Source organism: Coenobita brevimanus, chromosome 51 (genome assembly GCF_032717465.1).
Source record: "Coenobita brevimanus isolate Jiangsu-jjx chromosome 51, ASM3271746v2, whole genome shotgun sequence".
In the NCBI taxonomy this organism is placed as follows: Eukaryota; Metazoa; Arthropoda; class Malacostraca; order Decapoda; family Coenobitidae; genus Coenobita; species Coenobita brevimanus.
The window spans coordinates 31,257,884-31,389,084 of record NC_137004.1 but is presented as its reverse complement, the minus strand read 5'-3'; the positions used below and the strand labels follow the sequence as shown (position 1 = coordinate 31,389,084).

The 131,201-nt window shown below is 42.6% G+C and overlaps 2 protein-coding genes across 5 annotated transcripts; both read right to left on the bottom strand.

Moving 5' to 3' along the window:
* Positions 1–22,653: 22,653 nt before the first annotated feature.
* Positions 22,654–56,548, bottom strand: LOC145400260 (protein C19orf12 homolog). Of its 4 annotated transcripts, none has more exons than XM_080272781.1 (4): positions 56,441–56,548; positions 48,629–48,796; positions 43,769–43,890; positions 22,654–23,594 (listed from the first exon to the last, which is right to left on the bottom strand). In XM_080272781.1, the coding sequence occupies exons 1-4, from the start codon at positions 56,484–56,486 to the stop codon at positions 23,457–23,459; spliced, it is 474 nt and encodes a 157-aa protein (XP_080128907.1). In that variant the 5' UTR covers positions 56,487–56,548; the 3' UTR covers positions 22,654–23,456. The 4 variants fall into 4 exon arrangements, with proteins under 4 accessions (XP_080128907.1, XP_080128910.1, XP_080128908.1 ...); XM_080272784.1 differs by lacking the exon at positions 56,441–56,548 and adding an exon at positions 55,945–56,202; XM_080272782.1 differs by lacking the exon at positions 56,441–56,548 and adding an exon at positions 55,953–56,202.
* Positions 56,549–66,320: 9,772 nt separating this feature from the next.
* LOC145400102 (vesicle-fusing ATPase 1-like) lies at positions 66,321–128,059 on the bottom strand. Its single transcript, XM_080272611.1, has 7 exons — positions 127,974–128,059; positions 105,744–105,876; positions 100,824–101,055; positions 87,724–87,863; positions 79,430–79,616; positions 72,325–73,604; positions 66,321–67,112 (listed from the first exon to the last, which is right to left on the bottom strand). Exons 1-7 carry the CDS (start codon positions 128,057–128,059, stop codon positions 66,942–66,944), a joined length of 2,229 nt encoding a protein of 742 aa, XP_080128737.1. The 3' UTR covers positions 66,321–66,941.
* Positions 128,060–131,201: the final 3,142 nt, after the last annotated feature.

The window sequence follows — 131,201 nt, the reverse complement described above, 5'->3', positions numbered from 1 at the left end:
GAGGTTTCCATTTATATGCAGTACACCTTCGATATAACAAACCAGTTAGTACCACACCCATGACGTTAAAGCCGAAAGTTCATTAACCCCTTAAACACGGATCGTCTCGTTTGTGACGCTCGGCAAAAAGGACATAACGGCGGATTGTCGCACTTGCGATTCTAGTAAATTTTGAATAACCGCGGGCAAGCAGGCTCCAGCTGGTATTGTCTATCAGTACCACCACCCTTTAGCTACAACTAGCATACTTTACCTTTGTACTACTGACCTCAGTTGTTGCCAAGTATCGCGTTTTTCCCCCGTCCCCCCCCCCCCACCACGGCCCGGCCAGCCTGGCTGTGATACATGGCAGCGCTCTGATTGTCGCATTTGCGATTCTAGTAAATTTTGAATAACCGCGGGCAAGCAGGCTCCAGCTGGTATTGTCTATCAGTACCACCACCCTTTAGCTACAACTAGCATACTTTACCTTTGTACTACTGACCTCAGTTGTTGCCAAGTATCGCGTTTTTCCCCCGTCCCCCCCCCCACCACGGCCCGGCCAGCCTGGCTGTGATACATGGCAGCGCTCTGAGCGCTCAGAACTGTAAATCTGTGCTCTCCTCTCACAAGCAGTTTATGCTAATAGGAAATGCTTGTTTCCCCAGTTGTAACACTAGCTTTTTTTCTCACGGTTTGCCCCTGTTTAGCGTCAGTTTACTGCAGGCTTTGGCGAGTTCTAGCTCTTCCCAGTCAGTGCAAGCGGCTGACAGGAACGAGAATAAAGTGGCAAGCGTAAGGCAGAATAAAAAGCACACCGTGGTGATCTTTTGGGAAGTAATATGATTGAAAATAATGTAGTATACATGTTTTTAGCTGTGAAAATGGAAATGTTTGTTGAGTGACGGGAAGACCGCCGCCACGGTGCATGTCGGCCGTACGCTTCGTTGATTTTAGCCTTATTTTCAGTGCTTATTGTACAAATATGGATTCCAAACTACCTTTACGTTGTAGTATAAAGTTTACTGTGACAGAATGAGGCTGTGGTAGAGGGGAAACCGGGTTGCTGGAGGTGTGAAAGTGAAGATTTGGTTACCCAACTTTGCAAGTCTCCACAAGTCCTTGGGTAGTCCACGAAGGCTCAACACGTCTCTGGAGAAAGCTGAATGTAAGTACTATCTGCCATACCAAGTATAATGTTCTAGGGTTAATCTCTGATTTTTGGCTAATATTTTCCTACAGGTACTCAGACCGCGATACAACCCCGCCATTCGGGGGGGGTCGACTGTTCACGGCCACGTTTAAGGGGTTAAAGCTGAACACCATGCTGTTCAGTAATTTCCCAGGCGTCATGGCTTTTGCTGAACAAAGGTTGTTAAATATTGTGTTATTCAGCCATACAATCATTCAGAGTAAACTAGAACTAGGTCTAAATGGCCCTTTTTCTCAATAAATGCTCTATTTACGTCTCCTCTCACAATGCTTGTCACCCAGAGACTGGTGCGGTGTTCTGTGGGATGTGAAGGATACACGTGTGTGTGTGTTCTTACCTAACTGTATCTTTACAGGAATAAGTCAAGCTCGTACTGTCCTGTGTCTTAAAACATATTTATTGTACATATCCTTAAATTTATTAATTGTTTTGGCACCGACTGTTTCATTCTGTAGTGAATTCCACTGATCAATTGCTCTGTTTGGGAAACTAAATTTCCTTACGTTTCTATCACATCTTTTTTTTTTTTATGCAGTTTTTTGCAGTGTCCTCTTGCAGATGCATTCCCATAGGTTATGTAATTATTTATGTTTATTTTCTCCTTCCCTGATATGCAGTTATATAGCATAATCATGTCTCCTCTTTTCCTTCTTTCCTGTAGTGTAGGCAGAATCAGTTTTTCTAGTCTTTCTTTGTTGCTTAGATCCCTTAAGTTTGGTACCCATCTTGTAGCAGCCCTTTGAACTAATTTCAATCGTATCTATTTGTTATTTTGAGATGAGGACTCCAGACTACTGATGCATACTCCAGGGTTGGTCTGATGAATGATGTTATCTTTCTTAGCGTGTCTTCATTTATGTATGTGAATGCTATTCTCATATTTGCAAGCAGTGTATACATGTTCCGTACCGGTACCTTCTCACTGATGTGGTCAGCCGGAGATAGTCTGTTATTAATAATCACACCTAGGTCCTTCTCTCTTTCTGATATGTGTAGGGTTTTATTTCCTAACTTTACCAAACTTTATTACATGACACTTGTCCACATTGCCATACCAAGTATAATGTTCATTTGCCATGTATTGTTCCATTCATGAAGTTTAATTCGTCTTGTAGCTCTTTACAGGAGTCTGCATTGGTAATTGTCCTTTGTATTTTTGCATCATCAGCCAAGATATTTAGATAGCTTTCATTTCCAATGTTGCTATTTGTATTATTTATATACAGTGGGGCACCAATTTTCGCGCCTAATTGGGTCCAAAAATAATGCGCGAAAGTGGAATTAGCAAAAGTTGGGGCATTGTCTTTATGGCAAAAAGGCTAATTGGTTCCCGGTTATCCTAAAGTAACATCAGATTTTCATTTTCACTTGCAATACAGTACATCAAATCACTATTGTACATTGCATTGTGAGATACAAACAATAAAAACTGTACAGTACACATTATATGAGGAGAAACATACCACAGAGACCAGGTTGAGGTGTTTAATGGATGTTGGGGGTAAGTATCCGAGGCTTGTGGCGGGCTTATTTAGCCATGCCAGACGTATTGGCGCCACCTCTTGCTGCCTCGCTACCACTCTCTCTCTGCCTTCTCAGATGCAACTTGATGCAACACTTCCACTCTGTGCTGAATTTCCCTTTGTGCTAGGTTCTCTTGAACAAATCCATCGAAATCTTCATCCAGGTTAAGCTCCTCTATGGCACTGTCAGTAGGGATAGCACCATGGTCAGCTGCCCCCTCGGCTTCCAATGGTACTCCCCCCACACCACCAGGCTCTCCCCCCACACCACCAGGCCCTTTCCCCACACTACCAGGTATAGTAGAGGCCATTGAACCGTGAGAATCCAACACAATGGAGCTAGCACGCTCGTACACAATGGCGGGAATGGGTGGACAGAGTGTTGACATGACGTCATTCAAGATGGCGGTGGGTTGCGGGCAGGCGGTGCAGGAAATTCAAAGTTCAAAATATTGTCCCAAACCCAAAATCTGTGCGCGAAAATCGATTTTTTTTCAAGCGAAAGTGGAAGTTAGGGAATATTTGGTGCATGCCGCGAAAGTGGATTCCGCGAATCCTGCTGTAGCGAAAGTTGGTGCACTACTGTACACTAAAAACATGATTGGTGCCAGCACTGAGCCCTGTGGAACTCCACTAGTCACTTCCCTCCATGATGAGTAATTTCCCCTTAGTACTGTTCTCTCTCTCTCTCTCTCTTTTTTTTTTTTTTTTTTTTTTTTATTTAAATATCTTGCATCCAACAATACAGTTTGCTTCGGATTCCTCCTTGATGGTACAGTTTCCATAAAAGTCTTTGGTGCGGTACTCTGTCAGATGCTTTCTTGAAATCTAAACAGATACTGTCCACCCATCCTTCTCTTTTCTGTAATGTTTCTGTTACTCTGTCATAGTAGCTCAACAGATTAGTAATACAAGATTTTCCTTTTCTGAAACCAAACTGTCTTTCTGTTATCATGTTGTGTTCTTCTAGATGATTTACCCAAACTTTTCTTATCAGCTTTTCTAATACCTTGCTTACAACACTGGATAGTGATACTGGTCGGTAGTTGAGTGGATTTTGTCTATTCCCTTTCTTGAATAAGGGAACAATTTATGCTTTCTTCCAAATATCAGGTAATTTACCTTGTCTCAAGGATTTCTTGAAAATTAAAGATAATGGTTTACATAACTCCTTTGCACATTCATGTAGCACCCAACATGAAATTTCATCAGGACCATTTGCTTTTCCTTTGTCTAATTTACATAACTCATCCTGTATTTCTTTCTCTGATATTTGTATATCTGGTAATATGTGTGGGCATGCATGTTCCATATCATCCCTCTCAAAATTATTTTCTTCTGTAAAAACTGATTGGAAATTCTTATTTAATGCATCACAAATATCCTTCTCTTGTGTATAGGTGATCCCCTCATCTGTAATGGATTGTATTTTATATTTTACTTTGTTTTTGCTTCTGACGTGGCTGTAAAATAGCTTCAGTTGATCACTACTTTTGTTTATTACATCCTCCTCAAACTGTTTTTGGGCTTCTCTTCTTAATCTTGTATGATAATGTCTTGCTCGTTTATAGTTGTTATATGCCCTTTCACTATTGTGTCTTCTGTATTTATTCTGCAACAAATCACTTTTTTCTTTTGATTTTTTACAGTCTGTATTAAACCATTTCTTTATTTTCTTTTCTGCTTCTTTGTGCTGTGGGATGTACTTCTGGACTCCTGTTTCATAAAGTTCACAGAATTTTTTATATATAGCATTCAAATCTTGTCCTCTAAGATCCTCTTCCTAATCAGTTTCTAAGAAGGACTTCTTTAGGTCATGATCGTTTCCCTTTTTATAATTTAGGCCCTTTTTGTAACTTTCATTGCTGTTAACTATGTCATATACAATCCTGAAGTTGCAATTTAGTACTGCATGGTTGGTTTTGCTGAATGGAGGGTGATACATCAAATTGTCAATTTTGTGTGTGTGTGCAAGTGTGTGTGCAAGTGTGTGTGCGCGCGCGCGCGCCCTGTGCTGGTCTGTTTGCCACAGCGTCCATTCTTTTACTAAAAAAAATTTGTTAGATGAGCAAAATATGTGGCCAGCACAAGGTGGTCGTTCAAACCGAAATTCGTTAAAGGAGGGTTCGGTATATCAAGGGTTTTCTCTATGATTTTTGAGCAGTTTTACACTTCTTGTTTACTCGTTGTTCCTGCAGCGAATTTATAATTGCTAGGTGCTCCACTGAGTCAAAAGCCTTTTTGTAAATGACAAAACCTAAGCACAGTGGTTTATTGTGTACTTTTCTCAGTTAGCTCATTAATTGTGTATATGATCAGTAGTTGAATACCTGCGTCGGAATCATGCCTGTTCACAAGGTTGACATTCTTCCTTTTTTTTTTTTTTTTGGTGAAGTGTTTGCAAATACTGTAACTGATAATAACTGCTAGATCGATAGTTATTAAGATCTTTTGAGTCACCTTTCTTGTAAAACAAAGTAATTATTGCATTTTACCCTGTTTTTGGAATTTTATTATTCTTAATACATTGAATTAATTAATGGGTGAGCATGTTTTGAACTACTACTGCATCTGACAGTAAATCTGCTACTATTTCATCTTCTGGGGCCTTCCCTCTTTTCATACTTTTGAAAGAAGTATATATTTATATTGTCTGGTGTTACCTCTGGTATTTCACTTGCGTCAGCTGAAAAGTTAGCTATTGGCACTGTTGCCATTGATGCCTGTAATTCTTTGTAAAATTCCTCAACTCTCTTCACCATCCTCTCTCTGCATTTAATGACTTCACCATTTTTGTCTTTCATTGGTATAATTTGTTGCTTTCTTAGTACCATTTTGCTTTGGACATGTTTGACTTTTTCCTTTTTTGGTTTCTTTGATCTGATCCACATTTCTGTTTCACTTTTCTTCTCTCTGTCTCTTGTTGATAAGCTTATATAATTCTGCAGTTTCTGTTCCATCATTGTTTTTACTTTCACCTCCTTTCTTCTTTTCCTCACCTACTTGTATGCCCCCTCCCCCCCCTATCTACCCCTCCCCCACCGATCCACCCCCTCCTCTCACTTACTGTATTCACCCCTCCCCCACCTGTATGCCTCCCTCCCCCCAGCTGTATGTCTCCCCCCCACCTGTATGCTATGCTCCCTCCCCCACTTATACACCCCTCCCCCCTACCCACACACACCCTCTCTGTTTTACACTCTTTCCTCCACCTGTACACTCTGTTCCCCACCTATACACCTCTCCTCCCACCTATATGCCCCTTTCCCCCACTTAATATGCCCCTTCTCCCCACCTGTATGCCCCTCCCCCACCTCTACACCCATCCCCTCCCCCCACCTGTATGTCCCTTCTTCCCCCACCTGTACACCCCTTTCCCCACCTGGACACCCCCTCTCCTCACCTGTGCATCCCCTCCCCCCACCTGTACATCCATTCCCTCCACCACTTGTATGTTTCCTCCTCAACCTGTGTGTCTGCTTCTCCCCCACCTGTATGCCCCTTCCCCCCACCTGTACACTCCCTCCCCCAACCTGTATGCCCTACCCACCCATACACCTCCTCCCCCCACCTGTATGCCTCCTTTCCACCTATACCCCCTCCTCTCCCCACCTGTATGTCCTCTTCCCCTCACCTATACATCTCCTTCGCCGGTCACCTATACGCCCCCTTCCCCTTACCCCTTTCCCTCACTCACCTATATGCCACCTTCTCCCCTCACTTGTACTCCCCCTTCCCTCCCCACCCATATGCCCCCTTCCCCCCTCACCTATAATATTATGCCCTCTCCCCCCCCTCATGAATATTCCCTCTCCCCTCCTCACCTATGCACCTCCTCCCCCCATCTATGTACCCCTTCCCCCATCCATGCACCCCATCCCCCCACCTATGCACCCCTTTCCCCATCTATGTACCCCATTCCCCACTTTTTCACCCCCTTCCTGTCATCCATACCCCTCCCCACCCACATCCTTTAAAATGGTTATCAAGGTGCCTTAAATAAAGTTAAGGCATTTTTAAAATATCCTAAATTATATTAATATCAAATCCCCTTACACTTTTGACCAATTTATATCTGTGAACGCAATAATTTGTATAATTAAAGTTGCATGTCTAGATTCATAAGAATTTATAAATATGTCAAAGATGCCCAAGCTGAAAAATTTCAGAATACAAAACTGTTAAACAAATGCAACAATATAAAATATTTTAAATTTATTCAGAATGTTTTGCATATGTTTGTATTCAATTTTTTCAACTTAGGCATGTTTATGAATGTGACTAGTTGTAAATTTAATGTTAATAAAGTATTTTATGATAGGGTTGTATTAAATGAGCCTTCTATAGGACACTCCTGACATATTTAGGTCAAACTTGCAGGGTGGAATGCACAAATATGGGTTATTTTAATAAGGAAAAAAAAAATCCATATTTGTAAAGGATCTTCAGCCTGTATTCATAAAGATTCTTAAGAAAAATTAGGAATTTAAAAAATGGTGTTTTACAAAAGATTCTCAGGAACTATCCATATTTCTAAAGATTGCTAAATTATGGATATTAATGTCAAGTTTATAAAGATTAATTTCTACAGTATGAAGTTCCTGAGACTCTAAATATGATGTCTTATTTATAAAGATGCCTAACTTTTCTGAAGACTTCATAAATATGGTCTTATGATTCCTTATAAATATGGATTTTTTTCCTTATTAAACAGACCCATTCTTGTGCATTCCACCCTGCAAGTTTGACCAAAATATGTCAGGGGAGTCCTATAGAAAGTTTATAAATACAATCCTACCAAAAAATACTTTAATAAATTTCTTTACAATGTTCCACTAAGGGTAAGGAGGAAGGAAGTAAGCATGTAGGTAAAGTACTAGAAGGGGGGGGCGGGTAATGAAGGCATGTAGGTTGGTGGTGGCTGAGTGAAAGTGGCAGATAGGTTGGTGGTGGTGGTGGTGCTGGTAGAATGCAGGGGTGGTGGTTGTACAAGGGGAGGTAGGGTGGTGTGACTGCAGTTGGGGGGGGGGGTTGAGTAATGTGGTGGTAGTGGAGAGGAAGGTAGGTATGGAAGTAACGGAGTTGGAGTCAGGTTGGCATGGTGGTAGAGGTGTGAGGCTGGTAGGGTGGTGGTGGTAGAGGAGGGATGAGGCAGGTACTCTTGTGGTGGTGAAGGTTGGTATGGAAATGGTAGAGGGGAGGCAAGACAGGGGGAACAACAATCAGAGAAATAAAAATGGAATGCAGAGTAGGGGCACTGAGAGAGGTATATGCAGCTGGAGAAGGAAGGCAATGGGAGAAGGGGGAGAATAGGCAAGGTGGGGGAGGGGGAATGGAGAATGGCATGTGAAGTGAGGGGGAAGGTTAAGGAGGAGGGGCTGGGTAAAGGAGATAGGTAAGTAGGAGTGTGAGAAGGGTAGGAAAGAGATGGCTAGGGGAGGGGGAAGAGGAAGATGAGTAGAGAGCAAAAAGGAAGGAGGAGAGGGGTAAGAAAGGGAGAGAGAGGGAGTGAGGGGTGGGTATGGTAAGGAAGGAAGCAAAGGGATTTGGGAGTAAGGGAAGCACAGGGAGATGCAGAGAGGGACAGAAAAGGCAGAGAATGGAATGAAAGGGAAGGTATATGCAAAGGCAATTAAGGAGAGGCAGGGAAGGAAAGGAAGAAGCAAAGAAAGGCACACAGATGCATGGAATGGAGGGGAAAGATTGGAAAGAGTGAGTGAGGAGAGAGAGACAGAGGAAGGAATAAGAACAGTAGGCAGATGCATGGAAGTGGAGGTCATGGAAAGGTAGGGAGGGACACAACAAGGTAGGCGATGTGGAGGCTAGGATGATAAAGTACAAAGAGGCAGGACAAGGTTGGGGATGGCAAAGGAGGATGGAGACAAACAAAGCAGGGTAGAAAAAGGGATGACATGAAGGTAAGGAGATGCTATGCAGGGTAGGGAATGGCAGGGCAGAATATGGTAGTTACCCAGTAGGCTAGTTTAGAGAGTGGAAGGGTAGGGTAGGGATGGGCAAGTGAAGGTAGGGAATGGCAGGGCAGAATACAGAGTGGCAAAGGAAGGAAAGGCTGGACATGGTGGGGCAAGTTGAGGTAGGGAGAGGCTGGATAAGATAAGGAGACAGAGCAAGGTAGCGTTCCAAAGGGCAAGGTCCGGTAAACAGAGACAAGGTAGGGTTTGATAGGGAAAGGCACAGTAGGCAGAGGCAAGGGAGGATACAGAGAGGGAGGGAAGAGTAAGGTAAGGTTATGACTGGTAAAGCAGGGTAGTGAGCAGCAAGGTGGGATAAGCAAAGGCAGTACAGGATGAGACAGGTTGGTTTAAGGAGAGGCAGGGCAATGTTAGGAAGTGAGAGAGAGGATAGGGTAGGGAAAGGCAGAGTAGGTAAAGGTTGGTTAGGGTAAGAAGATACTGAAACCGGGCAGAGTAAGGAGAGGGAAGGTTGGTTAGAGAAAGACAGGGTAAGAGGGAAAGGCAAGAAGGGGTAGAAAGAGGCAGGGTAGGGTAGTATGAGGATACACTGGATAAGAAGAGGAAAGGTAGGGCAGAATATGCAAAGACAGGGCAGGGTGAGCTGAAGCAGGGTAGTGTAAAAGTGTGAGTGAGTGACTGAATGAAATCCAAGTGCCAGATAGCAAAGATCATGTGGTTTATAATTAGGAGGATGGAGGACATGGTAGAGGATAATTAGAAACTAAAGGGGGAATTTTAAATCATGTGAAGCATATGGATTGTTTTTAGAAATGACATAATATGATCTACAGAAAAGTACTGGGACCCCTTAGAATGTCTCTAAAGGATATCTTTAAAAGGCTATGTGAAACAGAATGGAGAACATCACTAGTAGAGCAATAAGGAGGAGGTTCATTGGACATTAAATAAGAATGAATGACTTGGGATGACCAATATGTAGATGGGCTAGTGCAGTTTCCCATTGTCTTATTCTATGACACGGATTATGCCATTGGGAAAGGGACTGTTTTACTGTGCGGAGTTTATTAGCTGAAATGTCAGACTAAAGAAGAAGTGATAATGCAGTAATCAGAGGCCATAATGGCATGAAAACAAAAATTCCCCACAGAGAGTACAGAACGAATTAAGAATTAACCTGTTCATTTCCAGGCATACCTGCGTGACTGGGGACCCAACAGAAATGTACGTTTTTCTTTAAAAATAATAAATGAAATAGCTGTTATTGAATTTCACGTACAAGGAGGTGTAAAGAGGAGGAAGATGACAAAAGGGAACGTGCATTAAGGGAGTCAGTCAAAAGGACAAAAGATAATGATGGAGAGTAAAGCATACATTGCAAGGCAAACTGATAGGACTGACAGGGAAAAAGTACAGCAAATCCCGTGCCATTTGAAGTTTCAGACCCATCAGTGTAAACATGGGTAGCAGAAGAATGAGAAGATAGACGTTTGAGAAAATAGGAATGAAGGACGCTGGGTGGGATGGAGGATTTGGAGCAAGGAAAAACAGAGGTGCAAAATTAATAGTAGTGGGAGGTACGAGCAGGGGGGGGGGGGGTATGAGAATAGAGGACTTTGAAATTGGTAAAGGAAGAATTGGAGAGCAGAGGTTGTATATGAATTGGAAAAGGATGGTGTAAGTGTGGACAGGAAGTAAATTTTCCTAGTGTGGGTGGAGGAATGGTAGGCCTCTGGGAAAGGGATTGATGGAGTTTGGTCCAGTATCAAAGAGAAAGAAGAGCACAACATCAGAAAAGGGGACAAACCCAACTCAGCATAAAGGCTTTCAACAGAAGAGATAAAGGCACCAACAGCTAATCACAGACCAAGATGGTGAACTAAGTAGCAGTGTAGAGAGGTGAGGTAGGTTATAGTAGGCAAAGACAGGATATGGAGAACTAGTGTAAACGGTGGTAAAGCATTGTAGGGAGAGGCAGAGAAGAGTTGGGAAGTGAGACATGCAGGGCACGGTAGCAAAAAGCAATGTAAGAAGGTACAGAGAAGGGTAAAATGTGGCAAAGCATCATAGAGAGAGGCAGGGCAGGGCAGGGTAGCAAAACACAGTGTACCAAGATACAGGGCATGGTAATAAGAAGCAGTGTAGGGAGCAGCAGGGTAGGGAAAGCCAGAGCAAGATTGATTCAGCAAAGTAAGGTAGGAAGAGGCACAGTTAGGAGTGCAGGGTTAGGGAAAGCCAGAGCAAGGTTGATTCAGCAAAGTAAGGTAGGAAGAGGCACAGTTAGGAGTGCAGGGTTAGGGAAAGCCAGAGCAAGGTTGATTCAGCAAAGTAAGGTAGGAAGAGGCACAGTTAGGAGTGCAGGGTTAGATAAGAAACGACATGGTAGGAAGAGGCAGGATAGTGTTTAGGGGGAGAAAGAGTTGGGTAGGGAAAGGCAGAGTAGTGCAGAGAGAGGGAATGCAGGGTAGAGAAAGGAGCATTAGTGTAGGACGGGGCAGGGCAGATAGCAAGGCAGAGTTGGGAGAAGAAGGCAAGGTAAGGAATGGCTGGACTGGGTAGGGTATGGGATGGCAGAATATATTAAGGGGAGGCTGGGGCAGGGTAAGGCATGGTTGGCAATGGCAGGGCAGTCAGCTTAAAGGGAGGGCAAGGCTGGATAAGGTAGAAGATGACAGGTCAAGGTGGTATAGGGGAGAGAAGAACAGGGTATGGGATAGCAGGGTAAGGTAGAGGAAAGCATCGTTGGGTAGAATAGAGGATGGCAGGGCAGGGTTGGGGAGGGTAGAGGATGACAGGTCAAGGTATTACAGGGGATAGAACAGGGTAAAAGATAGCAGGTCAAGGGAGGGGAGGGGATGGCTGGATACGATAGAGGATGGCAAGGCAGGACTGAGGATGGTAGGATGAACAGGGTAGATGATTGCAGAGCAGGGTATGATAGGGTATGGCAAGGCAGGAGAGAGTAGGAGGAGGAAGGAAAGAAGGAAGCATTACAAAGAAACCTAATACATAACCAACATAGCAATACATATAAAACTACATAATACATGACATACAAAATCCCTTTAATTTCAGTACAAGAAAAAAAAAAAAATCCATTGACTGCTAATGGCTGATTTTTGGAGGTGCCTGTGGTGCTCAGACATAGGGGTAAAAAAAGACTTTCCCAAAAGCCAAATTTTGTCTTAGGAATTAAGAGAATTCATGCCAAAGTATACAGTAACAAAATATTAGCTCAATATTTACCTTGTTAAAGCCGTGGAAGAACATCAAAGTGTCTGATACCCCATTGGAATGTATAGTTTTCATTTTTGTTATTGTTTTTGAAGGCTCCAACATGATTGCATGCATCCTTGGTCACTGTGGCGCTATATTTGACCTGCACCCCCGCAGCCAGGGCTGTATTGAGTAGTTGCACTCAGAACAGCCCAGGCTGTATAGAGCAGTTAATGGGTTTTGTTTATATAATTTACATTTGGACAATTATTTGCTGTCCTAAGTATAATTAATATAACTGAAAAAATCATTCTTGCTGGAATCCAACCTTCATTTAAAGTAACTTTTACCTACAAGTACTCTCTAAGAACACATTCATTGTTAATTGAGGAATTACTGTATTTGAGTTAAAATGCTTTTTGGTGGCATTATACACTGGAGTGTTCTTCCCTGCGTCAGCAAGTGGGTTGGTGGAGGATTAGTGCCCCTCCCCGTAAAATAACTAACTCAAAGACAAACGGCCACCCCTTATGGGATTTTGGTGTCTGGCTACAGATTGACAGACAGATACACTGGAGTAAAAAATTTGTAGTAGTGTGCAAAAGGTGTTTTTAGGTCTCAAACAAATTTGTTAAATATATTATCAGCTTATGCATATACTGTACAGTAATCCTTCCAATATCCGATGTAATAGAGCCAAAGGCATGTCTGGAATGTGGGCCCGTCCAGATACTGTGCCCCTGCCTTCTGGACTGGTACTCAGAAAAACACCTACATAACTCCCTACCAGACATGCATAGCACCTATTTATGGGCCTATTTACACCAATAAGGGGCATAAAAGAGTGAAATAAACGCAAAGGAACCAGAGAATGAGGTTTTAGAAGTGAGTATGGAAAATACAGTACTGTACACTACCTAACATTATTCTGGGTACTTACAAGTCTGTGGCCATCTCGATGAATAACCCCCCTCCTCTCAGACTCTGACAGTAATAAGGTGCACCTGAAGCACCTACAGTAATCAAGTCTTGCACTGCACTTAGTCATTTGCATTCTGCATTCTAATTTCTTAACACTGTGCCTTCTTTTCTCAGTTGTGCTCCACTGAACTTTCCTGTAACCAGTGTTGCACTCTGCACTTAAGTGTTTTCACTCTAAATTCTAATTTCTTAACACTGCACATTCTTGTCTCACTTGCGCTCTATTGTACTTTCCTGTAACCACTGTTGCACTCTGCACTTAAGTCTTTGCACTCTGAATTCTAATTTCTTAACACTGCACATTATTCTTTACCCTGCACAACACATTAAATTCCCATGGGGTCTAGTGGTGAGTTCTTGCTGTTTATTCATTGTCAGAGTCCAAGAGTAGGTGAGACAGGTGGTGTAGGGGCATGTCGCTGGGACGTGGTGATAGACTACCCACTGCAGATGACTCTGAAGAGTGGCGCAAACTCACATCCAGTGGCGACTCCACTGTGGCTGATGTGCTGGGCTGTGGCTCAGAGGTGGAAGGCCTGTCTTGAGGAGGCAGCGGCGTGGAGCCAGGGATGGGCAGGGCAGGGGTAACAGGCGTGAAAAATATGTCAATTGCTGATTGACGCAAGAAATTATGATTTTGGCGATTGACGATGCGCTGCCTGAAAGCGTGCACTTCCTCCACAAGTCCCAAGGGCCCAATCTCCCTGTCGCAGTCCAAATGTTCCAGATAGTCGAGAACAAACTCGACGTGCTCCTGGAGTGCGCTTAGCTTGGAGATGGCTGGAGTAATGGCATGCTAAGAGGAGTCTGCATTATTGTCACTGTCCTCATCGGAATCTTCAAGCTGGGTACTTCTGCTGGCAACCGAAAATGCGATCTCGATATCAGACATGATCTGATACCTAGGATCACCCTCGTTGTCATCCAACCACTCACGCACTACGTCCACATCAACATCGTCGCCAGCCACACGAAAACGTGCATGGAAGTCATCCACGTCAAAACCTAGAAAATCGTGCACCACATCAGCTCCGAGAAGCAGACATGACCAACCATTTTCCAGAGTCTTGACAGAGGCTTCCCTCCATGCACTGGACCAGTTGTAGATGGCAGACCTGATGTTGTAGCAGCAAAGGTTTTCTAAAGTCCACTGGCCTTGCGTGTCCTGTCCCTCCCTGCGCTCGTCCTCGTCCTCGAGAACCATCATCTCGTCCAGGAACTTCCAACAATACAGCCTCTTCGTTGACACGATCACTCCTTGGTCCATTGATTGGATGAGAGCAGAAACATGAACCTAATGGGGCCATTCTCAGCCACCAACTCCTTGTCGGATGGATACGCAGGTGCATTGTCCAGAAGAAGGAGGGCCTTTACCTGGTCGCGTGGGATTCCCATTGTGTTCGTCTGGCAATGGATGACAACCTTGACGAAATGCTGGTGAAACCAGTCTTTGAAGATCTTGGCTATGAACTAAGCCTTCACAGAATGGTACCACACGACCGGAAGGACATCCATCACCCCACAAAGACACCAAGGCTGCTTTGCACGGCCAACAATAACGGGCTTGAGCCGGTGCATGCCGTAAGCACTGGCACAACACAAAGCAGATATCCACTGCTTGCAAAGCTTGCGGCCAGGTACATGCTTCTCCGTCTCCTTGGCTAGAGTGTTCATTGGCAACGAGTGATAGACTAGACCAGTTTTGCCAGCGCTGTAGACTTGGCCGAGAGTAAGGCCCTCCCTGTCGATCAAGCCCTTCACCTTCTGCTGAAACTCCTCTACTCCATCCTCACTGGCGTCTAGAGCTTCGCCATGGGCCTTATGGTTGGTAAGTCCAAGCTGTAACTTGAATGCGAAGAGCCAACCCTCGGATGCTTTGAAGTCTGGGGCGTCGTGGAGCCTTGCAAACTTCTCAGCAGCAGCCTTCAGCTCCGTACCACGCACCAGCACACCAGCAGCACGTTGTTGACAATACCAAATCAGCGTGGAGCGGTCGATTTCTGCAAACCGGGGAGTGAACATAACTTTCCTCTCCATGTTGTGTTTGGTCTTCGATGCAAGTCAGCCGTGTACTGGATAAGCTTGTTCCAGGATCTCCTGATATCAAACAATGTAGTGCAGGCCAGGTTGAATTCACGGAGGACGTATGACATCGACCATCCCACGTCCACATTGTCCAATATCTCCCTCTTCTTCTCCACAGTCAGAACCACTCGCTTCCTCTTCTCAGGCGGCAGGGACATCATCACACACACGAAGAAGAGGCAGGAGAGGAACAGCAGAGCCTGCGGCAGGTAGGGAACCACCACAGAAGCGAGCAAATGGGTGGCCATGGTGACGAGCGTGCACTCACAATGAAGGACATGCAGGAAATGGGGAAGAAGCAGCGTCCCCCTGCCAGACGTCAGTGGAACTACACACCAAAACACAGCTGGTCCACGCCGTGCATCAAGTTCAAATTAGGGGGGAAAAAAAATTAAGATAAAAAAAAAAAAAAAGTTTTTAGGGCAACTTGGGGGTTACGAAGTCCCAGGCCTAAAATGTCCAGGTAGTGGGGTGTCTGGTTATTGGGCGTTCGGATAGTGGAGGGATTACTGTATACTGAGGTGGCCAAATTGCCTTGAATTTCACAGTGAATGATAAAGCGAGTGGAAGTGTTCCACTTCCACACTAATGTTACTCATGTGGGTCATAATGCTCAATTGCTGCAGAGTCCTCTCACTATCACTTTTAAATCTTTTCCTGCATGGACTACCTCCCCCCCCCCTCCCTCTTTAATAACTATACTGTTATATGTCATTGACTTAATGGATTCACAATACTAAAGCTCAACAAACAGCAGTCAACCTCCAAAAGGACACCCCCATGCTAGAACACTGCTTTCATTAAGCAGACCAACAGCCTTATTCCATAAATCAACTATCACATTTTTATGTCAGATACAAATTTCAAACATGCCCTCATCTCCTTTTTTCATCTGTCACTCCCATAAGAGACACCCTATATCCTCGGATTAACTTTGGACACACACATGACTTTTTCTCATCCCACAAGCCACACCAGTGCAATGGCATCTCATAAACGTCATGCTTTCAAAACATTAACAGTCACTATACTCTTTTACCCTAGCTTGAATGTTTTGTAACAGTGGATAACAGCTGAATCTGATGTTAGTCTAAAAGAAGTGCTAGGGGAAGGATGTAGAGCTGTAGCATTACCTTTTTCTGACATCGAACCACAAGGAACAAGCTACAAAAGGATAAAAATCCAGGCCAAGTTAAGATGAACAGAGTATACTTATGGACAGAAGAAGAAATCTCTGAAAAGAAAGTTATTATATAACAATTAATTATTCATGGCCAAACTGGGCTCCTCAACAGCATCACCTGAACATGTAAACATCCTAAACCACCACCACACCTTAACAAGACCTCCACAGAATTAATGAGGTTGCCTCCTCCCCATCCTCACTTATGTACCTATTCACTAGCCATTCAGACCACCTACAATCTGTTCACTTTAATGTGAAACTGTTTTCTTTCCATCATGAATACTGAGCTGAAGCCGGAGATTAAAACTAGAATATAGTGCTAGTTATGAAAAGTTTTAAGGAAGGGGCAAATCCAAAGAACTGCATTATTCTGCCACTGAGCTATGGGAAGTAAACTGCAAAAAGGATGAAAATCGTAGTCTAGTCACAGTGGATGAACTATAGAAAGTAGCCCATGACCCCTCACTTGACCACTTCCCCATAATCATATTGCACACATTCAAAATCATGCATTAAATGGTCAAATGAAAACTACTCCCATAGGTTTAATTATATATACAGTAATCCTTCTCTGTCTTTATTTCTTTCATTCTTTCTTCATCCTTCTGCCTACGGGTGACTTTACACTCCCTCTTCTGTCTTTCTTTCCTTCATTCTTTCTGCTTCCTTCTGCCTGTGGGTGACTACACCGAGTGACAAGACAAATAGTTTCCTGTACTCCAGGAAACCATTTACTACACTGGGTGGTAACCATATAACCAAATTTTGGTGCCTGGTGGTTTAGTGGGTAATTATGGCACTTCAGTCAGATTGAGCCAGTGAAAGGTTATATCCAAGGGGTGGGTGGGGTTTATTGCTTACGTAATGCCATTCAGAGATGAGTGAGGCCGGTCACTCTTGTCTTAAATGTCAGGACCAACTTGCCTAGCCCAGGCTCCTACGCTCCTTATGGCGCAACGTAGGATTGGATGATGATTTTCATTCATTCATTCATTGCCAGACGCCATGTATCCCAGACGGGGTGGCCAAGGGCTTAGAGGTAATTGTTTTACAGGGAGGGGCACTACTCCTCCACCAACCCCACTTGACACGTAGGGATGCCAACAGCATCTGGTGTTCCCAGGCGGTCACCCATCCAAGTACTAACCAGACCCAACGTTGCTTAATGATAATATATATATATATATATATATATAGATAGATATATATACTGTATATAGGTATGTATATATTTCCTCCTTTCCATATAATAAAGTTAATACCTGGCCACACATACCATTACAACCATCCAACACCAACATTACACAGTGCCTCACCATCCCCCCAACTCCATCTAACACAACACTTTACAAACACATGACTTTTTCCTTCCTACCTAACACAACCTTCATCCAGATAGAACTGTGTTGTGAATGGTATATCATTTCCCAGTGCAATATGTGGCCCCACCCCGCCAATGACTATGGTCGGCAACCATGTTTTTACTTTTTAGAAAAAATACTTCACACTGTACTTAGCCACAATAGCCATTTAAAATCTCTAGCCAGACAGTACCCTGCAAGAACCATTGCCACATACTCACCCCTCAGAAGCTATCCTACTCTGGGAGACAAGAGTACACTCAGCCAGACTACAATGTGGCCATCATCCCTCCCTGCCATCCACCCTTCAGAATATACTTTAAACAGAGAGACACAAGTACACCCATACTCTTCTTTCATTAACCTGGCCCAAAAGGTTAAGTTGTAAGAATACATTACCACAAGAATATGTTGCCTGTCACAAAGAAAATGCTACTGAAAGGATGTAGTGGCATAATGTTATATTTTCCGTCACTGAGATCTGTGAAATAGCTGCAAAGGACAAAAATCTAGGCCAAGCTAGAGCAAAAACAGTATAACCATCTTCTTCTGTCACAGATCTATGAAAAAGCTGCAAACAGAAAAAAAATCTAGGATGAGCTAAAGTAAAAAGAGTATAGCTAGACTCCAATACAGTCATCACCATTCCCTGCTTCAGTACCAACACAAAGTACAATCCACAATCCACTGTGTCCACACTGCAACAACACACCCACTCACCTCATGCACCACACTATCACAACACAGAAAATCCTTCAACTTAACCTCAACAAATGATATCTGAGAGTGACCAGTTGAAGTAACTGGTTTCCTGCAACGCAGTGGGTTAAGTTCAGATGAGCCTGGGACTGCAATTACTGCCACTAAATTTATATATTTTTTCTTCATATGTCCAAACCTATTCCACAACCCTTATTTCTACAGAGAAATGTTAGGTATGATCCTCACACAAAAAATGAGAAAACATAAATATGGGAAAAGTATTAACATCATGCCCGATGAAGAGGACCAAGCAATCATCATCATCATTCAGGTAAAAAAAATTCCATCTAAGGATGAAATAAAGTAGGGCCCCAAAAGAAGAGAAAATCTCAACAGAGGGAGAAGTTAAACTGCATGCTCACTGAAATGGGCCAGACACTCATGCATTCATCATTCAAGCCCTTGTTGTGTGCTCCGCCATACATAACTCATGCAACTACCCTGCTCCCCAGCAAGTTTCCTGACGTTGTCAATTTCCTCTCTTTCCCATACTCGCACTTACCATATCCATCCACCTTCTTGGTCTACCATGCAACTTGTACCTTTATGACTTATTGTTTGCATCCACACTCTCCCTATGACCATACCATCTAAGCACACATTTCATCCATCTATCTATTGCCAGACACCATAATCCTATATGGGGTGGCCATTTGACTTTGAGTTATTTGTTTTAGAGGGAGGGGCACTAACCCCCCACTACCCACTTGCTGACACACAGGGAGCACGTATGGTTTGGTTATATGGTTACCACCCAGCGTTGTAAGTGATTTCTTGGCTTACAGGAAACTATTTGGCTTGTCATTCAATGTAAAGCCACCTGTAATGGAAAGAAAGGCAGTAAGAAGTGACAGGAAAGATGGGAGAAACAGGAAGAGAGGAGGGCAGGCACAGAAAAAGAATGATAAAGGCTAAGGAAAAAGTAGGCAGCACTACATCAAGTGAGTGGATGATGGTCGCCACCACCTACCACCACCTCTATGGTAAATAGATTTCCTTATCCCAAATCTTTCAGAGATCAAAATCCTAGCCTATCCACTCTATGCACTCCACATTTATCCTTAAGAAATCATTACATACAATAATAAAGCCACCAAAATCTAAACTGACGGACACCAATAAAAAAACAAATAAAAAGATCCATAAACAAAGAGATGGCATTAAAATGGGAGGAGAAATATGAACAACATACACAATGAGCAGCTTTTGAAATCCTGACTCTCCCTCAGACATAATCACCAACACCTATCAAAAATCCATAAACAACAAGAATGCATCAAAACCGGAGAATCATCAACAGCATACATAGTGAATACCCCTTGGAATCCTAACTCTACCTCACAAACATAAAAATCACCATCACCACCACCAAAAAAGAAAGATCCACACACACAGAGCATCAAAGTGGAAGAAATATCAACAGCACACCCTATGGATGGCCATGGGAATCCCAGCTCCATCTTAGAAGTACGGTAATCACTCGATTATCCGGACGCTCCGTATCCGGACATGCCACGTATCCGAACATTAAGCCTTGGCCCTATTATTTCCATATCCGGATTTCTTTGTTCATATCTGAACATAAAATTTCCAACATCACCAGTTGGGCAGCCTTAAAAAAAGAGTGGGTGACGGGCCAGCCTCTCTGGCCATGCACTGGTATCAGACCCTAACCCACCAGCTGAGCAAAAATGGCTGTCTGTCTCCTCACCAAACATTCAAAATCCCCCAGCCTCCTGGATCACTTGGACAATAACAGACATGCGCAAGTAATACAGACCCTAACCCACAAACTGAGCAAAAATGGCTGTCCACCTCCCTACCAAATAAGCAAAGTCACCTGGCCAGCCTCTCAAGCCGAGCCACATGCTGGTAAAGAATGTAACCCACTAGCTGAGCAGAAACTGCCATCAGCCTACCTAACGAATGATCAAAGTCGCCTGGCCGGCCTCTCGAGCCAAGTCGCGCTCTGGTAAAAGAATGTAACCCACCAGCTGAGCAGAAATTGCCATCCAATGTAATGACAGCTGGAAGGAATAGCTTGCTGCCAAGGGAGGGTTAAATGGTGACTGGGAAATAGGGATTATAATCATGCTCTTTTACTATTACCACAACAGTTAGTTATGAATTTACTGGGAAACTGAATATCTGATACTCCTGTCCGGAGTGGACAAGCTCCAGAAAAGCCAAATGAAAATAAATTAATAAATACGTAAAGTTTTTTAACAGGTAAGCAACCATTTAGGAACTGGTACTGTAAAAATGGTTGAATGCCTGAAGCAGCACTTGGTGCATGAATGTGTGGCCCAAATCACTGGGCATGCTGTTGATTACTTCTCCATCTAACATGTTCTCTCTCTCTCTGTTTTTCCCAGTCTGGGCTCTAATGCATCCCATTTTTGAATGGGAAACAGAGACTGGGATGATGATGATCATGGTTAAACTTAGCACTCACATTTTTACATACCATTACCTTAATTCAAGCTCAAGTCTGCCTCATGGTGTATGAGTCACTGCTTCATCATTTTAGTTAAATTATATGTAGAAAGGAAGAGAGAGGTGAAAAGATTAGTAAGAGAGAGTAAGAAGAGAATGGATGAGGAATTTGGAAGGAATCTGAATGTCAAGTGGAGGGAACGTAAGAAAATGTTCTGGAAAGAGGTAAAGAGAGTCAGACAAGGTGGCAGTGAAGTTAGCAGGGGAATGAAAGATAAAAATAGTAGATCACTAGCTGAAAAGGAGGAAAAAGTGTGCACATGGAGGGAACACTCTAATGAATTGTTGAAAATAGAGAATGAAAGTAATGCGAGTATAAGTGGCTGGGGAATGGCTGGGAGAAGGAGGGAGGTGAGAAGACACAAAGAAATCAGTAGGATGGAAGTTGTGGAAGCAATGAAGAAAGTCAAAATGGGGAAAGCCCCAGGAATTGATGGAGTGTGTGGTGAAATGCTGAAGCATGGAGGAGAGACAGTAGTAGAATGGATGTGGAAGATGTGTAGATTGACCCGGGAGGAAGGTAGAGTCCTGGAAGACTGGAAGTCAGGTATAATTATTCCCTTGTACAAAGGGAAAGGGGAAAAAGAAGTGTGTGGTAATCATAGGGGCATTTGTCTTCTTAGTGTAATAGCAAAAGTATACGGTAGGACACTTACTGACAGAGTTAGGGAAATAACAGATGAATTAGTTGGAGAAGAACAGGGAGGCTTTAGGATGGGAAGAGGTTGTGTACATCAGATATTCATTCTTAGATCTTTAGTGGAGAAGATTCTACAGCAGGGAAACAAGTTATATGCAGCCTTCATGGATTTGGAGAAAGCATATGACAGGGTGGATAGACAAGGATTGTGGAAAGTATTAAGAATATATGGAGTAGATGGGAAGTCGTTGAATGCTGTGAAGAGTAAGTATGGGGGTGCTAAGGCTGCAGTGCGTGTGGATAGTGAACTGAGTGAGTTTTTCTATTTGAAGGTTGGGTTGAAACAGGGATGTGTAATGTCTACATGGTTGTTCAATCTATTGGATGTGGTTATAAAAGAGATACAAGGTAGGGCAGTGGATGTTGGAGTGGCCCTAATGAGAGAGGGCAGCATTTGGAAACTCCCTGTACTGTTGTTTGCAGATGATACTGTGTTGTTAAGTGAAGACGAAGGGGAGCTGCAAGGCTTGAAGGACGAGTTTGGGAGAGTGCATAAGAAACGGAATGTGAATTCAGGGAAGAGTAAAGTTATGGTCTTCGAGAGAGGTGAAGTCAGTGAATGTACAGTGAGGCTGGATGATGAGGAAATGGAAAATGTGAGTATGTTTAAATATCTGGGTAGTGTGATGAGTAAGGATGGAAGTTTGGAGGGTGAAGTGCTTGAAAGGGTACAACATGGAAGAAAGGTTGCTGGTTCCTTGAAGGCAGTGATAAGAAACAGGGAAGTGAGCATGGAAGTGAAAAAGTTATTACATGACAGTACTGTGATACCAACTCTAACGTATGGAAGTGAAGCTTGGACGTTGTTGGAGGGACACAAGTCAAGAGTGAGAGCTGTGGAAATGTGTTATTTGAGAGGAGCATGTGGTGTCACATGGAGAGAGAGACTGACAAATGAGGATGTGAAGGAGTGCTGTGGTGTGGATGTGGATATGATAGGAAGCATTAGGAGAAACACACTGAGGTGGTTTGGCCATGTGGAGAGGATGGAGAGTGAGAGACTGACAAGGAGAGTGTATGTGAGTGAGGTGGAGGGGGAGAGAGGGAGGGGAAGGCCAAGGATGAGATGGAGGGATGGAGTAGGGAGGTATATGAGAGATGGGGGTATGAATTGGGAGCAAGGCAGTGAAATGGCAGGGGACAGGGTGACGTGGAGGCGATTTGTTTGTGGCCACCCCGTGTAAGGGATTGAGGCATCTGGCAACAGATAGATATACTGGTATCTCAACTGTTAATTATTGGTAACCTTTGTATGTCATCTGCTATTGTTTTAACATGCACTCTTAATTCAAATATGCCCAGTGTGTCCCTTTTGTTGTATAAATCACTGACACATGAAACACCATTACTGGTACAGTATATGAAATTTATTGAAAATAATATATATTCATATCTGAGACTATACAGTTTGTGAACATAAAATAATTCTTTGGTTAGTTCACTAACTTACAGTAAAGAGAGAAGTGACTGGTCTTTACTGCCACTGCAAAAAACCTTGATACTCTCCCATAATCAGCTAGAAAACCTCAACGTGACATAACTCTGATAGGCGAAAACGTCACGTTAAAGTGACATTTTCGCTTATCAGAGTTAATATTTTTTACTTTTCTACATCACTCAAGTACTTTCCAGGGATCTTGGAACATGCCAGGTGAAAATCTAATGCTAGGAAGACATAGGGAAGAAACCATGAATTTATGCATCAAGAGCATATATCCTCCCCTAAGGAGAGTTTGATGAGCACTGGTGAGTTTAACGCATAAGTGAGTCTGGGAGTGTCCAGGGTGTTGCCAGATGTACATTAACAGCTGGATTAACTCGGGAGATGGTTGGAGTTAAGCCTACCTTAAATGTCTTTCATAGGTCTCTGAGGGGTGATGAGATCAAGGGTTTTTGTGGAGTTTTTACACACTGGCAAGTATTTTAATTTGTATAAATGCATAACAAAGTACTGTAACAATATCAAATGTTATAATATTACCAAACTTTTAAAGAATAATCTGCCTTATATATGACAACAGTCAACTTATTATTGGCATATTTAACTGGGACTGAAAGAATTTATACACTTCCTGAATTATCCGGTCCTTCACTGCTGGCTGGAGAACAAAAACAGTGATGGCAATTGCATCTTCAGGTCCAACGTCCGAAATTATTTTCTGTGGAGAAACAAGAAAAAAAATAATAATAAACGGCATAATAAGAAAGTATGAAGAATTAACCTGAAAAAGGTCAGTTCTGTGTTAACTACAAAATAAAGATTGGGTTTTATCAGAAATAAACATCAAAATTTTCCAAATGAAACATCCACTTTGAGGATGTATGCTGCCTCATTCCATCAATTCTGTAATAATCTCTCTCTCTCTCTCTCCTGGACCCCTGACCACTTGATTCCTTGGGTTTGACTGTTTGAAGAAGGTCTGAAAACAGTAGGGACCTTGCTCATGCGGCATTCCTGGCAGGAAATCTGTGTACTAAGCATCAGTTGTGCTGGTCAGCTGGAAGCTGCAGACATTTCGGGTAACCTGGCTCTGTGGAGACCTTTGGTCAGTGAGAAAGGCCCTCAAGGATAGGGTACTGAACAAAATGAAGACCATTGACATACAGGCTGATGCAAATCACATGGGAAACATCCACCACTCCCCTCTCTCTATTTATACTTTAGTACTGTGGTAGGTGGTGGCGACCATCATCCACTCACTTGATGTAGTGCTGCCTACTTCCTTAGCTTTTATCATTCTTTTTCTGTGCCTGCCCTCCTCTCTTCCTATTTCTCCTATCTTTCCTGTCACTTCTTATTCCTTTTCTTTCCTTTACAGGTGGCTTTACATAGAGTGAAAAGCCAAATGGTTTCCTGTAAGCCAAGAAACCATTTACAAAGCTGGGTGGTAACCATATAACCAAACCATACGTGCTCCCTATGTGTCAACACGTGGGTTGGTGGAGGGTTGGTGCCCCTCCCTGTGAAACAACTAACTCAGTGTCAACTGGCCACCCTTAGCGGGATTATGGTGTCTGGCAATAGATAGATAGATAGACTGTATTACATTGGTCACACAAGTTTTTAAAACCTGTAGCAAGCCATTACCATTACAGTACCTTGGAAAATTAGAAACGACTGCCATGATTAAGTGATTTTGGACAGGGGAATCTGGGGGACACTTAACCCTGCCAGAATCCCCGGTCATATGGTTACCACCCTACGTAGTATATGGTTTCCTGGGTACAGGAAACCATTTGGCTTGTCACTCAGTGTAGAGATCATATGGCACCTCTACATTGAGTGAGTGGATGATGGGCCCCCCCACCTACCACATTGCTACTCCTCACCCAGCCCTTGGGTGGGAAAGGAGGTCTGGATGATGATGATGATGATGATGATGATGATGAAAAATTAGAAGTAAATACCTGTAGTATAGAGACAGAAAAATGACTGGAACCCAGAAAATAAAGGCTACTTGTTCTACATGCCTGACTTCAAAGAAAGAGCATACATCAACATCCACCAAAACATCTGCCTCTTTTGTCAGAACGAGGAAAAGCTTACAGAGGAGTAAGAGGGTCAAAGGAGGTGATAAAAATCTATCTATCTATCTATTGCCAGACGCCTCAATCCTGTTAGGGGTGGCCACAAAGAAATCGCCTCCAAGTCGCCCTGTCCCCCGCCATTTCACTCCCCTGCTCCCAACTCACACCCTCCTCTCTCATATACCTCTCCACCCCATCTCTCCATCTCATCCTCGGCCTCCCCCTCCCTCTGTCCCCCTCCACCTCACTCACATACACTCTCTTCGTCAGTCTTTCACTCTCCATCCTCTCCTCATGGCCAAACCACCTCAGTGTGTTCCTCATAACGCTTCCTATCACATCCACATCAACACCACAACGCTCCTTTATATCCTCATTCGTCAGCCTGTCTCTCCATGTGACTCCACAGGCTCCTCTTAAATAACTCATTTCCATGGCTCTCACTCTTGACTTGTGTCCTTCCAACAACGTCCAAGCTTCACTTCCATACGTCAGATACTGTCATGTAGTAACTTTTTCACTTCCATGCTCACTTCCCTGTTTCTTATCACTGCTTTCAAAGAACCAGCAACCTTTCTTCCCTGCTGTACCCTTTCAAGCACTTCACCCTCCAAACCTCCATCCTTACTCATCACACTACCCAAGTACTTAAACGTACTCACATTTTCCAATTCCTCACCATCCAACCTCGCTGTACATTCACTGACTTCACCTCTCTCAAAGACCATCACTTTACTCTTCCCTACATTCACCTTTAGATTCCGTTTCTTACACACTCTCTCAAACTCATCCACCAAGCCTTGCAGCTCCCCTTCGTCTTCACTCAACAACACAGTATCATCTGCAAACAACAGTACAGGGAGTTTCCAAACACTATCCTCTCTCACCAGGGCCACTCCAACATCCACTACCCTACCTTGTACCTCTTTTATTACCCCATCCATGTACAGATTGAACAACCATGGAGACATGACACATCCCTGTTTCAACCCAACTTTCAAAGAGAAAAATTCACTTAGTTCACCATCCACACGAAATGCAGCCTTCGCACCATCGTACATACTCTTCACAGCATTCAACAACTTCCCATCTACTCCATATATTCTTAACACTTTCCACAATCCTAGTCTATCCACCCTGTCATGTGCTTTCTCCAAATCCATGAAAGCCGCATACAACTTCTTTCCCTTCTCTAGAAACTTTTCCACTAAAGATCTGAGAATGAATATCTGATCTACACAACCTCTTCCCTTCCTAAAGCCTCCCTGTTCTTCTCCAACTAATTTCTCTGTTCTTTCTCTAACTCTGTCAATAAGTATCCTACCATACACTTTTCCTATTATACTAAGAAGACAAATGCCCCTATGATTACAACACACTTCTTTTTCCCCTTTTCCTTTGTACAAGGGAATAATTATACCTGACTTCCAATCCTCCGGGACTCTACCTTCCTCCCAGGCCAATCTGCACATCTTCCACATCCATTCTACTACTATCTCTCCCCCATGCTTCAGCATTTCACCACACACTCCATCAATTCCTGGGGCTTTCCCTGATTTAACTTTCTTCATTGCTTCCACAACTTCTATCCTACTGATTTCTTCCTGTCTTCTCACCTCCCTCCTTCTCCCAGCCATTCCCCAGCCACTTATACTCGCATTACTTCCATCCTCCACGTTCAACAATTCCTTAAAGTGTTCTCTCCATCTGCTCACTTTTTCTCCCTTCTCCACTAGTAATCTACCATTTTTATCTTTCACTCCCCTGCTAACTTCACTTCCACCCTGTCTTACTCTTTTCACCTCTTTCCAGAACATTTTCTTACAGTCCCTCCACTTTACACTCAAATTCCTTCCAAATTCCTCATCCACTTTCTTCTTACTCTCTCTTACTAATCTTTTCACCTCTCTCTTTCTTTCTACATATAACTCTCTCTTCCTCCTCTCAACTTCTTCCACGCCCCTATTTCTCATCCATTCATTGTATGCTTTCTTCTTTTGTGCCAAAGCCCGTTTCACCTCTTCAGTCCACCACACTGTTCCTTGCACCCCCCTCCGTCTTCTCTTCCTTCCACACACCACATCACATGCTGCACATATTTCTTCTGTAAATATTCTACACACACCTTCCACGTCCCCCATCTGCTCCAATTCATATTTGCCCAATCGTTCCTCCACTTCTCTCTTATACTCTGCCTTTTTCTCATCCTCTTGTAACCTTTCCACTCTCTTTGCAATTACTCCTTCCTCTTGTCTTTCCCTTCTTCTATTCCTCCATCTTACTTGAACTTTAATTCTGGCCACCACCAAGTAGTGGTCAGAAAGTCCACTCCCCCAACCTCTATAAACTCTTGCATCCAATATACATCTTCGCATCCTTTCATCCACACACACATAATCAATCATTGCCTTCCTTTCACTCAGTTCACCACCCACCCTTCTCATCACTCGCCATGTATACCTGTGGATCATTTTATGCCTGAAGAGGGTATTAGCTATCACCAACCCCCTCCCAGCACAAATGTCCACTAATGCACTCCCATTCTCATCTACCTCAGCAGGCACACCCCACTCACCAAAAAAACAAGATAAATACAGTAAATTGGGAGCCTAAGAATGGAAGTTTCTGAAGGTCACAAGGAGACTGACAAACTAAAGGATGAAATTAAGTCTGAAGAACTGTAAACTAAACCCTCAAAAAAGGTCAGATCCCATCCCATGGCCGTTGCGCAGAGCAAGATGGCAATTTCTAAGCAAGATACCAGTATCACTGAAAGTGTGATACTGATTACAGTTGGAGAATATAATGGCTTCAAAGGCTGGGAAACAGTAGGCAGAAGTGGAAATATCTAGCTCAAGAAACCTAAAAATAGACAGAGCATCTCAAACAGATTCAGTGTTCTTGCATCACTAATGAATAAATCTACCCTTTCCCAGACACCATAACAGAGGGGAGAGAATCTGAATAACTGAAAGGCAATATACTGTATATATATATATATATATATATCTGAGGCTTTCTATATATATATATATTGTTACACAGCCTATGATTTCATAATCCTTTGTGTAATTTTAACGCACAGTATGCTGCATGTTTGATCACGAGCGTGTTCTGCCTCAGTTCCCCCCTTCTACCGTTATAGTAGAGTAAGTCGTCCTTTCTGTTGTTCAGAGCGGGATTGTCAACTCTTTGTCCCCATGGCTTCATTTGCGCATCCTTCTTACAAGTTGTATCAAGCTCTGCTGGCCCCTATATAATGAGCTCAGTCTCTGCATTATTGCCACTTAGATCTACTCCTCATTTTGTTCACATCTCTGTCCTCCCCTGTACAGTTATTGTTGTGAGTGCTCAGGAAGTCTCCAACCATCTAGCAGCTGTGTAATTTGAGTATAACTGTTGTTGCATTTTTTCTTGTGCTGTGTAGCATAGGTGTTGATTCTTAGGCCTACTAACGTTTTTTGTAATTCATGTAAAGTTCTTATTGTCAGTCATTTTTGATAATAGTTTGTATCTGTAATAATTTATCTTGCATTAACTGAGCATTACCCAGTGTATTTTCATTTTATCAGGGCTGACTTAGATAAATTTACTCTTGCTAATTTCGTGTTAACAGAGGCTATTGCAGTTAACCATATATTTAATCTGTTTTTTTGCCATTACATTATCCTTATGAGTCCTGAATGTTTTGTTGTTAGTTTGAGCATTAAACTTTAACTTGTAATTTTACCTAACTCTTTTGTTTTGAACCTGGAACTTTACGGGACAGTAGTGATTATTAGTATTCTCACTTAGAGTGTACATTATCTTTCGCTGTTCCGTAACATAAATTTGGCGACCTCTTATCAGGATATTCAGGATATTATCATAACGATATTGCTTGATATTTTTTGACTGTTATTTATTCATGATGTCTACTATTACTACACTTGATGAAGCCAAAGATTTTTGTCAAATGTGCAAACAGTGTGTGATGTAGAGAACAGAACAAAGAATGAACTTAAGGTTGTTGCTCAACAATTGGGAATTGCTGTTCGCTCTCATCATTCTAAAGATCAAATTGTTGACATGATTAATGAAAGCTTGTTTAATGTAACTCCTCCAAATGAGCAAACGCAGATTGAATTAGCTAAGTTACAGCTAGCCCTGCAGGAGGCTCAGGCTAAGGAGGCGGAGTCTCGTGTTAAGGAGGCTGAATTTCAAGCACGTGCTAAGGAGGCTGAGTCTCAGGCTTGTATTCAGGAGGCTGAGTCTCAGGCTCGTATTCAGGAGGCTGAATTTCAGGCAAATGCTAAGGAGGCGGAGTCTCAGGCTCGTATTCAGGAGGCACAGATACAGGCACAAATTGAACTTGCCAGGATTCAGGCAGACCATGAGTATCGCATGAAACAAGGTGGAACTGGATCATCTTGCTCTGATGATTTTGATGTGGCTAAAAATGTTAAACTTGTCCCTCCTTTTAATGAATCTGATTTAACAAAGTATTTTCAGTTGTTTGAGAGGGTAGCTACAGGTTTTAATTGGCCAAAAAAGTATTGGCCAGTACTCCTTCAAACTGTTCTCACCGGTAAAGCTCAAGTAACTTATGCATCTTTGCCTCAGGATCAATCTGATAATTATGATGTAGTTAAGAGCTTGATTCTTAAGGCCTATGAGCTTGTTCCTGAAGCTTATAGAGTAAAATTTAGGACAACTTACAAGCAAGATAAGCAATCCCATGTTGAGTATGCAAAAATCAAAGAAGATCTGTTAGAGCAGTGGTTAAATTCTAAGAATGTGGATTCTGATTTTGGTAAATTTAAGCAGATGATTTTGCTGGAGGACTTCAAGAGGTGTATTTATAAAGATGTAAGCCTATATCTTGATGAGAAAAGAATAGATAATTTGTCTGATGCTGCAGTTTTAGCTGATGAATATGTTCTCACTCACAAGAGATATTCTAAAGGAAAAGGGAAAGCTGAGAGTAAGTACGTTGCCTCTACTCAGAGTACAGGTAACAGGAAAGAGAATAAAGATAATGTTTCTCAGGAAGTAAATACCAGCTTCACCTCTAGATTTCAGAAAAGTAAATGTACTTATTGTAGTAAGCTTGGTCATACTACGGAGAGATGTTTCAAGAGACAGCGTGATGTGAACAAAGAGTCTTTAAATATTCAGTCAATTGGTCTAGTGTCCACTCTTGAGAGTTCCCAGAATTCTTTAACTGAGTTAACTGAACCTGCTTTGAGGGGTAATTTAAATTCTCAGGATGGAGCTCCTCTTTTGAGCAGTAACGTGGGTGACACTCTCAAGAGTTCATGTGCTAATTTCCTGTCTGATGGTTTTGTCAGTCCTCTGGACAGTAATGACAGGAAATCAGTTAAAATATATCGTGATACAGGTGCTTGCCAATCCCTTATGCTGACCAGTGTTCTAGGCTCTAATGTTAATTCCTCTGATGAAACTGTAATCTTGCAAGGTGTAGGGAATAATTACTTCTCTGTCCCTCTGTGCAGAGTGAATTTAGAGTCTGGTTTTGTTAATGGTTCCGTTATGGTTGGGTTGGTTGAGACACTCCCAATGTCAGGTGTAACTTTCTTACTTGGAAATGATATTGGTGGAAGTCGTGTGTGTCCAGCTCCTCAGTTGTCTAGTGAGCCAGTGGCTGCGGCCCAGGATTGTGGTGTCCCTGATGTGTTCCCTGCATGTGCTGTCACTAGGGCTAAGTCTAAAGTTACTGGTGATTTAGAGGATAATGATGATGATGATGTTATCCTAGCTGACACTTTTCTTGCTAATTTGGACCACTCACCAGATGAGGCAGTACCCCGTAGTGTTGATAATTTGTCTCGTCAAGAGTTGGTTGAGTTGCAGGTTGCTGACCCTGAGTTGAAAGGTCTAGCTAACTCTGCTTGCAGTGAGGAAGAGTCAGCTGGTGCTTCTACTTGTTATTATATAAAGTCAGGAGTACTTATGAGGAAGTGGAGACCCCCAACAGCATCAGCCGACTGTGAATGGGAGGTTGTACATCAAGTTGTCATCCCTCGTGTTTGTAGGCAGGATATCATTAGAGTGGCTCATGATTCCAGTTTGGCAGGACACCTTGGAGTGAGGAAGACTGTGGCACGCATTTTGAAACACTTCTACTGGCCAGGTATCTTCAGGGATGTTTCCTGGTATTGTAAGTCTTGTCACACCTGTCAAGTTGTGGGGAAGTGTAATCAGACCGAAAAGGTTGCACCTCTAGTTCCCATTCCTCCTTTTGAGGCGCCATTCACCCGTGTGTTGGTGGATATTGTGGGCCCTCTTCCTAAGACTTCTTCAGGATTTTCTTATGTGTTGACCCCGATTGATATGGCTACTCGTTATCCTGAAGCCATTCCACTTAGAAATATCTCAGCAAAGAACGTGGTTAAGGAAATGCTAGGGTTCTTCACAAAGTTTGGTTTGCCCAAGGAGGTACAGTCAGACCGGGGAAGTAATTTCATGTCAAAAGTTTTCAAGCAGTCTCTGAAAGAGTTGGGCATCACCCAGATCACGTCTTCAGCTTACCATCCCCAGGCCCAAGGAGCGTTGGAGAGATATCATCAAACACTCAAATCGATGCTCAAGAAATACTGTTTGGAACATCAGAAAGACTGGGATAAAGGTCTTCCATTCGTTGTATTTGCCGCAAGAGAATCTCCAAATGAATCACTGGGCTTCTCACCTTTTGAACTACTGTTTGGCCATGAAGTAAGAGGACCCCTTAAGCTACTCAAGGAATGCTGGCTGTCGGAGGAAGATGACGTCAACCTGCTGGAGTATGTGATGAAGTTCAAAGAACGGCTGTCCACTGCTTTACAGCTGGCGAGAGAGAATTTAGGAGCTGCTCAGGAGAAAATGAAGACTTGGTATGATAAGAAGTCCAGGTTACGCCACTTTCAGCCAGGAGATCAGGTTTTGATTGTGCTACCAGTTCATGGGCAACCTCTTCAAGCCAAGTTTAGTGGTCCTTATTTCGTGGAGAAGAAACTCAGTGATGTCAACTATGTCATCGCCACACCAGATCGTAGAAAGAACAAGCAACTATGTCACATCAACATGCTAAAGTTATATCACAGGCGGGACGAAAATAATCCAGTCTGCACTGTAGCTGTTCCACCCGAGTCTGCAAGTGAAGCTCTCCCATGCAGCATGAGCCTGAATGATAGTTTGGGGAAGAATCCTGATATCATGAATGATCTCCAGACTAAGCTTTCTCATCTACCTCCCGAGGAAAGGCAGGAGTTTTCGGCATTACTGCAGGAGTACCCGCAAGTGTTCCGTGATACTCCAGGAAGAACCACTGTGTTGATGCATGATGTCGATGTTGGAGACGCAAAGCCAATTAAATTGCCTCCTTACCGTGTGAACCCAGTGAAAGTTCCTCTCATCCAGAAGGAGCCTGGCTACCTGTTGGACCACAAGATGATTGAGCCCTGTCAGAGAGAGTGGAGTTCTCCTGTCACTCTGGTCCCTAAGCCAGGTGGGTCACAGCGGCTTTGCATTGACTACAGACGTGTTAATCAGATAACCAAAACAGACACTTACCCTCTCCCTCGTGTGGAAGATTGCATAGACAAGATCGGAAAGGCTAGGTACATAAGTAAGTTTGATTTGTTAAAGGGATACTGGCAAGTACCTATGACTGAACGTGCTAGGGAGATCTCATGTTTTGTAACACTAGGAAAGACTTTTGCATGTTCTGTAATGCCATATGGTATGAAGAATGCACCAGCCACATTTCAGAAGCTCATGAATGTTGTAACAGAGGGTTCGGCAGGGTGTGTTGTTTATATTGATGATGTATTAATCTTCAGTGACAACTGGAAAGATCACCTATGCCATGTCAGTAAATTTCTTGAGTGTTTGGTTCATGCTAATCTTGTAGCTAATTTATCAAAGTGTGAGTTTGGTCAAGCTAAAGTTCAGTACCTTGGGTATGTAATTGGTGATGGACATGTTGCACCACCAGCAGCTAAGGTTCAGGTTATAAGTGATCTTCCCAGACCTAAAAGTAGGAAAGAGCTACAAAGATTTTTGGGAATGGTAGGTTATTACAGGAGATTTGTTCTTAACTTTTCTATTCTTGTATCACCACTTACAGACCTACTGAAAAAGGGAGTTAAATTTGTCTGGACCGATAACTGTGAATCCTCTTTCAACAAACTTAAAGCTATCCTATTAAGTCAGCCAGTGCTCGCTACTCCAAATTTTGCTAAGCCTTTTAAGATGGCTGTTGATGCAAGTGATACAGGAGCTGGGGCTGTTTTGCTGCAAGAGGATGATCAGGGTATTGAACACCCTGTATCTTATTACAGTAAGAAGTTCACTCCACCTCAAAAGAACTACTCAACTATTGAGAAAGAGCTTTTGGCCTTGATTTTGGGTTTACAGCATTTTTCATCTTATTTGTGTTCTGGTTTTGACCCCATAGTCATTTATACCGATCATAACCCACTGAAATTCCTTAGTAAGTTTAAAGATAAAAATCAGATATTGACAAGATGGAGTCTACTTCTTCAGAAGTATTCATTAGACATACAGCATGTCAAGGGGAAAGAAAATGTTATTGCAGATTGCTTATCTAGACTTTAGACAGATTGTTTTAGAGTAATAAGAAACTTCCTTTGTAAATTTCTTTTTCTTTGTGGGGAGGTGTTACATAGCCTATGATTTCATCATCCTTTGTGTAATTTTAACGCACAGTATGCTGCATGTTTGATCACGAGCGTGTTCTGCCTCAGTTCCCCCCTTCTACCGTTATAGTAGAGTAAGTCGTCCTTTCTGTTGTTCAGAGCGGGATTGTCAACTCTTTGTCCCCATGGCTTCATTTGCGCGTCCTTCTTACAAGTTGTATCAAGCTCTGCTGGCCCCTATATAATGAGCTCAGTCTCTGCATTATTGCCACTTAGATCTACTCCTCATTTTGTTCACATCTCTGTCCTCCCCTGTACAGTTATTGTTGTGGGTGCTCAGGAAGTCTCCAACCATCTAGCAGCTGTGTAATTTGAGTATAACTGTTGTTGCATTTTTTCTTGTGCTGTGTAGCATAGGTGTTGATTCTTAGGCCTACTAACGTTTTTTGTAATTCATGTAAAGTTCTTATTGTCAGTCATTTTTTATAATAGTTTGTATCTGTAATAATTTATCTTGCATTAACTGAGCATTACCCAGTGTATTTTCATTTTATCAGGGCTGACTTAGATAAATTTACTCTTGCTAATTTCGTGTTAATAGAGGCTATTGCGGTTAACCATATATTTAACCTGTTTTTTTGCCATTACATTATCCTTATGAGTCCTGAATGTTTTGTTGTTAGTTTGAGCATTAAACTTTAACTTGTAATTTTACCTAACTCTTTTGTTTTGAACCTGGAACTTTACGGGACAGTAGTGATTATTAGTATTCTCACTTAAAGTGTACATTATCTTTCGCTGTTCCGTAACAATATGTATATATATATATATATATATATATATACAATGTATATAGAAAGCCTCAGAAGCAACAGGCAGTGAAGGCTAGGAAAGGTAACAAGTTAAACATGGACAGATTCAGTCTAATGGATGCTGAGGATACTCAGACTTCCATGATTGGTGATTCTCTAATCCATGGACAGGAAACTCACTTCAAAAAGTTCCACAGGGAACAGGAAGGTCAGGACCTTTCTGGGTGCTAGTACTGAGAACATTGTGAGAGAAGTAAAGAAATCTGGGTAAAGGAAAAGGGGACTGCAATAACTGGCAGGCTTAGTAGCAATGACCTCTTCCTCAGAAATGATGCAGTTGGGGATTCAAAGATTATAGGTGATGCCATGACTCCAGCTGATGAAATAAGCTCACGACAGACTTTAGTATAAGTGGCATTTTGCCAAGGGTGTTCGTTTTGTTTCGTTTTTAAAGGCTCCAACATGCTTGCATGTGTCGGCCTTGGTCACCTAATGGCGGCTCTCCACGCTGCACGATCCATTGCAGCCTCCCTGTTCAGTCCCTTAACCCTGAGGTCACACTTAATGACCTCGTCCCATGTCTTTCTCGGTCTACCCCTCATAACCCCACCCCCAATATTAACACTTCTCACCTTCCTCACCCAATTATCATCCCCCATCCTCTCCACATGTCCAAACCATCTCAATCTACCTCTCCTCATCACAACACCAATACACTCCAGTCCCATCCTACCTCTCAACTCTTCCATCGTAAACCCAGCCCCTCCAGGCCTTGGACGCAGGGACGCATTGCACATCCACCTAATCAATGTCATTTCTGTATGTCTGAGCCGGCAAATATCTTCCTCCTTCACTGCCCAGGTCTCACTACCATACAGCATTACATTCCTAACACATGCTGCATACTAAGACCCCTTAGCACGTAGGGAGAGTCCTCTCAATGTCAGGAGAGGCAAGAGCTCCCTGAACTTCTTCCAACCACTTCTCACCCTGGCCACAGAGCTAGCTCTAGCCCCACCTCCAGCACACAACATGTCTCCCAAATAACAAAACTCTTCCACACACTCAAGAGATTCACCAGCAAGTTCAATCTTTTCACGCCTGACAATCTCCACCTGCTCACCCCGACACGCTGTACACAAAAAATCAGCATTATCTTGCAGTCTACCTCTGATACCACTACATCTCTTATACAGTACACCCATTTATCACACACACCGCACAAGATGGAATTACTTCCCACGCCCTTGTGGCGAACTGCACATAGCCACCCTCCCTCGTCTTTGACAGTACCACCACCAACCCTAGATATCATCACTTTTGTTTTATCTGCATTTACCCTTAAACCCTTGTGCCCCATACCATCTCTCCACTTCCTAAACCTTTCCTCCGCTTCCCTTTCGTTCTCTGCAATCAACACCAAATCATCAGCATACAACAACTCCCACGGGAGTCCGTTCCTAAAGTCACGTGAAAGGGCTTCAAGTACCATGATAAACAACATGGGACTCAAGACTGACCCCTGATGCACACCAACATTCACGGAAAACTCATCACTCAAATCTCCATTCACTCTGACCTGGGTGTGAGCACCCACATACTGTATATAGCCATAACCAGCTACTCCTCCAAGCCAAGCTTTCTCATTGCCCACTTCACCACCTCTCTAGGGACTCTGTCAAAGGCCTTTTCCAGATCAACAAAAACAAAATAAAGATCCCTTCTCCTACCAATATATTTTTCCTGAAGCTGTCGAACAATGAATATTGCATCAGTGGCCCCCCTACCTGGCATAAACCCAAACTGCATCTTATCAATATTCACTCATTCTCTGATCATACCTTCTAAAACTCTCTCCATTACCTTCATTATCTGATCTAAAAGCTTTATACCTCTATAATTTCCTCTTTCCAGGGCATCACCCTTCCCTTTATACACATTTACAATTACACTCTTCAGCCAATCATCTGGGACAACACACTCATAAATAATCCTATTAATCAGGTCAGTGACTAAACTCACCCCTATATTGCCTGAGGCCTTCAACATTTCGGCGGTCAACCCAGACACACCTGCTGCCTTCCCCACCCTCATCCTGCCTATTGTCTCACTCACAGTAGCAGAATCAATCAAAGGCCAAGGGCCAGACACTGGTTCTGCTGGCTCCAAACCTTCCCTGTCCCAGTCAAACTCCTCATTCAACAACCGGTTATAATGCTCTCTCCATGCATTTTTAATATCCTCACTGTTCACCACTACCCTTCCTTCATCATTCTTCACACACTGCTCACCTATAATATCCCGATTATCCCTCTTCACTTGACCTGCCACCCTAAATATATTTTTCCTTTCCCCACGATTTCGGTTATCAAGTAATAGTCTCTGTGACTCAGACTTTGCCCTGTATATCTCTCTTCTAGCCCTACGTTTGGCAGCCAAATATTCCTCTTTGCTACCACCCTTCTTCCATTCCCGGAAAAGCCTTCTTTTCTCCTTAACTGCAATTATGCCATCAGTAAAACTATCTATCGTCAGACACCTTAATACCATAAGGGTTGGCCACAAACAAATCGCCTCCATGTCACCCTCCCCCCCAAGCTCACACTCCTCTCTCTAACATACCTCTCCACTCCATTCCTCTATTTCATCCTCGGTCTCCCCCTCCCTCTCCCCTCTCCACTTCACTCACATACACTTTCCTTGTTAGTCTCTCCATCCTCTCCACATGGCCAAACCACCTCAATGTATTTCTCCTAACACTTTCTATCAACATCCATCTCCACACCATACTGCTCCTTCATTTCCTCATTTGTCAGTCTTTCTCTCTACGTAACTCCATATGCTCCTCTCAAATAACTCATTTCCGCTGCTTTTCATTCTTGACTTGTGTTCTTGCTACAAGGTCAAGCTTCGCATCCATATGTTAGAGGTGGTATCACAATGCTCCTTCATTTCCTCATTTGTCAGTCTTTCTCTCCATGTAACTCCATATGCTCCTCTCAAATAACTCATTTCCACTGTTTTCATTCTTGAATTGTGTTCTTGCTACAAGATCAAGCTTCGCTTCCATATGTTAGTGGTGGTATCACGATACTATCACGCAGCATCTTTTTACTACCATGCTCACTACCCTATTCCTTATTACTGCTTTCCAAGAACCGGCAACCTTTCTTCCCTGCTGTACTTTTTCCAAGCAATTCACCTTCTAAACTTCCATCCTTACTCATCACACTACCCAAGTAATGAAATGCACTCACATTTTCCATTTCCTCATCATCCAATCTCACTGTGCATTCAGTGACTTCATTTCTGTCAAAGACCACAATTTTGTTCCTCCCTACATTCCCCTTAAGATTCCATTTCTTACACACTCCCAAATTCATTCACCAAGCCTTGCAGTGCCCCTTTCTCTGCACTTAACAATACTATACCTCCTGCAACGACAGAACCGGAAGTTTCCAAACACTGCCCTAACTTGTATCTCTTTTATAACCCCATCCATATATAGACTGAACAACCATGGAGACATGACACATCCTTGTTTCAATCCAACATTCAGACAGAAAAATTCACTCAGCTCTTAATCCACACACTGCAGCCCTAGTGTCCTCATACATACTCTTCACAGCATTCAACAGCTCCCCATGTACTCCATGTCTTCTTTGTAGTTTCCACATTCCTTGTCTATCCACTCAGTCATATGCTTTCCTCAAATCTTTGAAGGCCACATACATCTTCTTTTCCTTCTCTAGAAACTTTTCCCCTAAAGACTGATCTACACAACTTCTTCCCTTCCTAAAATCTCCCTGTTCTTCTCCAATTAATTCCTCTGTTATTTCCCGGTCTGTCAATAAAAATCCTACTGTATATTCCATCCATCCATCATCCAAACCCACATTGGCCCATGAGGAGCGTAGGAGCCCGGGGCTAGGCAGTTGGTCCCGACATTCAAGATGAGAGTGACCAGCCTCACTCATCCCTGAGTGGCATTACATGAGCAATCAACCCCAACCTCCCCTTGGATATAAATCTTCACCGGCTCAGTCCGATTGGAGTGCAATAATTACCCACTAAACCACCAGGAGCCAAATTTTGTTATATGGTTGCCATCCAGTGTAGTAAATGGTTTCCTGGTGTTCAGGAAACCATTTGGCTTGTCACTCAGTGTAGAGTCACCCTCAGGCACAAGGAAGAGGAAAGAATGAAGGAAAGAAAGACAAAAGAGGGAGTGTAAAGTGACCCGTAGGCAGAAAGACAAGGAAAGAATTAAGGAAAGACAGAAGAGGATGGAAAAAAAGAAGGATGAAGGAGAGGAAAGGGCAGACACCCAACAGCAGCACTACATCAAGTGAGTGGATGGTGAGCACCCCCACCTACCATATACTTTTCCTATTACATTAAGGAGACAAATGCCCACATGAGTACCACACTTCTTCTTCCCCACTTCCTTTGTACAGAGGAATAAGTATACCTGACTTCCAATCCTCCAGGACAATATCATTCTCCCAAGCCAATCTGCACATCTTCCATATCCACTGTACAGTGCAGCCTCATTATACGATAGGGTTCATCTAGCGAAGACCTACTGCATAACAAATTATTGCATAATGAGGTCGATATAACATGGGTTCAATGGTTGCAGGGAGGGTGACCTCGACCATTAAGCATAAAATGACCTAAAAAACCTCTGCCACCCACCTGAAGTTTGTCCTATGCAGGTACAGATCATTAGTTAGGGTCCTCCGCCCCCCAAAGATGGGGGACAGTTGAAGGGCCTGGACAACCGCTCCACAAAAAAGATACGGAATCACTTTACTTAATATCACACACTGCACTATTTATTAAGTACTTGTGCTGTTATCTGGCAATAACAATGGTGTTTCAGTGGTCTTTCATGCACAAAATAGAATGAAAGGCAATGATCACAGCCAGTGTAAACACTGGGTGGGCATCTTGGCTCAGTCAGCCGTGTAGAGGCCTATAAAGGGGATGATAGTTACATAAGGTTGACACGACTTCCGAGTCGTAATTTACAGTGTTTCACACACAAAAAAGTCCAGTCGTAATATACAGTACAGTATTTCACACACAAAAAAGTATCACATCACTTAACACTGCACTATTTGTTAAGCCCTTGTACAATTATTTGGCGATAACATGAGTATTACAGTGGCCTTTCATGCAAGAGTAGGTACCCCAAAAGGGGATGATGGTTATGTAGGGTTGACATGATCTCCAAGTCACATGTTTCAGTATATATGTCATGTATAAAAAGGTATCACTTCACTTAATATTGCACACTGCACTATTTGCCAAGCCCTAGCACAGTCTTCTGGTGATAACAAGTGTTTCAGTGGCCTTTCATGCAAGAGTTGAAGCCCTAACAGTATTTCACACACAAAAAAAAACCTTCACTTCACTTAATACTGCAGAATGCACTGTTTGTTAAGTACCTGCACTGTTGTCTGGCTATAACAATGTGTTTTTTTATGCACAAACTAGAATGGGGGGCAACGATCACAGCAAATGTAAACACTGGGCAGTAATTTTGGCTTACGTGCATCACCGCTTTTGCACAAAATTCTCAGAGGCAGCCATTGAAAATATTGTTGTAGACAAATTGCCATTAATTTTTTAATGTTGTACTGAGAGAAGGTATAACTGTTTAATTCTCACTGTAGTAATTTATCACATAACGGGCATCGAATAACGAGGCTGCACTGTACTAGTGTCACTCCCGTGCTTCAGCATTTCACCTCACGTTCCATCAATTCCTGGGGCTTTCCCCATTTTTAACTTTCTTCAGTGCTTCCACTACTTCCATCTACTGATCTCCTCCACCCTTCTCATCTCCATCATCCTCCAAGCCATTCTCCAGCAACTCATACCAGTATTACTTTCATTTTCTAATTTAAATATTTCCTTAAATAGTTCTCTCCATCTGCTCACTTTTTCTCCCTTCTCCACAGGCAATCTACCATTATTATCTTTCACATCCCTACTATCTTCTTTATCACCCTGTCTAACTCTCTTTACCTCCTTCCAGAACATTTTCTTACATTCCCTCCACTTTACACTTAAATTCCTTTCAAATTCCTCATCCACTCTCTTCTTACTCTCTTACTAATCTTTTTACCACTCTTTTCCTCTCTACATATAACTCTCTATTCCATCTCTCAACTTCATGCCTCTGCTTCCCATCCACTCACTATATACTTTCTTCTTTTGCACCACAGCTTGTCTCACCTCTTCATTCCACCACACTGTTCCTTGCATCCCCTTTCATCTTCTCTTCACCCTACACACCACCTCAACTGCTACACAGATTTCTTCTGTGAATATCTTGCATACAGGCACCTAAATAAAAATTTTTATTTGCCCGTTGCATCAACTGGTTTTATTCGAACTATAATATTAAAAAATAAGGTTGGGGGCCCATTCTGAGCAATCTGGCTCATTTTCTGACAAAATTTGGCCAGGAATGTGATGGCAGATATAAACTGTTACAACTTGATGCTGCAGAACAGAAAGAAGAAAACCACTCAGACCAAAATAGAGCAGTTCTTGATGAAGAAGACAGAAAACTTAAGGGAGTTATCTTCATCACCAGCAGCACGGGAGTCAGGAAGGGAGGAAGAGGAAGGACAGCAGAGTGAGGAGGGATAGCAGCAGACGACGAGTGATGCATAGATGAAGTGAGGCTGTGTGTTGTTAATGTCTGTGACCTACTTACTGTAATGAAAATGTTGCTTTTACTGTAGTGTTTTTATGACCTACTAATGCATTAATAATGTTGGGGAACTTTCACAATGCCGTGAATGAAGCACAATTGAAAGAAAATCCACATAAAAAATGAAAACAGAATGTATTTGGGGAGAAGTAAACAACGCTTCGGCCCAACTAGGGCTCAAATGTTTATTTCTCTCCAAATATACTGTTTTTGTTTTTTACGTGGATTTTCATTCAAATTAATATTGTTGCTTTTAAGTTTAGAGCAGCATAACTCCCCAAATGGGTAGACTTTCCCAGAGTCCAGGAATGTAACCCCCAATATTACCACTGTTTCTTAGGGAAAATTATGTTTAAATAACGTGTTTTTAACTAACGTGACCTCTCCAGGAACCTAACCCTCATGTTATTTGAGAGGTTACTGTATCTTTCTTTTTGTATGGGGACCACACTACTGCTGCATATTCTAACCTGGGGCAGATCATGGCCACTATCAATTTCTTCATCATCTCCTCATCCATGTAATGAAATGCTACTCTTACGTTAGTCAAGAGTTTGTATGTCTTTCTAACTGTCTTGTTAATATGTTTTTCAGCTGACAAACTATCCTGGAGCAGCACTCCCATATCTTTCTCTTCTCTCGTTTTTGTGATTGGTTCATTACCCATCAAATAATTCATTAATGGCCTCTTGGTACTTTTACCCATTTCCAATATTTTACATTTCTTTCCGTTGAATTTCATTTCCTACATCTGGCTCCAATCATATATCCTATCCAGATCCTCCTGCAGCATTTTACAGTCCTCCTCAACCTCTACCTTCCTCAAGATCTTTGCATCATCAGCAAACAGACATGCATAACTGTTCACTCCATCTACCATATCATTTATGTAAATCAGGAACATTACTGGTGCCAACGCTGAGCCCTGTGGGACTCCACTTGTTACTTCCCTCCATCCAGACATCCTGTCCTTTATTACTGTCCTCATTTGTCTCTCTCTCAAAAAGTCTCTCATCCATTCCGGGAGGTTTCCCTTCAGTCCTCCTATACGCTCTAGTTTCCACATTAGTCTCTTATTGGGTACCTTGTTGAAGGCCTTCTCCAAATCTAAGTACACACAATCCACCCAACCGTCACTCTCCTGTAGCACAGCTCTTGAGTAAAAACTCAACAAGTTGGAAACACATGACCTTCCACTTCTGAATCCAAACTGACCTGCAGCCAAAATATTCATCTCTTCCAGATATTTTATCTATCTATCTTTCTGGATTCTCTCGCACAATTTTGCGACCATGCTGGTTAGGGACACTGGTCTATAATTCAGGGGTTCTTCCTTGTTTCCTCCCTTATAAATTGGTACCACATTTGCCCTCTTCCATTCTTAAGACACTTTCCCCTCTTCCAGAGAACACACAATTAAATTGTGAATCTTATCTGCCAGTTGTTCTCTGCATTCCTTCAGTACCCAATTAGAGATTCCATCTGGTCCTGGGGCTTTCCTTACATCTTGAGTTTCCAGTAATTTATACACTGCCTGTACTTCCACTTTTATATCTTTTATCACTACATTTCTAGTCACTCCCTCCTCTTCCACAAACTCCTTTTCATTAGCGAAAACTGATTAGAAACATTTGTTCATTATTTCAGCTTGCACTGCTGCATCTAAGACCTCTCCTTCTACTTTCAGTTTGGTGACTCCTCCCTTTTGTTTCAATTTGCCATTGACAAATCTATAAAACAGTTCGGGTTCATCCTTACATTTGTCTATTATACCTTTTTCAAAACTCCTTTTTTCCTCTCTACGTATTCTTGTATATTCATTTCTAGTTCTTTTATATACTTCCTTTGTTCTGTTATCACCTCTCTTTCTCCAGTTGTTCCATGCAGTGTCCCTCTCTTTTTTTGGTATCATACACCTTCTATTAAACCACTCCTTTTTCCTGTTTTCTTTCCCCCTTACTCTTGGCACATATTTTTCCAATTGCAAATTATACAGGTCCAGTGAGATATCCCACTTCCTCTGTATCCCTCTTGTTTCTCTGAATTTTCTCCAATCTGCATTTTCAAAAAATTTCCTCAATCCTGTAGAGTTTGCTTTCCCAAAGTTGTATCTTCTCTGCCTATAAAGCTCGTCTCTTGGCACCACATTCCCTATTATCATCTGGAACTCAATGACCACATGATCACTTTTTCCTATGGGACACAGATATTTAAAGATTCAATTACATCGGGTTCTTTGGTTAGCAGTAAATCTAATCTTGCTGGTGTGTCCTCACTTCGGAATCGTGTCTCTTCTTTGACCCACTGCATCATCACATTATTCATTGTTATGTTTAACAATATAGTGCCCTTAGAATCTTCATTGTGTGTGTGTGTGTGTGTGTGTGTGTGTGTGCGGAAAAAAAAAAAAAAAATCTCAGACTCATTCTCCCAACATAGTATGGTTACACTGCAGATGCACTGTGCATCAAATGGATTAAGAAAATGAAATGGAGATTCATCAGATCTGAAAGAGAAAATACAGAAGGACAATATACTGTAACACACAACTAAGCATAGGTAAGGCTCCACTACAATGATGTACAAAACAGGGGCATAAATTCTGAGCACTGTGTAACACTTACCCTGACTGACACGGCAAGATTCTCTTTTTGTGTAGGTGTTAAGTCGTACATGATGACAGATGCAACACTTTTAAATTTACCCTGAGAAACATAGGCAGCAGTCAGACCTCCAACGGTTCCACCTGAAAATGTTTATATCCATAAATCTACCCTTACTGACTTTCTTAATGAAAACACAATATTATTTCAGTACAGAAAAATTGTACAATCACAGCTCAAGAGAAATAAGGGAAGAAATGACTATATAGTGCTGTATTTACTCAACCGCCAGTTCATTAAGAAAATTCAGAGGTGGCATCATATACAGTACTCATCTGGATGCCCTCTGATTATGAATAACACATTTTACACAGCACTCTCATCAAGTCTTGTGTGGAGACCAACACATTTTGCGGTGCAAGACAGCTGGCTCTGAAGGCCGAGCCCTAGCTTCATTCTCCCTTCTCTAGCCCCTCAGCCTCAGATATCCCCCCTCCCAAAACAGCTGTCTGTAATCTATCAAGTTAAAAATCCACAAACTATCCACTTCTGACCATTATACTGTATTCTTGTTGATTCATAACTCTTAGCCTAATGATGGTCAATGTTTTTATGTAGGTGTGTGGTGAGGTTTCATTTTGCAAGAGGAACAAAAATAGGTACTCTCAGAAAATTTTTGGATTTCCTCACCACATTAGTCAAATAACAGTGGTTCTTCTATCTATCTATCTAACTACTGCCGAATGCCTCAATCCCATTAGGGGTGGCCACAAACAAATCACCTCCATGTCACCCTGTCCAATGCCACTTCACTGCCTTGCTCCCAGCTCACACCCCCTTCTCTCATATACCTCTCCACTCCATCCTTCCATCTCATCCTCAGTCTCCCCCTCCGTCTCCCCTCCTCAATCTCACTCGTATACACTCTCTTCATCAGTCTCTCACTCTCCATCCTCTCCACATGGCCAAGCCACCTCAATGTATTTCTCCTAACGCTTTCTATCACATCCACACCTCAGTGCTCCTTCACTTCCTCATTTGTCGGTCTGTCTCTCCATGTAACTCCACATGCTCCTCTCAAATAACTCATTTCCACTGCTCTCATTCTTAACTTGTGTCCTTCCAACAAGGTCCAAGCTTCACTGCCATGCATTAGAGCTGGTATCACATTACTGTCATGAAGTGACATTTTTACTTCCATGCTCACTTTGCTGGTCTATATCACTGCTTTCAAAGAACCAGCAACCTTTCATCCCTGTTGCACCCTTTGAAGCACTTCAACCTCTAAACTTCCATCCTTACTCATCACACTACCCAAGTACTTAAATGCACTCACATTTTCCAGTTCCTCCTCATCCAGCCTCAATGTACAGTACATCCAGTGACTTCATTTCTCTCAAAGACCATAACTTTACTTCTTGCCAAAAAGTATGCACTCTGGACATTGGATGAGTGGAGAAAAGTTGTTTTCTGATGAAAGCACATTTCAAGTGTTCCAGGTGCGTTCTGCCAAGGTTCGTCGCCCTGCCTCCAGTAGTCGGTATGACCCTGCTTACACGGTGTCAACTGTTAAGCACCCACAATCAGTAATGGTATGGGGGTGTTTCTCAGGTAAAATGGAAGGGATGGCCTCTACTTTCTTCCTAAGAACTTGATGATGAATGATGGCCAGTACATTCAAGTTCTGAAAGATCATTTGTTAAACTTTTTTGCTATTCATGGGTGCGACTTTTTCATGAACGATTCAGCTCCATGTCACAAGTCAAGAAAGGTGACAAATGGCTTCAGGATAATTGGACTGAGGTCCTCAACTGGCCTGGTAACAGTCCGGATCTGAATCTCATAGAAAACTGCTAGACAAAGATGAAGAAAATCATGGTGGAGAAGAAGACACCCAATCTGGACAACCTCAAGACTGAACTGACAAATGTTTGGTGCAAAGAAATGTCCTTAGATTACTTTAGAGATCTAAGTGGTTCCATGCCAAAACACATCCAACTGGTCTTGAAAAACAGGGGAAACATGTTTTCATATTAATGAATTTGAGTGTAAAGTGGAGGGACTGTAAGAAAATGTTCTGGAAAGAGGTGAAGAGAGTAAGACAGGGAGGAAGTGAAGTTACCAGGGGAGTGAAAGATAAAAATGGTAGATTACTAGTGGAGAAGGGAGAAAAAGTGAGCAGATGGAGAGAACACTTTAACCCCTAAACCGCGGGGTTGTTTTTGCCTGAATTGCGTATCTCGTGGGCTTACTCGCGCTCCGACAGACTCTATAAAAATATTTGCCAAAAATCAGTTATAAGTCCTAGATAATTATAATTAAATATGCATATGGAACATACCTTCAGCTTTCTCCAGTGATGTTTGTTGAGCCTTCGTCGAGTACCATAGGACTTGTGGAGACCTCTGAAGTTGGGTAACGAAGTCTCCACTTTACACTTCCTGACAATCTGTAATATGATTACCACAGCCTAATATTATCACTAGAAACACTATTCTATGATTCTCAAATAGTTTGGAATCCATACTCCAAAAAATAAAACACTGTGAAAACAATGAAAATTACAAGCGTGTATGACCTTCCCACTTGACATCGTTCGCCGCTGGTGTTTTGTCATTTATTATTCATAAAAACACTCGCAGTTTATATTTCTATTACTATATAACACTTATATATATCTACAGTCTTTATCCATAAGTTTCCTTCAGTAATAGTAGTTTATTGTCACTGTAGGCATTCAATTTCTCTTTCAGTAAAATATGTAGCATTCACTTTCTCGTCCTGTATACTAGCGTTGAGAGTGAATCTGTCACTTTCATTTTCACTTTCATAACTCATAGTATTCATACATGCTAGAGTGAAACTTTCACTTTCATTACCGGTACTCCTGGTATATATACTCGTATTCTTATATTACTACTCATTTACATTTCTATTTACATTCTCTATTTTATTTACAGTACATTATTTACATTTCTATTTTATTTACACTGTGTTATGCAGTCACTTGCTGTAACTTATAAATCTATTTTCCACTGTTCACTTATATTTACATTCATTGCTTTCACTTGCTGTTTACACATTATTTACACATTACAGTAAACTCGCCCCGGACACGTTCTCGCCGAACGCGCTTTCAATTATACATGGTTAGTGCTGGGATACGTATAAGACAAGGTAAGATTAACCCCTTAACCGCGGGTCTGACTGTCCTCTCCCGCGGGGGTTTCAGCCAAATGTAAACAAACCTTTAAACCTTAATAACTCTGCACAGAATAAAGCTAGAGAAAAAAAAATAAGGTACCATTAGAAAGTACTAACCTTCAGCTTTCCATTGATGTAGGTTTCATGACTTTGTTGACTTTCACAGGACGGGCAGAGCCGTCAGAAGTGAGGGGTGTAAAATCACTATTTTACGCCCCACACACCAGTACCAAACGCCAACCACTCTCTGATAATAGTAATATAAACATATATGAACACTGCACACACGATAAACACCCACTCTGTGTTCACTGAGGCAGGTAAAAGGCACTGTAATTGCCTGCACTTCACTTCCACATCAGCAGTGTTGTCGCTCACACAGCTGGACAGATACTGATGCGTGTTTGGTTCGGGGTGGGGTGGGGGGCCCAGGGGCTGGGAGGAGGGAGGTGGGGGTCGGCTGGAGTGAAAGAACTTTATAGCTACTCTCCCTTGAAACAATTGGCGCACAGAAAAAACGCGGGGTATTCAAAATATTCACAAACATTCGAGAATGACACCCACAGTTTGGTCCAGTTTTTGCAATGTCATTCTGGAATGACACCCGCGGTTAAAGGGTTAAAGAACCATTACGAAAACCATAAATTTACGCAAGAGAGGCCTTTGAAAGGCCAAATCCTCAATCATCAGGTCAGCACACACGGTTTGTTTTGATCACGTGATGTGATTCGCTGTACTGCTTTTCCTCAGTGCTGTATTTGTAAGTTAAATATTTACAGTACTGTTCTGGTAAGTTCATGTGCAAGTTAAACTACTATTAAATAACGTTCAAACAAGAAATAAAGTCTTATAACCAGTTTTCTGATAGGGGTCAGAATATTACCTTTTTTATTTGTTTGTTAAATATTTGCTGTACTGCTTTTCCACAGTACTGTACTGTATTTGTAAGTTAAATATTTGCTATTCTGGTATGTACCTGTAAGTTAAAGCACTTACAGAAAGTTAAAGCATTAAATAAAGCCTTGTAACCAGTTAACCTGATTTATAGACTACACACGATCGGTGGGTTCTAAGACAATTCGCCATCACGTCAATTCCCCGTCAAAATATGGACGATTCCCTGTCATGACAATTCGCACCCTGGATGATTCCCTGTCATTCTATAAATATACTTATATTAATTAATCAGTACTTTTATAAATATACTTATTATTAATTAATCAATACTTTAATAACTATATTTCAGGGGGATCCATCAAAGTCTATGTTGTCTCGTTATTGTTGTGACGGAGAACTGGCTTGACAGCGAATAGTCCCGACACCATTTTGTTCCCTAGACTCCCTAAACGTGGTATTTTGCTGTTATCTGCCATTGGTAATCAATATGAAGCACTTTAAGTGGTTAGAAGGTTAATTTAATGTTATAACTTACAAATACAGTACTGCACAGCAAAACTTCGACATACAAATACGTAAACACAAGGCAACATTCCGACGCCGATTGGTTTCGGCATCGGAATGTTGCCTTGTGTTAACGTACTTATGGTAATTAGTACCATAAGTTCTTCAATTCGGCTATCACGGTTTCGGCTATAGTGCAGCCATAGTGGGCCCAATTGGGCGTGATAGCCGAAAGTTGAGTGTACTTAAGAAAATGTACTTCCTTAGCTATCTCACCTATAGCCATGCCCACTGGTCCGCCAACAAGGCCACCAACAACTGTGGTAGCCCCTGCAATAATGCCACCCTTCAGGCTCTCCTTTACCGTCACCTGCAGTTCTTTTTCCTCACACAACTGGGCCACAAGTGACAGGATCTCTGGTGTGTTGATTGGCATGGTTCTAGCTGTAAGTTGACGTAAAATTAATCAAGATACAGTATATGCATTTATTGTTTTTTTAAGTTTACACATTTTATTATTGTTTATATAGTAAGGTCCTAATGGACCCAGGTTCAAATCTTGGCTGGGGCTGGGAACAGTTTAAGGATTTGAATTTCATAAAAAGCAGACTTTCCTGGTCTACCACACGACTTGCCGACAAGTCATAAAATACCCCTGCTAATACCAATACACCAGTCCTGTATGAGACAGCCCTAGCACGTATTCAATATGGATGGTCGGTGTTAGTGCCGAAGTGGTGACATGTGGAGGGGCAGGAGGACTACTGGGCCTTGGGATAGGCCACTGCCTCTGAGAAATAGGCCCTGAAGCCTTTGCCCTGAGTCGGAAAAAAAAAAAAAAATGCTATACAGAGAAAACTACTTAAATTGTCCTTGGTCTGCCTGTGGAAGTTCACCTTCAACACTCAAATCTTGAGAGTGATTCATTGACTTCCACTCAAACATTATCTCCACACATCCAAACCACCTCTCCCTACTCGTACACAGCACCTCATGGAGAGAACTCTTTAAGGAAATGTTGAACACAAAGAATGAAAGTAATGTGAGTATAAGTGGCTGGGGAATGAATGGGAGATGAAGGGAGGTGAGAAGAGAGGAAGAAATCAGTATGATGGAAGCAGTGGAAGTAATGAAGAAAATCAAAATGGGGAAAGCCCAAGGAACTGACAGAGTGTGTGGTGAAGTGCTCAAGCATGGCAGAAAGATAGTAGTAGAATGGACATGGAAGATGTGCAGATTGGCCTGGGAGGAAGGCAGAGTCCCAGAGACTTGGAAGTCAGGTACAGTATAATTATTCCCCTGTACACATGAAAAGGGGAAATGAAAGCGTGTTGTAATCATAGGGGCATCTGTCTTCTTAGTGTAAAAGGAAAATTATATGGCAGGATACTTACTGACAAAGTTAGGGAAATAACAGAGAAATCAGTTTGAGAAGAACAGGGAGGTTTAGGAAGGGAAATGGTAGTGTAAATCAGATACTCATCCTTAGGTTGTTAGTGGAAAACATTTCCAGAGATGGGAAATAAGTTGCATACAGCCTTCATGGATTTGGAGAAAGCATATGGCAGGGTGGATAGACAAGGAATGTGGAAAGTATCAAGAATATGTGGAGTTAATGGGAAGTTGCTGAATGCCGTGAAGAGTATGTATGAGGGGCCTAAGGACACAGAGCGTGTGGATAGTGAACTGAGCAAATTTTTCTATTTGAATATTGGATTGAAACAGGGATGTGTCATGTCCCCATGGTTGTTCAATCTGTATATGGATGAGGTTATGTCCTCATGGTTGTTCAATCTGTATGTGGATGGGGTTATGTCCCCATGGTTGTTCAATCTGTATATGGATGGGGTTTTGTTCTCATGGCTGTTCAACCTGTAAATGAATGGAGATATGTCCCCATCGCTGTTCAATCTGTATATGGATGGGGTTATGTCCCCATGGTTGTTCAATCAGTATATGGATGGAGTTATGTCCCCAAAGTTGTTCAATCTGTATATGGATGGACTTATGTCCCCATGGTTGTTCAATCTGTAATGGATGGGGTTTTGTCCCCATGGCTGTTCAATCTGTATATGGATGGAGTTATGTCCCCCTGGTTGTTCAGTCTGTATATGGATGGAGTTATGTCCTCATGGTTGTTCAATCTGTATATGGATGGGGTTGTCCCCATCATTATTCAATCTATATATGGATGGGATTATTAAAGAGGTGGTGGCAGGTGAGGACCCTCACCATCCACTCACTTGATGTACAGTTGCTCTCAGGTGTCTCCCCTTTCCTCTTTTTCTTCATTCCTTCCTGTTCTTTCTTTCTTTCCTTCATTTTTTCCTCTTCCTTCTGTCTATGGGCAACTCTACACTAAGTGACAAGCCAAATGGTTTCCTGTACACCAGGAAACCATTTGCCACACTGGGTGGTTACCATACAACCAAATTATGGCACCTGGTGGTTTTGCGGGTAATTAAGGCACTCTAGTCAGACTGAGCCAGTGCAGGTTTACATTCAAGGGATGGTTGGGGTCTGTTGCTCACACAGGCTAATGCCTCTCAGGGTTCAGGGAGGCTGGTAACTCATTTTAAATGTCAGAATCAACTTGCCGAGCCCTTGGCTCCTACACTCCTCACGGGGCAACACTGGATTAGATGATGAATGTATGATATAAAAGAGGTACAAGGTAGGGCAGTGGATGTTGGAGTGGGCCTAATGAGACAGGACAGCGTTTGGAAACTCCTTGTACTGTTGTTTGCAGGTAATACTGCATTAAGTGAAGATGAAGGGGAACTGCAAGACTTGGTGAAGAGTCTGGGAATGTGTGTAAGAAATCGAATCTAAAGGCGAACGTAGGGAAGAGTAAAGTTATGGTCTTCAAGAGAAATGAAGTCACTGAATGTACGTGAGACTGGATGCATTTAAGTACTTGGGTAGTGTGATGAGTTGGGGATGGAAGTTTAGAGGGTGAAGTGCTTGAAAGGGTACAACAGGGAAGAAAGGTTGCTCGTTCTTTGAATGCAGTGATAAGGAACAAGGAAGTGAGCATGTAGGTAAAAGAAAGTCACTGCATGATAGTTTTGCAATACCAACCCTAATGTATGGAAGTGAAGCTTGGACCTTTTTGGAAAGACACAAGAGTGAGAGCAGTGGAAATAAGTTATCTGAGTGAAGCATGTGGCGTTACGTGGAGAGACAGACTGACAAATGAGAACGTGAATGAGTGTTGTGGTGTGGATGTGAATGTGATTGAAGGAGAACTATACTGAGGTGGTTTTGCCATGTGGAGAGGATGGAGAGTGAGAGACTGATGAGGAAAGTGTATGTGAGTGAGGTGGACGGGGGGAGAGGGACGGGGAGGCCGAAAATGAGATGGAGGGATGCAGTGAAGAGGTATATGAGAGAGAGGTGTGGGGGTGTATGAGCAGGAGAGCAGGGGAGTGAAATGGCATTGAACTGGGTGACATGGAGGCAATTTGTTTATGACCATCCCTTCTGGGACTGAGGCGTCTGGCAATAGAAAGTGATAGATAGATAGTTTGGTACAGCCAAAAAGCAATTAGGCTGGATCAGAGGCATTCAGAAGGGCTGTGTGATGTGCCCCACTTAACAACCATTGGTTGGTATAGCTGATGAAAGTTCGGTGGGCTCTGAGGCATTTGTTAAATCTGAAATCCATTATATCAGGGTTCATTATAGCGAGGGTTTACTGTAGATAGAATTGACTGGATGAGGCTGTGCCAGATGTTGTCATGAATATCTGTTATAAACTGTAATGCATGTGGATAAAGGTGAAAGGAACCTCTGGCAAATAAGGCACGTAAGAAGTGTAACTTTTATGTTCATGATGCGATGGGCATTATAGGATGAAGAAATCTCGAGATGTAAACGTATTGAAACTGAAATGAAGTGTGCTGCTCCACACTGAGGAACAAAGTACAGTACCCTCGCGTCCAGCACGTGTCTGTCCAGAACGATTTGGTCCAGCACGGAGGGCAAAAAATTAGTACGATTTAATACAATTTAATTACTGTAACACGGGTGCAATAGCATAACACAGACGGAGCTCCGAGATGTGGGCGAAATCTGCAGAGTTCGCCTCTAGCACGATCACCCCCGGTCCAACACAGTCATACTGGATGTTCCCGTGATGCTGACAGCCAAACAAAACTTTCAATCAAGTAGCCTCCCCCACCCGCCATTGTGACGTAATCATGATGTCGCCCAATTAAAAACGCTTCTGCTTTCACGTGATGTTTAAATTTCTCCCGCCACAGCGCCACTCAGTTGCATAATTCGCATTGGACGGTGCTCTTTTCTTGCTGCATTTTCTGCCCTTGCTACTGCATTTTACCCTGCTCACGATGCCTAGGAAGTCGTCTGAGAACCCCAAGAAGCGGTGGCATCTCTCTCAGGCCACCAAGCTAGAAATCATCAAAAGGAAGACGAAAAAGGAGAGGAATTTCGAAGGATTTGTGAGGGAGGTTAAGGAGGAGCAGCAGCCACTACCCGCTAGTGACGCCACCAGCCATTCTCCGGGGACCCAGTAGGACTACCTACAGCCTCGGATACAACTTTCCATTCCCAGTAAGCCCACCAACACTATCCTAAAAGGATAGTTATCATTCATAGTACAGTACCATTTATTGTAATTACAGTAGTACCAATAGATGTATAGGTATATGATAGGTACCGGTAATTAGGGTGACGTTTCCTAGGGTTGCTGACATAATTAATTTTCCCCCAAAACCTCTGTTGTTTGTCCAATACGGTTTTGGTCCAACACAAGACCTGTGCATGACAATATTACCGTGTTGGACGTGAGGGTACTATAGTTGGGCAGCATTTAGGGATAATTTAAATTATCAATGAGATGATGTGTTCAAGTAGGCAGAGGTGGTGTGGATGTGTGGAGATAATGTTTGAGTGGAAATTTAAATAATTAATGAATACAGATTCCTTGTAAATGAAGGCCCTTCTCTCAATGGGAAGAACCAGCAACCAGGAAAATCTCAGACTTCTGTCATGTCTGAAACTGCAAATTTATCACAATTACCGTATTTTCAACCTAACCACTGAGTAACCTATGTTGTGTTAACTTGCACCTTGGTCTTGTGCTGAGCTTCACTGTGCCTACAGAAAGTCTGCAGCTCACCATGGGTTAACTAGCCATGAGCATTAAAATCGTGTGATCCACATGCAAAGCCATCGGAAACACTGGAAAATTTGCACTTTCAGACAAACAAGGATATTATTATTATCAGTTTTATTACTATTATTGTTTTTCTAACCTAACCTTGTCCACTTTGACAATTCCAGTGCTGTTTCTCCATCACTTCCCCCCTCTTACTTCCTCATGGCTGACAATAAAATTTCTTCAGCTGATGCATTTTCTGCCATCACTGGCCACAATATTAACTAGGCATATGGGCCTGATGGGGTCCCTCCCGTTGTCCTCAAGCCCTGTGCTTGTGTGCTTTCACCCTGCCTGGGTAAACTCTTTTGCCTTTGTCTATCAACTTGTACCTTTCCTTCTTGCTGGAAGTTTGCTCTCATTCAGACACTCCCAAAGATGGGTGACCATTCCCAACCCTCTATCGCCCAATTGCATTAACATCCTGTGTCTAAAAAGTTTTCAAGTCTGTTCTTAACAGAAAAATTTTAAAGCCTCTTTCCTATCACAACCTTCTTTCTGATCGTCAGTATGGGTTCCAACAGGGACGCTCCACTGGCGATCTTCTCACCTACCTCTCAGACTCCTGGTCATCCTCCTTTTGGGACTTTGGCAAAAGCTTTGCCACTGCACCTGACATCTCAATGGCTTTTGATCGAGTCTGGCATAAATCTTGAATTTCTAAACTGCCCTTTTACACTTTCTATCCTTCTATCTGTGCCTTCATCTATAGCTTTGTTTCTGGTTGTTATATAGCTGCTCTTGTAGACGGTCACCATTCTTCTCCTAGATCTAGGTGTTCCTCAGGGCTCTATCCTATCACCATCTCTTCATTTTATTCATTACTGACCTTCTAAGCTGTACATCCAACACTATCCACTCATACGCTGATGATTTCACCTTTCACCTTTCCATTTGGTTCTTGCAAAGTCCATCTCAGTAGTTACTTCAACAAACAACCTACCTGTATACTTATTAACTTAACCTATTTTATGCTAACCTAACCAAACTTAAACCAAACCTATCACTTAGTGTCTTATAATCCAAACCTAAATTTTCATAACCTAACCTATCGCTTACTTTATCATATTATCCTTGTTACTGCCCACCTGTACAAGGCGGAGCAATACTGTTATTGCCCGCCTCAACGTGTCTGTCGGTGTGTGTGTGTGTGTGTGTGTGTATCTGTTCCCATTATACTGGTAATTCATGAATGGCTTGTGCTATCCATATGAAACCTTCAGGCTATCAAGATATGGCTAAAATCTTGGCCAAGTTCAAAAATAGGCACTCAGGGTCAAGGTCAAGGTCACCAAAATAGCTGCCAAAAGTCAACTAGTTTTTATCACCTGCCTAAAGCACCATTATATCTCATGAACGGCTTGAGCTATCAATAAGAAATCATCAGGGTATCAAGACATGGCCAAAATCTTGGACGAGTTCAAAAATGGGCACTCGGGGTCAGGGTCAAGGTCACCAAAATCTGCCAAATATCAATTAATTTTCATTGCCTGCCTTTAGGACCATTATATCTCATGAACAGCTTGGACTATCAACATGAAACCTTCAGGATATCAAGATATGGCCAAAATCTTGGATTTGGCCAACAGCATTGGCTATTCTGTCAGGTACGGTAATTAGCATTTGGCTCCCAAATGCTTTCTTTCATTTATCGATGGAACCCCCTCATACTCAAAAATACAATTCTCTACACCTTTACAAAATCACTGAATTAATTCAAAGGCATGTTTTTTTTTTTTTTTTTTTTTTAAGACAGTACTGTCTCCTTAAGGATTACCAAGTGTATGGGCTGAAACAAGTAAAGTACCAAAGAGCCAACAGTTCTTACCTGACTAATCTAGTTCAACTAACCTAACCATGAGACGTGACTCCAAAACTGGAAAAAAAAAAAAATGTGCATGTGCACTCTGGGCTAATTAACCGTAAAGTTCCATAACTTGCCTAATTGTTGAAAAATTCAAAACTTAACAAAAACGTGTTATGGTTACTTAAGCATATCTACCCCGTTTCGTAAGATATATCCTAATTAAAACTGATGAACTGCAAGACAGGTTATATGATGCAATAATTCCGTGGATGGTTGCGATACTTTCTAAGACTCTCGACCTATCAACCTTCTGCAACCCAGTACACGATTTGAGCTACAAATGAATGTTATGAATCTCACAACACTGTCAGATGACAATGGCAGAAATTATAACTTACTGTCTGTTGTCAGAAATTACAAGCGTGCTGACTTCTGGTAAGCTACTAACAGCCTCTCATTTTATCTCACTGTACACACCGCACTCGACTGGATACTTGGGTATGGGTAGGTGCTATTAAGTACCGAATCGGCGGTCATTTACCGAATTGGCAGTTTTAACTGCAAAACATCATAATTTTTATCAACATATAGGCTCATACCCACGTGATTACCTGAAATGCCTCGGGAACGTGCTGAGGACCTGCAGACGCTCGCCTCGTCCACCACAACCACAGAGGAAGTAAAGGCCGCCACACGGTCATCCAAAGGCCTTCCAGGCAAAGCCCCGGCGTCACCGAGGGATGCCGTGAAAGGAAGACCTGCAGGAGCCTAGTGTGAGGAATCACCGGCCCTCCGACACCTCTGTCTTGTTCTCCCCACCCCTACCGTCTGGAACCCTCTCGGCCTGCCTGCTGCCCCCAACTTTCCTTCCCCCGCATCACACGGCAGTCCGGAACCTCGTCCCTCACCCTCCCCAAAGGGCTCATAATCGGAGAAATGAAGCCGAGCCCTGCGCCGCCTCCCCCTCCCAGTCCCCGTCCCCTTGCCCCCTATCCCCGACCATCTCTCCACTAACCAATCAGACACCCTCCGCCGCCTACTCCTGGATTTCCAGGATCTTTTCGCGGCGGGACCAGCCGACATCGGACACACCACCTACCGGGCTCACGAGATTCATACGACGGGCCCACCGATTCGACAGCCATCCCGGCGGAAGAACACCAAACAGCGGGAAGAGGAAGACCGCCAGGTACAGGAGATGATCGAAGCCGGAGTAGTCTCCCCCTCCACCAGCCCCTGGTCCTCCTCCGTCGTCCTCGTGAAGAAAAAGGATGGCACGATGCGGTTCTGCGTCGACTACCGCCGGCTTAACGACGTAACCACCAAGGATACCACTCCACTCCCGCGCATAGACGACTCCCTGGATTCCCTATACGGCGCCTCCTGATTCTCCACACTCGACCTCCGGTCAGGGTATTGGCAGGTCCCGGTGCGCCAGGAGGACAGAGGTAAAACCGCTTTCTCGACCAGCAACAGGAAACATTATGAGTTTAATGTTTTGCCTTTCAGCCTCAGTAACGCCCCCGCCACCTTCTCCAGGTTAATGGAATCCATCCTCAGTGGCCTCACGTGGGAGATCTGTCTCGCTTACTTGGATGACATCATAATTTTCAGCCAGACCTGGGCCGACCACCTGCTCCGCCTCCGCTGGGTTTTCACCAGGATCCGACAGGCTGGCCTCAAACTCCGGCCCACCAAGTGCGTCCTGGCCGTCAGAACCGTCTCATTCCTGGGGCACGTCATCTCCCAGGCTGGCATATCTCCCAACCCAGACAAACTCCGTGCTATCGCGGACATACCCTCACCACAAGACATTCACGGGATCCGAGCCTTCCTCGGCCTGATGTCCTACTACCACCGTTTTGTGAAGGGGTTCGCCCACATTGCCAAACCACTCCACGACCTGACTCGTAAGGGGGAAACGTTCCTCTGGACAAACAAGAGACGTCTCCCTAATTGCCCTCGGCGCTGTGCTGACACAAGTCCAAGAGGGCTGGGAACACATCGCCTGCACCAGCCGTATCCTCAATCAGGTGGAAAAAAAACTACGCTGCCACCAAGAAAGAGTGCCTAGGCATCATCAGGGCACTTGAGCACTTCCGGGCATACCTCTCCAGGACCCAAGTCACCATCATCACTGATCACCAGTCCCTCCAGTGGTTGCGGCAGTCTGACACCCAAAATGCCCAGCTCATCCGATGGCGCGAAACCCTGGAGGAATTCAACTATGAAATCTTGTACCACCCCGGCAAACTCCATACCAACGCGGACGCCCTCTCTTGGCTCCTCATCCACGCTGCCCAGCCGGAGCCAGACCTCCTCCAGCAGTGGCATCACAAAGAGTGACCCCCTGGATCCCCCAGCACCTTTTCAAGAAACTGTATCGCCAGGGCGACCACCTACTTACCCGTCAGGGCATATCCTCCTAGCCCCTGACACCACCCTCGACGCCGTACGACACCTGCATACTCACAACAGCATTCACCTGGGCACAAAAAAACTACTGCAGGTCTTCAGTGACACCTACTGGGCGCCAAATCCTTCCGTCCTTGCCAAGGAAATTATCCAAACCTACCGCACGTGTGCCCTCAGTAAAGACATCACCCGTACTGCAGGTCCATCGGGCCATACTTCTGCCCACAAGCCTTGGCAGCTGTTGGCGATCGACGTGGTGGGACCCTTACCTCCAAAATCAGGCTATAGGTATGTGATCATTTTCATCGAGATGTACTCCCAATTTGTCGTGGCCTGCCCAGCAAAGGAACACCACACTGTCGCAGTGGCCAACACCCTAATTCGGCACGTGTTCCCCTACTTTGGCATCCCGCAAGCGATCCACTCAGATAACGCACCCGAGTTCACCAGTAAGATCTGGGAGGAGCTGGCCCATATCTTCGGTTATAACATCTCCCACCCATCCCCTTACTGGCCCCAAGGAATTGCCATATGCGAGCGCAGCCATCACACACTGATGACTCGGCTCCACACCCGGATAGAAGCCGCCAAAGATGACGACTGGCCCGCCCATGTAAAAATTGTACAATAGGGCATCAACTCCTGCCCCCGAGAGGACGGAATTTCACCATATAAGTGTTCGAGGAAACACCCCTCCTCCTGCCCCCGAGAGGACGGAATTTCACCATATGAGTGTTCGAGGAAACACCCCTCCTCCTGCCCCTTCGGCAGCATTTGCAACCCCCCACCTCAACCCCCCACAACGGACCCGTTACAACATCTCAAACGCCGCCTGATCCACCTCCAAAACAACCTGGACCTCCGCCCCGACACCGCCTCTAACCCCTATAGGCCAGGTGACACGGTTATAATAGCCCAGCTCTCCACCCCCCACAAACTCGTGCCGCATTTCACGGGACCCCACACCATCATCCGCATCCCTAACCCCTACCAGGTAACCGTCGAGTACCACGGCACTCCCACACCCTCCGAAACCGGCATGTGCACCCCTTTCGCACGCCCACTACCCCTGAGCCATCCCCCCTACCACCTTTGACTGCTATATCTCCTCCCCCCCTCTCTCTCTCCCTCCCCCTCCCCCGCCGCCTCCACCTCACCTTCCGTCACGCCACATCGCACCTCACCTGACAACACACCGACACCACCAGCTCCCCGCCGCTCCCCCACCTCTTCGTTACCCGCCACCTCCTCTCCCATGCCCAGCACCGCGTGTCCCACCCACACCTCCACATCCCCTATGCCTACCATGCCCCCGCCCCAGCCGCCGCTCACCATTCCCCCCGCAACTCCCAGCCTGCCGCCCACATGTGCCCCCGACTCCACCTGCACCGCCCACACCCCCACGACACCACCACCCACTCACCCAACACCCCACTCCCCACGCTCTGCCGCCCACACCCCTGCCACTTCACAGCTTCTCTCACGTGCCCCACGCACCTCCCACACCCACGCCAACACCGCACACCCACATCACCACCCACACCCACCCTTAAGACAATCATCACATGCTCCAATGCTTCTCCCACCCACCCGCCTGATACACCCACTCTCCCACCCCACCCACCTTGCCGCAAAATCAAATCCCTACCCCTTCCCTGAATCATCTCACACTCATGATACACCAAGCAGAAATCCCGGCCATCAACACTCCCAAGAGACACCACACCGCATTACCCCAGCATATAACCCCACATCCACCATCCATCCCCATCCGAGACATCTTGCCACCCCTCCATCCCACCATCAAGCAGCGTCTCGACTCACTATCATATGACGAACTCTTCGATCAGCGAGACAGCTACTGGGACAACAACTTCTCAGATGCCCTCGACGCCCTACTAAGACTCGCGACTCCAGTGCCATTCCAAGAACAACACGAACAATGCCTGGAACAATTAATCGACACTCACCCCGACGATACAGCGATTATGGACTACATCGTTAACAAGATCGAACACGAACGACAACAGCATCTTCACTGACCGGGCTAATGTATGGCCCGGCCTGCACTATAGGTGCAGGAAATCTACGAACGAACGAACGAACGATCCATCTCCAGCATTTGACACATCCCTGCACCAAGGACAACAAACAGCGTCATGAAGATTCAGTGAGCTGTATGGGCACCTCCCCTTGGACAGAAACAACGAGTCCGAGGACCTCACCACCTCCACCTTTGTCAGGAGACGGCCTGTAGTCACTCTGAAGGTGTCCTTCTCCATATGGCCTGTAGCCGCTCAACCCTCCTGAAGGAGACGGCCTGTAGCCGCTCTGAAGGTGCCCTTGGGTCTGCTGGTAGCTGCTCACTCCCCCAGGCCACGGCCAGTAGCCAGGCCTTGGTGACGGCTGGTAGCCACCCCCCTAGAAGGCCACGGCCAGTAGCCGGGCTCTACGGCAGGAGACAGCCTGTAGCCGCTCCTCTGTTGGTAGCTGACGCCTGTTCTCTAGTCCACGACACAGAGGGAGTCCCAAGCCTAGAAGAGTACTGGAGAGGACCCGTGATTTCCCCCGGCCTCTGCTCCCTGCAACCAGCTCTGGAGAAGACCCACCTGACGGACCCCAACGTAGGCCGGTGCCGCAGCCCCTTCCTGACGGTGCCGCCAAGCACCGGGGACCGCAGCCCTCGGGAACCCCAGACCGCCCCCAGGGCTCCCAGGCGGGAACTACCTGCACCCCGACGCGGGAGATCTTCGTCCTCTGTCAGGTGCCTGAGTGAGAAGTTCAGGCAGTTATTTGGCTCCAGCCCTGAGGGCCACACTCCCGCCCCCAGCCCTGAGGGCCGTACTCCCGCCCCCAGTCCCGAGAGCGCGGGGCCCTTTGCCACTCACAGCCCCGGATGAGAGAGGACGCCCTTGCGTGTGATCCCGTGGCCTCTAGATGGAAAGGCCCCTGGCGGAACCCAGCCCCATCAGTAGTAAGGCTGTGACACCTCCACCACCGTTTTACCTGACCGCCACGACGCCCAGATCCGAAAGGAGTGATTGTGATAGTACAGTGTCCGTAACCCAGTAACACAGAGGCAAAACAGTGAACTATCTAACGGAAGTCAGTGATAATAGCAAAGTGGTGGGGGCGAGCAACGGTGACAGTGCAACCGCGAAAACGGCCACCCAGTGAGAGACGGGTCTATCATAGTGAATATGCTACCACCAGATAATACCTCCTAATACTAAAACCGTACCCAGACCCCAGTGCCAAGGAAACATACCTACAGGAAACATTATCAGTGACTCCACCAATATATAAAACCCAGACTTCCTATACCTAATAATACGTAAACCTCTGCCCCAAGTACTATTCATTTTGATCCGAGCAGTATCCTGCGCGATACTGATAACCCATATCTAGATGTAAGAGTTATAATTGTCCAGTGTATCTGCATCAGTGACATCTACTCATTCCCCTGTCCAACTTAGTAATACGAGTGTAAGGTTGATGCCTTGAGTTTTTGTGTCCTACCTCTCTCCTATTTGTCTAAGCTCCGGTCTAGAAAGAGAGCCCCGCTACACACTAGGCATTTACGGGATGTGAAGCCGGCCCATAAATCACCTAGCATTACAACCCTGGTAAATGTACGCTTGATTTGGAGCAGCAGAAAGACCTTACCAATTCATTTCATATTTCTCCAGTTTGTTTCTGTATTTATCTGACTTTTCAGGGTGGTAAATGACCTTATCTTGATTTTTAAAAATTCCCCCGTTATTATCATGTTCTTTCAGCCGTGCCTAGTTTTTTTTTTTTTTTTTCCCGGCATAATGAAAGAATACTAAAACGTACTTAAAGGTGGATTTCGTTTCCCACATCCCAACAGGAGGTTGAGTTAGGTTGGGTTAAATTATTTGGTAGTTGTGCTAGGTTAAACATGCACAGCTGAAGTATAGCTGCAAAACTGTGACTTATCTCTCCTACTTTAGCTCTGCTCTTCGCTCACTACTGCTCGTTCACTGGCTAACTCTGTTCCGGACACTCTGTATCACTGCCTCTGCGCCAGTGACACACTGTTCAGTTACTGCAGGGATGTAAAGCCCATCACACATACATGGACGTGAGGCTTGGACCTTGTTGGAAGGACATAAGAGTGAGAGCAATAGAAATGAGGTATCTGAAAGGTGCATGTGAAGTTACGTGGAGACAGACTGACAAATGAGGAGGTGAAGGAGTGTTGTGGTGTGGATGTGAATGACAGAAAGCGTTAGGAGAAATACAATGAGGTGGTTTGGCCACGTGGAGAGGATGGAGAGTGACAGACTAACGAGGAGAGTGTATGCAAGAGAAGTAGAGGGAGGGGAGAGGGAGGGGGAGGCCGAGAATGAGATGAAGGGATGGAGCGGAGAGGTATAGGAGAGATGGGAGTATGAGCTGGGAGCATGGCAGTGAAATGGCGTTGGACAGGACGGTGTGGAGGCGACTTGTTTGTGGCACCCCATATGAGTTTGAGGCGTCTGGCAAGAGAGATAGATAGAATGCACTTCTGCATATATAATTCTGTACATACTAACCCGTTAACTGTGATGTGCAGCAACAACTGTTCTGAGATGCGCTGTGATGTACATCTCCAGTGCTGGGTTGAAAATTTATAACACACTGGGGATGGACTGTTGACAAATGACTTGATATACATCATGCAGAGGCATCTGGAGCCTCTAAAGCTATTCACAGCCTACCTCATGCATGCCTAGGGGGGCGCGGTAGCACAGTGGTAGCGCGCTGGACTTGTGATCGGGGGATTGCAAGTTCGAGCCTCGCCCGGGCTGCCGTGCCGGGAGGGGTAGCTCCCTCCTGTAACCCTAGCGGGGCTATATAGTCCAATACAGGGCTTAGCTCGGGGGAACTCCATTTCTTCCATTTTTTTTCATGCATGCCTATTATTCCATGTTTGGTACGATGGAAAGTCAATGTCTGACCTACCAAACTTCACCACAGCTACACAAAGGTAGATACTGGGGTGATATTGTGTTGCATAATATTTATGCAAGCATGCTTTCAAATGGAACCCATAAAATTTATGTAAGATGAATAGTCCTGGTAACTGCATTTTACCTGTGTTCTACCTCCAAAATTATGAAAATATCCAAGCTCTTTATAGCCAAATTATAGTAGATATTGACTTGAAAATCTGCATATCCATACCACAGCATGCTCTCTTCAATATTATACACATAAAACCAGTCTTCTGAAAAAAAAAAAAATGTTTGCAAATTTAGGGGGGTTCCAAAATTATTGAATTTCAAAACACTGTAGTAAACAAAAAAATTGATATACACTTACTTAATCACATCCCCTATCAACTGGAAGGACAAGAAATCAAGTATGAGAAACTTAAAAATATGAAGGTGGGTTTGTGCAAGGGGTACACTTTGGGTTTCCAGTCTGCCACACTTTAAAGGTTAATATGTAAATTAATGAATGCATTACACTTCCAGTATTTCTAATATTCCCATCATTTTCCTCCTATATAAGGTATGTGTTAATGAACTTAGTATCTGAACTCTTTATGGTATTATAAAATAAATAAGGTAATCATGCACACAATTTTTTTTTTCTTTTTTCTTTTTTTTTTTTTTTGTGCATCAACTGACTCCACAAGTCCCCAAGTTCACTCTGTCTCTACTTGGTTGTGGCTTGTACTAGTAGAATAATGGTAATCTAAAATGCATGGAAATGTATATCAAGGAACTTAATTCACATGAAATTACAATTTCTTCTATATTCTGTACTGCAACATAATTAGAAATGGTAATTACTATAAGCATTCCACACCCTCAAGAACACTGCCAGTAGTTACTGTGAATAACCTGGTTACCTTTTGGTAACAGAACCATAAGAATGTATCTGTAGTGGTTTCTACACCATACAGTGCTTGCTGAGTCTCTTTGAGAACACTAGTACCCTATGTGAGAATGTGTAGTTACTGTACATATATAGTAGTTTTACACATATGCATGGTAGTAGGTGGTGGCGATCAGCATCCCCACGCTCGATGTAATGCCGCATTTTTCTTCCTCTTTCTCAGTGTACCTCTGTGTCTGACCTCTGTCTTCCTACTTCTCCCCTTCCTTTCACTTTTTATTGCTTTTTTTTTTCTCCCCATTTTAGGTGGCTCTAACTGACATGCATAACTGTTTCCTGTAACCAAGGAAACCATTTACAATGCTAGGTGGTATCCATATAATCAAATTACAGGGTGAAATGAAGCTGCTATTATGCCTCTGTTAAATGGGTGGAGAAAGGCAAATGAAGCGTCCATCCGTGAACCAAACCTCCACACTATTTGCCGTGACGAGAAGCTGTCAGTCACAATGGAACATCAATTCACTCCACAGGATGGACCTGCAGGGGTGATGCTTCCCTGTGCTTGAAAGCTCTGCTATACCAGACAGACTGAGGTTGATCAACAACTAAAAAACAAGACAACATAAGCATGCGAGGCAGGGGGTCGGGGAGGGGGAGCCTCCTATGCCTTTGAAAATGTGTCTTTCAGGAAAGCTGATTTTTCAGGGAATATCTTTCCAATAGTGCACTGGTACTTTTGATGGAAATGTAGTTAAAACTATCAGAATCCTTGAGTTATTAAGAAGGGACTCTCCTTAATGTATGGGGGTAATGATTTACATAACTGTTTTTGATTTGTTCAAACACATATTCACTACTCACTAATGGTTCTCATGTGAATACATATCTGAACAGAGATTTTAAACATTTAAATTACTTACTTCTTAGTTCTTAGTGTAATAGGAAAAGTATATGGTAGGATACTTAATGACAGAGTTCCTTCCTCTTCTGTCTTTCTTCCCTTTTCCTTCTGCCTACAGGTGACTTTAACTCCCCCTTCTGTCTCTCTTTCCTTCGTTCTTTCCTCTTCTGCCTATGGGTGACTCTACACTGAGTGACAAGCCAATGGTTTCCTGTGCACCAGGAAACCATTTACTATGCTGGGTGGTAACCATATAACCAAATTATGGCACCTTGTGGTTTAGTGGGTAATTAAGGCGCTCCAATCAGATTAAGCCAATGTAGGTATATATCCATGGGGTGGTTGGGGTTTACTGCTCACATTATGCCACTCAGGGATGAGTGAGGCTGGTCAATCTCATCTTAAATGTCACGACGAACTTGCCTAGCCCCAGGCTCCCACTCTCCTCATGGGATGACACAGGGTCGGATGATGGACGGATGCATTAGTTGGGGAGGAACAGGGAGGTTTTAGAAAGAGAAGAGATTGTGTAGATCAGATATTCATCCTTAGGTCTTTAGTGGAACAGTTTCTAGAGAAGGGAAGGAAGTTGTATGCAGCCTTCATGGATTTGGAGAAAATATAAGACAGAGTGGACAGACACGGAATGTGGAAAATACTGAGGATATATGGACTACATGGGAAGCTGTTGAATGCCGTGAAGAGTATGTATGAGGGAGATAGGGTTGCCATGTGCGTGGATGATGATATCTGTGATTTTTTCCATCTGACTGTTGAATTGAAACAGGGATGTGTCATGTCTCCACAGTTGTTCAATCTGTGTATGGATGGAGTTATAAGAGAGATACAAGGTAGGGCAGCGGATGTTGGAGTGACCCTAAAGAGATAGAGCAGCGTTTGGAAACTTCCTGTTCTGTTGTTTGCAGATGATACTGTATTGTTGAGTGAAGTCGAAGGGGAACTGCAAGGCATGGTGAATGAGTTTGGGGGAGTGTGTAAGAAACGGAATCTAAAGGGGAATGCAGGGAAGGGTAAAGTTGTGGTCTTCGAGAGACATGTAGTTACTGAATGCAGTAAGGCTGGATGGTGGGGAAACAGAAAATACAAGTGCATTTATGTGTTTGGGTAGTGTGATGAGTAATGATGAAAGTTTAGAGGATGAAGTGCTTGAAAGGGTACAACAGGGAAGAAAGGTTGTTTGTTCTTTGAAAATAGTGATAGGAAATAGGGAAGTGAGCATGGAAGTTAAGTCACTGCATGCTAGTCTTGTGATGCAAACTCTAATGTATGGAAGCAAAGTTGAACCTTGTTGGAAGGACACAAGTCAAGAGTGAGAGCAGTGGAAATGAGTTATTTGAGGGGAGCATGTGGATACAGGCTACATGGAGACAGAATGATGTTTAAGGAAGTGAAGGCATGTTGTGGTGTGACTGTGATAGAAAATGTAAGGAGCAATAAAGACGTGGTCTAGCCATGTGGAGAGGATGAAGAGTGAAAGACTAACAAGGGGAGTTTATATGAATGAGGTGGAGTGGGGGAGAGGGAGGGGAAGACTGAGGATGGGATGGAGGGATGGAGTGGAGAGGTATATGAGTGAGGGGAGCATGAGCTAGGTTGAGGGCAGCGTATTGGCAGAGGACAGGGCGATATAGAGGCGGTTTGCTTGTGGCCACCCCATATGAAAGTGAGGCATCTGACTATAGATATATAGAAATTACTTACACATTCATTGCTTTTACATATACTCACACATTCATGTATTATGCATATTTATTAGTAATTACAGTACTTGGAAATCTGGGTAGCTTCGAGCATTTTCAGGACAAACTCCTGACCCCCCAATGAAATTCCTGCCCACACACTTATAGGTCCATATTTAGCTGGAAAGAGGGGGAGGGAGATGTTTGTTGTTGCTGATGTAACCCCAAGCTCATTAGAAAGGTAAATGAGGGAAACTGCAGAAAAAATGCTCCTGTTACTTGAAGCCCAGGACACATAACCCTTTAACTGCTTACACAGTACTTCAGTTACAACCATCATCTTTTACCACTTTCACACACAAGTTCCAGAACTGTTTAACTGCAAATATTCAGTATCCACTGTACATGTATCTACTGTGCTATGTATCCCATACAAGAATGGGCCCAGAATTAACATCAGCTGCAATGACTGATGTGGACAAATATTATATCTGTCATAGTTTTTTATTATGCACACAATTAAGTTCTTTGTACTCTGACATCTTTCTCTGCTTGTTCTTGCTACCTCCACATGATGCTATGCAGCTCAGAAAAAATCTCTCATAGTGGTAGTTAGAAGCAGTCTCCAGTAAATTCTGTGGTATGAGAGATCTTCCTTAAGAAAAATACTGCACTATAGTTACCTGTATTATACTCAAAATGATCTGCCTAATCTACAGCCACAATGATGACTATAATGCTGGAGTGAAAACCCCTTCATCCTCCAGCAGGTTTACAAAGGCAGCAACCCTCTTTCGTGAATCTGCTCCCTTCATAACCCTCAGTGTATCTAGGAGGCCCAGCAATTTCTTCACTCCCACAAACACTCGTCCTTGACTGATATGACGTGTTACTGCATCAATCTGAGGAGGAAAAAATTAATTTCTAAGACAGGCTAGGTGCTGGGTGAATCAGTCCTCTACACAAGGAAAATATGGAATAATAAACCCTCAAAAAAAAAAAAAAAAATCTAACTTTACATAATAACAATAAATGGTAGTAGATGTAGATGCTCACCATCTACTCACTCGATGTATTGCTGCTTTGGGTGTCTGCCCTTTCCTCTCGTCCTTCCTTCCTCTTCTGTTGTTCTTTCCTTCATTCTTTCCAATTCCTTCTGCCCACAGGTGACTTTACACTCCCTTGTCTGTCTTTCTTTCCTTCATTCTTACCCCTTCCTTCTGACTACACTGAGTGACAAGCCAAATGGTTTCCTGTACACCAGGAAGCCATTTACTACGCTGGGTAATAACCATATAGCCAAATTATGGCGCCTGGTGGTTTAGTGGGTAATTAAGGTACTCCAATCGGATTAAGCCTGTGTAGGTTTATATCCAAGGGGTGGCTGGGGTTTATTGCTCACATAATACCACCCAGGGATGAGTGAGGCTGGTCACCCTCATCTTAAATGTCAGGACCAACTTGCCTAACCCAGGGCTCCTCTGCTCCTCATGGAGCAACATAGGATTGGATGATGGATGAATGGATAAAAGGGAAGTAAGACAAATAACTCAGAGAATTAAAAAAAAAAACAATAAAAAGGTTGTAAGACAAAAGCTACAGAATAATAAAATAATAAAAAGGGAGTAAGACAAAAACTTTCCAGAATAATAAAATAATTAAAAGCGAATAAGACAAAAACTTTATAGAATATGGGAAAAGCAGAAACGTGTTAAGAATTTATTATGAAAGATGATGGATGGAATACAGTATCTCAGATCTGATGTATGCTGATGATACAGTGCTACTGGCAAGTACTAGACAAGAACTTGGTAGGCTAGTGCAGTGTTTTGTAGATGTCTGTGAGTGTCGTGCCTTGAGAGTAAATGCAGTTAAGAGCAAAGTGATGGTTACTGAGAGAGAAAGTGACTCCCAGAGTGATATTACAGTGAATGAAGAGAGACTGGAATTGGTGAGAGAGTTCAAATACCTGGGTACAGTGATAAAAAAGAGAGGAAAAAGTGCAAAAGAAGTGGAAAGTAGGGTGACACAAGGAAGGAAAGTAGCTGGTGCTATGAAGGCCTTGATAAGAAACAGAGGCTTGAGTGTTGCAGCTGCAAGAGGCTTACCTTAAGGAGTGTCAGTGGTTAGTGCCAACTTTAACATACGGGTGTAAGACTATGGTGTGGCATGAAAATGAAACATCAAGAGTTACAGCAGTGGAGATGGGACTGTTGAGGAATGTACAGTCGTGGTCATAAATAATCACATATCCTTTAGTACCCTGTGCCTCAGGCTGCCTTCTTTATGCACGGCAAGTCACAGTGGAGCATGAGAGGCTGAGAGGGAGGAGCCAGAGAGAGAAGGGAAGGTGAGTGGGGGATGAGTGATGGTGTGGGGGTGGAGTAAGGGAGGGGAGGGAAGGAAAGAAAATAGACAAATAATGTGGTGGTCACATTATTTGTCTATTTTCTTTCATTCAGGACATGATATGAAGGAGATAAGATTCTGCAGATAATGCTGCATTACATCTTGTACACCAGAGTCAGATAACAAGCTTTAAATTGGTGTGATATCAGGGGCTGGCTCGTTACAAGAATATACCTGTACTGACGTGTCATATCAAACATTATTGCAGAGCCAGATATTTGTGTTTATTCCTATATTTTGATTTCGGATGCAGAATGGAATCTGGATGGCTTTGACTTCCGTAATGCTTAATTAAGAAGCATCCTCTACCCTTCGATGTAATTAAGATTGGAACTAAATTAATTATGCAGTCTTTGGCATGGCTGTTTCCACAGTTAATATGATCACTCTCTCGGTATACACTCCCTTTATACAGTCACAATCATGCCAACTATCCTATGGCATCTCTACTGTATATGAAAAGGCTATTTCAAAATTGTGCATAAAGGATAAATAAATTTGATGTCTTTGCATATGGGTGGATATAATTACGATATCTCTCATAAAATGTTAGAAGGAAAATAAAATCCTACCCAAACTCCCAGAATATATCTATGTCAATGATTACCGACAATGGTAAAGCCAAAGCAACATGGAAAGCCTTAGTAAGTAGTCCGGTGGCCTCTTGCCTCTTAATAACCTCTTGTAGTCTTCGCAGCAGCGAGGAAACAATGTTGTTGATGGTTTGCTGGTTTCGTATGAACAGCTCCCGCTTGTCCGTGGTGTGCTGGAGGAGGCGGGTCTGTGTCCTCTTGTTCTCTGGCTCCCACGCATTGACAGTCTGGGCCCACACAGTCTTGATAGCTTTGAACTAATGTGTGATCTGTCGTGTCAATATATTTCTCTTACAAGCCAGCAATTGATATCACCACCTAGTATCTAAAGCTTGTTATCTGATGCCGCTATACAAGATAATGGAGCACTACCTACCAAATATTAATTCTTTATCATGCCCTGAATGAAAGAAAATAGACAAATAATGTGGCCACCAACCACTTCGCATGTCATACTCCCTCCCCTACCTCCCCTCCCTTACTCCACCCTCGCACCATCACTCGTCCCCCCCACCCACCTTCCCTTCTCTCTCTGGCCCCTCCCTCTCAGCCCCTCTTACTCTGCTGTGACTTGCCGCGCATAAAGGAGGCAGCCTGAGGCAAGGGATACCAGATGATAGGTGATTATTTATGACCACGACTGTACATGGAGTACAGAGAGTGGACAGGATATGGAATGATGTGATTCCAGAAAGATGCGAAGTTAGGAAGCCTGTGAACACCAGAACTGAAGGGTGTACTGAGATGGTAAGGTCATGCGAAGAGAATGGATAACAATAATGTTTAATAAAGTATATCTGAGCGAATCTGACGGAGGGAGGAGGCAAGGTAGGCCAAGGACGTGGAGAGATATGGTGGATGAGCGTGTGAGGAAGAGAAGTATGGAAGATGGTGAGGCTAAGGGACTGACAAGAGATCGAGCTGGCTGGATGAACTTTGTGCGAAGCGCATGGCTAGGGATGTGGCACCCCTTTTTAATGTGACAGCATTCAGACTGACTCTCCTGGATAAGTAAATATGAAGCTATAGTACGTGGTGAAATTATTTGGCATATCAGGTGGAGCCAAGATTCCATGGGATTGAATGATAAGTGGATAGAAGCATGGCACATTGAACTGGGCAAACTTTGGCTGTAAGGACACTACTACTTTTCACCCTGCCATAGGGTGGGAAAGAAGGTCCACATGATGATGATGAAGTTCTTACAATACATTCATTTATAGTATTACTTTCCTACGGTACATTATGTTTAAACATTACACCCTGAGTAAACAAGTGCAGTTTTCCCTTGTTATCGATGGAATTTTTTTCGACAGTTTCGACTATAGACCAATTTTTACATTTTAAGGTCGTGTTTTATCAATTATTTTCAGGGCAGGCACTGGCTGCATCTCCTCACTAACCCATCAGTCACCTGCTTTTGACTCTACCCATTTCTATCTTTGCGTCTCACTCTCCATCCATCCATCCATCATCCAATCCTACGTTGCCCCAAGAGGAGCATGGGTGCCCGGGGCTAGGCAAGTTAGTCCTGACATTTAAGATGAGAGTGGCCAGCCTCGCTCATCCCTGTGTGGCATTATGTGAGCAATAACCCCAACCACCTCTTGGATATAAACCTGCACTGGCTCAATCTGACTGGAGCACCTTAATTACCCACTAAACCAACAGGCATCATAATTTGGTTATATGGTTACCACCCAGCATAGTAAATGGTTTCCTGGTGTACAGGAAACCATTTGGCTTGTCACTCAGTGTAATGTCACCCATAGGCAGAAGGATGAGGAAAGAATGAATGAAAGAAAGACAGAAGAGGGAGTGTAAAGTCACCCGTAGGCAGAAGGAGGAAGAAAGAATGAAGGAATGTACGACAGAAAAGGATGGAAGGAAAGAAGGATGGAAAAGAGGAAAAGGCTGCTGAGAGCAGCACTTCTTCAAGTGAGTGGATGGTGAGCACCCCCACCTACCACGACTACTAAAAATAAATACAGTAGCTAATATTTTTAGTGTCTGTAGCTCCTTCTGTGGAAAATAATACTGCACAGTCAGGCCTTAGCATACATCCGTTCAGAATGTGATAAACTCATAGAATGATATCCAGTTTCGTGATAGCGATGGCAAAATTCACTAATATGATAACTGTGGTGGCTGTAAATGACAATCCCGGGCGTACGTGGTGCCTCCCGCGCAATCCGACAGTCAGACATTTGAGCCAAGATGGTCACCCAGTCAGACATTTGAGTCAAGATGGCCGCCCAGCCTCCTACGCAACCTGATAGTCAGACATCTGAGCCAAGACGGCCACTCAGTGTTTACACTTGCTGTGATTGTCTCCCATTCATTCTGATTCACCCTTACAAGCCCACTAAACACCACTGCTACCACCAAATAACAGTGCAAGTGTGCAAGAAATAGTAAGGAGCGGGATATTAAGTGGAGTACTAACCTTTTTTTTCTTTTTTTACTGAAGACATTTTTTTCTTTTTTTACTGAAGACAAACAGAAAAAAGAAAAGCACACACACAAAAAAATCCATTGTGTTTAATTTCTTCATCCAAGGTATGGAAAGGTAAGTCAAGATGGGGCTATCATATACAGTAAACACTCACTCTACCGCACCCGCTAGACCAGATATCAGATTTAACGGACACTCTGAGGGCCCTCGGACAAGACATCGGATATACCAGATACCACCCGTTATATGGGAAAAAGTAAACAGACCTCCTTGACAACTTTGGGCCACTGGACACTACATGAGGCATACAATGCAGACCTACTGGATTGTTCCCCTCAGGTGCGGGATAAGGATAACTCAGAACGCAGTTACTAATGCTAGCAGCATTTTTTCCCACACTTGGGCTATGTTGGGGAGGACAGGGGTGTGAAATTGTGGGCCAAGTTAGTGTAAAATGGGAATAGTTTTCATTTTTAATATTTGAATAATGATATTTAACTCAGTATGTGCTTGAAATCCCATATCATGGGGGAACATTGGATTTATCGGATCAGGCTTCCCCCCAACTGATCTGATACAGAGAGGGTTTATTGTATTACCATTCAAGTGTTTCACATTACAACAAGACAAATGAGTTCAGTGAAATTAAATGCTTACCTCCTCTGGGGACAGCAACTGTGATTCTTCTAACACCATCTTAACATCCAGGACGTGAGAAATGTATGGAACCCTAATGACTGCAGTAAAGGATGAGAGGAGTCCCAGCTCCTCAAGCACTGCACGTCGTTTGGATGTACAGATGATGAGGATCTTACGGCCGGGTGGAGGTGATGCTGAGAGCAGGGAGTACATGGCGTCCAGCACCAGGGACTGGTAGCGTGGCCCAATGGGTGAGTAACCCATCAGGTGTTCCAGGTCATTCATAAAGATGCAGCTCAGTTCTGAACGGTATGCATCATCAAATATTTTGTTGATTCTCAGGCACTTGGCGGACTCCATGAACCCAACCATTTCTCTGGAGTTGATAACTTTGATGAATGGGAAATCAGAGTTTTTAGCCAAATATGCAGCCAAAGCTGACGTTCCTGCAGTGGGTGCTCCTTCCAGCAGAAGACAAAGACGGCTGCTGGTCTCTGGAGATTGAGCCTGCCTTACAAACATCATACCTTTCTCCACTAGTTCCCTTGTTGCTCCCCAGCTGATTATTCCACGTTCAATAAATTTAGACAAGGCCTCATCACTTGTTCCTAAAGCTGGCTTAATGTCATTTTCTAGGGAATAAATGAAGTCGCTTCTTGTCACTTTGAGCTTGTCAATTGCATCTGGGTCCACTTCAATTTTATTCCCTAAGTGAATGTAACGCTTCAGAGCAGATGATGAAGCTGCTTTCACAAGGCCCTCAATCTCAGCACCAGAAAAGTTTTTGGTCAGAGCTGCAATTTCTGCTAAGTCAACATCATTATCTATCTTATCATTCTGGTTCATTTTTGCTGTCTTGATCTTAAGGATATCCAAGCGACCTTGTTCATCTGGAAGACCAATCTCTACCTGAATCTCCAGTCGTCCTGGCCTGAGCAGAGCTTCATCCATCATGTCCTTCCTGTTGGTCATGCCAATAACCAGGATATTGTTCAGCTGTTCAACACCATCAATCTTGGAGAGTAGTTGGTTGACAACAGTATCATTTACACCAGTACTGCCAGCAACTGAGCCTCTCTGCTTACAGATGGCATCAATTTCATCAAAGATGATGATGTGCAACCCAGAGTTGGGCCCCATCCTCTTTTCCTCCTCCTCTGCCTCAGCAAACAAACGCCTCACATTGGCCTCAGACTCACCCACATACTTGTCTAAAATCTCAGGTCCATTCACAATCTTGGGTTCTCGAGCATTAAGCATCTTTCCAATCTGGCGAGCCATCAGGGTCTTACCAGTACCTGTAGCAAATAATTTAACAACAAAAGAATGAACATGTGCCCAAAACTTATTGCCTATCTATACTATACAGTACAGTTTACATTACAAGTATTTCTCAACATTACAGATATATTATATGTTACTTGGGTATATATCATTAGGTAAAAAAAGGTGGAATGAGAGATTACAAATGTGTCAGCTCGAGATGTATTTATGTCATGTTCAAGTCTGAGAAGGTGAAAGTGGCAGTGATTGAAGTATATGCAGCGTGTGATGACAGAAGTGAGACAGAAAAAAATAGGTTTGGGGATGAGCTGGATGAAGCAGTGGGAGAATTGCCCACGAGCTATAGTGATCGTAATGGCTGATGTGAATTGAAGAGTAGGCACTGGTCCTGAGGATGACATAATGGGCTGTAATGGAGTGCCAGGAGAAAATGATAATGGGAAGTGACTGAAGGATATGTGTCAGGAAAGGAGGTTGTACATTTGTAACTCATATTTCAAACACAAAGATACACATAAATAAACATGAATAGAGAGAACGGGAATTGTGCTGAAAGGAACCAAAATGATTACATGCTCGTAGAGTGGTAGATGCTGGAAATGGCTGCTGTTACAGGGGCCATGAAAGGACGATGTGGAGGTCTGTCAGATCATATGATTGTGGTATGCAAGATCAAGCTGGGAAGGGTGAGGTGGACCAGGAGAGAGTGGAGCGGTCAGGGAGAAAGACTGAAAGTTCAGATGAGGTGAAAAGATTAGTAAGAGAAGATTAGTAAGAGAAAGTAAGAAGACAGTGGATGAGGAATTTGGAAGGAATTTGAGTGTAAAGTGGAGGGACTGTAAGAAAATGTTCTGGAAAGAGATGAAAAGAGTAAGACAGGGTGGAAGTGAAGTTGGCAGGGGAGTAAAAGATAAAAATGGTAGATTACTAGTGGAGAAGGGAGAAAAAGTGAGCAGATGGAGAGAACACTTTAAGGAATTGTTGAACATAGAGGATGGAAGTAATGCGAGTATAAGTGGCTGGGGAATGGCTGGGAGAAGGAGGGAGGTGAGAAGACAGGAAGAAATCAGTAGGATAGAAGTTGTGGAAGCAATGAAGAAAGTTAAATCGGGGAAAGCCCCAGGAATTGATGGAGTGTGTGGTGAAATGCTGAAGCATGGGGGAGAGATAGTAGTAGAATGGATGTGGAAGATGTGCAGATTGGCCTGGGAGGAAGGTAGAGTCCCGGAGGATTGGAAGTCAGGTATAATTATTCCCTTGTACAAAGGAAAAGGGGAAAAAGAAGTGTGTGGTAATCATAGGGGCATTTGTCTTCTTAGTATAATAGGAAAAGTGTATGGTAGGATACTTATTGACAGACAGAGAAAGAGCAGAGAAATTAGTTGGAGAAGAACAGGGAGGCTTTAGGAAGGGAAGAGGTTGTGTAGATCAGATATTCATTCTTAGATCTTTAGCGGAAAAGTTTCTAGAGAAGGGAAAGGTGTATGTAGCTTTCATGGATTTGGAGAAAGCATATGACAGGGTGGATAGACAAGGATTGTGGAAAGTGTTAAGAATATATGGAGTAAATGGGAAGTTGTTGAATGCTGTGAAGAGTATGTACGATGGTGCGAAGGCTGCAGTGCGTGTGGATGGTGAACTAAGTGAATTTTTCTCTTTGAAAGTTGGGTTGAAACAGGGATGTGTCATGTCTCCATGGTTGTTCAATCTGTACATGGATGGGGTAATAAAAGAGGTACAAGGTAAGGTAGTGGATGTTGGAGTGGCCCTGGTGAGAGAGGATAGTGTTTGGAAACTCTCTGTACTGTTGTTTGCAGATGAAACTGTGTTGTTGAGTGAAGACGAAGGGGAGCTGCAAGGCTTGGTAGATGAATTTGGGAGTGTGTGTAAGAAACGGAATCTAAAGGTGAATGTAGGGAAGAGTAAAGTGATGGTCTTTGAGAGAGGTGAAGTCAGTGAATGTACAGCGAGGTTGGATGGTGAGGAATTGGAAAATGTGAGTATGTTTACGTACTTGGGTAGTGTGATGAGTAAGGATGGAGGTTTGGAGGGTGAAGTGCTTGAAAGAGTACAGCAGGGAAGAAAGGTTGCTGGTTCTTTGAAAGCAGTGATAAGAAACAGGGAAGTGAGCATGGAAGTGAAAAAGTTACTACATGACAGCATTGTGATACCAACTCTAACATATGGAAGTGAAGCTTGGACGTTGTTGGAAGGACACAAGTCAAGAGTGACAGCAGTGGAAATGAGTTATTTAAGAGGAGCCTGTGGAGTCACATGGAGAGACAGGCTGACGAATGAGGATATAAAGGAGTGTTGTGATGTGGAGAGGATGGAGGGTGAAAGACTGACAAAGAGAGTGTATGTGAATGAGGTGGAGGGGGGAAGAGGGAGGGGGAGGTCGAGGATGAGATGGAGGGATGGGGTGGAGAGGTATATGAGAGATGGGGCTGTGAGTTGGGAGCAGGGCAGTGAAATGGCGGGGGACAGGGTGACTTGGAGGCGATTTGTTTGTGGCCACCCCAAACGGGATTGAGGCGTCTGGCAATAGATAGATAGATAGAATACAGGTCCAAACTAGGGGAGCAGTTGGAATCAGTGAACTGAAATGAAATGGATCTGGACAACCTGAGGAATGCATATAGGGATTGCTTAGTTAGGAATGCTAAAGCAGTGTGTGGTGTGGCAAGAGTAACAACAAAGAAGAAAGGTACAGCATGGTGAGATGAAGGGGTTAAGAGAGCAGTGGAGGAAAAGAGAAAGAAGTGGCTAGAGTGGTTACAGAACAGGGGTTCAATTGAAATAAGAACTGAATATACTGAGAGCAAGAAGCACATAAAGAGACTAGTGAAGAAGAATATGGAGGTAAATGATCTACGAAGAAAAATGAATGCAAATTACTCTGAAAATAGGAAGTTATTCTGGAAAGAGGTGCAGAAATGTAGATGTGACAGCAGAAAGAAATGTGAAAGTGTGAAGGATGTAAGTGGTAGATTATTAACCCATGAGGATGAAGTAAGGACCATATGGAAAGAATATTTTGAAAGCCTGATGAATGAGAAGAGAAGGCAGAGTGGCTGTAAACGATGATTGGTTTCGGGGATGTGCGGAGACGGAATGCAGCGCCAGGAAACATGGCACTTGTACAAGTGAAGAACACTGTGAAGCAGCAGAAAAATGGGGAAAGCAGCTGGGGATGATGGGGTGTATGCAGAGATGATTAAGTGTCATGGAGAAAGTGGAACGAAGTGCTTGTTGGTGATATGTAAGAAGGCAGGGATGAGTGAAACTGTGCCACCAGAGTGGAAAAAGGAAGTGATTGTAGTCCTATACAAAAATAAAGGTGAGCAAAGTGAGTGCAAAAATTATCGTGGCATAAGTTTATTGGGTGTTGTAGGGAAGGTACTGTATATGGATGAATTAGTATTGAGAAAGTAAGAGAGATGTCATAAGTCCTAGTGAGTGACATACAAGATGGCTTTAGGAGTGGCAGAGGATGTGTTAATCAAATATTTGCAGTGAGACAGATAGTGGGGAAGGCTTGTGAGAAGGACTATATGGTGTTTATGGCATTTTTGGATCTGGAAAAAGCATACAACATAGTAGACAGAGAATGACTGTGGAAGGTTTTGTGCATATATGGTGTAGACGGTAAGCTGCCAGGTGCCGTTAAGAGTTTTTATGATGGTAGTGAGGCATGTGTAAGGGTAAATAGGCACAATTGATGATGGTAGTGAGGCATGTGTAAGGGTAAACAGGCACAATTGATGGTAGTGAGGCATGTGTAAGGGTAAATGGGCATCTAAGTAAATGGTTCATGATCAATGAGAGTGTGCGACAAGGGTGTGTGATGTCCCCATGGTTGTTCAATACAGATATGGATGGGGTGATGAGAGAAGTAAAAACATGAGTAATGGAGAGAGGGATGAAGTTGGCAATGAATGGTGATGGATGGAATACAGTATCTCAAATTTGTTGTATGCTGATGATGCAGTGCTACTTGCAAATACCAGAGGTAGGATGGGACTGGAGTGTATTGGTGTTGTGATGAGGAGAGGTAGATTGAGGTGGTTTGGACATGTGGAGAGGATGGAGGATGATAGTTGGGTGAGGAAGGTGAGAAGTGTTAATATTGGGGGTGGGGTTATGAGGGGTAGACCGAGAAAGACATGGGACGAGGTCATTAAGTGTGACCTTAGGGTTAAGGGACTGAACAGGGAGGCTGCAATGGATCGTGCAGCATGGAGAGCCGCCATTAGGTGACCAAGGCTGACACATGCAAGCATGTTGGAGACTTTAAAAACGAAAACGAAAACGAAAACGAAAAACATGAACTTGGTAGACTAATGCACAGTTTTGCTGATGTCTGTGATCGTCGTGCCTTGCGAGTAAATGTAGAAAAAGAGTAAAGTGATGGTAATCGAGAGAGAAGGTGGCTCCCAGTGCGATGTTATAGTGAATGGAGAGAGACTGGAATTGGTGAGAGAGTTCAAATACCTGGGAACAGCGATAGAAAAGAAAGGAAAATGTGCAAAAGAAGTGGAAAGTAGAATAACTCAAGGAAGAAAAATAGCTGGTGCTATGAAGGCCTTGATAAGAAACAAAGGCCTGAGTGTTTCAGTTGCACGAGGCTTACATGAAGGAATGTTAGTGCCAACTTTAACATATGGATGTGAGACTATGGTGTGGCATGAAAATGAAAAGTCAGGAGTGAGAGAAGTGGAGATGGGACTGCTAAGGAATGTATGTGGAGTACAGGGAGTGGATAGAATACAAAACACATGTAATGTGATTCGTGAAAGATGAAGAGTGAGGAAGTTTGTGGACACCAAAAGTGAGTGTACTAAGAGGGTATGGTCATGTTGGGAGAATGGATAACAACAGTGATGAAAAACGTATATCTGAGCGAATCTGAAGGAAGGAGGAGACAAGGTAGGCCAAGGAAAAGGTGGAGGAATGGTGGATGAGTGTGTGTGGAAGAGAGGTATGGAAGTTGGTGAGGCTAGGGGACTGACAAGAGATCGAGCTGGCTGGATGAATGTTGTGAGAAGAAGTGCATGATCAGGGATTTGGCACCCCTTTTAACGTGAAATAGTTCAGACTGACTCTATCACATACGTTTATGTGAAGCTACAGAATGTGGTGAAAGTTTCTGGCATATCAGACAGAGCCAGGATTCTGGGGGCTTTGGGAGGCTTGAATAATGAGGGAATGAGAGCATGGCCCATTGGACTGGGCAAACTTGGGCAGTCTGGAAATTGCTACTCCTCATCCTGCCCTAGGGTGGGAAAGGAGGTCCAGATGATGATGATGATGATGAAAAAAAGTAAATAAATATATAGGCAAAAATTTTCAATAGTGAGTCTCGTGATGATAAGTCAGCCTTCACTAATGGCATCCAAAGCCAAACATCAACATTATCAATAGGTTGGCTACAGTCAGAGTACTTACAAGAGATCCTCTTTAAATCAAGCAGTCTGTAACAAATTGCAACATTAATTCTGTGTTAGGAAGTTTTATATCACAAATACAAAAATATGACAAATACTGCACTTCGAACCATTTCTATGAAAAGCATTTTTTTCCTCTTTACCTGTCTAATGTAGACAGAGGGAAAAACTGTTGTCCATAGCAAACGCAATCTTTTTGTACAAGCTCCTTATATTACATAAATTTTTATCCTCCACCTTAATATGTAAGGGAAAGCTATTTTTGTAGTCACGTAAAACAGGTAAACAATATCAAAACAGATTGCAATTACATTACACTATCCTAACACATTTAATGACACTTCAGGGTGCAAGTATGGGTTCCAAATAACAACAATAAATATAAACAATACCTGGTGGACCATAAAGCAGGAGGCCCTTAACATGACTGATTCCCAGCTGCTCGGTGATTTCTGGGGGAAATACTCTAGAGGCAAATGCTCGCCTCAATATATGGACAAATTGCTCGTCCAGACCTCCAATCCCCATCTTTTGAAAGTCCCAATCTGCAGTGAACAAGCTTGTATGCGAAGAGCGTGCCTGAAGAATTAACCTCTACTTAGATAATTGTAAGTTTCAAGGTATTTTTCAACCTCCATAAAGAAATCTTTTTAATTTAATGTCTGATAAAGCTGGTAGACCAGTAGATTTATGTTACTGGTGAAATACTGCACTGTATAAATAGTACACAGTGATCCCTTGCTTATCGAGCACTTGGTTACTATGACTTTCGTTATCACTGCAAAAAATTTGCACTCCTGCCATAATTGCACACTTAGAAAAAAAAAATTATCATGGACCTGAGCTGGCCTCTGCTACCTATGACAGTCATCAGATATTGAGTTTGTCAGATTTGTTAGCAATTTTCCCCATAGTTTCTTAAGAAATAGTGAAGATGCATATCACCCCCACCCAAACCTCACAAACAGGTAAAGTAATTGTCTTTCTTCTCTTCCCCTTTCTAATTTTCTTTCACTTTTCCTCTTTTCTCTTTTTGTACTCACATTCCTCCTCCTGTTACTTCTATCCCTCTCTCATTCATTTTTGAATCACATCTAAAGGTTATAAAAGAAAACAACAAAAGAAAATTTAGTAAATGGGTGGTTCCACTTTCTTCTGCCTACAGGTGACTTTACATTCCCTCTTCTGTCTCTTTTCTTCATTCTTTCCCCTTCCTTCTGTGTATGGGTGACTCTACACTGAGTGACAAGCCAAATGGTTTCTTGTACACCAGGAAATCATTTACAGAGCTACTGTATGCTGGGTGGTAACCATATAACCAAATTATGTCACCTGGTGGTTTAGCAGGTAACTAACCCTTGGATTGTGAGCCACAGGCTGGGAAGCTTCCTGTTGCGAGCCACAGCTCAGCCGTGCATCACTGCTAACTACTCCACCCCTACACAAGCTTACGGCGCTACGCAAAGATGGAGAGAGAGAGAGAGAGAGAGAGAATTTTTTCTTTTCACCAGATGATGCCCTGGATGTTTATCTTCAAGTTTATAATAAACAAACACAAACTTTTTTCTTCATTTTTTGCGCACCACGGGGTGGGATAAAAAAAGGTAATTGCGAAATCCATGGGTTAAGGTGCAGGTTTATATCCAAGGGATGGTTGGGGTTTATTGCTCACGTAATGCCATTCAGGGATGAGTGAGGCTGGTCACTCTCATCTTAAATGTCAGGACCAGCATGCCTAGCCCTAGGTTCCTACGCTCCTCGTCGGGCAACACAGGATTGGATGATGGATGGATGGATGGGAAGTACACAAGACATTTGCATATTTCACCCTCTTATCACCTGCCTATGCCACACGAGATTTAGACCTCTGTGCGGCTGTCAGAAGGGATGCGCATTTTTGCTCGCCCTCCCTCTCTCTCCTTTCCTCTTTCTTTTCTTTAATGCTCCTGCTACTTGTATTCATCTCCCTTATTTATTTTTTTTAATCATATCCAAAGGGTATAAAAGAAAACAAGGAAAGAAAATTCAGTAAATGAGGAAATACAAAAGAAATTTGCATTCCTCACCCACTTCCTAAGAGACATTTATTTAAGCTCAGGTAGGTAATTTTGGCCTCTATCCAACTGGCAGAAGAATGTTTTTTTTTTTTTTTTCCTCTCTCTCTCTCTCTCTCTCTCTCTCCTTTACTGCTCCTCTTACTTCTAACTCTTTCTCTTATTCATCTTCAAGTCACAGCCAAAGGCTATAAGACATTAAAAATCAGGAAAAGAGGAAGTGCACAAGGGTTACCACAGTCTTGCTCTTTCCCTCTCTCATCTTACTTCTACCCCTCTTGCTTACTCATTTTTTAGTCACATCCAAAGGTAATAAAGGAAAACAATGAAAGAATATTCAGTAAAATTGGAAATACTATGCACAAGAAATCTGCATCCCTCACCCACTTACTGAGAGATGTTTACCTAAGCTCGGGATGGAGATTTTGGCGATTTTGGCCTCTATCTGACTGGCAGAAGAATGGTTTTGCACTGTCTGTCTGTCTCTCTCTTTCAGAACCCCTTGCCTCAAGCCTCCCAGTGGTATGCATTTCTTCTTTATTGTGCCCTTTTCATCACTATTAACCCAAGACGTCCCATCGACGTATGGGTACGTTGCAACATTTTGCATTTGCCAGTCCCGTCGATGTACTGGTACGTCGTGCAATTGCAAGGTCCCTAATTTGCACAATTTTCAATTTTCGCGTGTGATTTTTCGTACATATACACGGGACACCTTCTTCTATTCCTCAACAAGATGCCAAGCAGGGACAATGCCTTACACCGCATAACCTCCCCCCCCCCCATTGTCTTGGCAATTCACCTGTCACCAGGGACCTGGTGACATTCAGGGCCAGAGTGATTCCCCAATCGATGACAATGTGCAGGACAAAGTTTACATAGCATTAGAGGAAGAAACAGTCAGAAATGATGATCAGGTAATGTGGCAAAAGAAGGTCAGGAATGGTGATGAGTTAGTGAGTGAAACAATGCTTATAATGCCTATATTACTGTTTGAAAACCAATATACTCTCGTACTACATATAAATTCGTACCAAATAAATAAATAAATACCATTTTTGAGTGGTGTGGAATAGTTATCCTCCCATAGAACTCGTTTTCTTTGCAGCCAGCCTGATAGAAAACCCTGTAAGGTAAAGAGGTACTCCTACCTGTATCAAGTATTTTAAACCTCAGGTGAGCGATTTCTCTATGAATTTTCGATGTTTCTCACCAAAAGCAGAGGTTTTAGCCAAAAAAAAAAAGAAAATCCAAAAATGGTCGGGAGTGGGGGGTGTCGGAGGTGTGAAAGTGCTCGGGACGTGACGGGTTAACCAAACCATGCCTAAGTGTGTTTCTGATACTTAACATAAAATTATATATATATTTAGTGGGCATAAACTGACATTTAAGGGAAAATCTGTGTTGATGAGTAGGGTGCCTGGTACCAATTAAGATAAATCCCAAAGGTTTTGTGCTTTCATTATCTAGCAATTCTGTTATCACACACTTGGACTGGTACTAATATGTGTGATAACCAAGGGACCACAGTATTTTGCTACAACTATTACCTCCTTCCTAATTACCCCACCAGGAGGCATATGGGCCTGAGGTTAATCTACTCAGTCCTGACATTAAAGATGAGTGATCAATCACTAACCTCAAAGTGGCATTATGTCACTAATAAACCCCACTCACTAATGAGTTTTAAGCCTTTACGAACAACATCCACTTGGAGTGTTTTAATCATCTAGGCAAGTACTGGTAGAGGACACCATCAGGCAGAGGTACTGATATAATCAGGCAGCCAGTTATATGAATGTCCCTTACCTCCTGCCCAAAAAGGAGGATGCTGGACTGCAGAAGGGCACCTTGAGCCTGTTAACTATCAGGCTCACTTTCAGATGAACCTGGGGCAACAACAACCCACTTGACTAACAAGCATTTCACTGTTCTTTGTATAAATACTACTCAATCTGGAACTGACAATAAGTCTACTTGAGGTGACTATGTACCCTGGGTGGATGGAATTATCTTCAGCATTAATTCAGGAGTCAAACCTCTTCATATTTCCCAGCATCTTGCTGTGGGAATGGGCCCTGGTCCAACCCTAGCAAGGCAATGTCTACCACAAGGGGGTATTGGTTCCCTATGTGGTGTATATACTGTTCTGAACATGTACAATGATCCCACAGGGGCAGTTGTTTACCTGCGGCTGCCAAGTCTGTTCATCCATACAGATCAAGGTTATGCATCAACAACAATTACTGAATGTATTAAATGGTTTCTTGGTTTACAGGAAACCATCTGGTTTGTCACTCAGTGTAAAGCCACCTACGGATAGAACTATCTATCTATCCACAGCCAGGCACCACAATCCTGTAAGGGGTGGCCATTTGTCACTGAGTTAGTGGTTTTAGAGGGAGGGGCAATAACCCTCCGGCAACCCACTTGCTGACTCGTAAGGAACATGTATGGGCTAGTTATATGGTTACCATTTAGCACTGTTAATAGTTACCTGGCATACAGGAAACCATTAGGCTTCTTACTCAATGTAAAGCCACCTGAAAAGCAAAGAAAAGTAATAAAAAATGACAGGAAAGATGGGAGAAATCGGAAGAGAGGAGGGCATACACAGAAAAAGAATGATAAAAGTGAGGGAAGAAGTTGGCAGCATTACACGGTGAGTGGATGATGGCTGCCACCAACTACCACAAACGGATAGACCTATCTATCTATCTATTGCCAGACGCCTCAATCCCGTTTGGGGTGGCCACAAACAAATCGCCTCAAAGTCGCCCTGTCCCCCGCCATTTCACTGCCCTGCTCCCAACTCACACCCCCCTCTCTCATATACCTCTCCACCCCATTCCTCCATCTCATCCTCGGCCTCCCCCTCCCTCTTCCCCCCTCCACCTCACTCACATACACTCTCTTCGTCAGTCTTTCACCCTCCATCCTCTCCCCATGGCCAAACCACCTCAGTGTGTTCCTCATAACGCTTCCTATCACATCCACATCAACACCACAATGCTCCTTTATATTCTCATTCATCAGCCTGTCTCTCCATGTGACTCCACAGGCTCCTCTTAAATAACTCATTTCCACTGCTCTCACTCTTGACTTGTGTCCTTCCAACAACATCCAAGCTTCACTTCCATACATTAGAGTTGGTATCACAATACTGTCATGTAGTAACTTTTTCACTTCCATGCTCACTTCCCTGTTTCTTATCACTGCTTTCAAAGAACCAGCAACCTTTCTTCCCTGCTGTACCCTTTCAAGCACTTCACCCTCCAAACCTCCATCCTTACTCATCACACTACCCAAGTACTTAAACGTACTCACATTTTCCAATTCCTCACCATCCAACCTCGCTGTACATTCACTGACTTCACCTCTCTCAAAGACCATCACTTTACTCTTCCCTACATTCACCTTTAGATTCCGTTTCTTACACACTCTCCCAAACTCATCCACCAAGCCTTGCAGCTCCCCTTTGTCTTCACTCAACAACACAGTATCATCTGCAAACAACAGTACAGAGAGTTTCCAAACACTATCCTCTCTCACCAGGGCCACTCCAACATCCACTACCCTACCTTGTACTTCTTTTAGCCTTCGCACCATCGTATATACTCTTCACATCATTCAACAACTTCCCATTTACTCCATATATTCTTAACACTTTCCACAATCCTTGTCTATCCACCCTGTCATATGCTTTCTCCAAATCCATGAAAGCTGCATACAACTTCTTTTCCTTCTCTAGAAACTTTTCCACTAAAGATCTAAGAATGAAAATCTGATCTACACAACCTCTTCCCTTCCTAAACCTCCCTGTTCTTCTCCAACTAACTTCTCTGTTCTTTCTCTAACTCTGTCAATAAGTATCCTACCATACACTTTTCCTATTATACTAAGAAGACAAATGCCCCTATGATTACCACACACTTCTTTTTCCCCTTTTCCTTTGTACAAGGGAATAATTATACCTGACTTCCAATTCTCCGGGACTCTACCTTCCTCCCAGGCCAATCTGCACATCTTCCACATCCATTCTACTACTATCTCTCCCCCATGCTTCAGCATTTCACCACACACTCCATCAATTCCTGGGGCTTTCCCCGATTTAACTTTCTTCATTGCTTCCACAACTTCTATCCTACTGATTTCTTCCTGTCTTCTCACCTCCCTCCTCCTCCCAGCCATTCCCCAGCCACTTATACTCGCATTACTTCCATCCTCTACGTTCAACAATTCCTTAAAGTGTTCTCTCCATCTGCACACTTTTTCTCCCTTCTCCACTAGTAATCTACCATTTTTATCTTTCACTCCCCTGCTAACTTCACTTCCACCCTGTCTTACTCTTTTCACCTCTTTCCAGAACATTTTCTTACAGTCCCTCCACTCTACACTCAAATTCCTTCCAAATTCCTCATCCACTCTCTTCTTACTTTCTCTTACTAATCTTTTCACCTCTCTTTCTTTCTACATATAACTCTCTCTTCCGCCTCTCAACTTCTTCCACGCCCCTATTTCTCATCCATTCATTGTATGCTTTCTTCTTTTGTGCCACAGCCTGTTTCACCTCTTCAGTCCAGCACGCAGTTCCTTGCACCCCCCTCCGTCTTCTCTTCCTCCCACACACCACATCACATGCTTCACATATTTCTTCTGTAAATATCCTACACACACCTTCCACGTCTCCCATCTGCTCCAATTCATATTTGCCCAATCGTTCCTCCACTTCTCTCTTATACTCTGCCTTTTTCTCATCCACTTGTAACCTTTCCACTCTCCTTGCAACTACTCCTTCCTCTCGTCTTTCCTTTCTTCTATTCCTCCATCTTACTTGAATTCTAATTCTGGCCACCACCAAGTAGTGGTCAGAAAGTCCACTCCCCCAACCTCTATAAACTCTTGCATCCATTACACATCTTTGCATCCTTTCATCCACACACACATAATCAATCATTGCCTTCCTTTCATTCAGTTCACCACCCACCCTTCTCATCACTCGCCATGTATACCTGTGGATCATTTTATGCCTGAAGAGAGTATTGGCTATCACCAACCCCCTCCCAGCACAAATGTCCACTAACGCACTCCCATTCTCATCTATCTCAGCAGGCACACCCCACTCACCAACTATTCCATCCACCTTCACATTCCCAACTTTACCATTCATATCACCAATCAAAAACACTCTCTCATTCCTTCCAAACTTTTCCATGCACACTTCTACATTTGTCCAACCTACATCAAGTAAATGGATTATGGGCAGCCCCATCTACTGTACCTAACTATAATAGCTGTATGTGAGGAAGAAAATGCATGTTGAATTCTAATACATCATCTAAAACTATTCTGCTGCTGCATTTTCAAAGCCACTTCATTGTGATCCACTTACAACTAAACACTACCCGATTAATCCTTAACTATGCCTGAGCTCTGAATTTGTTTTACATCACTCTGGTAAGGTACTGTATTTCATCAAGCATTAAATTACTCTTCCAGTAGTATATTTCCATTTGTATGTCTACGATCTCTCTGAAGTTTAACCCCAAACGACGGGTGTCCTCATATGCTGTCCAAGGATACTTGGGCCAAAAAGATAGATGTCTGCCTATGCAGTCACACCCCCTTTCCCTCCATCCCCACCTCCCTACCACCCCCCACCTCCACCCCCATCCCCACCACAACCCCCCTTCCACCAACACCCCAATCCTCACCCCCCCACCAACACCCACCCCCACTCCTCCACCCCCTATCCCCACCCTCCTCCACCCTCACCCATCCCCATCCTATTTCCCCCACCTCCACCCCCACCCACCCCCATCATATTTCCCCCCCACCCCCCCACCCAGCCCCACTAATCACCCCCATCCACACCACCCCACCAACCCACCTCCACCTTCTCACCCCCCCTACAAACCCCTCATTACTGTATATCGCACCCGCTGATTATGCCCGTCCTGAGCATATGTCAAAACATTCCGATGCCCGTCTTTTAGGGGTTAAGACAGGGTGTCTTTTATTCAGGTGGTAGGTGGGAGCACTCACCATCCACTCACTCAATGTAGTGCTGCTCTCAGGTGACTGCCCTTTCCTCTCTTTGGTTCTTTCCTTCCTTCCTCTTCTGTCTTTCTTTCCTATATTCTTTCCTCTTCATTCTGTCCACAGGTGACTCTACACTTAGTGACAAGCCAAATGATTTCCTGTACACCAGGAAACCATTTACTACGCCGAGTAGTAATTATATAACCAACTTATGGCGCATGATGGTTTAGTGGGTAATTAGGGCTCCAGTCAGATTGAGCCTGTGTAGGTTTATAGCCAACGGGTGGTTGGGGTCTATTGCTCACGTAATGCCACTCAGGGATGAGCAAGGCTGGTCACTCTCATCTTGAATGTTAGGACCGACTTGCCAAGCCCCGAACTTCTACGCTCCTCATGGAGCATCACAGGATTAGATGATGTATGTATGTCTTTTATTCATACTCAGTTTATGAGAACTGTTAGCTCTTCCTTTTTTTTTTTTTTTTCCAGATCTAATCTTCTGGTAGTGGCTAAAGCAAGCTTTCAAAGTATCCCACCTATCCAATTAGTTTAGGAAAATGAAATACACATGAATACAAACACAATTCTACCTTTGCTTTTCCAGTAAGCATGATTGTGGAAGTCTCTCCCTTCTCGAATATGACTGATGAGTTTGGCTGAAGGACCCCATATTCCATCTTACGAGGAGGACTCTTCAAATGACCAGCTGCTAATGCCATTGGGTCAGCTCCTGTGTGTAAAAACTATGGGTGAGGAGAGGACAGCAGTAAAACTCATTATTTTTCTCTGATAAATGTCATCTTTGTATGTGAAGCAACTGATTTAATTCCTCAGAAGGTGGCTGGAAAATTTTTAAATCAAGCAATGCCACCAGTGCGAGCTAACTATCAACTTAATTTTCAATGTCCAGGGTATCAGAAAAATCTTAAGTCCCTACACCTTGAAGTGGGTAATATGGGAATGGCAATCACCATCTCTCACTTATAACAGCAAAACTCCAATATTCTACATAAAACAAATCCAAAGGCCTTCTAGAATTCTTATACAACACTTCCTGAACACTTTATTGCTTGATACTCACACACTGCCATCTTCCAATTTTTTTCAAATGAAATTTCAGATGAACAACAAATGGTGAACTGAGAAATCAGCTGAGTACTAGATGAACTGGTGATGTGAGGCAGCTGAGAAGACTGAAATGGTTCATGGTTTGGATATGTGGAGGGAATGGATGATAAAACTTGATTTATTAGTATGAATGTCGAACATACAGCACCAAGTATACCTAAAAAAAAATCTAATACTGAGGTCATACAAATTGATCTTAGGGTTAGGGTAAATAACACATGCTGACATTGATCAAGCACCTAGGAATATCAAGTGGAGAATGCCGACACAGACAAGCACACACAAGGTCTTTCAAACTGAATGATGGAATGAATCTGGTTCCATCTTCAGATTAGTCACTTAATGCAGAGATAACTTTCCTGCTACTTTCCATATACTCTTAACCACACTCATCATCATAAATATAATTTATATGCTGTCTTCATAAATAAATCCATCCATCCATCATCCAATCCTATGTTGCCCCATGAGAAGTGTAGGAGCCCAGGGATAGGCAAGTTGGTCCTGGCATTTAAGATGAGAGTGACCAGCCTCACTCATCCCTAAATGGCATTATGTGAGCAATAAACCCCAACCACCCCATTTGACATAAACCTACACAAGCTCAATCTGACTGGAGCACCTTAATTACCCACTAAACCATAAAAGCACAATAAACTAGATTCTGATAGAGAAATAGCAAAAATAGTATTTTAGTAAGATTGATAGCCAGGGAGTATAAGACTGAGCAAAAGATGGGGCGAGGGACAACTTTATGAAGTTGTTTTTGGTGTTCACAAACCCAGTCTGCCTGGCTGAGCAGACCCATTGACTGCAGGTACGCAACTGGTCCCATGGGTCATACCACAGATTCCCTACATTATGTTGTGCGTCTTACAGTGCCATGTGATGTCCTTTGCTCCATTATGTATGTTACATTAGGTTGTGTTGGCTATTCTACAAATAAGCACTTGTCATCTGTGATTCTACTCAACCCAAGTCTAAGCTGGGAAATGATGACGGACATGTGGTGTATTCGTCTAAGCCTTGCTAGGTGAACTCTGCCATCTCTGTTTAATGATACTTCTGAGGGGTGGATGTCAGGAAGAGGTAAAGGTACTACTGTTTTGATAGGGGTTGTACTGTCCTATGTGCAATACGAGTACCCGATGAAAGTGTTTCCTCATTGTTAATGCTGAAATGTCTGGAGGTAGGACATTGATAAAGAGGATCTGGTAAAGTTTACGTGCTAGCTGTATTGTACTATTGTTGTTGTTGCTGCTGCTGTTAACGCCTTAACCACAGGACGTCACTTTTGTGACGCTTGGGAGCAAGGGATCATACCGCAGGGTGTCACTTTTGCGATTCTGTGTTATTTTGAATTCGCCTGGGCTTTCAAGTGGTGGCTTGTATCATCTATCAGTACTGCCAATGTCCAACACTAGTCAGCACTCCTAATCTCATCTGTACTCCCATCCATGTTGACAATTTAGCCATTTCTCCTCATTCTTGACTCCCCTTCCTACCTCCCCTCCATTACCCTCTCCTCTCGCCTGCTCGGCCGTGCTATGCTAAGTAGATCTTCCCTGGAATTTTCCACTGATTTCATCCATTGAAATAAGCCCTATGCCCTATTCTTATACCAAATAATATATACCAAAAAGAAATAAGGTAAGTGAGAATGCCATACACCTGGAATTGGCTAATTATCATCTGACAACACCTCACGTGCACTCGTTCGCTAATTTTTGCTGTTTATTTCCCCTTGAAATATGCCGTATAATCTATTCTCGTAATAAAAATATATATAAGAAAGGAAGGGAGAAGCCTAAGTGATGTTTATATTCACCGGGAACTACCTAATTATTGCAGGCCACCACACTGTATTCTACGCTTAGTAAATCTTCCCTGGAATTTTCCACTGATTTCATCCATTGAAATAAGCCCTATGCCCTATTCTTATACCAAATAATATATACCGAAAAGAAATAAGGTAAGTGATAGTGCCACACACCTGGAATTGGCTAATTATCACCTGACAACACCTCACGTGCACTCGTTTGCTAATTTTCGCTGTTTATTTCCCCTTGAAATATGCCGTATAATCTATTCTCGTAATAAAAATATAAATAAGGAGGGAAGGGAGAAGCCTAAGTGATATTTACATTCACCTGGACCTACCTAATTTATAATGTAATGTCTAGATTTCCTGCCAATCATTTCATAGCTACATGTTAGCAGCTCTCACGAGGCTGACGTTGGGAGTAATGCATTTTCCCTAGGTAGGCCACCCCGGCCCACCAATATCTGTTTACTGTCGTCTTTCAAGGTGAAAGTACGTCGGATTCGCTCCTGCTAACTTCCGCCGCTTTTTAGCCCCATGCAGAGAGCCCTGTGACCTCTACCCCCTACTAAACCTTGTGTGGAAAGAGGTAAAGGGCTGACAATTGATAGAGAGTGACTACGATCTTTCTGGTGAGTAAAACAGTGCAAGTGGAATTGTAAATAATGTGTAAATAATGTGTAAACAGCAAGTGAAAGCAATGAATGTAAATATAAGTGAACAGTGGAAAATAGATTTATAAGTTACTTCAAGTGACAGTGCATAACACAGTGTAAGTAAAATAGAAATGTAAATACTGTAATGTAAATAAAACAAAGAACGTAAATAGAAATGTAAATGAGTAGTATTATAAGAATACGAGTACAGTATATATACTAGGAGTAATGAAAGTGAAAGTTTCACTCTAGCATGTATGAATACTATGAGTTATGAGAGTGAAGGTGAAAGTGACAATCACTCTCAACGCTAGTATACAGGACGAGAAAGTGAATGCTACATATTTTACTGAAAGAGAAATTGAATCCCTTCAGTGACAATAAACTACTATTACTGAAGGAAGCTTATGGATAAAGACTGTAGATATATATATATGTTATATAGTAACAGAAATATAAACTGTGAGTGTTTTTATGAATAATAAATGACAGAACACCAGTAGCGAACGATGTCAAGTGGGAAGGTCATACGCCCTCATAATTTTCATTGCTTTCACAGTTTTTTTTTTTTTTTTTTTGGAGTATGGATTCCGAACTATTTGAGAATCATAGAATAGTGTTTCTAGTGATAATATCAGGCTGTGGTAATCATATTACAGGTTGTCGAGAAGTGTAAAGTGGAGACTTCGTTACCCAACTTCAGAGGTCTCCACAAGTCCTACGTACTCGACGAAGGCTCAACAAACACCCCAGGAGAAAGCTGAAGGTATGTGCCATAAGCATATGTGATTTTAATATTCTAGGACTAATAACTGATTTTTGGCAAATATTTTTAGAGAGTCTGTCAGAGCGCGAATATGCCCGCGTGAGCCGCAAGAAAAAGCAAAACAAGCCCGCGGTTAAGAGGTTAATCAACCCCAGTCTCTGTGGGACCAAGCAGAACCATCAACCACAGACAAGCATCAGCACCTGCTGGACCATCCTATGCAGCGAATCGATGTTCCCTTACAGCTAACAGTGCCTTGTCAGCAGACATGGGGAAAAGTGTGAAGGTTTGGTTCCTAGGTGGGTGCCACATTTGTCTCTCTCCACCCAGTTAACAGGGGCATCATAGTGGGCTCCACTTCACCCCGTGATCTGATTACCGTATATATCACCTAGCACTGTCAACAGTTTCCTGGGTTATAGGAAACCAAAAGGCTTGTTACTCAGTGTAGTCACCTGAAGTGAAAAGTCCATCAATAAAAAGTGACATGAAGGAAAAAAGTAAGAATGGAAGAGGGCAGACAAAGAAAGTGAATAGAAGTACGTAGGGAGTACAATTAACAGGACGTCTATTGGCCCCTGATGAAGTTATGTGTTTGAAAAATAACCTAATTCTACTATGATCTAACACAGATTCCAAGAAAAGAATAGAAGAGAGGATGGCACTCCCCCATCCACTACATCATCCTGTAAAACCATCAAGAAAGGTAGAAAAAACACCATGCTCGTCAAAAAGAACAACCTCGGAAAATTTTACAGTAGAGGCAGAAGAGAAACACCTAGTGATCTCTAATCTACAGATCTGTAAAGTAAAGAGTATATACTATTGCCAAATGTTCTCATAATTAAGGAAAACTTCTCACTATCCTCATCACGTTTCAACCTGGAAATAAACAACACTAAGTTAGTTACAGCCTATAGTATCGAAATACCTGTATTCATCTAGCTGAAATTTAAACATAACAATAGTTTTGCACCAACTACTGTTGCTGGTAGCTTATTCCATTGTTTCACAATGTGAATATTAATTTTCTCTACATTACTGTTGCATTTCTTGGTTTTGAGTTTCATTCCATTATTTCTAGCCACAGTAACATTCTGTATTTTGAAGAAACTATCACATCTAGCAGCAACAAATTTTGTTAAGAATTTTAAACACTATACTATACTTGTATTACATCTCTACGTCATTGCTTTTTTGTAGAAAACATCCCTACTTTAGTTTCTTTAACTGCTCTTCCTTCATGGAGTAAATTTTGCAGCAATGAGATCATTTATACGGCTCTGCACTGCACAATCTAGTTTGACCTCGTCCTAAATAAGGTTTGGGGACCAGTGCCGCACACAGTATTCTAGGTGTGGTCTAACTAATGCTGTATATAGCTTAGAGATAACGCTGGGTGTCCTATGATTTAAGTTCTTAGCGATGAAGTCATGCATTTTGTTTGCCTTGCTACTGGCTGCTATACTGAACACTATTTGAGCTTTTGTAGTCATTACTTGTAATAACTCCTAAATCTTCCTCATCTTTTACTTTTGTGAGTGGGATATTGTTCATGTGGTATTCATATCTTGTGTATTTCTTTGCTGATGTGCATTAACTTACATCTACCTACATTAAACTTCATTTGCCATTTTTTCCTCCAATTCATTAACACATGCAGGTCATTTTGTGTAAATTCACAGTCCCCTTTTATAATTACTCTGCCTCCAATCTTCATGTCATCTACAAAATTCACTACCTTAGAAACATCAAATTTCTAGATCACTGATATAAACTGTGAAAAGAACTGGTCATACAACTGACCCTTGAGGAACTCCACCAGTTACTTCTAACTAATCTGATGATTTGCCATATATCACTACATGCTGCTTGCGACTCGCTAACCAGTCACCAATCCATGAACATAATTTCTTAAAGAGACTGTGTGTTTTTAGTTTTTCTAGCAGCCTTAATAATCATCATCATCATCATCATCATCATAATGATGATGATACTAATGATCCGGGCTTCTGTTTCTCAAAAGTGCTAGTTCTTCCATTGGGAATTCACTAGCGCTCAACACCCATACACATTATTTTTACAATTACTGTACGAGAAAATTGTGACATCTCTTGTATACAGTACAAACTTATTCAATATATAAAGAGAGAGAGAGAGAGAGAGAGAGAGAGAGAGAGAGAGAGAGAGAGAGGGGCAATAATTACACCCAATGATCATCGATCACAGTGCCTCTTTCTCCAGATCATAGTGCAATATTTTGAAGAAAGACAGGCTTTTAACTGTCTCTTGAAGGATTCAACAGAAGAGAGTTGTCTCATGGATAACGGCAATCTATTATATGACATATGAACTCTGTACACAAAAGAACAATTGGAGAAAGATGACTGGTGAATAGCTTCAGGCTCATCAAGATGCAAGGAATCATCTTCACTACGTAACATCATACCTGGGCATGTTGATGGGAATTTTAACAATTCAGCAACATACTTCAGTTCATCAAACTTAAGAACCTTAAATGTAATAAGATAGTTTAAATTCACTTCTAGCCTTTACTGGTAACCAATGCAACTCAATTAGGAAAAGGGTACTCGAGGTTCTTGGGTGGAGACCAAAGATATGCCTTGGTGCACTGTTCAACACAGACTGACCTTTTGTTAATACATTATTTGGCAGACCAATCCACAGTGAATTATAATAATCGACACAAGACAAGACCACTGCATAGAATAATGTTAAGAGGCAACGTCTATTCAGGAATTCCTCACAGAGTACAGATTTCTGATGTGCAAGTTACACCCTTTGACAAGTTGATTAATAAGTTCTCTGTAATTCAACTTTGAATTAAAATAAACACCCAGATTTCAAACAGAACTGACTGGATGAAGCTGTGACACACCAATATTCAAAGTCAGGGCATTCTCATGGTCGTCACCCCTTCTGTTTCCTCGGATGATGATGATTTCAGTTTTACCATCATTCAGCTTAAGTTTCCTCCTTGCCATCCAAAGCTTAATATCGAACATTAAAGATTCAAGCTTGGTCTTAATGGGGAACCTCATCAAAAGTTTTCTGGAAAGCTTGGTGGATGAAATTTGTTAGTGAGGCTGTGGGCTTTTAGTGTTTCTAGTAGTCTTCGATGGGAAACTTTAACAATGCACAACACTCTAAAAAATTTTGGTAAATGATATGCAGATATTTTTGCATCCCAATTATCATATATATATATTTTCTAAAAACTAAAGCCAATTTGTAATGCATGATCTATTATTATGAAACCTGTGCTGAGTATCTAAGATAATGTTTGTCAAATTTTCCCCAAACTTTGCTCAGTACAGATGTTAGGCTGCTTGGGTGGCAACTTGTGGCACAGTTTTTATCCCCTCTTTTTAAGATAAGTGTTATACAGTATTAGCGAGCTTCCACTAATGTGGTACTATATATTCAGTTAATAGTTTATTGAGTACAGTACAGTAATCCCTCGATTATCCAATGTAACAGCCAAAGGCATATCCAAGTAGTGGATCTGTCTGGATAGTGGACTTCTCCCCAAGCCTCCATTTGTACATAACCTAACTTTGAAAGCCAGTGTAAATGGCCACTACAGTATATTGTTCAACACTGATTCCTGTTGTTTAACACTATGTCTGGTCAAGCAGACCTATAAACCACAGCCAAGTAATTACCATGGTAAAGTAGACCCTTCAACCACAGTCAAGCAGTCACCACTGCAGGGCCATACCCTACAGTGACATGATAAAAACATGAGAAAACCATCTACACAAGAAAAAATGCAGTGAGCATAAAAAACATAATGGTAAAATAAAGTAAAATCAAGGTAAAAGATAATAAAATCAAGGTAAAATAGAATAATATCATGGTAGAGTAAACTAGAACAAAATTAATGTAAACACACAATTCCTTGCTGGGCATTGTACTGAATAACTCACTACCTCCTTGACTCGGACAGTTATACTGTGACTGGTGAAGCTGTTGCACTACACAGTATATCCCATGTATCCTAGTGGCATAGTCTGAAGAGCTTAGTCCAAGTCAGAGTCAAGGAGGATCTCCAGCAGTCAGTCCAGGGAAGTGACTGTGGGACGTGGTGATGGACTGCCAACTTTGGGTGACACTATAGAAAGAAGCAAAGTCATGTCCAGGAGAGACAGAATGGCTGATGATGTGCTAAGTTGAGGCTCTGTCATTGATGGTGTGGTTTGATGCTGTGATGGTGGCAGAGCAAAGGTGGACTGGGCAGGGGTCAGAGGCCTGAAAAAGGAGTCACTCTTGGACTGGCAATAGGAGTGATGATTCAGGCGTCGAATGACATTCTCCCACACAGAACACAGATCCTCCACAGGCACCATATCTTTGTCACATTCTGGGTGCTTAGCATACTCAAGCACCTGTTCAAGATGAGCCCGGAATGTGCTCAGGGGGGGGATGGCTGGAGTACTGTTACAGCACTTCTTCAGGTCATCTGCGACATCCTCATCACTGTCTTCTGGGAGGGCAGCAGCAACAGAAGTGATGATCTCGAAGTCCGACATAACTTGATAGCCGGGATCGCCCCCATCATCATTCAACTACTCCCGCATGTCATCAATATCCACAGCCTCACCTGCGTTATGAAGACGAGTGTAGAAGTCATCCACATGAAAGCCTGGAAAGTCATGTCAGAGACCAACCACTTTCGAGGGTTTTCACGGAGACTTCCTTCCATGCACTCAGCCAGTTGTACACCGCAGACTTAAGGTTGTTGCGCAGCAGGTTTTCCAGTGTCCTCTGCCCTTGCGTGTCCAGCCCCTGACTCTGCTCGTCCTCATCCTCAAGAACAACCACCACTTTGTCGAGGAACCTCCATCGGTACAGCTCTTTGAGGCCCTGATCACACTGTAGTCCATTGGCTGAATCAGACCAGTGGTATTAGGTGGCAAAAACATGCACCTAATGCGACTGTCATCTGCAACCAATTCTTTCTCAGATGGATGCACGAGGGCATTGTCCAAGAGAAGAAGAGCCTTTACCTGGTCACGAGGGATTCCAAGTTCCTCCATTTGATAACGGATGACCTCCTTAATGAAATACCTGTGGAACCAATCTGTGAAGATCTTGTAGGTAAACCAGACCTTCACAGAATGATACCACACAACAGGAAGGACATCCATTAGCCCATGAAGGCAATGGAGCTATTTTGCATCCCCAACAATAATGGGTTTCAGCCAGTGCAACCCATTAGCATTAGCACAGCACAAAACAGATACCCGATGCTTAGACAACTTGTGGAAAGGCACACGCTTCTCCTTCTCATCTACCAGAGCGTTTGCAGACACTGAGAGGTAGAAGAGGCCAGTTTCATCAGCATTATAGACTTGATCAAGAGCAAGGCCCTCCTTCTTGATGAAGTCTAAAAAATTCTGCTGAAATTCCTCCACTCCCTCCTCACTAGTGTCCAAAGATTCGCCATGAGTCTTACGATAGGTATGGCCATGTCAAAGCTTCAGCCTGAACCAACCAACCTTCGGATGCCTTGAAGCCTGGAATATTGTGAAGGTGGTCAAACTCCTCGGCAGCAGCCTTCAACTTGGCGCCTCCCACTAGCACACCTACAGCCCATTGTTGCCAGTACCAGATCAATGTCGAACTGCTGACTTCAGCATGTCGGGGCAAACTCAGTCTTCTGTTCAGTACTGTGTCTGTTCTTCTGGCCAAAGTTTGCCATGTACAGGTTGTGTTTGTCAATGGCTTTCCTGATGTCGTGTTGGGTTAAGCAGGCCAGGTCATTCTCCTTATTGATGCAGGAAGTGGACCATCCCACATCAGTCTTACTCAGGATCTGCCACTACATGTCCAAAGTCAACACTACCTCTTCCTTTTCCCTGGTCGAGGGGCCATCATCACACACCCTCGGAAGAGGCATGCAAGGAATGGCAAGGCCTGAAGCAGGTAGGGAACCACCATGAAAGCTACCACGTGTGCCGCCATAACAAAGGTCTGGAAAGGGCTGCTCAAAACGCAATCAACGTGCAGGAAATGAGAGTGTGCAACAGGGGCCTCTGGTAAACATAGGGTAAACAAACTAGCCTGACACGGCGGCGCCACCAGGCAATTCTTGCCTGTCCAGGAGAAAATTTTTCCAGCAACCATAATTTTAAACGGACGCTAGCATTTTGTCCGGATAATGGAAGAAAATGTACAAATAATGGTTTGGAACAGGCAGCTCACAGCATCCTGGTAGTGGATGGTCCGGATAATAGCTGTCCAATAATCAAGAGATTACTGTACTTTACTGTACTGTATTTCACTTCCAGGAAAGGCTAACTGTCCATAGTATTCATTAAGTACAAATGGAGATATCTGGTCTGGTCCAGTTAATTTATTTTGACTGATTTTCTTAAGATAATTTAATACTTCATGTCCTGTCACTTTGCTGATTGATAATTTATCATCTGGTCCTCAGAAAACCAACTGTGAGATGATATGTATGCTAATTTCTTTTGTGAAAACACTGCAAAAGGAGTTGTTCAGCAATGTTGCTATTGCTTGGTTGCCAAAAACAAGATCACCTTCTAAGTTTAATAGAGGGCCTACAGTACGTTCTCTCTTACATTTTTCTTACGCCATCCACTCACTCGATATAGTGCTGCTCTCGGGTGTCTCCCCTTTCCTCTCCTCCCTCCATTACTTCGTTCCTCTTCTGTCTTTCTTTACTTCATTCTTTCCATGTCCTTCTGCCTATGGGTGACTTTACACTCCCTCTTTTGTCTTTCTGTCCTTCATTCTTTCCTCTTCCTTCTGCCTGTGGGTGACTGTACACTGAGTGACAAACCGAATGGTTTCCTGTACACCAGGAAACCATTTACTATGCTGGGTGGTAACCAAATAACCAAATTATGGTGCCTGGTGGTTTAGTAGGTAATTATGGCGCTCCAATCGGATTGAGCCGGTGAAGGTTTATATCCAAGGGGTTGTTGGGGTCATTGCTCACGTAAAGCCACTCAGGGATGAGTGAGGCTGGCCACTCATCTTAAATGTCAAAACCAACTTGCCTAGCCCCGGGCTCCTACGCTCCTCACGGGGCAATGTAGGACTGGATGATGGATGGATGGATACATAATGAAAGAATCTCTAAGGATCTGACCGCTTTACAGGAATTTTTGCCTCAGTCTTTTTTTGTTTTCAGGATACTTTTTGTACACTGCTGCTGTAATTTAAATATTCAGTACTGTCACTGTGATTTCCTGCACGTTTCAATTTTTAATATGCCCTTCTCTTCCGACCAAAGATTTCTTCAATATTCTTTAACATCCAGGCTGGTTTATTAATGTGATTACTTCTTCAAGTAATTCTTAGTACTGTACAATTTTTTCTTTTGACAGGCATCAGTTAATTAGCGAAAAATTTCCAATTTTCTTTGATATTCAGTAACTTAATCCAGTTGGTGTTGGCAATATCATTTCTTATACAGAATTACTGAACTTAGGTTTTTTGAAGTTAAGAACTATGAGGATATTTATTTTATATTAATTTCAAAACTAATGATATGGCTGCTGCTACTAAAGTTTTCACACACATCAAACAAATTTATTAGATCACTGTCTGTTGCTGGGGCAAGGTCAGGTACAGTACATTATTACCAGCATCGATGGATTGACTGCCTGACTGAAAAATGCATCATCTACCACTTCTAACAACCTGTTCCCTTCTCTGTCTATACACAAATTTTTCCAATTAATATTCCGATTATTGAAGTCCTCTAATACAATGCCATCTTTGTTCTCTATGACTGATTTTGTTTTGTCATACAGAAATTTATCATTTTCCTCATATAATTTCAGTGGTCTGTATATGGTACTACACCAAAAAGAATGGGTTATCTACTCTGTAAAAATTCTGACATACAAAGAATCGTCTGTTTCAACATCCAATTTACTCATCTGTATTACATTTATGGTTTTTAATATATACTAAAACTTCCCTGCCAGTTTTGCGCATTCTCGATTTTTCAAATATTTTATGGTTCTATAGCAATACTTCTCCAGTAAGGTGCCTATCTTGGTGGACTAATCAAGATTTTTGGCAGTTGCATAAGTAATTAATCTGTCTCACTTTAAAATAATACTTCTTGTATTTGTACAACATATATAATATTCACAGTATGGTTGGATCTAGCAGGGGCTACGAGACACAGTAAAACTGGCCGTTTAATCGTTTAAATCCTCAGAGATCCCAACATTCCTACGAGCCACTGATGTGACACTCCCTCTTTACCTGCACCTGAAATGAGGTCTGATCTACCTGATAAATGTGAAGTAAGAAGCAGGAAGCATTACAATTAAGTGGATGATGGTCGCCACCTCCTACCATAAACTGCATTCTGTGGTGCTGGCATATCATGACAGGTGTTAAGCTGCCGTGTAAAACTGTATGCCTCTTATACCAAGATACTCTTCAATAGGGAGGACTTTCATTTCAAAGAGTGAGCTGTAAAAGTGGTATTGGTGCAACCTGTGATCATGGCAGAATGATGTTTTGTATGGTCTGCAAGGTGTTAAAGTGAGTGTTGGATAGGATGGGGATCCATGCCTGTGAGGCACAGGACATCACTGATCTGATACCGGTATACTGTTTGTAAAGTACGATGAGAGTTTCTTTTGTTACCTAAAATCTGTCACTGTAAGTACCCTGAGTGTGTTGAGTCTCGGGGCATCACCTCTTGATGTCTTGTATGTGGTTCTTGAAGGTAAATCCAGTGTCATACCTGCATGTCACTCCAAGGATCAGAGCGAAAGGTGTGTGTGGCACTGATACATTCTTAAGTATGATGTTAGGAGAGTGGTACCTGTGCTCATGATTAATGATGGCAATGAGTGGTGGTGGATTTGACTACTGATCATCAGCATCTTATGGGATTAAGGTGTCTGGCTATAGATAGATAAATAGACAGACAGATACAGATAGATAGATACAAATAGACAGATAGATGGATAGACAGGTATATACTGTAGACAGACAGATATTGACAGACATAGACAGGTAGGCAGGAAGGAAGATAGATAGCTGGGCATACAGATATACTGTATACAGATAGAGAGATAGATACTGTATACACATAGGTAGATAGATAAATATACATACTGAGATAGGTACAGATAGACAGATAGATAAATGGATAGACAGACAGACAGACAGACAGATGCAGATTGACAGACAGACAGACAAACACAGAAAGATAAATTAAAAAGTAAAATAGTGATATTTTCTATTTGCACATGAAAAGCTACTTTGTAGTCCAAACCATAAGCTATGACCTACCTTCTATTTCTTTCACAGTTATCAAAAGAGGTTTTTTATCCTGAAATCTAAAGGCCAACTGGCATTTAGAGACAAATATATTCTTGGTAAACTGCTCCATGAATGCCAATGCCATCTGATCAGTGTTATAGGAATCTGGTCCAGCATTCTTCTTGTTAATAAAGTCAACTTCTAGGACAATTGTTGATATCAGAATATTCTGTGGATTTGGCATGAAGGACTGCACGTGGATCTGTAAGCAAAGAAGACAACAAGCTGTGATGAAGGGCAATTGAAAATATTCTCTAAATTGATAAGTTATTGTGTCTTATGATCTGGATTTGATGGGATGGATCTGTTCCTGGAGAGAGAGAGAAAAAAAAAAGGGGGGGGGGCAAAATAATTCATTTGAAGCCCAATATAGTACAGAATGATCACTTATATTGTGTGACTTTTGTTCCAACATTGCGCTGTATTCTAAAAATGAACTTAACAGGTTCGACCATCAGTTCACCAGGAAAACTATGAAGAAAACTATGAAGCATCCAAACCATTTTATGATCTGAGGCTCTTTTAGTGGTGCTAAAAGGAGAAGTATCTTGCTTCTCCTCCCACACAATACTGTATTTCAATGAACAATGACCAGTATTTGCAGGTGTTAGAATAGTATTTGCATGCAGTTTATGGCATTCCTGGTGTAACATCTTTTTGCAGGATGGGGCACCATGTTATTGGTAAAAAAAATAAATAAAAAAAATAAATAAATAAAAATTAAAATAAAAAGTGCTCAAATATTTAAGTGACAACAATATTCATAATATGTAATGGTTGGAGAACAACCAAGACTTGATTCCGGCTGAAAATACTTGGTCACATGTGACACAAAACCTTAGTTCTCAGGATACTTCATCTCTTACCCACCAAACAAAAGTCATCAAGAGGATGTGGATGAAAAATTAAAGTGTGAAATACTTCCAGAGTCTGTCTAATTCCATGCCAAATGGTCATAAACAGTACTCTTGACCATCATATATTAACTGAGTAGGTAGCAATTACTTTTTTTTTTTCCAACCATCATAAAGTCACAAAAAATTGGGAGTACTGCAAAAGCCTTCTGCAGTAGATGTACATAGCCAAGAACCACTCCACCATTACAAATGCTGGGTTTGCCACACGACTCCCACAATGACGAGACAAACCCATAAACCTTCATAACTGTCATAACCTTTCTTGATTCAGGAAAATCATGGGTATCATTGGCTAATTACTGGCAGAGGATCTTGCTAACTCAGTTTCTTCTCCTGTGTCACAATGTCCAATGACTTTCCAATTTTTGTCCGTGGGAAAGGACCTTACAGGTACACTCCCTCCTAATCACAAAACAAAACACTAATGATTTAATAATTTGGATATAGCAACAGATATAACACTATAATGGATAAAGCAGTATATTAAGAAATAAAATAACATTTTTAAGGTTTCTCCTTTAACAGTGATAAAGGAAGAGTAATGATGGACAATGAGGATATTAAGGATGCTTGGAGAGAACACTGTTGCAAGCAGTTGGCAAATGAGGAGTTTGACTGAAACAAGGAATGCTTGGAGAAGGCAGATCCAGTGTCTAGTCCGTGGCCTTCAGTTGATAGTGGTATCATTGGCATGGCAATCAAGAGAATGCAGTTGAGGAAGGCAACAGGTGTGTCTGGGCTGACTGCTGAAATGCTGAAGGCTTCCAGAAATTCATGAATGGGTTTAGTAACTAATTTGATAGTCTACTAAATACAGTGATCCCTTGGCTATCATGCATAACTGGTACCACTCTTACTGTGTGATAACAAAAGCACGAAAATGCAGAACTTAAAGGATTTATCCTAACTGGTACTGAGTACCCCACCTGTAAACCTAAATTTTCCCTTCTACAACATGTGACAGGAGTGCAATGCTGTATGGAGGTGAAACCTGGGATGTATGGGAAGAGGATATTCATAGGCTCAAATGTACAGAAATGACAATGATCAGATGAACATGTGGTGCATTGTTGAATGTGTGGACTGGGGAGGGGGGTAGGTTTACAGCTGAAGAGTTGGGAGGAAGGATGGGACTGAAGTGTATTGGTGTTGTGATGGGAAGAGGTAGACTGAGATGGTTTGGGCATGTGGGGAGAATGGAGGATGACAATTGGACATGAAGAGTGAAAAGTAAGAACGTCAGGAGGTTGGGTTGTGAGAGGTAGACTGAAAAGTTCTGGGAAGAGGTCATACAGTGTGACCTCAGGGATAAGGGACTGAACAGAGAGGCTGCCAGAGATCGAGATGCAAAGAAAATCACCATTAGGTGACCAAGGCTGACACATGCAAACATGTTGGAGCCTTCATAAACGATTCAATGAATGATACGACGAAAATGATTTAGACCCACTAAATATATACAGTACATATTGTTCTGGTAAACATTAGAAACACATAGGCATGGTCAGGTTAAAAGTAAACGATGAAAAGGACACAATAATGAAAAAACATGACCATACAGAGACCTGAGATGGGTGTGAGGTAAGGGGTTCTGAGGCTAGGGGGTGGATAGTTAGTGGTCTCGGCCACCTGGGATTAACTCCTCAAGCAGGGCATCATCTTTGAATACCACAAAGCCATCAGAAATCACAGATTTTGCACCATCTTTGTCAGGAAAAGCCAGCTCAGGTGTATGATAAAAAAGTTTTTAGCCTAAAAACGCACAACAACAGCAAGAGTGCAAATTTTCATAAAGCAGGGACAACAAAAACTGCTAAAACCAAGTGTGTGGTAGCCAAGGAATCACTGTAGATGTTTCATTCCAGATGAATGAATGAAGACCATGACTGTAAAAATAAGAGAAAGGGTGATGCCCTGGAAAGAGAAAATTATGGAGACATCAAGTGAGGGTCCAGGTATGACAAGGGAAAGAGTGAATACTGATAAGATGTAGTTTAGGTTTATGCTAGGCACGGAGATCCTTGATGCAGTACCTTGTATTTATTGTCTAACAGCTTCATGAAAAATGTACAGGAAGAGAAAGCTGTACTTCGTTAGTGTTGATTTGGGAAAGGCTTTTGACCGGGTGCCAGTGGTGAAGTGGGCAGCAAGAAAGCTTAGAACTGAGGAATGGTTGGTTACAGAGGTTAAGACAACATATGAGGGAGCTTGCACCCATGAAAAAATGAACAGAGGTTTGAGTAATGATTTTCCATGAACACTGATATGCATCAGGGGGTCAGTTTTAAGCCCTGTATTGCTTATCAGGGTGCTAGAAGCTCTCTTGCAAGACTTCAGAACTGGACTTCTATGGGAGGATGGGAGGCATTGTAGGCTGACAACTTGGTGCTGATTGTAGAGAATGCGAGGGTAGCAAAGGAAAGATTTAGGTGGAGAGATGGAATGGGGCAGAAGGGTTTGAAAGTGAAAGCAGACAGAACAGAAATGATGATATCTTGGGCAGGTGGTGGTAATGTCAAACCAGGAGTGTGGTCAAGTGCAGTTTGTGTTAAGTAGCTCCATTTTGTGCAGTGTTTGTGATAAGTGGGTGCCTATGAGATGTAGTGGTACTGGAGGTAGGATGCAAATTAAATCTACTTTGAATGTTAAGTATTTAAAGGAGAGCACACAAAAGAAGAGGGGTGGGAAAGGATTAATCTTACTGGCGAGTCTCTTGATTGTATGGAGTTCTATTACCTGGGAGATATATGTGTTAAAGGTGGGGCTCAGTGGCAAGGATAAGGAGTGGTTGAATAAAGTTTAACGAGTTGTTTACCCTCCTGACATTGAGAGGGCTCTCCCTTCGTGATACAGGTCCTTGTATGCAGCATGTTAAGAGTATAATGCTGTATTGTAGCGTGACTTGGACAGCAAAGAAGGAGGATATCTGTAGGTTCAAACATATAGAGGTGAGAATGATTATATGGATGTGTGGTGCCTCCTTGAATGACAGGCATGGGGGTTAGGACTGCAAATGAAGAGCTGAGAGGAAGGAGGGGCCTGGAAAGTATTAGTGATGTGATGAAATGAGGTAGTTGGAGGTGTTTTGGACATATGAACAGAAAATATTGGACAACAACTGGGTGCACAGGGTAAGAAGTGTCAATGCTGGGGATAGAGCTATGAATCGTAGACCAAAAAATACTTGGGATGAAGCCATACAGCATGACCTCAGGGTTGAGGGATTGAATAGAGATGCTGCTACAGACAGATCAGCATGGACAGCCATTAGGTGACCAGCATCAACACATGCAAGCATTATTAAGCCTTTAAAAATGAAGCAAAGGGAATACAAGCCTGTAACATTTTATGATAATTTCTTAAGCATACTGTATGATGATGATGGAACATGTTTAGCCTTTTTATACAGTTGTTGACTACACTCTCTAATGTGGAATGCAGGTGAACCATACCTAATAATCAAAGCTGTTTCAAGAATGATCATAAAAAATCAGGGAATGCATACCACTTTGTGTTTTAAGATATATGCATTGTTCTTTAGCCTCTCAGTACCATTAAATGCTCATGACAGCTGAAACTCAGATACTGACAAGTTTTAACATGCATCTACCAGTCCAATCAAGTGGGTAATAGTTATGACAATCATTTTAACACATTCTAACTCATATACTGCCATGGATGCACTTGGATTTAAGTTAAATCCAAATTAATTTATTCAGTGGAGGAAATTTCCAGTAGGTTATCTCAGATAGTTTTAAACTTTCTGACTTCCTGAATTCCCCTCAGCTGAGCAAAATCATCCTGTGGTAGCCTAAGCAAAAGAACTTATGCACTCACTGATGATAAGTGTTGACATCATGTCAATATAACCAAAGTGTTGTAGTGTACTGCCTCTTTTACAAGAACAGAAGGGCAGAAATATACTACAAAAATAACCGTTGCAAATATCATGGGGAAAAAAGTACCATATTACCTCCTGTTCTAATGAAACATAGGCATCCTTCCTCTGAATGGCATTGAGACCTACATATCCTGGCTTCACCACAGGATCATGGTGGATGTTGTACAGGAATTTTTTCCCCGTGTCCGTTGTCAGCTGTATGTACCTGAAGGAACAGACACAAGTGTTAAGTGCTATTCACTAAGAATTATTGGTGTTCTGTGCATTCACACTGATATGCAGCTGGCAAGCGTTCAGATTTTAAAAATAATATGTATTATGAAGTTTCTCTCTCTTTTAGGAATTTAGGTGAACTCTGAAAACCTAAGCCTCAGTTTTTCTGTGTATGTCTCTCCAACTCCAAGAAGTGCTGGCAGCAGGTCAAAGATGTATAAACCTCTGCTCCTGTGAGTGGCTCCATCATCTCATTGAATGAGAAAAATTAATTTCTAGACAAACAAAAACTGTGCATGCCTGCATGTGTATACTGTACTGAGTATTTATCACATCTAGTTGTACAATTACAGGATTTAAATTAAGCTCATGTTGTCTTGTCTCCACATCTACAATTATCTAATCTACTGTACTCTGAACATGTGTATGCTTTTTGTTTGCACCATCACCTCTTCTATATTACTATTTGAGAAACTTTTTGTTTTTTTACATTAGTTACTCATCCACTTTTTCTTGGTTTGTATTCAAGTCCTCTTGTCCTACCATCATCTTTCACAAACAGATCTCCTCTATCCCCCCTTTTCCAGTTCTCATAGTCAGCTCTTCTCCCCCTCTCTCTCTCTTCTCTCAATTAATGCTGGCAGCTTAAATTTCTCCAATCTGTCTTCATAAGATAGCTTCCTCAGGCTTTGTATAATTATCACTGCAGCCATCCTCTGTACCTGCTCTATTTTTTACATGTTTCTTGAAATGTAGTGACCATAACACTGCTGCAAATATCTATACCTCTATCGGGGAAACTTTTTTTTTTTTTTTCCCACCATCTAAGCATCTAATATCTCTCAGCTTCTAGTCATGTCTTCCTGTCTTTCCATCAGCCTTTATCATGGACACAATTTTTTCCCTCGGCATCTCCTCATCCATACAATTAAAAGCTATTCTCATATTGGCCACCAGTCTGTATGTCCATCTAATGATCCTACAGGTATTTATATACTGTTCTGACGGTAATTCATCCTGAATGGTTACTCCTAGATCTATTCTCTTCCTTCACTTTACCTATCCTTTCTCTTCTCACTTTATATTTATTGCTTAGTCATTTGTAATTTATTCCCATTTCTAGGTCAATGGCATTGTTTTGCACTGATATCCATTTTCCTGGTGTGCCTTCAGTCATACAACTCATATAAATAATCTGCAGCTCCTTACATCTGATGTCATTGTGTGTGTGTGTGTGTGTGTGTGTGTGTGTGTGTGTGTGTGTGTTGTGTGTGTGTGTGTGTGTGTGTGTGTGTGTGTGTGTGTGTGTGTGTGTGTGTGTGTGTGTGTGTGTGTGTGTGTGTGTGTTTACCTAGTTTTACCTAGTTATGATATACACATTACATACTACTGCAGAGTTTTGCTGATGTCTGTGAGCATCATGCCTTGAGAATAAACGTAGAAAAAAGTAAAACGATGGTTACTGAGAGAGAAGGTGACTCTCAGTGTGATGTTACAGTAAACGAAGAGAGACTGAAATTGGTGAGAAAGTTCAAATACCTGGGAACAGTGATAAAGAAAGCAAAATGTGCAAAGAAATGGAAAGCTGAGTGACACAAGGAAGAAAAGTAGCTGGTGCTATGAAGGCCTTGATAAGAAACAGAGGCTTGAATGTTGCAGCTGCACAAGGCTTATATGAAGGAGTGTTAGTGCCAACTTTAACATATGTATGTGAGACTATGGTGTGGCATGAAAATGAAGAGTCAAGAGTGAGATCAGTGGAGACAGGACTGCTGAGGAATGTACATGAAGTACAGAGACTGGATTGGATACGAAATAATGTGACTCGTGAAAGATGTGGAGTGAGGAAGTCTGTGAACACCAGAATCAAAGAGAGTGTACTGAGATGGAATGGTCATGTGGAGAGAATGGATAACAACAGAGAGGTGAAAATGGTATATTTGAACGAATTTGAAGGAGGGAAGAGGCAAGGTAGGCCAAGGAGAAGATGGAAGGATATGGTGGATAAGTGTTTGAGGAAGAGAGGTATGGAAGTTGGTGAGGCTAGGGACTGACAAGAGATCAGGCTGGCTGCATGAATGCTGTGAGAAGAAGTGCATGATCAGGGATTTGACAACCCTTTTTAACATGACAGAGTCTGGACCGACTCTATCGGATACGTTTACAGAATGTGGTGAATGTTTTTGGTGTATCAGATACAGCCAGGATTCCGGGGGCTTGAATGATGAGTGAATGGAAGTGTGGCCCATTGGACTGGGCAAACTTGGGCTGTATGGACATTGCTACTCCTCACCCTGCCCTACGGTGGGAAAGGAGGTCCGGATGATGATGATGATGATGATGTGATACACAGGAAATGAGCTATGCTTGTGGGGGTCCTGTCTCCATGTCTCAACCAGTCAAACTTTGCTTTAAACTCATTTAAGTTTTTGGACTGGATGATCTCTTTGTCCTGGTTATTCCACAGGTCAATGTATCTGTATGGAAAACTATATTTCTTGATATTCTTCAGGCAACTTGTCTATTTCAATTTCTTTCCATGTCCTCTTGTTGCTCCCCCATCCCATACACACAGATCTCTGTCAATTTTGTCTACTCCCATCATGGACCTGAACACTGCAATCTTTTCACCCCTCTCTCTTCTTTCTTCTAAGGAAGGCAAATGCAACTTTTCTAATCTTTCCTAGTACAATAGCTCTGCCAGGCTGGGGACCATCTTAGCTGCTGCTCTTTGTTTCTCTTGATCTTGTTTATATCATTCTTTTTATGTGGGGACCACACTACTGCCGCATATTCTAACCTCGAGCAGATCAGAGCCACTATAAATTTTTTCATCTCAACCAAGTACTGAAAATGCCACTCGTATGTTTGTCAACAGCTTACATGTCTCTCTGACAATCTTGTTAATGTGTTTTTCGGGTGACAAATTATCCTGGACCAACACTCCCAGGTCCTTCTCTTGCTTTTGTGATTGGTTCCTTTCCCACTGAGTAATTCAGTGATGGCCTCTTAGTACTGTTACCCACTTCCGATAGTTTGCATTTTTTTTTTCAATGAATTTCATTTTCTATACCTGGCTCCAATCATAAATCCTGTCCAGATCTCACTGTAGCATTTTACAATCCTCTTAAACTTCTGCTCTCCTCACGATCTTTGTACTGTATGCAAACAGACTTGCATAACTGTTCATTCCATCCACCATATCATTTACACAAATCAGGAACATTACAGGCACCAGCACCGAGCCCTGCAAGGCTCCACTTGTTACTTCCCTCCACCCTGACATCCTGTCCATTAGTACTGTCCTCATCTATCGATCTCTCATGACATCTCTCATCCACCCCAAGCGATTCCCCTTCAGTCCTCCTATGTACTCCACTTTCCACATTAGTTGCAGATGGGATACCTTGTCAAAGGCTTTCTCCAGATCTAAGTATTGCACACACAGTCCCCCAAACTCTCTCTCTCCTGTAGCACATCAATCGTCCTTGAGTAGAAGCTCAACAAATTAGAGACACACGACCTTCCATTCCTGAATCCAAACTGACATTCTGCCAAAATGTCCATCTCCAGATATTTTATCCACCTGTCTTTCAAGACTGTCTCGCACAACTTTGCAATCATGCTGGCTAGGGACACAGGTCTATAATTCAGAGGTTCTTCCTTATTCCCTTCCTTGGTACCACACTGGCCCACTTCAATTCCCAAGGCACTTTCCCCTCTTCCACAGAACACACAAGTAAACCATGAATCTTAGCCACCAGCTGTTCTCTGCATTCCTTTAGTATCCAATTAGAGATCCAGTCAGGACCTGAGGCCTTCTGTACATCTTAGTTTCCAGTAATTTATACACTTACAGCACTTCCACTTTTATGTCTTTTAACACATTTCTAGTCACTCCCTACCCCTCCACAAAATCACTCTCTTTAATGAACAATGATTGGAAACTTTTGTTCATTATTTCACCTTGCATTACAGCATCTTTGTAGATTTTTCCTTCTACTTTCAGCTTGTTGATTCCTTCCCTGTGTTTCAGTTTGCCACTGACAAACCTAAAAAATAATTTAGGTTCCTCCTTACATTTGTTTAGCTTGGACATTGTTGGAAGGACACAAGTCAAGAGTGAGAGCAGTGGAAATGAGTTATTTAAGAGGAGCCTGTGGAGTCACATGGAGAGACAGGCTGACGAATAAGGATATAAAGGAGCGTTGTGGTGTTGATGTGGATGTGATAGGAAGCGTTATGAGGAACACACTGAGGTGGTTTGGCCATGTGGAGAGGATGGAGGGTGAAAGACTGACGAAGAGAGTGTATGTGAGTGAGGTGGAGGGGGAAAGAGGGAGGGGGAGGCCGAGGATGAGATGGAGGGATGGGGTGGAGAGGTATATGAGAGAGGAGGGTGTGAGCTGGGAGCAGGGGAGTGAAATGGCAGGGGACAGGGCGACTTGGAGGCGATTTGTTTGTGGCCACCCCAAACGGGATTGAAGCGTCTGGCAATATATAGATAGATAGACCTCTTTTAAAGTTTCTTTCTTCCTTTCTATGGATTCCTAAATATTCATTTTAGTTCTTTTGTATTCATCTTTTGTTCTATTGTTACCTCTCTTAGTCCTTTTGTTCTATGCCACATCCCTTTCTCTTTTTGTTATTGCACACCTTCTGCTGAACCAATCCTTTTTCCAGCTCTCTCTCCCACTTACTCTTGGCACATAATTTTCCACATCCGAGTTGTTACAGCCTAGAAAGATATCCCACTTCTGCGTCTCTCGTTTCTCTGAATCTCTCCAATACGCTTCGAAAAATTTCCTCAATCCTGTAAAGTTTGCTTTCCCAAAGTTGTATCTTCCATGCCTGTATAGCTCATCTCTTGGTGTCACATTTCCTTCTACCATTAGAACTCAATCACTACATGATCACTTTTTCCTACAGGACACAGATATTTCAAAGATTCAATTATGTTAGGTTCTTTGGTTAGCAGTAAATCTAATCTTGCTGGTGTGTCATCACCTCTAAATATTGTTTCTTCTTTGATCTACTGGGTCATTACCTTATTCATTTCTATATTCAACAGTATACTGCCCCACAAATCTTCATTATTTTCTGAGTCCCATTCCTCCCAGTTTACCTCTTTACAATTAAAGTCACCCACAAGAATGATATTGTTGCTTTTCTCAATCATATTCTGTAGGTGTCTAACCATGTCTGACAACATCTCTTGGTATTCAGCCTCATTCCATGCCCATGTCTTAGGGGGGGCATATGCTACTGTGATGTCTCTCTTGTCTTTACCTCTGGTTTCTAGTTTCATATTTATCACCTCTTCCCTACCTTCTCCAAGTTCCACATTATCCATATTTATGCTATTCTTCACTGCTATCATCACTCCTCCTGTTATTTCTTTTCTATCTCATTTCCATAGATTGTATTTGCTGTCTCCCACTTGGATATCAATCTCCTCTCTTAACTTGGTCTCTGCAAAGCACATAATATCTGGCTCATTTACCCTCAAGAAATAGTTGATTTCTAGCCTGCCAAGATTAAGACATCTACGTTAGCATACGCCACTTTCAATCTTTTATATTGTTTTTTATTTCGTGAGTGCATTCAAGTACTTGGGTAGTGTGATGAGTAAGGATGGAACTTTGGGGGATGAAGTACGTGAAAGGGTACAGCAGGGAAGAAAGGTTGTTGGTACACTGAAAGCAGTGATGAGAAATAGGGAGGTGAGTATGGAAGTTAAGAAGTCACTGCATGATGGTATTGTGATCCCTACCCTGACGTATGGAAGCGAGGCGTGGACCTTGCAAGAGGGGAACAAGTCAAGAGTGAGAGCAGTGGAAATGAGTTACTTGAGAGGAGCATGTGGAGTGACGTGGAGGGACAGGTTGACGAATGAAGAAGTGAAGGAACGTTGTGGGGTAGATGTGGATGTGGTTGAAAAGATTAGGAGAAATACACTGAGGTGGTTTGGACATGTGGAGAGAATGGAGAATGAAAGACTGACTAAGAGGGTGTATGTAGGTGAGGTGGAGGGAGGGAGAGGGAGGGGTAGACCGAGGATGAGGTGGAGGGATGGAGTTGAGAGGTATATGAGGGAGGGGGGGGGTGAGTTGGGGGGAGGGGAGTCAAATGGTGGGTGACAGAGTGACTTGGAGGCGTTTTGTCTGCGGCCACCCTTTGCGGGATTAGGGCGTCGGGCTATAGATAGAATAGATAGATATTTCGTCCTTCTCCCTTCCTCTTTCCATCGGTACCACTGCTTCAGTTTCTGATCCATAACTCCCCAACTGAACTCTGTCTTCTCTTCCTCCATTCTCTAGTCATTTTTCTCCGTAGCTTCTTTGACTAGCTCCTTTATTTCAGCTCTTTCTTCCTCATTTGCATCTCTCCTAATCCAGACATTATTACCCCTCCATGCTGTCTAGTTTTCAATGTCCTGTTAATGATCTTTACCATGACCTGTGACGGAAACTTAACTTCTGGTGGCCGCACCCCTCCCTCCTTGTATCTTCGCAGCCTAAACACCTCTTCATTCTCTTCTTGAGCTCTGTTGTCACCCCCCATAACTACTGATACTACTGTATCTCCTTAGCCCTTCACAATTCTTCTCTTTCCCTTTCTGATCTTACTGGCACAGGTTTTTCTTTCAATTGTGAAAATATCACACATTTTTTCTTATCTACTACATCCCTGATTAGAAATCCTCTACTTTAAAGTACCTTAACCACTTCCTTCTCCACCTTTTCTTGGGTTTTCTTTCTCTGCTGTTCTAAAATCTCCTTCAGATTCATTTTTCCTTCCTCCTGAATCTTCTTCCATCCCTTGCACTCTTCCTTGATTTCCCTGATGTATTCCTCATGCACCCTTGTTTTTTATTCATCCTCGTCAAGTTTAATGGTGGCAGGTGGGGATGCTCAGCATCCACTTATTCAATGTAGTGCTGCTTTAGGTGTCTGCTCATTCCTCTTTTCCTTCCTTCCTCTTCTGTATTTCTTCCCTTCATTCTTTCCTCGTCCTTCTGCCTATGGGTGACTTTACACTCCCTCTTCTGTCTTTCTTTCCTTCATTCTTTCCTCTTCCTTCTGCCTATGGGTGACTTTACACTCCCTCTTCCGTCTTTCTTTCCTTCATACCTTCCTCTCCTTTCTGCCTATGGGTGACTCTACACTAAGTGACAAGCCAAATGGTTTCCTGTACACCAGGAAACCATTTACTACATTGGGTGGTAACCACATAACCAAATTATGGCACCTGGTGGTTTAGTGGGTAATTAAGGCACTCCAGTCGGATTGAGCCTGTGTAGGTTTATGTTCAAAGGGTGGTTGGGGCTTATTGCGCATGTATTGCCACCCAGGGATGAGTGAGGCTGGTCACTCTCAACTTAAATGTCCAGACCAAAATGCCTAGCCCCAAGCTCCTACGCTCCTCATGGGGCAACATAGGACTGGATGATGGATGGATGGATGGTCGTTTAATTTTCATCCTGCCCCTTTCCTTTTCCAGCCTCTTATTTCCCCTTGCAAGCTGTTTTATTTCATTTGTGGCTGATTCATCATTCACTTTTATGTCTGTTACCTCTTTCTCTTGGTCTGCACTGCATAAGCAGATGCTCTCTGGCTCATTTTCAACACCTCAATCTCCCTCTCCTGTTCTGTGGTCCGTTCCTGTAACTCTCCAATTACTATACTGTCCATTCCTGCTGTAGTTCACAGGCACTCCTCTCTGCCACTTTCTCCACACCGGGCACTCTTGACTGCTTTAGTTTAATGCTCCCGTTGCTCTGGTCTTCTTTGTAGATTTCTGTGAATTTGCTTTAATTTTTTTTTTTTTTTTTTTAACCCCTTAACCGCGGGGCGTCACTTTCGTGACGCTTGGGAGCAAGGAATCATACCGCGGGGCGTCGCTTTTGTGATTCTGTGTTATGTTGAATTCATCCGGGCTTCCAAGTGGGGGCTTGTATCATCTATCAGTACTGCCAATGTCCAACACTAGTCAGCACTCCTAATCTAATCTGTACTCCCATCCATTGTTGACAATTTAGTCATTTCTCCCCGTTCTTGACTCCCCTCCCTACCCCCCCTCCATTACCCTATCCTCTCGCCTACCTGGCCGTGCTACGCTAAGTAAATCTTCCCTGGAATTTTTCACTGATTTCATCCATTGAAATAAGCCCTATGCCCTATTCCTATACCAAATAATATATACAAGAAAGAAATAAGGTAAGTGAGAGTGCCATACACCTGGAATTGGCTAATTATCACCTGACAACACTTCACGTGCACTCGTTCGCTAATTTTCGTTGTTTATTTCCCCTTGAAATATGCCGTGTAATCTATTTTCGTAATAAATATACATATAAGAAGGGAAGGGAAAAGCCTAAGTGATATTTACATTCACCTGGAACTACCTAATTTATAATGTATTGTCTAGATTTCCTGCCAATCATTTCAGTGCTATAAATAGCTGTGTCAAGAGGCTAAACGTTGGCAGTACTGATTTCCCTAGGTAGGCCTCCACCCCGGCCCACCCTTATCAGTTCACTCTCATCTTCCAGTGTGGGGGTAAGTCTGTTCGCTCTTGCTAGCTTCAAGGCCTTTTCACCCCCATGCAAAGGGCCCTGTGACCTTTACCCCCTACTAAACCTCGTGTAGAAAGAGGTAAAGGGCTGACAATTGATAAAAGAGTAACTACGATCTTTCTATTCAGTAAAACAGTGCAAGTGGAATTGTAAATAATGTGTAAACAGCAAGTGAAAGTAATGAATGTAAATATACGTGAACAGTGGAAAATAGTTTTATAAGGTACTTCAAGTGACAGTGCATAACACAGTGTAAATAAATTAGAAATGTAAATAACGTAAATAAAATAGAGAACGTAAATAGAAATGTAAATGAGTAGTATTATAAGAATACGAGTATATACCCTAGGAGTAATGAAAGTGAAAGTTTCACTCTAGCATGTCTGAATACTATGAGTTATGAGAGGGAAATTGAAAGTGACATTCACTCTCAATGCTAGTATACAGGACGAAAAAGTGAATGCTACGTATTTTACTGAAAGAAATTGAATCCCTACAGTGACAATAAACTAATACTACTGAAGGAAACTTATGGATAAAGACTGTAGATATATATATGTGTTATATAGTAATAGAAATATAAAGTGTGAGGGGTTTTATGAATAATAAATGACAGAGTACCAAGAGCAAACTAGAGCAAGTGCGACGGTCAGACGCGCTCGTAATTTTCATTGCTTTCACAGTTGTTTTTTTTTTGGAGTATGGATCCCAAACTGCTTGAAAATCATAGAGTAGTGTTTATAGTGTTAATATCTGGCTGTGGTAATCATATTACGGGTTGTCGGGAAGTGTAAAGTGGAGACTTCGTTACCCAACTTCAGAGGTCTCCACAAGTCCTACGGTAACCGACGAAGGCTCAACAAACATTCCAGGAGAAAGCTGAAGGTATGTGCCATAAGCATATGTAATTTTAATATTCTAGGACTAATAACTGATTTTTGGCAAATATTTTTTGAGAGTGTGTCGGAGCCCGAATAACCCTGCGGCACACGCAAAACATTGGTAAACATGCCCGCGGTGTAGGGGTTAAGTAACAGAACAGAGGAAGGAAAAACAAATGAATAAAAAAAAATAAAAAAATCCATGCACCAGATTACTGGTGTCCGCTGTTCATAAAATATCTGTAACAGTTAGACTTGAACAGCAGGTAGTTGAAGTCTGGAGAGAAACAACTCTGGGGAAGCGAGTTCTAGAGAAATGCAGTTCGGGGAATGAAAGAATTCTGATAGGCAGAAGTTCTGCAGTATGGCTGAGTGACATTCTAGTCATGAGCGCTGCCAGCTGCCCGTGTTGCATGAGGGAAGGCATGGAGAGGTGGCACCACAGACACAACTTCGTCTGAGCATTTGCTGTAGAAATATCTGTAAAATAACGTAAGGGAGGCAACATTCCTTCTTACTTGTAGGGGAGGTAGTTTATTAGTAATAGCAGGGTTATTAATAATTCAAACAGCTTTGTTCTGAATTTTGTCTACTTGTTTTAATGCAACCTCTCCACATCCGCTCCACAAGGTTGAGCAGTATTCAAGCTGAGAGCGCACATGACTCTTATAAATTATAACTAACTGCTCGTCAGTGAAAAAGTTATGGACTCTGTACAATAATCCAAGTTTCTTTGAGGTGGTTTTAGCAAGTGATCTGACATGAGAGGTCCAGCTGAGGGCATTGTTAAGTGAGATGTCAAGAATTTCAATACTTTTGGAAATGGGAATATTTGTAGCATTGAAGGTAATATACGATTCTGGCAATATCTGCCTATTAGTAAATTGTATATATTTAGATTTACTACCATTAAATGAGACAAGGTTGTTTTGTCCCCATTCACTGATCGTGGATAAGTCTTGATTTAAAGAGATGGCTGTACTGAGGTGAGAGTTAGAGATATCGGACTTTGCAAATGGATGTCTGAGTGTGAATGAACTATGAAGTGTTGAGTCATCTGCATATGTATGGATGGGATTGTGGGTGACAGATAAGAGATCATTAATATGAACGAGAAACAGGGTTGGTGCCAGAACTGATCCCTGCGGCACGCCGGCGTTAACTGAGTGGAAAGTGGAATATACATCATCTACTTTTACTCTTATTTTTCTATTGCTGAGATATGAGGAAATCAAAGGAACAAAAGAGTTTAGTCCATAGCAAGGGAGTTTGGACAACAGGGAACGGTGCCACACTCTGTCAAAAGCTTTAGAAATATCCAGGGCTACTGCATGAGTTTCACCACGTAGGTCAATAGATTGATGGATGGTATGAGTTAGGATATTGAGTATGTCAATGGTGGATCTTTCTTGGTGAAAACCATATTGTCAATCACTAATTAAGTTGTTGGATTCAAGATGTTTAACTATGTGCTTATTAATTAGAGTTTCAAAAACCTTACCAAGAGAAGATGTGACAGCTATTGGCCTGTAATCAGAGGGGTCAGAGGAACTTCCTTTCTTTGGAATTGGGTGGATACTGGCTTCTTTTCACGAATTAATGTAAATAACTTCCACCATGATGCACTATGGTGCATACGAAAATTTAAACTACCACTGTGTTGTACTCCCATTTGACTGATTCCTCTTTTTTTTTTTTTTTTTCACTAAATTCAGATGGGACCACCACTCACGCACTCAGTTCACATAATCACAATAAGCAGGCCCCCTTTTCACTGCTGGTTTAGCATTATTTCCCCACAATCAGCACGGAGTTGCTCTTCCACCGTCCATGTCCAATGTGTGTGTGTGTGTGTGTGTGTGTGTGTGTGTGTGTGTGTGTGTGTGTGTGTGTGTGTGTGTGTGTGTGTGTGTGTGTAAATAAACCTAAGAAAGCAGACTGATATGCTTAGAATTTGTTTTAATTTACAGTAGACTGTGGCTCAGTGGGTTAGAGTGCTCCGCTCTGACCGAAGGGTCGGAGGATCGAAAAGGGTCATTGGTAGACATCAGGAAGAGATCCAGTCAAAAAATGCTACACACTCCAATCCAAAGTCCTCTAACCAGGGGCAATGCCTTAGCACTTCGGAGATACCTGGCATAAAACCCTTTTTTTTCTTTTTAGTAGACCCTCGACATATCAAACACTGATACAACAGATGTTGGATTTATTGAATGCCTCTGTGCCCACCAAAATTTTGCTGACTTTAACAAACTAGGGTTGAGAAACAGAGCGGTGCAGTGTACAATACGTAAAACCTCACCATATCGGACTAACTGGGGCCCAAGCCATTCTGAAAAGAGTGAAAGTCCGACAACAGCGACATCTGGATTTCCCCCTGCTAACCTGGACTTTTTCCAATATACATATTGAAGCAATTTTCCCCATGAGATACTGAAGAAAAGCCAGAGATGCATTCCAGACCCAAACCCAAACTCTCATATATCTTAATCAACAGAGAAAGACAGAAACATCACTGGTAACATTATTATCCTCATAAACAACACTGCTTAAAAATGTGACAGCAAACATCACATGCAGGTAGGTGAGGTGGTGGGAGGGCAACTGACAGGCTACAGCCAGGCAGGTGGCAGTGACCTATGTAGAGGCAGGGGAGGGCAGGGGTATGGGAGGGAGACAAGAAGGGATGGGGGAGGGGAAGGGGATGGGGGTGGGGGAGGATGGGGAGGGAGACAAGTGGGGATGAGGGAGGGAGGGGAGGGAAGGGAAGGGCAGGGGGACAGGGAGGGAGACAAGCAGGAGTGGGGGAGGGGAGGGGGACAGGGAGGGAAACAAGAATGCCAAACTCCTCTACTACCCCCTCCACCCCATCTCACTCACTCATTCATTCTCTCTCCCTCTCTCTCTCTCTCTCTCTCTCTCTCTCTCACACACACACACACACACACACACACACACACACACACACACACACACACACATTGAATACTGAAGTCTGTTATATCAAGGTATTACTGTATTGTTTTTTCAATGTGCTTCATCAAAACTAAAAGTTCATATGTGAAGAACACAACTTTCTCTGGCTGATATAATACAGGTGCAATAACTATGGGCCAAAATGGAAGCAGGAAAATGGCATCCACAATTAAACAAAATATATTTAGCAGTAAAAAGAAGGTACTCAAATTGGAGAAAATGTAACTTTACAGCTATCAATTGGTGTCATACCCCCAGGACTAACAACTGTACCACCAAGAGTTATGTATACCCCTGGGAAGGGGTTCTCAAACATATTGAAGATCAACACTCCACTGAACTGAACTGTTTTCAGAGGGAGAGCTGGGGATATGGGAAGATTCTATACCATTCACTCCTCATCCCTGCTGCTAAAACAAATACTGTATTAAAACCGAGGAGGAACAGGAGACATGTGAATATTCCATAATTACCCTTCCTCCTTTCTGCAAAACCAAAACAATTTCGGTAATGACAGGGGAGCAATTGTAAATATGTCTGAGAATACGGCCCTCGATTAAGAACCACTGAGAAATGAGTGAGCGTTTTTGAATGGAGATATGAATGGGAAAGTAGGGAATGTGAAGATGGATGAAGTAGTTGGTAAGTGGAGTGGGTCTGCAGAAGTGGATGAGAGTGGCAGTGCTCTAGTGGACATCTGTGTGGGGAGGGGGTTGGTGATGGCCAATACTTTCTTTAGGCACAAAATGATCCACAGGTATATGTGGCGAGTGATGAGAAGGGTGGTTGGTGAACTGAATGAATGGAAGGCAATGATTGATTATGTATGTGTGGATGACAGAATGAGAAGGTACCGGTATGTAATGGATGCAAGAGTACTGAGAGGTTGGGGAGTGGACTTACTGACCACCATATGGTGGTGGCGAAGGTCAAGGTTCATGTGCAGTGGAGGAACAGAAGGAGAGGACAGGAGGAAGTACGCTATACAAGGAGGGCAGATGGAAAAAAAGGCATATTTAAGAGAGAAGTGGAGGAGTGATTGGGTAAATATGATTTGGAGCAGATGGAGGACATGGAAGGTGTGTGCAAGATATTCTATCTATCTATCTATTGCCAGACGCCTCAATCCCGTTTGGGGTGGCCACAAACAAATCGCCTCCAAGTCACCCTGTCCCCCGCCATTTCACTGCCCTGCTCCCAACTCACACCCCCCTCTCTCATATACCTCTCCACCCCATCCCTCCATCTCATCCTCGGCCTCCCCCTCCCTCTTCCCCCCTCCACCTCACTCACATACACTCTCTTCGTCAGTCTTTCACCCTCCATCCTCTCCACATGGCCAAACCACCTCAGTGTGTTTCTCATAATGCTTCCTATCACATCCACATCCACACCACAATGCTACTTTATATCCTCATTCGTTAGCCTGTCTCTCCATGTGACTCCACAGGCTCCCCTTAAATAACTTATTTCCACCGCTCTCACTCTTGACTTGTGTGCAAGATATTCAAAGAAGAAATCTGTGCAGCATATGAGGCAGTGTGTGGGGTGAAGAGAAGACAAAAAGGGATGTATGGAACAGCATGGTGGAATGAGGAGGTGAGGCAAGCTGTGGCGCAAAAGAAGAAAGCATATACTGTTGTGAGTGGATGGGAAGCAGAGGCATGGAGGAAGCTGAGAGATGGAAGAAAGAGTTATATGTAGAGAGGAAATGAGAGGTGAAAAGCTTAGCATGAGAGTAAAAAGAGTGGATGAGGAATTTGGAAAGAATTTGAGCATAGTGGAGGGAAAGTAAAACAATGTTCTGGAGGGAGGTAAAGGGTGATAAAGATGTTAGAGGGAGTAAAAGATAAAAATAGTAGATTGACAGTGGAGAAGGGAGAAAAAGTGAGCATGGAGAAAATACGTTAAGGAACTGTTAAACATGGAGAATAAAAGTAATGCATTATAAATGGCTGGGGAATGGCTGGGAGAAGGAGGGAGGTGAAAAGGGAGGAAGAGATCAGTAAGATGGAAGTAGTGGAAGCAATGAAGAAAGTCAAAATTGGGAAAGCCACCAGGAACTGATGCAGTGTGTGGTGAAATGCTGGAGCATGGGGGAGAGATATTAGTAGAATGGATATGAAAGATGTGCAGATTGGCCTGGGATGAAGGCAGAGTCCCAGAGGATTGGAAGCCAGGTATAAGTATTCCCCTGTACAAAGGAAAAGAGGGAAAAGGAAGTGTGTGGTATTCATTGGGGCATTTGTCTTCTTAGTGTAATATGAAAAGTATATGGAAATACTTACTGACAGAGACAGGGAAATAACAGTGGAATTAGTTGGAGAAGAAATGGGAAATTTTAGGCAGGGATGAGGGTGTACAGATCAGATTTTCATCCTTAGGTCTTTTGTGGAAAAGTTTCCAGAGAAGGAAAAGAAGTTGTATGCAGCCTTCATGGATTTGGAGAAAGCATATGAGAGTGGATAGACAAGGAATGTGGAGTGTATTAAGAATGTATGGAGTAAATGGGAAGCTGCTGAATGCTGTGAAGAGTATGTATGAGGGTGCTAAGGCTGCAGTACGTGTGGATGGTGAACTGAGTGAAATTTTTTCTATGCATGTGGATGGTGAACTAAGTGAATTTTTCTATCTGAAAGTTAGATTAAAACAGGGATGTGTCATGTCTCCATGGTTGTTCAATCTGTATATGAACGGGGTTATAAAAGAGCTATAAAACGGGGCAGTGAATGTTGGAGTGGCCCTAATGAGAGAGGGCAGTGTTTGGAAACTTCCTGTATTGTGGTTTGCAGATGATACTGTATTGTCAACTGAAGATGATGGGGAACTGCAAGGCTTGGTGAATGAGTCGGGAAGAGTGTGTAAGAAATGGGATCTAATGGTGAATGTAGGGAAAAGTAAAGTTATGGTCTTCGAGAGAAATAAAATCACTGAACGTACAGTGAGGCTGGATGATACAGAATGGAAAATGTGAGTGCACTTAAGTACTTGGGTAGTGTGATGAGTAAGGATGGAAGTTTGGAGGATGAAGTGCTTGAAAGGGTACAACAGGGATGAAACGTTCCTGGTTCTATGAATGCAGTGATAAGAAATAGGGAAATGAGCATGGAAGCAAATGTCGCTGCATGATAGTATTATGATACCAACACTAATGTATGGAAGTGAAGCTTGGACCTTGCTGGAAGGACACAAGTCAAGAATGAGAGCAGTGGAAATGAGTTATATGAAAGGAGCATGTGGAGTTACATGGAGACACAGACTGACAACTGAAGAGGTGAAGGTGCATTGTGGTGTGGATGTGGATGTGATAGAAAGCATTAGGAGAAATACACAGGGGTGGTTTGGCCATGTGGAGAGGATGCAGAGCAAGAGACTGACAAGGAAAGTGTATGTGAATGAAATGGTGGGGGTAAGAAGGAAGAAGAGGCCGGGGATGGGATGGAGGAATGGAGTGGAGAGGAACATGAGAGAGGGGGTGTGAACTAGGGGGAGGGCAGTGAAGTGGCGGAGGACAGGGTTACATGGAGGTGATTTGTTTGTGACCACCCCATACAGGATTAGCTAAGGCATCTGGCAATAGATTAATAGATAGAAAAAAAAAAAATGTCTGGCAGGTACAATATCATAACAAACAGATGTATTACTGTACTGTCTTTAACTTTAAAGTGCACATGTGGATGTGTCACACCCGAAGCTAACTTGTGTTTATGTGACCTACATGTGGGTCATTGTCCCAGGCCACTGAGTGCCCCATATACCCTCATTCCACGAGTTGCTCTAACAGGGAGAAGTACCGTCGGTCCGCTATCTCCATAGGAAATTTCCAAAGTGACGCGTCTGGGCGTCTCACACCCGACGTATGCACGGGTTTGTCACACCCACCATAAGTATTAATGTATTATTTAGTAAGGTGTTTTTCCTTGTAGGAAGTGAATATTTGTTATAACACGGACAATTTAGTGCATAAATCATAAAAATGGCCCACCATTTTGTAAGTGACGTAGACCGTACGATGAATACCACAGGCCTTTCCAACATAGTTGGTGGTGGTGAAAGTGATCACAAACAGGAGGCTAATAACGATGAAAAAAGTGACAGTGTTGAACACATAGGGATCGATGATAGTGACACTGATAAAGACTACACACCCTCATCTAGTGAGGAAAATTCCACTGACAGTGACGAACGTTCCCGCAAACCTAAACAAAGGCGCACGCCCACCCCAGCCAAGTCACGTGTCATAAAATTTATAGTAATTAATTCTCTCATGCCACAAAATATAAGAGAAGTGACACATAACAACAATTTTGGGTTAAAAATCAATGTTTTTAGCAATCAGGAGGTATCAGTAGTATAGTAACACTGTACACACCTCAAGCAATGTCAATTAACAGGTGAACATATGTTTTACTTTAGTTACTCCCCCACTCAAAAAAAACAGGGGGAGGGTGCGAGTTCTAAATCAGTGGGATTAGCCGTAGGGAGGTCCAAATACCATGCAGTGTTCAATTTCAGGGGTAAAAGATTGCATGAAATATTGCTATTTTTTTGTAGGTCATTTTTTGACTCAAAAAATGTCCCTTTTTTGTCGACCTCCACCACAGTCCAGTGTGAGTCACTGGTAGTTTTGGTGCGATAAGCTGTAGCGTCCATGACCTAGGAGTGTGAGTGCAAGTGGAGAAGTCCACAGCTGCAGTGATAAACTTACCTTAGTTTTTTTGAATTGTTGCATTGCATATTTTCCTCATTTTTGGTGTTTTTTTTCTAAGTTACCCCTTCACCCTTAAGTCTCCTTTTAAAGTCAATTATTTTAAGTGGAAATGCAAGTACAAGGCTTATATTTGGTATGTATATTTTTAGTTTCATTATAATTTTACTTTAAGTTTGGTGTTTTATTTTCTGAAAAATGGGTTTCCCACATCCAACATATGCATGAGTGTGACAATTTTTGCACATATGTATTCTAGGGTTAAGGACTATAGTAGTACTGTACTGTATTTTGCTATCACACATCCTGAGTTTCAAAAGCATGACTGATCTTGTAGTGTAGCTACTGTTTATTAGTGCTCCACAAAGCAGTGAAGTAAACTATTCAGGTTACAGTACTGCCACCAAGGAAAACAAATTACTTAAACAGGAGTAAAAGTAACTATAATACAAACTATTCAAGTAAAAATAAATAAGTATCCACTAATTTTAGTGGCTACTCAAGTCCCCCCTGTGGCAGGGGGGACACAACCTGGCCGCACTATGGGGTGGTACTACTACTCTGCAGCCAGGTTGTGTTAGGAAGAATACTGCCACCGTATTCCCTGCGTGTCGTAAAAGGCGACTAAAAGGGGCGGGGTGAGGGGACTAGGGACCCCCTCCTCTGTTTTTTAGTTCCTAAAAAGAGACAGGCCAGAGAAAGGGATGGGGGATGGAGTTATCCCCGTACCCTGAAGATTGGGTCTATGAATGTGCGTGGATGTAGTACAATTGAGGCTAAAAGGGAGGAGATTGGGAGAATGTTTGTGAGAAGAAAGTTGGATGTGTTAGCTTTGAGTGAAACGAAGATGAAAGGGAAGGGGGAATCTATGTTTGGAAGTGTGAATGGAAGATTGTCAGGTGTTGATAGAGGAAGGGCAAGAGAAGGTGTGGCCTTGTTAGTGAGTCCGGAAGTACAGCAGTGTGTGATTGAATGGAAGGAGGTGTCATCGAGACTGATGTGGGTGAAAGCGAAATTTGAACGTGAGTTGTGGGTGTTTGTGAGTGCATATGGGCCTGGTAGTGAAAGGGATGAACAAGAGAGGGAGTCTTTCTGGAATGATGTTGATGAGTGTCTGCAGAGTTTTGGAGCGAATGTGAATGTGGTAATGATGGGAGATCTGAATGCTAGAGTGGGAAATGTAGCAGCTGAAGGCGTAGTTGGTATGCATGGTGTGCCTGGAAGAAATGAAAATGGGGAACGAATGATAGCGATGTGTGTTGAGCGAGAGATGGTGATTGGGAATACGCTGTTTGAGAAGAAAGATATTTATAAGTATACATGGGTGAGACAGGAGGGTGGAAGGGTTGTTGATAGAGCCTTGATGGACTATGTGGTTGTGTCTAGGAATGTAATAGGAAGATTGTTGGATGTGAGAGTTCTGAGAGGGGAGGGTGGAGGTATGTCTGACCACTACCTGGTGGAGGGAAAGTTAAGAGTAGGTAAGAGATGGGTGAGAGCTAGGAGGGTTAGGTGTGGCAGGGAGGTTTTGAAAGTGAATGAGTTGGATAAAAGAGAGAAAAAGATAGAGTATCAGGAGAAATTGAAAGATGAGTGGAACGCAGTGAAAGATCGGGAAAATGGCAGCGTGGAGGAGGAATGGCAGTTGTTTAAGAGTGCTGTGGTGGGGCATGCAGAAGAGGTGTGTGGTGTGAGACGTGTGGGTGGTGGTGTAAGAAAAGGAAGTGAATGGTGGTGCGAGGAAGTAAGTATGGCTGTGGCTGAGAAGAGACGTGCATATGAAGTGTGGCTGCAGAGGAAGGATGAGATGTCATATGAAAGGTATAAGGAAAAGTGGAATAGAGCGAGAAGGGCTGTGCGTGATGCTAAAGTGGCAGCAGATGAGAGGTGGGGTAGGCGGCTGACAGAGAATTTTCAACAGAATAAGAAAATGTTTTGGAAGGAGGTGAAAAGGGTGCAAAAGGGAGAGTCTGGGAAGGAAGAACGAGTAAAAGCAGAGGATGGAAGGATGTTAATTGAGATGGGTGCAGTAAGGAAGAGATGGGCAGGGTATTTTGAAAGATTGTTAAATGTAGAGGAGGAAAGGGTGGCTGAGATTGTGGCAGATAGAAGGGTGCAAGGAATAAATGTGTTGGGAGAGTTGAATGATTCTTTGATCACGAAGGAGGAAGTGGAGAAGGCAGTAAAGGAGATGAAAACAGGGAAAGCTGCAGGTATGGATGGGTGTGCTGTGGAATGCCTGAAGAGTGGTGGAGTGACTATTGTTGACTGGTTAGTAAGATTGTTGAATGTGTGCTTTGAGAAAGGTATAGTGCCAATTGACTGGGCAAGTGCTTGTGTGGTCCCGTTGTATACAGGCAAGGGTGATAAGTATGAATGTACTAGCTTTAGGGGTATAAGTCTGTTGAGTGTTGTAGGTAAAGTGTATGGCAGAGTGTTAATTATGAGAGTTAAAGAGGGTACAGAGGGAGTGATTAGCGATGAGCAGTGTGGCTTTAGGAGAGGGAGGGGATGCGTTGATCAGGTTTTTGCTGTGAGACAAGTGTGTGAAAAGTATTTAGCGAAAGGCAAGGATGTGTTTTGGGCATTTATGGATTTAGAGAAAGCGTATGATAGAATTGATAGGGAGGCTCTGTGGACTGTTTTAAGATTGTATGGACTTGATGGTAGGTTACTAAAAGGGGTGAAAAGTTTTTATGTAAATAGTAGAGCGTGTGTAAGAGTGGGAAATGCTGTGAGTGATTGGTTTCCCGTGAGAGTGGGGCTGCGACAGGGATGTGTGATGTCGCCTTGGTTGTTTAATATTTACATGGATGGTGTTGTAAGGGAGGTGAATGCAAGAGTTTTAGGTGGTCTGAGTCTGGTAAATGTTGATGGAGGAGAGTGGAATCTGAAGCAGCTGCTGTTTGCGGATGATACTGCACTGGTGACTGATTCAGAGGAGAGATTGAGACAGTTGGTAGAGGAGTTTGGAAGGGTGTGTGAAAGGAGGAAATTGAAAGTAAATGAGAATAAGAGTAAAGTGATGAAGTGTACGAGGTTGATAGATGGTAGGGGGATGAATATAGTTTTGAATGGTGAGTTGCTTGAGGAGGTAGATTGTTTTAAATATCTAGGGTCACATGTTGCTGTGGATGGAAGAATAGATGCAGAAGTGAAGTTTAGAATAAATGAAGTAGGAAAGGTGCTGGGAGGAATGAAAAAAGTGTTTAAATGTCGTTCGCTTAGAATGGATGTAAAGAGAAGGCTGTATGAGGGTGTTGTGGTACCGACTGCATTATATGGGGCTGAAACATGGAATATGGGTGTAGCAGAGAGGAAAAGTTTGAATGTAATGGAGATGAGATGTCTGAGGAGTATGTGTGGAGTGACGCGTATGGATCGAGTGCGAAATGATGAAGTACGAAGGAGAACTGGAGTTGTTCGGGAGATGGCTGGTAGAGTTGAGCAGAGGGTGTTGCGAGGGTTTGGGCATATGGAGAGAATGGATAATGAGCGATTGGTGAAAAAGATAACTAGATCTGATGTGAGAGGTGCAAGACTGAGAGGAAGACCACGAATAGGATGGATGGACAGTGTGAAGAGAGCGCTGATGCGAGAGGGATGTCTGTTGAGCAAGGAAGAGTGGCTGTGCGTGACAGAAATAAATGGAGAGAAATTGTGAATGAATAAGTGATGACGCAGCCCTGAGGGGATATTCTCCCGCATTTCGTCTGATCAGCTAGTCAGGTCAGGTGCGGGTAAGGGGATGGGTCTGTTATGATGTGGCAGGGGTAAACCAGTTCTGCTGTCGGGCCCTGCTGTGGATGTCACTGATTGCATTGCGCAGTTGACCCTTGTGCGGCGTGATGCGGTGAGGATCTGTCCGTTCTCCCCTTTGGGGCTAAGATGCGAATGAATGTGTTTGAATGGATGAGTAAATGGAGAGTCAGTCGTCCTGTCTCGGCTACCTCCCTTTCCTTGGGGGAAGCAGCCTAGGTATATAGAGATAGACTCAAGTACTGAGGGTAAAGCGTAACTTTCAAAAACCAAGGATGGCTATATTCATACGAAAATATTCCAACTACTCAGTATGATTGCTTATTGGCATTATATTGGACGCATATAAAACCAGCAATGAGAAATTCACACATTCACATTCACTGCCAGACGCCATGTATCCCAGACGGGGTGGCCAAGGGCTTAGAGTTAATTGTTTAACAGGGAGGGGCACTAATCCTCCACCAACCCCACTTGACACGTAGGGATGCCAACAGCATCTGGTGTTCCCAGGCGGCTGTAAAAAAAACAGTGTACAACACACAATGTACTGAATATTCAAAGAAAAAAAAAAAATCCACACACTTTCATGTCTTTTGATTGGCACAATAAACATATTTTCCATCAGTCAAAAAAAGAATGAAAAAATCAGATACTGTCATGAGGACATAGAATCAGTCACAGTGTAGGAACAACAGATACATGTCTACTGCATCACTAACAAGGCTAAACTGATGGACATCACAGTGTTTGAAGTCTGACCCTGCTAGGTGAGCTGAGTCATTCTCAGCTCTTTGGCCAAGAGAAAATGGCACCATTTTTCTTAGCTGTGATGGCTGACATGGTATCTCAGCTTTGTTTCCCACACTGACCTTTGTCTAAAACCACAATTTTGAAAAGATGAGGAGTGAGCAATATACTAAAATATAGTGGAATTAGTACAATATATTGTAAACTGAAAAACATTACTCATATGAGAGAAAGAGTAATTCATAATAAAATTAAACTACTTGAAGATCTCAAAAAAGTTCCTAAAGTAGCTGAGTAACATTACTGAACTACTATGCACTCCTGCTATGTATCTAAGTGAGAAATATTAATAATGTTCAAGATTACCTCACTTAGGTACACATTTTTATCTTATTTTAAAAGCAATATTGCTCCAAGTAATGCCTCTTACTACTTACCTAATACTGTCATTAAAGTCATGCTCATTGACTATGGCACAGTTGGTGAAGGACAATTCTTCACTGGGGCACTTAGCTACCTTCATTCTCTGAAATCCATCACCGAAAAGAGATTATAGTTTTGACATTTCAAATTATACAGAAGCTTCCAGATACATCAGAAATAAATTTATTCAATTACACATGGCTGTTAAACCCGTTCTGCTTGTTATTTCTAAGGATGTGTGGTGCTGGAGACGGATACTTTCAAATGGTGGCACTAATATAACCAGGCAGCAGTTATACAAATGCCCCTCATCTCCTTCCCCATCCCCTGAATGGAGGATGGTCGTCTGTGAGAAAAGTGCAAGTTTAGCCTGCAGTCCAATGAGTTCACATTCAGATGTCTGTGACAACAACAACAACAACAACAAATTTTGTACAGTTGCTACCATTTTTGAACATCATTATCTTCTATTTGATTATACACTGATTTAGAATAACTTTGGTCAATCAGTAAGAATAGGAATAACACTGAAAATGCCTTAAAAATTACATACAACTTCCATGAAAAAGATAAAAACTTCGGCTAAAGAGGGTATAATAATGTACATCACCTTTTTTACTTCTCAAACAAGGAGGAGGAACCCAAGGTTTAGTTGTTGTTGTTTTTTTCTCTCTCTCTACAGTATGATGATGATGATGATACTTGGTTATAAATAGGGGAAGAGTCTCCACCTCATGTGTTTGTCTGTTATAACATCTGCATTGAAAATGAGCTAACCAACTATAACTGAACCATCCATAACTTAACCTAATTTTAATGTAAATGCAGTAAGTCATACTGGTAAAACAGTTATAACAGCTGAAGAATCTCCCCCCTCACTTGCTAAGTACAGTGCCCTCAGGTCCAATAAACGTTTGTCCAGCATGATTCGCATCCAGCATGGAGAGCAAAAAATTAGTACGATTAACCCTTACACCGCGAGCTTGTTTTGCATTTTCTTGCGGCTCCCGCGGGCATATTCGCGCTTCGATAGACTCTCTAAAAATATTTGCCAAAAATCAGTTATTAGTCCTAGAATATTAAAATCATATATGCTTATGGCACATACCTTCAGCTTTCTCCTGGGGTGTTTGTTGAGCCTTCATCGAGTACCATAGGACTTGTGGAGATCTCTGAAGTTGGGTAACAAAGTCTCCGCTTTACACTTCCCGACAACCCGTAATATGATTACCACAGTCTGATATTATCACTAGAAACACTATTCTATGATTCTCAAATAGTTTGGAATCCATACTCCAAAAAAAAAACACTGTGTAAGCAATGAAAATTACGAGGGCGTGTGACCTTCCCACTTGTGCTAGTTCGCCGCTGGTGTTCTGTCATTTATTATTGATAAAAACACTCACAGTTTATATTTCTATTACTATATAACACTTATATATATCTACAGTCTTTATCCATAAGTTTCCTTCAGTAATAGTAGTTTCTTGTCACTGTAGGCATTCAATTTCTTTCAGTAAAATACGTAGCATTCACTTTCTCATCCCGTATACTAGCATTGAGAGTGAATGTCACTTTCACCTTCACTCTCATAACTCAGTATTCATACATGCTACAGTGAAACTTTCACTTTCATTACTCCTAGGGTATATACTCATATTCTTATAATACTACTCATTTACATTTCTATTTACGTTCTCTGTTTTATTTGTTATTTACATTTCTATTTTATTTACACTGTGTTATGCATTATCACTTGAAGTAACTTATAAAACTATTTTCCACTGTTCACGTATATGTACATTCACTGCTTTCACTTGCTGTTTACACATTATTTACAATTCCACTTGCATTGTTTTACTCAATAGAAAGATCATAGTCACTCTTTTATCAATTGTCAGCCCTTTATCTCTTTCCACACGAGGTTTAGTAGGGGGTAAAGGTCACAGGGCCCTTTGCATGGGGCTGAAAAACAGGGGAAGTTGGCACGAGCAAACAGACGTACCTTCAATTTGAAAGACGACAGTGAACTGATAGTGGTGGCCTCCTGCCGCCTGGCTTGGGTGAGTGCAATACTACCAACTTTAGCCTTGTGAGACCTGCTAATATGTAGCAATGAAATGATTGGCAGGAAACCAAGATAATACATAATAAATTAGGTAGTTCCAGGTGAATGTAAATATCACTTAGGCTTCTCCCTTCCCTCCTTTTATGTATATTTATTACAAAAATAGATTATACGGCATATTTCAAGGGGAAATAAACAGCGAAAATTAGCGAACGAGTGCACGTGAGGTGTTGTCAGGTGATAATTAGCCAATTCCAGGTGTATGGCACTATCACTTACCTTATTTTTTTTTTGTATATATTATTTGGTATAAGAATAGGGCATAGGGTTTATTTCAATGGATGAAATCAGTGGAAAATTCCAGGGAAGATTTACTTAACGTAGAATGTGTGGTGACCTGCAATAATTAGGTAGTTCCAGGTGAATGTAAGTATCACTTAGGCTTCTCCCTTCCTTTCTTATACAGTATATATTTTTATTATGAAAATAGATTATACAGCATATTTCAAGGGGAAATAAACAGCGAAAATTAGCGAACGAGTGCACGTGAGGTGTTGTCAGGTGATAATTAGCCAATTCCAGGTGTATGGCACTCTCACTTACCTTATTTCTTTCTTGTATATGTAAAAAACATATGGTATCAGAATAGGGCATAGGGCTTATTTCAATGGATGAAATCAGTGAAAAATTCCAGGGAAGATTTACTTAACGTAGAATGTGTGGTGGCCTGCAATAATTAGGTAGTTCCAGGTGAATGTAAATATCACTTAGGCTTCTCCCTTCCTTTCTTATACTGTATATATTTTTATTATGAAAATAGATTATACAGCATATTTCAAGGGGAAGTAAACAGCGAAAATTAGCGAACGAGTGCACGTGAGGTGTTGTCAGGTGATAATCAGCCAATTCCAGGTGTATGGCACTCTCACTTACCTTATTTCTTTCTTGTATATGTAAAAAACATATGGTATAAGAATAGGGCATAGGGCTTATTTCAATGGATGAAATCAGTGAAAAATTCCAGGGAAGATTTACTTAGCGTAGCATGGCCGGGCAGGCGAGAGGATAGGGTAATGGAGGGGAGGTAGGGAGGGGAGTCAAGAACGGGGAGGAATAGCTAAATTGTCAACAATGGATGGGACTACAGATGAGATTTGGAGTGCTGACTAGTGTT

What these genes read in the sequence shown, in the direction of transcription:
- LOC145400260 (XM_080272781.1), bottom strand. Translation starts at nt 56,486, where the DNA reads ATGGCTGTCGAATCGGTGGGCCCGTCGTATGAATCTCGTGAGCCCG. An exon ending in ACCAGTGGGCATGGCTATAG is followed by an intron (nt 43,891 to 48,628) that starts GTGAGATAGCTA and finishes AAACATTTTCAG; the next exon opens with GTGGAACCGTTGGAGGTCTG. An exon ending in ATCTTGCCGTGTCAGTCAGG is followed by an intron (nt 23,595 to 43,768) that starts GTAAGTGTTACA and finishes GTTTCTCCACAG; the next exon opens with AAAATAATTTCGGACGTTGG.
- LOC145400102 (XM_080272611.1), bottom strand. Translation starts at nt 128,059, where the DNA reads ATGAAGGTAGCTAAGTGCCCCAGTGAAGAATTGTCCTTCACCAACTGT. An exon ending in TGCTTACTGGAAAAGCAAAG is followed by an intron (nt 79,617 to 87,723) that starts GTAGAATTGTGT and finishes TTAATTCTTCAG; the next exon opens with GCACGCTCTTCGCATACAAG. An exon ending in AGTTGCTGTCCCCAGAGGAG is followed by an intron (nt 67,113 to 72,324) that starts GTAAGCATTTAA and finishes TTTCCTCCTCAG; the next exon opens with ATTGATGCAGTAACACGTCA.